At 38.1% G+C, this 140,488-nt stretch overlaps 1 protein-coding gene, 1 long non-coding RNA gene and 1 pseudogene across 7 annotated transcripts; 2 read left to right on the top strand and 1 right to left on the bottom strand.

The window, feature by feature from the left end:
• Window positions 1-10,622: 10,622 nt before the first annotated feature.
• On the top strand, window positions 10,623-12,711 carry LOC140708652 (uncharacterized; annotated as a pseudogene).
• Window positions 12,712-19,955: 7,244 nt separating this feature from the next.
• Window positions 19,956-119,323, bottom strand: ADAMTS5 (ADAM metallopeptidase with thrombospondin type 1 motif 5). Of its 5 annotated transcripts, XM_073009996.1 has the most exons (10): window positions 117,488-119,323; window positions 106,704-106,836; window positions 95,331-95,498; window positions 86,014-86,297; window positions 84,422-84,605; window positions 83,524-83,699; window positions 81,459-81,634; window positions 60,824-60,912; window positions 42,646-42,689; window positions 19,956-23,005 (listed from the first exon to the last, which is right to left on the bottom strand). In XM_073009996.1, exons 1-10 carry the CDS (start codon window positions 118,589-118,591, stop codon window positions 22,961-22,963), a joined length of 2,403 nt encoding a protein of 800 aa, XP_072866097.1. In that variant the 5' UTR covers window positions 118,592-119,323; the 3' UTR covers window positions 19,956-22,960. The 5 variants fall into 5 exon arrangements, with proteins under 5 accessions (XP_072866097.1, XP_072866098.1, XP_037846575.1 ...); XM_073009997.1 differs by lacking the exon at window positions 42,646-42,689 and having other exon boundaries at window positions 117,488-119,322; XM_037990647.2 differs by lacking the exons at window positions 19,956-23,005; window positions 42,646-42,689; window positions 60,824-60,912 and adding an exon at window positions 69,057-76,052 and having other exon boundaries at window positions 117,488-119,317.
• Window positions 118,220-130,265, top strand: LOC103217681 (uncharacterized). 2 transcript variants are annotated; one of them, XR_005237999.1, is made up of 4 exons: window positions 118,220-118,324; window positions 120,309-120,538; window positions 123,958-124,062; window positions 129,664-130,265. It is a non-coding gene; the product is annotated as an uncharacterized lncRNA (long non-coding RNA). The 2 variants fall into 2 exon arrangements; XR_491171.2 differs by lacking the exon at window positions 118,220-118,324 and adding an exon at window positions 119,877-119,981.
• The last annotated feature ends 10,223 nt before the right edge of the window (window positions 130,266-140,488 follow it).

Below are 140,488 nucleotides of genomic sequence, written 5' to 3'. Positions count from 1 at the left end.
CAGGAAGGGAAAAGGCTATATCCGCGTTACGAAAGCGAGGAGAGCTGAGTCTTTCCACCAACAGGTCCTTAGGAAAAAAACCTCGGTGGCTTTTCTCTCCAAAATGTGGGAGGGGCTTAAGGACCCAGAGGAAGGACGTGTTTCACTGCGGAAAGCCACGGGGACAATGGCGAGAGCGACCGCCCTAGCCCCGGGCAGACCCGCAACCCTCACACTCGCGCGCCCCCGCGTTAGTGCTCGACCTGGTCTCCGCCTTTCCGCCCCACCCCCGTCCGCTCTCTTGGTTGGCTCCAAGTTTATCTGGATCCTTTCCTCGCTCCTCCCCAGATCTTCCCAACTTCAGTCGGCCTCAGCCAGAAGCGTCCCATCTAGTTCTCCCACACGTCCCTCTTCCAAGCTTTCCTTTCCAGATGCTTTCCAATTTCTTTTTTCCTAGCGAGATTGCTTACTTGAAAAACGAAAACAAAAACATTGCTCTCCACTCACCAGGAAAAATCAAATGAGCAAGAATGGCAGAGAGAAGCAACTCCGCTTACTTCTGAAAGGGCTTAGTAACGACTTCTAGTCCCCACACATTTAGGAGTGGGTGGTTTCGTAAATGTAATTTTGGTTTCCTAAAATCACCCTCATCGTTGAACGCTGAATGATCAACCAAGGCCTTAGATATATTTTGACAGCTCTCGATTAACAGTCTGATAGTGTTTCTGCCTACCTCTTTTCACTGAGTCTCTCTTTTGCATCCTTCGCTCTCTTCCCCGTTCCATTTCTCCTTCAAACTCAACATTGACACCCGCACACATGTGTGTGTGATTCTTTTCTCCATTGTCCAGCATTGTTCAACCTACCTCCTCCTCTTCGACTTTGAACTACGAGGATTATTCCTTCCTGTTTCTGTTTCCCAAGCGTCTTTTCCCAAACATCTGATCATTCCTACTTCCCAGTTTGGTTTTCAAACTTATTTTTTTAACATTGTTATCTTCTATTACAGTAATTTTTTGACGGTCTATTTTCTATGATTTCTTTTCATTTTACTTGTTCTTTCTAGCTAGAAGAAAGGTAAGATACTTGAGAGAACATATGAGCAAAGTCATGTTAGACTTTCAAGATATCGACGTCGGGATCACAAAAGCATGAAGGCAAAGCCATCCGTACATTTTCAAACCTCTTGCCTAGAAGAGGGCTCAGAAGATAATATATGGTGACAAAAGTTAGAGTCTCAGAGTGGCTTTGAGATGGAGATTTGAGATAGAGATTTTGGACATTCATAATCTCCATCTCAAGGAGAGGCGGCCCAGGGACTGAATGAAGATTAGTGAAGGTAGATGTGATTCCCTTAAATTGGGGTAAGAAGGGACAAAAACAGCAGAAAATCTGTATCTTTAAAGACATATGTAATGTATTTCAGTCTATCAACTTCTCTACAAAAACTTTAGCTTTTAAAAATATGTTAATGTAAGTTTGATCTTTAGCGTGTTTCTACCTGTAGGGTATTCTTATTGGAGGTTTGTTTAAAGCATGCATTTCTGATCTTGAATGGGTTACTACAAATCCATTATAATTTTTTCATATTTCATGTTGCATATACAAATAGAGTTGAAAAAACGGAGAGTTAAAGGCAAAAGGATGGCCGGGAACATGGCTTTTTTATTCTCTGGGTTTCTGTCCAGATTTCTGTTCTTTTGCATAATGACTCCAATCTGTTGTGCACCTGTAGTTCTGGGAAATGATTCTTTTTTAATCGCTTCAACAGAGACATGGATGTTGGAGTTGCCAACTACTAAGCGGAAAAACTCCATCCGTGCTCAGAAGAACATTTAATCCACTCACTTTTTCTCTCTTTTTTTTTTAAAGATCAGCACTCATCAGGCATTTGTGGTAATATGCAAATATATACATATAACATATATGTATATTTATAAGCAAAATGTGAATTAGAAAAACATTTGAATGTAGAAACAGACCACAGGAGTAAATTTGTACAAGGCACTAGTAAAAGTGACATGTAATGTTGGGTTCTTATAGTGAGTTTCTTAATCCAATTTTTGCCCCTTGATTTGAATGGGCACCCAAAATAACACATGCTATCCTAATCCCTACTCCCCATGTTTTGGATCTTATCTTTATAGAATGCATATGGGCTTACATAAGCATTAATCTTAACATGTTCCAATTTACATAGGTAAGCCAATTTTTATTTCTAGAGATAATAGAACAAAACTCAAAACATTTGACATAAAATTATTGGAACAATTAACTGTTTGACCTATTAAACACATTATTGTCCTCTATGAAGGGAGGGACTGTCTGAAAAAAAGAACAAGTTGTTTGCAGTTTTGAGTGAGATTGGCATTAAGGTGTTAATTTCTATTTACACTTTATATGTTCGTATTTGTTTCACTGATTCATATGTTATAGACACAATATTCTATTCACAATTTTCATGAAGTCTATACCAAAGTAAGTATTCAACAAGTAGCCATGAAAGGAGGAAATCTGGTAATACACATGAGCTATTAGAATTGTTTTCATGTGAACATTCTCTAGAGAAACAACTAGTGTGCATATTTTATAACCAGGAAATGCTTTTTATTCACATGTTAGTACCAGAAGATTGACTAATGAGAAGTAGGGAAGCTGTTTGGTATTAGTCTTCCTTTTGGGAACATATGGTCTAAAGTAATATTGGACAAATGGATATTTTATTTGATCACAAATGAGAAAGTAGTTAGAAAACTTCTACTTTAAACAGGTTATGTACCCAGAAGTATTACAAACATTGGAGACAGAAAAATTATTGTAGCTTACATTTAGATTCAAAATTGACATTCCCTCCAAATCATGCACTTGATAAGAGGAGTATAATCTGCCAAATCGACTCCGTCTGCGTAACTGATGCAGAAATGAGACTCAAAAGGGTTAAGCAGTTTTCCCAAGATGTCTAGCGAGAGTCAAACTAGGGGCTTAGAAATGACTCTGACTCATAACTTTTAATCAACTGTTTTGACATTTTAACCTATCTAATTGTGTAGGAGGTAATTATGTTGTCAGACTTTGGAATGATGTTGTTTCCAGTTAAGTTTTTTTAAATTATAAATAGGAAAATTCCGGCAATAAAAAATTTCCACCTTAAAAGATTCACGGACTTTAGTACTTCTTTCTTCAAACACAAGGTGGCGATGGTCTACAACAAATGATGCGCAAATCGGTTTCGTTTTTTGTTTTTTTTTTCTTTTTTATTCTTAACAGTTCAAGTTAAGAATTTGCAAAAGTTTTACATCTTCTTAATCATATTTAATAAATTCTAATTATTCTTCTACATCTTGGTGTTATGGAAAATATTTTTAAAATATTACAATGTTAAATGAATTTATTCTTAAGGGCATAATAAAATGCTTTTTAAACCAACTGCTTTTTAATTATGTATGCGTATTACCATAAACAAAAATCCAATTAAACTTTAAAGAAAGAAAACTACCTCTGACAAAATAATACTGTGGACCACTTTTATTCATTACATTTGAGAACTTCTTGCCATTCAAATGAAAAGATTAAGTAATTTGCAATTCATTAAAACAGATTAAAACTCATTCATTTATTCTATAGATATTAAGTACATACAGTATGTTTAGTATACATCAGTACTTGACGATCAATACTAGTTAACTGGTTTTCTTGGTTTAGAAATTTTCCTTAGCAACAACATGAAGCTTAAAATGAAAAAAGAAAAGTGAGAAAATGTTCCACCACCAGGTGGTGACAAAAGATAAAATTTAAAAACACTCTTAACAAGTGCGCACTTCATATAATTCTTGAATACTGCAAATATAAGTGACTTCCAAATGTCATGTGAATTTAAAATCATATTCTAGGAATATTTTATTACTTAAAGCAAATTAATATTAACATATTATCTCTAGTTTAATAAGTGCTGGAATTGAAAGTGGACAGTTTTAGTCAGCAGGCGGCACTTGAGACCACAGAATAAGATATTTCAAACTATTTCACTACTGCTGTTTTTCCCTACCCAGCTTACAATTATTGATTAGCTGATTGAGATGGGAGCTGGTCCCCTCCCTACACTTCCACTAGCAGGGTTTTAATCAGAGGCTGAAAATCAATTGTCCTTTGAAAGTGATTTTTGCTAAACATAAAGAGCAATATTTGGTTCTATATCAGCCTCTGTCCTCCAACTTTATCACTTTATAATGCTCTTTTGTGTAAGATACAATAAATCTTATGAATAACCAAAAACTGAATTATGAATTATTGCCATTAATTGGCCATCTACTTGGGCAATTACAAGAGTTAGTAGCTCAGAAGCACTGATATTTGAACACTGTATCTTCAGATTCCCAGGCCTGGGTTAGGATGCTTGCTGCTGGAAACACTGGCTGGAAAGCTTTCTTGTTCCATGTGGCTCTCAGGTCACCCTGAGAACTGGACACACTCGTAATTGGTGGATGGTAGGCTTGCATATTCATGAAATGTTGATTGGAAAGGCCTAGACAATCTCTCTAAATACATAATTGGACAAGAGAGTTGAAAGGATTAGAGTTGGACACCATTCTAAAGTGGCACAATGTCTAAAGCATAGAGTTTGGGGGTCTTCCTGTTCCCTGCCCTTCATACCCTGAGAGCTCGTGGTGGATAGCCACATAATCCACATCTGAATTCTGGCAATCTGACTGCTGCATCCTTACTTTGTGGCTTCAGGGACGCCATTGATCATCCTTGAGCCTCCTCATGTGTCAAATGGAGATGACAACAATCCTGACTGGAAGGATAATGCACTGTTGTATTTGCTTCCTCCTCTGTCTCTTCCTTCCTAGTTACCCCCTCCTGTTTCCTAAACTCACTTACCCTCCCCGCCTCTATAGGGACTGCATGCACACAAGCCCTTTTCTCAGGTTGTGCTTTCTAGGCTAAACTGAGTTGAAAACAACGAGCATCAGGAGATCTTCTAGAGGGGACTGCTCACTGATTAGAGGGCAGTAGAACCCCTTTGCTAGTGGTGAATGGAATGGGATAGCCCCCGGCATGCGGTGTCAGTGCAATGACAAAGAGTCTCTGTGTGGGATGAGGTGGTGGTATGGGGTGAGGAGCAGGTTTATGCAGCAGCAGTGGCACTTAGACAGTATGAGGAAAATAACAATGGAAAGGAACATGTCGTTGGATGGGTTTTGATAGTTGCTTCAGAGCAGGGGCTGGCAAGCTATGACCTTCAGGCTGACCATCTGTTTTTGTAAATAAAGTTTTACTGGAACAAAGTCATGATCATTTGTGTATGTATTTTTCGTGGTTGCTTTCACAATGCAAAGCAGAGTTGAATAATTGCAAAAGAGAGCAATGTCCTCCAGTCCAAAATATTTGTTATCTGGCCCCTTCAAAAAGTTTACCAATGCCTGTTTTGAAGGTTATTTTGCAAATATAGAGATTACGTAGTTTTCTAACTTAATTTCAAGACATGCCATAGAAGTCACTTTTATCTCCTGCAATCAGAGAGCAGACAATGCTGAAAATCTAAAAATGTATTATCTTATAGTTGTTTTATATTAAAGTTAGGATCCTAATAGAAAAACTGGGATTCTGAGACATAACATAGAGACATTTGGAGGGATGAGCCCCAGATCTTCCTAGACCCTGCAGAAGCAGATGTCACCCCCTTGCTAGAAGGGAACACCCTTTTTTAGCCTAGAGACTGTAAAGTTCTCAGCAGAGGCAGTTGCCTCAAAAGGATACTTGTCGTGCTCATCTTCTGCCCCATTTCCCCCTCATTCCTAGCCTCTTAAAGTCCAAAATTTCTGCGGGAACTTTTGTAAGAAACACTGACCATATGTATTAGTCAAGATTCTTCAGAGAGATAGAACATATGTATTTAATGAGATTATGAGGAATTGGCTCACATGATTATAAGGCTGAGAAGTCCCATGACCTGCTGTCAGCATGCTGGAGACTCAAGAAAGTCAGTGGTTTGATTTTAGTTCAAGTCTGAAAGGTCTGAGAACCAGGGGAGTCGATGGTATCAATCCCAGTCCAAGGACAGAAAAAGACTGATGTCCCGGCTCAAGCAGGCAGGAAGACAAAGGAGGGGAAATTCCTCCTTCCTCTGTACCTTTTGTTCTATTCAGAGCTTCAGTGGATCGTGCCCACCCACATTGGGGAGAGCAGTCTACTCTACTGGAGTTCACTGATTCAGATGTTAATCTCATCTGGTGACATGCTTGCAGACACACCTAGAGACCGTGTTTAATCTAGGCACCCCTTGGCCTGGTGGCCTGGTGTCTATGAATTTTAGACATCACATCATATGAATTTTATTTCGTCAATATTTTCCAAATTTAAAAAATGGAAGCAGTAGTGTATGTATCTAATATTGAAAGCAATATATGTTGTAAATATAACATATATCATATTGGAAGACCTCTCTCTCTCTCCATAGTAAAAATTCTGGGAATCTGGAGGGGTGATAGCCAAACCAAAACCAGGCCCAACTTCACTATGAAGCTTGGTGGTGGTTGTCCATTCAGGTTTAATATCAACCTGATATTGATTCTAGTCAGGTATCTGGCTGAGATTTCCAGGATCCAACAAGGATTCGAGGAATCTCGATTTGTCTGTCTGATCTAGAGAGATTCGGTTTGAGGAATGCTCATTATGTGTGTAGTAGGGGGAGATCTCACACTTCAGGTCCCATTTCCCTGCTTCCAGAGCAGTGGCTGCCTGCTGATTCCTGCCAGACCGATTCTACCCTTTATGTCACTCCTATGTCAAGAACTCCAGTCCACTCAAGAGAACCAGCTGGCAGCGGAAGGGAACTAATTGCCAATGACTTTATAATTGAATATATATTTTTCTACTGTTTTGCTGTGACAATAATAATAATGCCTGATATTTGTTGAGTGCCTACTATATACCATGCCTACTTTACATACATAAGCTAATTAATGCTCACATGTAGATTTATTACTATTAATATCCCTATAGCATTGATGAGCTTACTGAGGCAGAAATTTGGCTAACCCACACAGATAATAATGGATGGAGTCAGGTAATCTGTTATTTTAACCTTTAACACAATGTACTGTATATACACCTGTATTTAAAACATTGTGAGGGTGATGTGGTATAGAGAAGAAAGAGGACTAGGTTGAGAATCAAAGTAGCCAGTTCCAGGTTGTAGCCGTCTAGCTCAATGGCCTCAGTTTACAACTCTCTGGGTCTCAGTTTCTAAATCTGGAATGGATTGAACAGCTCCAACTTGAGTATTCCATAACTCTTAGTGTAATTTTTGTACTTTGAATGATGATAGATGTACAAATTGATGTACCTTTGTTTTAATGGTATATCTTTGTTTCCTAAGTGATTTATTATATCATCAACAATGGTGAGGAAATTATTCCTCAATTAAACTTTGCCTCAATTAGAACATTGTTCATATCAGAATATAAGACATACTTATTTCTAGTTCCAGAAACCCACTGTAGATTATGGCATTATTGTCACCAGTGTCTGGAAACAATGAATTCAAACTCTAAATAAGGCTATTCTGTTTTAGGTAATTTCGCTCATAAATAAACTGAGAAATATGATGGTATACAACAGGGTTTAGTGGGGATTTAGTGACACTTTTTGTAGACTCTGTAACTTTAAACATCATACACAGTCATGTGCCACAAAACAATGTTTCAGTAAGTGTTGGACTGCATATATGACAGTGGTCTTATAAGAATATAGCACTGCATTTTTACTGTACCTTTTCCATGTTTAGATATACAAACACTGTCGTGTACATTTGTATATAGCATTCGGTACAGTAACACATTGTACAGGTTTGCAGCCTAGAAGCAATAGGGTATATCATACAGCCGAAGTATGGAGTAGGTTTTACCATCTAGATTTGTGTAAATACACTCTATGGTGTTCATACTGAGAGACAGGACTAGCTGAATTTCCTAGGCTGACTAAGAATCCCTAAGCCTAGCTGGGAAGGTGATCGCTTCCACCTTTCAACACGGGGCTTGCAACTTAGCTCACACCTGACCAGTCAGATAGTAAAGAGAGCTCACTACAATGCTGATTAGGCAAAAACAGAAGGTAAAGAAATAGCCAATCATCTATCGCCTGAGAGCGCAGCAGGAGGGACAATGATCAAGATATAAACCCAGGCTTTCCAGCCCGCAACAGCAACCCCTTTTGGGTCCCCTCCCTTTGTATGGGAGCTCTGTTTTCACTCTATTAAATCTTGCAACTGCACTCTTCTGGTCCATGTTTGTTGCGGCTGGAGCTGAGCTTTCGCTCACCATCCACCACTGCTGTTTGCTGCTGTCGCAGACCGGCCGCTGACTTCCATCCCTCCGGATCCGGCAGGGTGTCCACTGTGCTCCTGATCCAGCGAGGTGCCCATTGCCACTCCTGATCGGGCTAAAGGCTTGCCATTGTTCCTGCATGGCTAAGTGCCTGGGTTCGTCCTAATCGAGCTGAACACTAGTCACTGGGTTCCATGGTTCTCTTCCATGACTCACGGTTTCTAATAGAGCTATAACACTCTATTAGTGTTATATGGCCCGAGATTCCATTCCTTGGAATCCGTGAGGCCAAGAACCCCAGGTCAGAGAACACGAGGCTTGCCACCATCTTGGAAGTGGCCCGCCACCATTTTAGAAGTGGCTCACCACCATCTTGGGAGCTGTGGGAGCAAGGACATTTTGGCAACCATGAAGGAACCTCCAAAGCAATGAGTATTACTGGACCACTTTCGCTTGCTATTCTGTCCTATCCTTCCTTTGAATTGGAGGAAAATACCAGGCACCTGTCAGCCAGTTAAAAATGATTAGCATGGCCACCAGACTTAAGACTCAGTTGTGAGACTATCTGGGGAAGGGCCTTCTAACAACCCCCAACCCTTCTGGGTTGGGGATGTTGGTCTGCCTGGAGCCAGCTTCCACTTTCAGTTTTCTTGGGAAAGTTGAGGGCCGACTAGAGGCAGAAATCTGTCGTCCCAAACCCCCAGCAGTAGCCGGTTGAGATCACGGCGCAGCCAGAAGTTTCTACTCAACAGTTGCCCATGTGTGCGCCCTTACCTTTCCTTCTGACCCATACCTCCTGGGTCCCGACCACGACTTTCTTGAAGGCGTAGCCCCAAAATTCTCCTTACCTCTGAATCTACTTCCTCTGATCCCTGCCTCCTATGTACTAATGGTTCAGACTTCCATTTCCTGTAGCAAGTTGTGTCTCCAAAGGGATCTAAGGAAGCTCTATGCCGCCTCCTTAGACATGTAGGCTGTAAACCCAGGGATTCTTGCCCCTGGTGTTCCTCCCAATTTAGGCATACAGTTCTCGACATGGGCAGTTATGTGGGACCCGTTCCCCACCACCCTTGCCAGGGCCCCAAGTTTGTAATGGTTAAGAGGAGAGAGAGAGAGAGACAAACAGGGAGTCAAAGAAAAAAAGAAAGAGAAAGATAAAAATAGTAAACACACACACACACCCCCAAAAAAACCACACACAAAACAAAACAAAACAGTGTGACAGTGTGCCCTATTCCTTTAAAAGCCAGGGTAAATTTAAAACTTATCATTGATAATTGAAGGTCTTCTCCGTGACCCTATAACACTCCAATACTACCTTGTTGTCAGTGTAAACAAGGGTGTAGCCTGAAAACACTGAGACCACTGACAACCCTGTAGCTTTCCTATCAAAAAATCCTTAAGCCAGTAACCTGCAGATGCATTCAATCTGCAGCGGCAACTGCTTTGCTCACAGAAGAAAGTAGAAAAGTAACTTTTAGAGGAATCCTCATTGTGAGCACAACTCACCAGTTCAGAATTATTCTAAGTCAAAAAAGCCAAAAGGTTGCTTACTGACTCAAAAGTCTTAAAGTATGGGGCTATTCTGTTAACAACAACAACCAAAAAGGTAATTTAACACCAACCACTGATAATTCCCTTAACCCAGCAGGTTTCCTAACAGGGGATTTCAATCTTAATTACCATACAAAGGTCGGACCAGACCTAGGAGGAACTCGCTTCAGGACAGGACGATAGATGGTTCCTCCCGGGTGACTGAGGAAAAAAACCACAATGGGTATTTAGTAATTGATAGGGAGACTCTTGTGGAAGCAGAGTTAGAAAAATTGCCTAATAATTGGTATCCTCAAACGTGGGAGCTGTTTGCACTCAGCCAAGCCTTAAAGTACTTACAGATTCAAAAATACTTTCTCAATCCTGACTCAAAAGATTACCTACACCCTCTCTGAAATGAATTTGAGTAAGAACTGTTGGTTATGGGAATGCATCTTGATGGGGCAGCTGGATTGTTATGAAATACTCAGGAACCCAGCCCAGCTCTAGAACTCACCCCTGAGCACAAAGGCAGTGTTGGGCAGGCTGGTAAAGGACCACTAGAATCCAGCAGCCCCGACACCTTTCTTTGTGGCCAAGAAAGGCGGGAAAACAGGTGCAGGACTGCTACATCGGTGAGTGTAACTAACCCGATAAGCAGAGGTCCATGGGTGGTTACGTATCCTGGAAAAGAATAAGCATTGGGCCCTTAGAGGATGCTCTAGGACTAACGCTCACTGGAAAATGACTAGGGGTGCTGGCATCCCTATGTTCTTTTTTCAGATGGGAAACGTTCCCCCTGCCCCAAGGCAAAAACACCCCTAAGATGTATTCTGGAGAATTGGGACCAATTTGACCCTCAGATGCTAAGAAAGAAACGACTTGTATTCTTCTGCAGTACTGCCTGCCCACGATATCCTCTTCAAGGGGGAGAAACCTGGCCTCCTGAGGGAAGTATACATTACAACACCATCTTACAGCTAGACCTCTTCTGTAGAAAAGAAGGCAAATGGAGTGAAGTGCCATATGCACAAACTTTCTTTTCATTAAGAGACAACTTACAATTATGTAAAATGTGTTATTTATGCCCTACAGGAAGCCCTCAAAGTCTACCTCCCTACCCTTGCGATCCCCTGACTCCTTTCCCAACTAATAAGGACCCCCGTTCAGCCCAAATGATCCAAAAGGAGATAGACAAAGGGGTAAACAATGAACCAGAGAGTGCCAATATTCCCAAGTTTTGCCCCCTCCAAGCAGTGGGAGGAGGAGAATTCGGCCCAGCCAGAGTGCATGTACCATTTTCTCTCTGACTTAAAGCAAAGTAAAATAGACCTAGGTAAATTCTCAGATAACCCTGATGGCTATATTGATGTTTTACAAGGGTTGGGACAATCCTTTAATCTGACATGGAGAGATATAATGTTACTGCTAAATCAGACACTAACCCCAAATGAGAGAAATGCCGCCATAACTGCAGCCCGAGAGTTTGGTGATCTCTGGTATCTCAGTCAGGTCAATGATAGGATGACAACAGAGGAAAGAGAACCATTCCACACAGGCCAGCAGGCAGTTCCCAGTGTAGACCCTCATTGGGACACAGAATCAGAACATGGAGATGGGTGCCGCAGACATGTGCTAACTTGCGTGCTAGAAGGACTAAGGAAAACTAGGAAGAAGCCTATGAATTATTCAATGATGTCCACTATAGCACAGGGAAAGGAAGAAAATCCTACCGCCTTTCTGGAGAGACTGAGGGAGGCTTTGAGGAAGCATACCTCCCTGTCACCTGACTCTAAGCATACCTCCCTGTCACCAACTAATCTTAAAGGATAAGTTTATCACTCAGTCAGCTGCAGACATTAGGAAAAAACTTCAAAAGTCCACCTTAGGCCTGGAGCAAAACTTAGAAACCCGATTGAACTTGGCAACCTCGGTTTTTTATAATAGAGATCAGGAGGAGCAGACGGAACAGGACAAATGGGATTAAAAAAAGGCCACCGCTTTAGTCATGGCCCTCAGGCAAGCGGACTTTGGAGGCTCTGGAAAAGGGAAAAGCTGGGCAAATCGAATGCCTAATAGGGCTTGCTTCCAGTGTGGTCTACAAAGACACTTTAAAAAAGATTGTCCAAGTAGAAATAAGCTGGCCCCTCGTCCATGCCCCTTATGTCAAGGGAATCACTGGAAGGCCCATAGCCCCAGATGACAAAGGTCCTCTGAGTCAGAAGCCTCTAACCAGATGATCCAGTGGCAGGACTGAGGGTACCCGGGCCAAGTGCCAGCCTATGCCATCACCCTCACAGAGCCCTAGGTATGCTTGGCCATTGAGGGCCAGGAGGTTAACAGTCTCCTGGACACTGGCGCAGCCTTTTCAGTCTTACTCTCCTGTCCCGGACAACTGTCCTCCAGATCTGTCACTATCCAAGGGGTCCTAGGACAGCCAGTCACTAGATACTTCTCCCAGCCACTAAGCTGTGACTGGGGAACTTTACTCTTTTCACATATTTTTCTAATGATGCCTGAAAGCCCCACTCCCTTGTTAAGGAGAGACATTCTAGCAAAAGCAGGGGCCATTATACACCTGAACACAGGAGAAGGAACACCCATTTGTTGTCCCCCGATTGAGGAAGGAATTAATCCTGAAGTCTGGGCAACAGAAGGACAATATGGACGAGCTAAGAATGCCCGTCCTGTTCAATTTAAACTAAAGGATTCCGCCTCCTTTCCCTACCAAAGGCAGTACCACATTAGACCCGAGGCCCAACAAGGACTCCAAAAGACTGTTAAGGACCTAAAATCCCAAGGCCTAGTAAAACCACGCAATAGCTCCTGTAATGCTCCAATTTTAGGAGTACAGAAACCCAATGGACAGTAGCGGTTAGTGCAAAATCTCAGGATTATCAATGAGGCTGCTGTTCCTCTATACCTAGCTGTACCTAACCCTTATACTCTGCTTTCCCAAATACCAGAGGAAGCAGAGTGGTTTACAGTCCTGGACCTTAAGGATGCCTTTTTCTGCATCCCTGTACATCCTGACTCTCAATTCTTGTTTGCCTTTGAAGATTCTTCAAATCCAACATCTCAACTCACCTGGACTGTTTTACCCCAAGGGTTCAGGGATAGCCCCCATCTATTTGGCCAGGCATTAGCCCAAGACTTGAGCCAGTTCTCATACCTGGACACTCTTGTCCTTTGGTACGTGGATGATTTACTTTTAGCCACCTGTTCAGAAACGTTGTGCCATCAAGCCCCTCAAGCACTCTTTAATTTCCTCGCCACCTGTGGCTACAGGTTTCCAAACCAAAGCCTCAGCTCTGCTCACAGCAGGTTAAATACTTAGGGCTAAAATTATCCAAAGGCACCAGGGCCCTCAGTGAGGAATGTATCCAGCCTATACTGGTTTATTCTCATCCCAAAACCCTAAAGCAACTAAGAGGGTTCCTCGGCATAGCAGGTTTCTGCCGAATATGGATTCCCAGGTACAGTGAAATAGCCAGACCATTATATACACTAATTAAGGAGACTCAGAAAGCCAATACCCATTTAGTAAGACGGACACCTGAACAGAAGCGGCCACTATACTCAGCTAATTTTTTTTTTTTTTCAGACAGGGTTTCACTGTGTTAGCCTGGATGATCTCGATCTCTTGACCTCATGATCTGCCTGCCTTAGCCTCCCAAAGTGCTGGGATTACAGGCATGAACCACTGCACCAGGCTGCATAAATTCCATGTTAAGGAACTGGAGGAAAAGAAGTTTTCTTATCAATTGAAATGACTTTTAAAAGATTGTATAATTTTTTTTTCAATACTCATTTGTGATTTTTAATTATAGCAAATTAGAACTAAAAGAGGGCTTTAAAATTGAATATAAATATTCAAGTATAAAAATTTAGAACACATAGTCCAATTCTTCCTTTTTATTATTATTATTATTATACTTTAAGTTCTAGGGTACATGTGCACAACATGCAGGTTTGTTACATATGTATACTTGTGCCATGTTGGTGTGCTGCACCCATCAACTCATCAGCACCCATCAACTCGTCATTTACATCAGGTATAACTCCCAGTGCAATCCCTCCCCCCTCCCCCCTCCCCATGATAGGCCCCGGTGTGTGATGTTCCCCTTCCCGAGTCCAAGTGATCTCATTGTTCAGTTCCCACCTATGAGTGAGAACATGCGGTGTTTGGTTTTCTGTTCTTGTGATAGTTTGCTGAGAATGATGGTTTCCAGCTGCATCCATGTCCCTACAAAGGACACAAACTCATCCTTTTTTATGGCTGCATAGTATTCCATGGTGTATATGTGCCACATTTTCTTAATCCAGTCTGTCACTGATGGACATCTGGGTTGATTCCAAGTCTTTGCTATTGTGAATAGTGCCGCAATAAACATACATGTGCATGTGTCTTTATAGCAGCATGATTTATAATCCTTTGGGTATATACCCAGTAATGGGATGGCTGGGTCATATGGTACTTCTAGTTCTAGATCCTTGAGGAATCGCCATACTGTTTTCCATAATGGTTGAACTAGTTTACACTCCCACCAACAGTGTAAAAGTGTTCCTATTTCTCCACATCTTCTCCAGCACCTGTTGTTTCCTGACTTTTTAATGATTGCCATTCTAACTGGTGTGAGGTGGTATCTCATTGTGGTTTTGATTTGCATTTCTCTGATGGCCAGTGATGATGAGCATTTTTTCATGTGTCTGTTGGCTGTACGAATGTCTGCTTTTGAGAAAAGTCTGTTCATATCCGTCCTCTCTTTTTACATTTTTATTTATTTATTTATTTTTCTGTGTACTGTGCTTAACACAGATTTTTTAAAGTTTATTAAATTCCTACTTTGTGTCAAGTGCTGTACTGGACACTAATGGTATATTCTTTGCACCCAAAGACTTCACAGTCTTATCAAGAATTGTTAGAATACTCGCTCTTTAGTGTAGCTAGTGATCTACAGGGAAAACAGACAGAATAGAGAGGTTGGGACCATTAACTTCGTTCAAGGGCATGAGGTTGTGGGGGAGGAGAGAGCAGAGACATTTTACAAGGGAGAGTTACTGATCTGATTTTATTCATTATATTATTTTGAAACTTGATAGATCTATCTTGTATGTGAATAATATTTCCGTTTCTGTTCCTTCTCTAAAAAGTTAAGAATATGGAACACTTCACTTCTTTTGGAAAGTTCATGTTTTCTAGAAAAGATTTTTCAATTGAGGTTCTACTGACTTACATTAGCATATTTTACTCTGTGTAGCTTAGTTTCTACATTTTAAATTGTCCTTATTAATTTTTCTTCTGTTTTAAAGCAATATAAAATCTATATGACCATGCACAGATATTCACACATGAAAAGACTTTATTACTGAAAAATACAGTTTAGCGACTTCAGGAAATAACAAAGAAAATTATGCTAAATCTAATTTTAAAATCTAAATCTAAATTATGCTAAAATCTAATTTTAAAAGCATAGTGAATAGCTATTATTGTTTAACTCTTTCTACTTATCTGTAAAACTTTTCTTTAGCATCCTTTAAGAATTTTATCAATGCCTCTTTGTTCTTTGAAAAAAGGAAAAATATGAGAGCTTATAAAACTCAAACTCTAAAGTGTCATTCACTACTTAGTGTAAAGAATGAATCTGGGGCATTTTTTCATTGTAAAGAAAAACTTTAAACTTGGAGTCTTCAATTAGATATTAAAATATTTTAAATATTTTGCATTACTATTTTCTCCTTTATATATGGTTTACTTATCCTCTTCAAAATGATTGTGTATGAGTAATAGGAAAAGGCTTTTGGACTTCTTGTATTTTTTGCCTATTTTTCTAATTATTTCTGTTAAGGATGGTACATAATAGTGAAACGATTGATGAGGAGAATCTTATCTTCCTAAGAAAAAACTTGTTTTCACTTCCTTTTTCTTAGAGAAGAGGGAAATGCATATACTAAGAAGTAAAAATTGCAAATGAAAAATAATTTAGTTTTTGTCCTATACTTATTTTTTGTAGACTACATTATATATCTATATTTATATGTATACACACAAACATTCATACATTAGAGCAATCAATATATGCCTTTACTTATATTTTTACAAATTGTGATAGTCTTACAATCTTGAATGTATTATCTGAATTGGCACTTTGAATAATATATCATTGTTAATGTGAATCATTTGAGGAGATGAAAAGTGCCATTTGAATGCAATATGTTTTCAACCTGAAAGGTCTTTTTTCCTCATTCATTCTCTGGTAGATATTAATGTAAATGTTAACATATAGGCTCAATGGTTCCCCAAGAAACCTAAAAGAGTAAAGAAAATAATCACAATGAAAAATGAACTTTTCTGATTAATAAATGATTCAAAGACATAAATCATTCACAAAATATTGGACAATCCAAGACAAACATATATAAAATAGTTTTAACAATACTTGAGTAAAATTGATTTAGCTATAACTCACAATAATGATGATGATAGTGGTGGTGGTATAATAACTCACATTTACTCACTACTGGGGTTTTCAGACACTACACTAAATACTTCCCATGTATTAGTTTATTTCCTCAAAAGAGCCCTATGAAATATTTTCTATTAATTGTTGGAAGCTTAGAAATGTTAATTGAACTACCTAAGGTCCCATAGCTAAGAAGCAATTTATGTAGTCATTATCAACTGCCTACCAAATATTTCTGGTTCTCTTTCCAAGCACATGTTAGTATTGTATTTCCCCACCCACTTGAAATTAGGTGTGTCTGTGTGACTTGCTCTAGTAAACTGTGAGCCAAGTGACTTAAATTGGCCAATAAAATGAAAGCAGAATATGACTTCCAGTTGGAAACTCTGAAGCCACTGAGTGATTTGCCATGCTCCCTTTATTTTCCTCTGTAATGACAAAGCTTATGTCAAAATCACTGGCTGCTCTATAAGCCTGAGTCTTGGAAGAATGACAATGACAACAGAGCTCACAACCATAATGGACAAGCAGATTCGAGGTGCTGGCACGTTCAGTGTCTGGGGAAGATAGCTCTTCAGTTCACAGATAATTGTCTTCTAGCTGTGTCCTCACATGTTTGAAGGGGCTGGGGGTCTCTCTTGGGTCTCTTTTGTAAAAGCACCAGTCCCACTAATTAGGGCTCTTCCCTCAATGACCTAATCACTTTCCATAGGTGGCTCTTCCTAATGCCTTCATCTCGGTGAGGCAGGAGACTAGAGTCTGCAGGCAGGAAACCTAAGACCAATTTATGCTGACTTCCTAGAACTAAATCAAAAAGAATCCCCAACTTTCCATGCCCAAATAACAAAAGGATCAAAGGCTACTCCTTTTACAGCCCTCCCCTTTTGTACTTTGGAGTTAAAAATGGAAAGTACCTTTGATAGGTCCCCTCCTGTAACCAGTCAGAATGGTGGTGGGCCTAGTCTAAATTTGCAGAGGGATGTAACTTTGTAACTTCACTTCAGCCTCTGATTGGTTGCCTTCCATAACCAATCAGACTGGTGGGGGGGGGGGGCACTCCTTCATTTACATACGATGTACACCAAGTAACCAATGGGAAACCTCTAGAGGGTATTAAAATCCCAGAAATTTCTGTGACCAGCACTCTGGAACCACTTGCGTGAGTCTGCTCCCACTCCATGGAGTGTACTTTCTTTTCAATAAATCTCTGCTTTCATTGCTTTATTCTTTGATTGCTTTGTCTGCGTATTTTGTCCAATTTTTTGTTCAAAATGCCAAGAACCCGCACTATTGGTAGTCAAAACCCTCCATCTGTAACGTTAGGGGTTAGGATTTAACATACAAATTTTGGAAGGGACACAAACATTAAGCACATAGCACTATTTTACTGAAAACTAAGAAAATCAAGTAAAAACTGTGTACAATATAACAGCATCGTCATAACTTTCACATATATAAAAAGCAAGCAGTTTAAAGATATAATGTAAGCAAAGCTCCCTTCACAACAATAAAAAATTATTAAAATCTTAAAAAGGAGCATGAAAAAATCTATTAAAGATGTGCTGAAAAATAATAAAGTGAAAACAAACAACTTGTGAGGGATGCAAAATGATTTGATCAAATGATGTCATACCTTACTGTGAAAGGTTGAGTACGTGGAAGACTCAACATTATAAAAATATTAGTTCTCCATAACTTATACACTTAACATAATCACAGTAAAAATATTAACAGAATATTTTTCAGAGGGAACCCAGAATAGCAAGTTTAAAATTTATATGGAAGAACTAATTCAAAGGAGTTCAGCTTTTGCTAAGGATGTATAAAACTGTCAGAGAACACTGTTAGAAAAATCTGGATGATAAACAAAATCATAACTCTTCTTGAACTGTTCATAAAGCTGCAGTCATAAGGAACTAACTACACTAAATTCCAAAGTGTAACAATCACGTCCAAGGTGAGAACACACAATTTTTTTTTCACCATTAGTAGAGCACTAAGAAGAGTTACGTACTGCAAAGGTGAGTAAGAAAAAAAAAAAAAGCCAAGTATTAACCAGCATGTCAGGGAGTCCAAACATGGGAAAGTTCTGCACTCACTCACAAGCTGGACGTTTTCCTCCCCTTGGTGATTCTATGTACAAAGCTCTACCTACTTTCTAGAATTATCTCTTATTTGGAGCCAAAGTTAAAGGGGAAGAATCCAGTAACTCTGGGGGTGGAAACGAAAACAAAACTATCTTCCTTGAACAGGGGAAGGGAAAACAAACTGAAATAAAACATTCCACTCCTGGAGGAAGAGGGAAGAGACCCAGGAAGAGGTGAAATTTCAGTTTGATTCCAAAGGCAGGAAAAAGCCAATGTCTTAGTTCAAAAGTAGCCAGATAGGAAGAATTCTTTCTTACTAGGGAGAGGGCCCACCTTTTGTTCTATTTAAGCCTCTGATTGATTAGACAAGGGCCAGTCACATCATGGAGTTCCATCTGCTTTACTCACTCCATTGATTTAAATGTTAATCTCATGCAAAACATCCTCCCAGAAACACTATGCTTGAGCCTAAATCTGGGCACCCTGTGACCCAATCAAGTTCACAGATAAAATTAACCATCACTATGTGCTTGTGTGTGTGTGTGTGTGTGTGAGAGAGAGAGAGAGAGAGAGACAGGGTCTTGCTCTGTCACCCAGACTGGAGTGCAGTGGTGTGAACATGGCTCACTGCAACCTCAACCTCCTGGGCTCAAACAATACTTCCACCTCAGGCTCCCATGTTGCTGGGACCACGGGTGTCAGACTTCATGCCCCACCAGCTTTTTATAATATCAAAGAATCAAAGAATGTTCAAACATAAGCAATTTCAGATAAATTAGAATACAGGCATATGATTTAGTGCTATGTTGCATAAAAATGCCCTGAGAAGAAAATTTAAAGTCCTGGTAAATTTTTATGATATATTTTTAACTTATTAAAATGTTTACAGAGGATTATGTTTTATGTGTCCTTTAAAACTACGTAAAAATGCATGAAAGATACATAGATATGTGTATGTAAATGAATGCATGTATAACATATGTATTATGTGTATATATGTGTCAAACAAACCAATTTTCTTGTTATACTGGTAAGATGGCATAGTTCCACTAAAATGATAATTATATTTAATAGAAATGCATAGAAAATACTATAGAAAATGCTAAGTCAAAAGACAGAGATACAATAAAGAATAAAGAAACATATGCATGTTTCATGTAGTCCATCTTCCACAAATTTCAAAAATGACATTTTTGTTGTATGAGTTTGTTTGCCCCTTTGGTACTTCAAACAAAGCTTCCTGGTCATTTAGAAGATAAAATCCAAACTCCTGTCTTTGCCCTGGGACAACCTTTCTAGTGTCAACTCATCAGAAGCCCTTCTTGCACTGTGAATTCTCATGGTACCAAACTCTGTTGTTTTCTGCACACACAATGCTGCTTTATATCTCTGTACTTTTACCTAGTCTGTATTCCCTTCCTAGATCTTGAAACATCCTTTACACTCTCATGAGCCTGAAAAATATTTATTATTTTTAATACTCTGCTCTTCTGGTGATGTCATGTTGAAGAAATCCCACATAGTATCAGTTTTCTCCTGAGAAACAAACAGGCTGAAGTAGGAATATCTTCGTTTCTTCTATTTTTATTGCTATATATACTGCTATTTTATTACCTTTTATATGTATAAAATTGCGGTAATTGTTTGGTTACTGATACAGTTTTCCCACTGGGGTGTAAACTTCCCAAGGACAGTAGTTGTGTCTTATCACCACCTATAACTCAAAAAAAAATTTTCAGGCACTCAACCAACAAATGTTTATTTCAAATTAATTGAAGTGAAAACTATTAAGATCAATATGGAAATGATGTTTGTCTATGATAGGATTCAGAGGAGAGCATACTTTCTTAAGTAAATGTTATGGTGAAGGAATTATTAGGAGGCAGATTTCTTAACGTCCTTTGTGTTTCTTAGTTTGAAGTAGCAATTGTTAAGCCATATAATTGTTTTAGGTAAGAACCGTTAATACAAGACTTGGCTAACTGGAGGTTTTTATTTAAATTTACAATACAGAATTCAAAAATTAGTACACTTTTCTTTCCATTTCAGGCGGTATTTTGGACTAGATTGCCTTAAGATTCCTCCTATGGAAAAGAGCTAAAAGAGACAGAGAAAATGTAACAATAAACTCTTTATGAGTGCATCTTGTAAATACACAAGAAAGTAAGGAATTTTTAGAGGGCAAAGAATCAACAGAGGAAAACAAAACTCAGATGTAAATTCTCCTTAAGGAAATTTTCTGTAGGGAGAAAGTTTGTTTACAGGGACTGTCCATAAGTGGGGAACACGGGATCAACTCCATGTCTATACAAGACGGATATTCACAGGGAATCACTTATCTACATCCCATATATTTACCTCTCAGAAGAAGACAAGAAAAATAGGTCATCTTGGAATTTGATGCTGTATAGAGGAAAAAGAAAAGTTTTCTTTCAGACTTTGTAATCATAAGCCATCTGATTTCAGTTTTATAGACAGAATTCATACTTCCTGGGTGGTCTCAGTTCTCAGTATACACTCAGTGTAATGTGGTCCTGGTTACTGGTGTCCCTGGGACCCGTCAGGTCCAAACAAAAGCCCTCTGCCATGAAAACTATCACAGCTTGGAGCTCAAATAATATCCATAGAAATATGAGCTCACAGTAAAAACAAAAGTGAAACAAAGCAAAATAAAGTAAGCAAGACTTGATGAATGAGAGCCAGCAGAAAAAAATCACAGAATCAAATCTGAAAAAAAAAAGTTAAATGTTGGAATTATCAGACACAACATATAAAACAATGATTTGAAAATAAGTTACAAGTGAGAGTCTGTAAAAATGACTGAATATAAAATCCAAATATGATGGGTTTATTAGCAGATTAGACAAAGATGAAGAGGAAATTAGTGAACTGGAAAGAGATATGGAGAAATTTTAAAGAATGTAAGAAAGTCCATGGGATGAAAGATAGAGAAGACATATTAAGTAAAATGAAAGACAGAGTCAGGTTAAAAACAAGAAATTAATATATAAACAGTAAATGTATCATAAAGGTAAAAATTTAGGTAAGCAAAGATAAATCGAAGATTTAACCCTTTTCCAGTTTAGAAAAAAAAGTGCAGCTCACTGCCAGCACAATTTTACATAAATATGCTCTTTGAGGCTGAAGCAAATCTGATTGATTTTCAATGTGAAAATAAAATATATAAACTGTTCTCAGAGTTATTTCTAAACAGAACTAACATCAGAATTGTCTGAATCATGAGAATCGTCTATTTTGGAAAAATCAGATTCATCAAATGAATCTTTGACCAACAACTCTTCAAGAACAATGTTAGCATCATGTGTAGGAATGCTATGTTTTCTAGGATTTGATATTTTCAGCAATAGAGAATTACTATATTTTGTAAATGGAAATACCACTACTAAAAACAGAATGCTGTAAATAGAATGATGTTTTCTGTTTCTGAAGTTGATATACAAGAACAATGTGAAAATAATAATACAAACAAGATATTTTGTGGCAAATTTATCTCAGTGTAAATGCAGCAGCTGCAAGCACTGCTGGCGAGTATTCTCAGAGCAAATGGGAAAAGTGTTACAACCTCACCCAGAAGTATAGACAGCTATGTTCGGTTGGATTATAATTATTCTGAGAAATGATTTCTCCACAGCATCAGTGAAAGCTTGAAGAAAGTGGAATGATGTGTTTAATATCCTGAGAGAAAGTAACTGTCAGTGCAGAATTGTATACTAGAAAAATCATGAGAATTAGGGCAAAATAATGACAGTTTCAGACAAAACCTAACAGAGTTTGTCAAAGTAAGGAAAACCTAAAATACGCATTTCAATGTAGGGTCCAGCCCTACTGGGCCTGTGGATTTTTCTCTTAATGTGTGGAGACAAGAGATCGCAGAAACAAAGACACAAGACAAAGAGATAGAAGAAAAGACAGCTGGGACTGGGGGACCACTACTACCAAGGCTTGGAGACCAGTAGTGGCTCCGAATGCCTGGCCACACTGTTATTTATTGTATGCAAGGCAAGAGGGCAGGGTAAGGAGTGTGAGTCATCTCCAATGATAGGTAAGGTCATTCAAGTCATGTGTCCACTGGACAGGGGACCCTTCCCTATTTGGTAGCCAAGGCAGAGAGAGAGGGTACAGCTTATGTCATTATCTCTTTTATGTATTTCTCAGAGAGATCAAATACTTTAATACTTTCACTAATTCTGCTACTGCTATCTAGAAGACGGAGCCAGGTGTACAGGGTGGAGCATGAAAGTGGACCAGGAGCGTAACCCCTGAAACACAGCATCACAGGGAGATGTTTAGGCCTCTGGATGGCTGTAGGCGGGCACGACTGATGTCAGGCCTTCCACAAGAGGTGGGCACGACTGATGTCAGGCCTTCCGCAAGAGGTGGTGGAGCAGAGTCTTCTCTAATTCCCCTGGGGAAAGGGAGTCTCCCTTTCCCAATCTGCTAAGTAACGGGTGCCTTCCCAGGCACTGGCACTACCGCTGGACCAAGGAGCCCTCCAGTGGCCCTGTCCGGTTGAGACAGAGGGTTCACACACTTGTCTTCTGGTCACTTCTCACCGTGTCCCTTCAGCTCCTATCTCTGTATGGCCTGGTTTTTCCTAGGTTAGAGTTGTAGAACAAAGATTATTATAATATTGGAATAAAGAGTAATGTTACTAACTAATGACAGATAATATTCATATATAATCATATCTATAATCTGTTTCTAGTATAACTATTCTTATTGTCTATGTTTTCTTTATTATCCTGGAACAGCTTGTGCCTTCGGTCTCTTTCCTCGGCATCGGGGTGGCTTGCGCCCACATTTCAGGAAGAAAGAATATTATCTTAGATGGAAGTTTTTGTCAGGGGGTCAAGCAACAACTTGATTGTTTATATAATGATTCCAGAGTATATAAAAAGAAAGAAAAAATCAGCTCTTTATATGAAAATAGCATAAGTTTGTTAGCAAAAGCCCCCTCAAAAATGAATGAGGCAGGAGATACCAGGTCATCTCATTTGTGACATTGATGCAAAAATGTTTAGCCAAATATTAGCAAACATAACTGAGCAATGTACAATAAAGAATATAAATACTCTGTAATCCCAGCACTTTGGGAGGCCGAGATCACGAGGTCGGGAGATCGAGACCACCCTGGCTAACACGGTGAAACCCTGTCTCTACTAAAAATACAAAAATTAGCCAGGCGTGGTGGCGGCGCCTGTAGTCCTGGCTACTGGGGAGGCTGAGGCAGGAGAATGGCGTGAACCCAGGAGGCGGAGCTTGCAGTGAGTGGAGATCGCGTCGCTGCACTCCAGCCTGGGCAACAGAGCGAGACTCCGTCTCAAAAAAAAAAAAAAAGAATATAAATACTTTTTGACCAAGTGGCTTAACTCAGAAATGCAACAGAGGTTCAACATAAAATCAGGCCAGGTGCAGTGGCTCATGCCTTTGATCCCAGCATTTGGGAAGCCAAGGTTGGAAAATCATTTGAGGCCAGAAGTATGAGACCAGCCTGGGGCAAGATAGCAAGACTGAGTCTTTATTTAAAAAGAAAAAAGAAAAGAAAATCAATAAATGCAAACAAATGCATTAATAATGTCAAGAGAAAAACTTGGCAATTGTATGAAAAGATACCTAAAATTAGGAAGTTAAGAAAAAGAAATAACAAGATGGCACAAACAGAAAACAAAGCTAATCACTGTGAGTAGGTACATCAAAGGCAACTGTACTAAATATTCCAAAGACAAAGATGAAAGATTGTTAGATCAAAATCATAATAATAAAGAACCACTTGTGTAACTCTTACATGGGACATAACTTTTTAAGAAGAATAAAATATAGATAGGTTGAAAATAGACTCTGGAAAGGATATATGTATTAGGCTATTCTTGAATTGATATAAAGAAATACCCAAGACTGGGTAATTTATAAGAAAAGAGGTTTGACTGGGCTCACAGTTTTACAGGAAGCATACCACTGGCATTTGCTTCTGGGGAGGCCTCAGGAAGCTTTTATTCAGGGCAGAAGGTGAAGCTGGAGCTTGCATGTCCCATGGCAAAAGCAGGCATGATAAAAAATTGGAGAGAGTGGGAGGACGTGCTACACACTCTTAAATGACCAGATCTTGTGTGAACTCAGAGTGAGAGCTTGCTCATCACCAAGGGTATGGCCCAAGCCATTCATGAAGGATCTCTACCCCTATGACCCAAACACTTCCCTTCAGGCCCCACCTCCAACACTGGAGATTACAGTTCAACTTGAGACTTAGGAGGGGACAAATATCTAAACTATATCAACATAGAATAAAACCTTAAGCAGATATATGTATTGTGAATGTCTTGTCCCAAGCTATGCAAACTTTTTGAAATGCTACATGATATCTTCCAAAAATCAGAAGTTTTCATTCTATTGCAGTATAATTTATCAACTTTTCCTTTTAGGCTTAGTATTTTCTGAACTTTGTTTAAGGATTTTTGCCTAATTCCAAGTTATAAAGATTCTCTCTCTTTTTTATTTAGATGTTTATAATTTTACCTTTTACATTTAGAGCAATAATCCATTTCAAATTAATATTTGGGTATGGGAAGTGAAGTAGAGGTCAAATTGTATTTTATTTTTTATATGGATATATAGTTGTTTCGGTACTGTTCTAGTGATCAATTTCTGCCAAAAACCAACCAAACAAAAACAAACAAAACTATCCCAAAACTTAGAAGTTTAAAATAAAGAAAGTGAATAAATAAATTAAAATAAAATGGGTAAAACGCTCATTTTATTTTTTTCCATGATTATTTGGATCAGGAATTATGGAAAGGCTTGGCAAGGTGGTTCATCTCTGTTCTATATTATCTGCTAGGACGCCTAGCTTTGAAGGCTCTACTTCCACAATGGCTTCTTCCCTTCTATGTCTGGTGCCTGGGTTTCTTGGCCCCTCTCTATTTCTTAATCTCCACATGGTGTCTCATCCACTAGGGCTTCTCAATGTGGCTTGGGATTTTCATAGAACAGTGACCTCAGAGTAGTTGAACATTTTACATAGCAGCTCATGGTTTCAAGAGACCGAGGTAGAAGCTACCAGCCCACTTATGACAAGGTCCAGAAATAGCATTATAACCAATTCCACTATGCTATGTTGGTGAAATCACTCACAAAACAGCTCAGATTCAAGGGAAGGAAAACTGACCACATCTCAATGGAAAAAAAAGTGAACAAATTTGTGGCCATCTTTTTTATTATTATTATGCTTTACATTCTGGGGTCCATGTGCAGAACTTGCAGGTTTGTTACATAGGTATACACGTGCCATGGTGGTTTGCTGCACCCATCAATCTGCTATCTGCATTAGGTATTTCTCGTAATGCTATCCCTCCCCTATTCCCCCACCACCCGATAGGCCCCGGTGTGTGATGTTCCCCTCCCTGTGTCCATGTGTTCTCATTGTTCAACTCCCACTTATGAGTGAGAACATGTGTTCTTTAATTGGCCACAGCATCATATAGAGAAGACCATTCTTTCCCCCATTCAACTGCATCATAGTTATCATAATTTAAAGAAATACTTGCACATGAATCTATTTCTAAATTCTTTATTCTATTATAAAATTAAACATGTACTTACCATAGGACCTCTTAATCCTACTCCTCAGTATTTACACAATATAAATGAAAAGCTATATTAACATAAAAACCACCCCCTGAATATTTACAGCAGTTTTATGCATAATTATCCCAAACTGGAAATGATTCTAACGTTCTTCCATCAGTGAATGGATAAAGAAACTGTAATGCAGTGATACAGTGAAACTTATTTAGCAAATGAAGGAAATAACTATTAATTTACACAACAACATAGATGAATCTTAAATACATTTTGCTAAGCAGAGGAAACCAAATTCAAAATGTCACATATTACTTGATTCCATTCATAAAGTATTATATACAAAGCAAAATTATAGGATGTATACTTGTCAGGGTTCTGCCAAGAAACAGAAGCAATAACATATGTATAGAGATATGTAAGAGATTTATTATGCGAATTGGCTCATGCGAGTTTTGAGGCTGAAATCTACCCTGGTACTCTATCTACAAGCTGGAGACTAGAAAGCCAGTGGTGTAATTCAGCCAGAATCCTAAGGCCCGAGAACCAGGGGAGTTGAGAACAGGGAGGGTGGTTATACTGGTGAGAACTGAATGTTCCACCTCCGAGAGAGAGAGAGAGAGAGAGAGAGAGAGAGAGAGAGAATTCACTTTTCTTCTGCCTTTTTGTTCTATCTGAGCCCTCAGATGATTTGATGGATGCCCGCCCATATGGGTGAGGGTGGATCTTCTTCACTGGGTCCACTGATTCGAATGATAATCTCTTCTAGAAACACCCTCATTAACACACCCAGAAATAATGTTTCATCACAGAAACATCTGGGCATCCCTCATCCCAGTCACGTTCACACATAAAATTAGCCAGCGCAGGATGAAAAAGAAGTCTGTAGTTGCTAGGTGTTAGGGTGAGGGGAGATGTTGACAGCAAAAAGTCACCATAAAGGAATGTGGGGGCTGATGAAACTTTTCAAATCACAACTATAGAGATAGGCCCATGACTCCATTCGTTTTTCAAAACCAGTAGAACTGTATACCACAAAGAATGGGTAATTTAAAGCTAAATTTACAAAGAGCATCACATACATACCACATTGCAGTTAGTAGCTTTGTTTCTTATAGAGACATGGATTAGTTATTCTGAAACTAATTTATGTGGACACTACGGTTGAAAACACAAATAGATATATGTAGAAAATAAAAGCCAGGTTTCTTTCTTATTATTTGAGAATAAAAGTTTCAAATAAGTAAAGGAGGAAGGTTAGAATGAACTCTGTGCTGCTGGACTGGAGTTGGAAATATCTGTATAAAGTTGTGTGTGTGTGTGTGTGTGTGTGTGCATGCACAGAAATAAATACACAGTGTGTATGTATGTATGAGGTAGTATACAAATACATTTCTTCACACTCTGTCTGCTGAAAGAGTTTAAAAGCAATGACAACCCAGTAGCAATAAGAACACTTGAAGCCCAGATTTTGATTTTCAAGTACCATTCTCCAAAGAAAGAAACCACGCTCCTTGGTAAAGAGGTTGCTTGGACAAGGAAAATAGAAGATGTGCTTGAAATATCTTGTGGTACCAGAAAATAAAGTAGTTATAAAAATAAATTACTTGTATTAAACATAATTTTTGGCAAGCAAAAGTATATTGCAGAATATATGCAGTGTCATTCTATTTGTGTGACGTCTAGAAATATCCCAAAGTAGACATATTGTTAAAGGATGCAAACATACATGGCGATAATCTAAAGAAAATCGAGGACATGCAATTCAGAATGCTAGTTTTCTTCTTTGCTAAAAACAAAAACACTGTGGAACTTTCAACAGCTTAATGGCTTCCACAGTCAGAAAGACTTTCACTTCCTTTATCTCACATATATCTTTGTATTGTTACAATTACTTCCATCTGTTTGGGGTTCAGTAGATCTAGTGATTGCATCCTCTGGGTAGTAGCCAAGCGTAAAACTGAAGATTGATTTTAGCTTTCTTTCTCTAGGGTAAACGATTTTTATATCTTAATGCTTGTGTTCTCTAATCATTTAACCATATTTGCATTATTTCTTTGGTCTGCTCTGAGTTTTCTTCTTTGGCTTGCAAACCTTGTAATGCTGTGGAATTGACTACTCCTAAACATAATGAGTGGATGGCCTCTTAATTCCTTCATGCTGTGCGCTCTACGGTATCAGTGAGCAAATCCAAAATATATTGACTCTAAATGCAATTTCCAAAAAGGCTTTAATAAGGTAGCTTTCTATTCCACAGTTCCCCAGAAAAATACCCAAGCCTTGAGTTGTTAAAATTATCTGTCCCCGCTTTCTCTAGTTTCTTAGGATTTGAGAGTAGCAACTCTATGCAAATAGTCCATTTATCTAACCCAGATAGTTTTTAGTCATAGAAATACCTCTATAAACAGTACAAATAATACTCTAATGAATATATGAAAATATAAATTTTACTTTCTCAGATTGTGTAAATTTATTATTTCAATATTTTCATATCATTTAATGCTTACACAATACACTAAATGTAAACAAGTGCACCATGAGAGCAAGATGAATAGGATAATTTTACTAGAAGTTATGAAACTCATTAGATACACTTCAAAGTTTTCTCTAAGGTTCGTACAACCTCTTGGCAAATAAATGTATTAGATTTATTCTTACATCATATATTTTAATAATAATCAAGTAATATTTATTACATTAATTATACTTATATATTTATCCAAAATAAATGTAAACATGTTTTTAGAAAAAAGTGATCTAACTAAATGCAATGTGATATCCTGTATTAACTTCTGAAACAGAAAAAGAATTAGAGGAAAAACTGGTGAAATCAGAGTAAAGTCTGTAGTTTAATTTATCAATGTATTGATATTAATTTTTTAGTTTTGACAATTAAGCCATGGTTATGTAAGAGGGTTATATTAGGGAAATCAGACTGAAGAGTACATGGAGCCTCTATGTTCTTGCAACTAAAACTATTCAAAATAAAAAGTTTATTTAAAATATTTTATATTATTTTTAAGTAAACTTTTTATTTCATTTAATGTGTATCCTAAATCTTTTGACTTTTTAAAGGAATAACTTAAAAGAATAACTTGCATAAGAATCTAAAAATGTAGTTTTTAGGCCAATTATTTAAAAATATAGATTAAAATTAATGGTGGTCTTTATTTAGAATTTTTCTATCACGTAAACTTATGTAAGATAATAAACACGCATTTTTGTTTTGAACTAATGCTTTGAAACTGTATTTCCCAGAAATTGGGTGACATTTATTGTCATTTTGTAATTAGAGGTTATATAGCTTAAATGTCTTTTATTTGTGCAATATAGAATTTATAATTGCCTGTAGAAAATATCATTCTGTCTTTTATGAACAATATTTCTTTTAGATGACTTCAGTTATATATTTGGTATAAAAGTCCTTAAGTACCAAATAGACCTTCTATTACATACATTTTCTGTTAGGAGTCACATGAGCAGTACAGATAACTATTGACATTCTTCAGGAGTTTAAAATATAAATATGTACAAGACAAAAGTAGTACACAATTTTAGTGTGAAGTCTAATGAGGAAATCAGACCAATGAACTTGGGGCAAAACCTCAACTCATTTCTGATGCTGCATTTCCCAATTTGTGAAAGAAGAAAAACCAAATATATTGTACTTCTTAAATATGCTATGAAGACAAATCCGTGGAGGCATTTAGCGATTCTGGAGGATTCTATTTAGGTATAAACAACAAATTAACTAATTTGCCACATTTCGTGGACAACAAAGAAATAGTACTTTATTATGGATGATGCATTTTTTCTCCATTATTGAAAGTGATGGTTTCTTGACATACTAACAAAATAGAGAAAGTAATAATATTTGCACGGTTTAAATATGTGTTTATTTTTCAATTAATACTACCCTGAATTTAAACCTAATAATGACTGTGAGAAGTTGTGAAGTACAGTTTTTCCTGTTTGTGGACATTTATGTTGATTCCCAAACAGAGTTGGCTTCCACTCTATGGAGAGCAGTATACAACATTGATTGGCTTTAAATTATTGTCAGTGTACACACCATAAAGTGAGCACAGTATACTTTCAGAGGACACGACCTTTAAAACAAATTTGCATTTCATCATACCATGTGGCAGACGGTAAAGAATCTTTTATTTATTTATTTATTTGAGACAGAGTCTTGCCCTGTTGCCCAGGCTGGAGTGCAATGGTGCGATCTCGGCTCACTTTAACTTCCGCCTCCTGGGTTAAAGTGATTCTCCTGTCTCCGCCTCCCAAGCAGCTAGGATTACAGGCATGCGCCACCACACCCAGCTAATTTTTTTTGTATCTTTAGTAGAGATGGGGTTTCACCACCTTGGCCAGGCTGGTCTCGAACTTCCGACCTCAGGTGATCTGCCCGCCTCGGCCTCTCAGCGTGCTGGGATTACAGGCGTCAGCCACCATGCCTGGCCAGTAAATAATCTTAAAGGTTAAATAAACTCAGTGAACATGTTGTGGTATTGTGTGGAATGTATTCATTTATATAATTGATGAATTCTATATTTGTACAGCTTCTTTTCTCCAGTTACTCCTTTCTCACACTGAGGCAGAATTTCTCAAAATGGGTGGGTTCAGGAGGGAAGCACTGAACTGCTGGTCAACCATGGGGTGAACTCAGTAGGTGGGATCAGAAGGAAGTATAGGTACCATTTCTCAAAAAGTATCCTTGCCTTTAGTGGATTACTATCTGTAATTCACTGTCATAAATTCTTAAGTACATGACCAGAATGGTTTTGCTTCCAGTAAGACCACCTGACTTCTACATGGTAAACTCCTGCTAACCCAGCTCTTCAATCAGACCCAGTGGGCTTCATAAGCTTTCTCTTGAGAATCTTTAGCCATGGCTCTGTCTGATTACAAGTCTTCTTGCCGGCTATCTCAACATGTTTGATACATTCTTTTTTCAATTTATCTTGCATTCACTCTCATTGTCTTTTGCTTTACCTCTCCATTGGCCTTAGCTATGACCCGTGAAATCTTGGAAGGCTCTTCCACCCTACTCTTGTCTGATGCTAGCTGCAGCAACCACTTCTTTCCTGGAATCCTTGAATTAACCCCTTTCATTTTGGCACTTGTGCCACATTCAACAAGATTTAAGATAATTTGGAAAAGCAAACATAACAAAAGACAGAGCAATTTGGAATGAAAACAAAAACAGAACAGAGGTCACCAGCAAAGAGTAGAAAGAGTAAACATGAACAAATACCTGAGATTATTTAATTATCATAATTGGGCATGAAGTTTGATTTGCCTAGAAGCAAGGACATTTTTTAGTTACAAAATTTAAATGATACCAATTCACTTAACAACTTTTTTTTTTGCAGGAATTGAATGTAAAAGAGGTGCTTTTATAAGGTATATTAAAAGTCAATGAAAAACGACTATGGTTTTACCAAAAAGAGATCTAAAATTGTGTTTAAAGAGATGATGTCTTTACTGACCCAATAGCTGAATATTATATTATAAACTTTTCTTATGGATACTGCATTAATATTTTTTAGATTTACTGCTCAATGATCTACTTAATTATCAGAATGGGACTTTGAGAATCTAGGTGAATGGGTGGATAATATGCCAAATAGACTCTTTAATGAATGACCTGTCAATGGCAGATCTTGGGTGACAGTCAATAATATTTTACATTTCTAACCCAAAGCACAAAGATCCTTGTTCTTGGTCAAATTCAAAACTATAGTTTAAAAAACCCCAGATGTTAGTGTAAGTAAGTAATTTTATTATTTTGCTGTAGAATTTTGAGAGGGGATTTTATACCTCACCTGGATTTCAAGCCACTTTATCATGATATGAGTAAGCAAAGCAGAGGACATTTGTTAGAGTTACTATATATATTTTTCAGAATGCGTAAATGTAATTGATGGAGTTACATTGATAAGACCTAGGTTTGTTTTCAGCTCCACTACTTGTGAATCATGAGGCATTAGAAAAGCAATTCAATCTTTTCCAGTTGTGTCAATCAATGATATAGATCCTCTAAGCAACCGTAGGAGTCTGCTTATTTTTAAGTTTTTTAAAAGGGAAAGAGTAGGTATAATTCAAAGTCACACTTTGTATGAATGTAAGTTCCGGGGGTTATATTGAGGGAGCAGGATATAAAGGATGAGATTGGCGGGGGCTGAATCCCACGATTCAAAAAACTCTACTAAGGAAACTTCACAGTTTCTGTTTTATTACAGAAGACAAGTGAAAAATATCTCTGTCTAAATAAACTGTGCAGTTAATGTGGACAACTAAGAGAATAAACTTAATATGCTAAAGTTCAATTTAAACACACACACTAAATTTCCAGCATTTCAATTTTAATGTTATGTAATAACAAGACCACCCAAAAGGTGGCACTAAAAAAACAGATATGTGACCTCCAAGTAAGTAGAATTTGGTGACATAAAAGAAAGATGGTAGAGAAGCTTTAGTCTTCTTTTATGTTTAAATACTTAAATTGCTTGTTAGCAACTTGTAAATATTAAGCTGTCAGTATTTTGAAGAAAAGCTTCTATTTTCAGTCCAACTTAAAGCATTTGAAATTAATTTGTCTTGTAGCTGTATATATTTAATTTAATATCTTTCAGCCTACAAAACTAGTGATTTTTTTTTGTGTGTAATCATCAGAGACATTGTCATATGCAGGCTAATCTGATTTTCTTTGGAGTCATGCTTGTACCATAAGTTTTGAATGAACAGATGCTCTCATCTGAATCCAACTTCACACTATTGTGTGCCTCAGGGTTATAGAAAATAGACTCTTTAATGAATGACCTGTCAATGGCAGATCCTGGGTGACAGTCAATAATATTTTCCATTTCTAACCTAAAGCAGAGAGATCCTCGTTGTTGGTCAAATTCAAAACTGTAGTTTTAAAAATACCAGATGTTAGTGTAAGTGGATAATTTTGCTATTTTGTTGTGGAATTTTGAGATCAGATTTTGTACCTCACCTAGAATTCAAGCCACTTTATCAAGATGTAAGTAAGCAAAGCAAAGGACATTTGTTAGAGCTATTTTTCTTTTTTCAGAACGGGTAAATGTAATGGATGGAATTAGCATTCCTTTTGAAAACTGGCACAAGACAAGGATGCCCTCTCTCACCACTCCTATTCAACATAGTGTTGGAAGTTCTAGCCAGGACAATCCAGCAGGAGAAAGAAATAAAGGGTATTCAATTAGGAAAAGAGGAAGTCAAATTGTCCCTGTTTGCAGATGACATGATTGCGTATTTAGAAAACTCCATCGTCTCAGTCCAAAATCTCCTTAAGCTGATAAGCAACTTCAGCAAAGTCTCAGGATACAAAATTAATCTGCAAAAATCACAAGCGTTATTATACACCAGTAACAGACAAACAGAGAGCCAAATCATGAGTGAACTCCCACAATTGCTTCAAAGAGAATAGAATACCCAGGAATCCAACTTACAAGGGATGTGAAGGACCTCTTCAAGGAGAACTACAAACCACTGCTCAATGAAATAAAAGAGGACACATATAAATGGAAGAACATTCCATGCTCATGGATAGGAAGAATCAATTCGTGAAAATGGCCATACTGCCCAAGGTAATTTATAGATTCAATGCCATCCCCATCAAGCTACCAATGACTTTCTTCACAGAAGTAGAAAAAACTACTTTAAAGTTCATATGGAACCAAAAAAGAGCCTGCATTGCCAAGTCAATCCTAAGCCAAAAGAACAAAGCTGGAGGCATCACACTACCTGACTTCAAATATACTACAAGGCTACAGTAACCAAAACAGCATGGTACTGCTACCAAAACAGAGATATAGACCAATGGAACAGAACAGAGGCCTCAGAAATGATACCACACATCTACAGCCATCTGATCTTTGACAAACCTGACAAAAACAAGAAATGGGGAAAAGATTCCCTATTTAATAAATGGTGCTGGGAAAACTGGCTAATCATATGTAGAAAGCTGAAACTGGATCCCTTTCTCACACCTTATACAAAAATTAATTCAAGATGGATCAAAGACTTAAATGTTATACCTAAAACCATAAAAACCCCAGAAGAAAACCTAGGCAATACCATTCAGGACATAGGCATGGGCAAGGACTTCATGTCTAAAACATCAAAAGTAATGGCAACAAAAGCCAAAATTGACAAATGGGATCTAATTAAACTAAAGAGCTTCTGCACAGCACAAGAAACTACCATTACAGTGAACAGGCAACCTACAGAATGGGAGAAAAATTTTGCAATCTACTAATCTGACAAAGGGCTAATATCCAGAATCTAAAAATAAGTCAAACCAATTTACAAGAAAAAAACAACCCCATCAAAAAGTGGGAGAAGGATATGAACAGACACTTCTTAAAAGAAGACATTTATGCAGCCAACAGACACATGAAAAAATGCTCATCATCACTGGCCATCAGAGATATGCAAATCAAAACCACAATGAGATAACATCTCACACCAGTTAGAATGACGATCATTAAAAAGTCAGGTGCTGGAGAGGATGTGGAGAAATAGGAACACTTTTACACTGTTGGTGAACTGTAAACTAGTTCAACCATTGTGGAAGACAGTGTGGCAATTCCTCAAGGATCTAGAACTAGAAATACCATTTGACCCAGCCATCCCATTACTGGGTATATACCCAAAGGATTATAAATCATGCTGCTATAAAGACACATGCACACGTATGTTTATTGCAGCACTGTTCACAATAGCAAAGACTTGGAACCAACTCAAATGTCCATCAATGACAGACTGGATTAAGAAAATGTGGCACATATACACCATGGAATACTATGCAGCCATAAAAAAGGATGAGTTTGTGTCCTTTGTAGGGACATGGATGCAGCTGGAAACCATCATTCTCAGCAAACTATTGCAAGGACAGAAAACCAAACACTGCATGTTCTCACTTATAGGTGGGAATTGAATAATGAGAACACTTGGACACAGGAAGGGGAGCATCACACACCAGGGCCTGTCATGGGGTGGGGGAAGTGGGGAGGGATTGCATTAGGAGATACATCTAATGTAAATGACGAGTTAATGGGTGCAGCACACCAACATGGCACATGTATACATATGTAACAAACCTGCACATTGTGCACATGCACCCTAGAACTTAAAGTAGAATAATAATAAAAAAGAAAATTTAAAAAAAAGAATTATGAGACCTAAGTTTGATTTGAATAGAAGCTGTGAAGTTTCCTTGAGTTTTTTGAATCATGGGATTCAACCCCTGCCAACCTCATCCATTATATCCTCCTCCCCTACTATAAAACCCAGCACTCACATTCATATAAAGTTTGACTTTGAATTATATATACTCTTTCTCGTTTAAAAAACTTAAAAATCAGTAGGTTCCTATGGCTGCTTAGAGGACCTGTCATTGACTGACACAACCAGAAAAGATTGAACTACTTTTCTAATGCCTTAGCATTTTCTAATGCTAGTAGAGAATGTCATGTTCAAACTGATTTTTTTTTTTTTTTTTTTTTTTTTGGCCTCTGTGAGCAAGTCACAATAGAGGTAGATTAAAAATATAATGCATGTCAAGTGCAGTGGCTAATGCCTGCAATCCCAGTACTTTAGGGGGCTGATGTAGGTGGATCACTTGAACTCAGGAGTTGGAGATCAGCTTGGGCAACATTTTGAAACCCATATCTACAAAAAAATACAAAAACTAGCTGTATGTGGTGGCACAAGCCTGCAATCCCAGCTACTTGCTAGACTGAGGCAGGAGAATCGCTTGAACCAGGGAGGTGGAGGTTGCAGTGAGCAGAGATTGCTCCACTGCACTCCAGGCTGGGCAACAGAGCAAGACTCCATCTCAAAACAAAAACAAAAACTATTTGGGTCCGGTGGCTTGTGCCTATGTTCCCAGCTACTCCAGCAGCTGAGGCCAGAGGATGGCTTGAGCCCTTGGGAGGCAGAGGTTGCAGTGAGCTGGGATCATGCCACTCCAGCTGGGTGACAGAGTGAAAGTGTGTCTCAGAAAAAAAAAAAGATTATAATGCATTTATATTCACATATTTTACTTCAAACTGATAATATTTTCTATGAAAAGTTTTGCAGTGGCTACACATTCTAATAATGTATTAATATCACTGTATATCAGGTCTAAAGTGGTAGTTGTTTTACAGTAACAGTAAAAAAAAATCATACTGTAAAGGTTAACAATGAATATATTTAAGTAAATAAAACAATATGCTACCTTTTTGAGGTTATTTGGAAGATGCAACAAATTTTGCTCCATTTACCCATTCAGCTTCAATTAAGAAATATAATAAATTAGTTCACATACAGAGAATAAAATACAATCACCCTTATTCAGTCAAAATTGAAATTGGAGAATGTGTTCTGTATCTGGGAGCATGTGGACTTCTGCATTGAAGGCCTGATTTATATAGCCTTATTCACCTTGTCACAGGAGTACTTGACTGGGCAGGCTCCACCTATGAAAACAGAAGTCACCCACAGAGAAGTAAAGTAGAACATGGGGGCAACTGTTCTCAAGAGAAACAGTGAAGGAAGACATGGGTTCCACTTGCCCAGGTCTTCCTTCCAACATCACCTGTGAGATAAGCCCCTCCCAGGTATATAAACTATTTGAAAATGAGTGAGAAAGCAAGGGAGGCTGGGGGTATGATGGAATATCTTCCACAAAGAGGAAAACACAAGGAATAAAGAAGTACTTCCTACCCATGCACAATGGTCTTTCTAATGAAGAGGTTTTTGTCCATTATGAAACAGCCTTGAGTATTCCCTGATGACACAGTGCTGGAGCACAAGGGAAGTTTATCTTGCACAACGCCTGTTATTTTAGAATTCTCTCTAGGAGAATGAATAGACACTTGAAGCAGTGAAACAGCAAAACAAGTGCTATGGTCTGAATGGTTTTTTTTTTTTCCTACTGCCCTAAATTCATAGATTGAAATATAATTTCCAACATGAAAGCATTAGACAGTGAGGCCTTTGGGATGTGATTTAGGTCATGAGGGCTCCACCTTCATGAATGGGATTAGCACCCTTATAAAAGAGACTCCAGAGAGCTAGCTAGCCCCTTTCACCATGTGAGGTTACAATGAAAAGATGTCTGTCTATGCAGAACAGAGTCCTCACCAGATACTGAATCTGCCAGTGCCTTGATCTTGGACTTCCCAGTCTCTAGAACTGTGAGAAATAAATTTATGTTGTTTATATGCTCCTCAGACTTAGGTATTTTTGTTATAGCAACCTAAATGAATGAAGAGAATAAGACAGCTGCTAGCCTCCACCTTTCAAAGCTCTGCTGGACATTCGAGACAATTTGACCTTATTACATCAGGTGCAATTCTAGACCATCTTTATTGGTCAGCTTAGCTCACAACCATGAGTGGCAGACTTTATCTGTGCTGAGGAGGGAATCTCCTAATATACCTGGGCTCTTGGCCTTCAGATTCTAAGATCATGCTCCTATTCATGCTGCTTTCCATCTGGTCTGACAGCAGGCGACATAAGTGGGTCTGCTAGGACAGGCAGGTACTGTCCTCGATTTTTCTCTATAGATAATAACGTTCCGATGTGAAAAACTGCAGTTCTAGACTTAAGAATTCCACTTTCTGCATAAGCTTAGCTGAAACTATTAATACAAATTTACAGTGATGGCAATTGCAGTGTTAAGTATTCTGTTCACTCCTCTACATTTTATGGCCCACTTGCAAGGTGAGACTATGTGAGCGGAAATGAATTTTGTCTTCTGATTAGAGGCAATAAAAATTCCTTGCACATTTATCTAGTTTTTCTCTTCCCTTGCTATTGCAACTGAGCATAATGTAGCACCAAATATGAGAACCTTTGTTTACTGAATATCTGAGTGACAGCACAGTAAAGCTACATGATGGCTCATGTGGGACATTTAGTGTAAGAAAAAAACTTCTGTGAAGTCATTGAAATTCATGGATTTTTTGTTAGTACAGCACAAATTAGCCTATCTCGACTAGTATAGTTACACAGCACTTTTGTATGCAACATGTGTGTGTTTCATTGGAGGCACTATTAGGAGAAACTGTGCAAATCCTCACAAACATGAGACTGGAACAAGCTTTTAGAAGACAGTAAGATTACAGGATAGGTTGAGAAAGCCAAGTCATATTGAGCAGGGAACTCTAGCAAAGGAGTGGGAAGAGAAATGTGTATGGTACAGTAAAGCTAGCTTGAAGAGGACAAGGTGTTTAAGTCGTAGAGTTATATAAGATGAACTTTCACGGATGTGGAGAATCCAGAGTGGGAAAACAGCTTGGGAGTTCACATACTGTTTTTAAGAAAGATGAGGAGCAAAAGGGGCCAGATAGAAGCAGTAGGCAATAGGTTAGGAAGATGATGTTGGCGATGTTGCTCACAATACCCAGATATAGTATCAGAGAAAGGTTGGCATGTGCTGGATAACTTGTAGCTATAATAATTGATTTATGGGAGCATTCAGTTATAAAGAATGAGAGGAAGAGATAGAGAGGAAACCAAATAATTCTTTAAAAAAAGGAGTTAATGAAGAATGGCCATGCCTCTACAGAAATAGAAGGTGAAGGAGAACTAACTAGAGTGAAGATAACTCACTTACAACTGAATACATTTTGTTTACAATAAGGGCAAGCTCTCTGGACAGTTGTATATAAGGAAATAAAACAATTAGAAGTAAGAACAGGAGTTACATATTAGGGATTAATGCTAGGTGATGATAATTTGCCTTTAGATTATAATCATAGAGAGAATTATCTATCTGTACAAAGATGTGCAAAGTGCTAATGAGTGAGACTTGTTCATGGCAGAAAAAGGAAAACAAGTTCTTGAAGAGCTGCATCAAGTATCTTTTGCAAACAGCATGTTGAGCTCATTACCATATACATGGTGCCTTTTTTTTTTTGTTACAAGTGTGATACGGTTAAGCTTGTGTCCCCACCCAAATCTCATCTTGACTTATAATCCCCAGGTATTAAGGAGGGAACCTGGTGAGAGGCGATTGGATCACGGGGGCAGTTTTCCCCATGTTGTTCTTATGATGTTGACTGAGTTCTCATGAGATATGATGGTTTTATAAGCTTCTGGCACTTGCCCTGCTTGCTCTTCTCTCTCCTGCTGCCATTTGAAGAAGGTCCTTGCTTCCCCTTTGCCTTCCACCATGATTGTAAGTTTCCTGAGACCTCCCTAGCCATGCAGAACTCTGAGTCAATTAAACCTCCTTTGTTTATAAATTACCCAGTCTGGGATAGTATCTTTATAGCATGTGAAAACAGACTAATATAAAGTGCCTATGAAACCACGTTTATGTTTTTACAACTTTTATTCCATTTGACTCCATCCTAGGAGAATATATGCAGCAATAGTCCACTCATTCTCTGGTTTCTTGTACAACTTTCCATTATTTTTGTCTATATTTATTTGGAGAAGATTGTCAAAAAAAAGGTTGCATATTCTTCTTGGGCTGCAATGACAATCTTAGCTCATTCTTAAATGTTATAAAACCAATTATCTCAGGCTGGATCATGCATCAGTTTGCATCAGCGTTATCCCACGAAATGAAGAGCTTTACGAACATCTATAATTGTTTGAAATGTCCATGAGAGTTTACAGCTCGCTTGAGTCAACAGAAGCTTTACAAGAATCTGTAAAGTTTGTTTGCTCTACTGTAATACATTTTTTTGTAATTTAGAGTTGGCATTTTGGAGAGACCTCAAACTCTCTAGGTATTAAGATGTTTCTCATACTTATAAGGAGAATGCCTTAAAATATATTCTCTGATCTTTTCTATTATTTGGGTCTGTAGAAGAGATACTGTATACATTGCTTCTGAACATATTTTATATGTGTTCAATTAGTCAATAAACATGTATTGGATGATTTCACATGCTAGGTGTCCTACTAAGTGTGGAGAATACAAAGATGAAGCAGGCACAGTTTCCAAAATCAAAGAACAGCACTTGCCTTCTAGAAAGAAAGGCAAACAAAGGAAAATTAAAGTATAAAGTGATAAATACTGTGTTAGAGGTAGGCACAGAGGGACTAGCACAGCAATGCAAAGGAGAAGTAGATTTCTTAGGCCTGGATTTGGGAAAGTCAGAGCTTGTCAGGTGAAATGGGGGCAGTGAGTAGGAAGGGCATTCCAGCCAGAGAAGCAGCCAGTGCCCAGGCCAGATGAGAGAGCTGTAAGTAGCTCAATATGCTTGTAGCACAGAGTGGTGAGAGATGAAGCCGGAGAGATAAGCAAGTGCCAAATCATGACAGACCTTGCTTCTTCAATTGTTTGTTTAGTTACAGCTCACTCTGTCCCAGAAGAGTTTTTAAGTGCCTTGAAGGACCGTGAATACTATACTAAGACATTTGGAGCCCTTCCTAAAATGTTGGCAAGCCTCAGGAAGAAAGCAACATGATCAGATTTGCATTTTAGAAGGATAATTCTATCTTCTTAGAGGAGAAGGAATTGTAAGGAACAAAGACAGAGGCAGAGGCCATTTAGGAAATTGCTGCAGTTGGTCAGATGAGAAATGCACCATGAGGGGCTAAATTAAAGTAGTAGCTTTGGGAATGGAAAGAAAGAACAGATATAGGATAAGAACAATGAACATGGCTTGCTAATAAATATTTTCTCAATGAATGAATTGTGACTAATTAGATGTATGGGGTGAGAATGAGAGGTAATTCAAAAATGAATTTCAGGTTTAGACTTGGGAAATAAGGTGGGTGAAAAGAAAACTCATTGCTTGGATACTGAATGCATTCCTTCTGGGTTCTTTGTATGCCTGGGAACTGTAATTGTTGTGTGTGGATTAATCTTAACTGTGTGGCAAATGCCCTAAGCATAAGTACTGTCTTCCTTTTCTCGTATTATTTTTCTAGCACTGAGAACGTTAGTTATGTTCACTGAACTGACTATAATTCAATGAACCTGGCTCAGGTCGTTATCTATTTAAGAATGGGTGACAGGTCTTAACTCTGAATTCATTAGTATTCTTTGGTTGTGTGCAAAAGAAACTGACCCTGACTAACATGAACCAAAGAAAACTGTGGTGAGTTACTGGGGATTCTCAGACTTGATATATAGTCTGGAGAAGTAGGCTTGGAAATAGGCAAGCAGAAAAGTACATGCAGCAAACTGATCAAGAACCACAGAAAGTCTCCTGTAACATGAAGAATCCAGTCAGGAAGCCACTGTGGAAAAGGAGAAACCACAACTTTCAGTCTCTTTGTCCCTCTGCTCAAGAATCAAATTCCAGAGAGCTCTGAATTATTGCCTATCTTGAGGAACATTTTCACTGCCTAGCCTACAAGAGGTCTGGGCCCATAATTATAGTCCTGACAGAAGGGAAGGAGGTAATTCCTCAAATATTTAGAAATCATGGTGCACTTAGGAAGAGAAAAAGGATGCTAGCCAGTCAAATAATTACAAATGTCTACTTCCAGCTGATTCTAGCTTTTATTATTTTCTGTTTAGAAAGATTCTTAAAAACAAAATTGAAGCCTTTTGAAGAATGGGTATGAGATTTATTTTCTGACTAAAAAGAACTTGGAACTTTTTCAACTAAGCTACTTTTTTGACAAAAAATTCTATTCTGTAGCTTCTAGAAAGTAAAATGAATATTTTTTTAAAGAGTAGGACATAGGCACTGAACTAATGAAATATAATAGGACATTTTATACTTGGAAATAAATATTATTTAGGTTCTGAAGGAAAAAAAATTGAATAGGTGGGGTAAGAGGAAGAAAATACATGAGTAAAAGGAGGAACACACACAGAAGAAAAATCCAGCGTTATTTGGATAAGCTTCTGAACAACATTCAAGCCAAATCCAACTCTTTAGCATCCGGAGGGAACACTCGCCACTAATTACAGGACTAAGATATACAAGAAGCCACTTCAGGACCATGGGGCCCAAATCAGCCATCCGATTGTAGTTTTTAAGATGTGGCTGTGGTTGTTTGTTTGGTGGTAGGAGAAAGTTTAGATTTGCTTCCACTGGCTTTGGTAGATGTTGATATTTCTTCCATCTCTAATCTCATTCCAGAGCTAAGGAGATACCTGTGCCAACTCTGGCTTTGTTTGCTCTGCCAGACAATCCTGATGCTGCAAAGTCAAATCATTGTGAAGGATGTTTATGCAAATGTGGGAAACAGGACTATAATCCTGCTTGAAGTTTGCTTAGATTCCTGGGAAGGCTCCCTATTCCAACCCTTTTTGAGAAAGTAAGTAAAAGAACTGCTTTTATGATTGATTGTAGAACTATGGAAGGGTTTAAGTTGGTCTCGGTTTGAAACCACAATGTTGGTGATATTTCTATTTTCTTTCATTTCTAATTTTTTTCCTAGATAACAATCTCTCTCTCTCTCTGTCTCTGTCTCTGGGTGTGTGTGTGTGTGTGTGTGTGTGTGTGTGTGTGTGTGTTTTCAATGAAGAGCTCAACCTTGAGAAAGTCCACATTTCTGCGTAGGACAAGATAGAGATGAGACATTAGACATAATGGGTGAAAAGCGCTTTTTGAAAACTGAATGAGTATTTTCTGTGAACAATCTGATTCTGTTATTACAAATATTAGACATGTTATAGGATGACTTTATAAACCTATACAGTTGATGTTTACAGCTTACCTTAGAATTTATCAGTTTTTCTTTTCCCAAGCTAGACAGATACCCTAGAAAATAAAATAATGATTATAGCACTTTTACTTCATTTATTACAGGAAGGGGTAATTCCTCAAATTGGAGCTAAAATTGGAAATCAGATAGTGGAGCTGCTTAAGGAGTAACTAAACTATTTGAATTGGTCACACAGAATAAAGATCTGACACATTCCTTTTGCTTCAGAAATGTTTTTCTGTCCTTACTGCTAGAAGAATTGATACACTCTCGGGAATATTGAACACATTAAATATTGGCTTTTGAGTTAGGCAAGACAATTTCTTAAATTCTTTCCAAAAATGAGTTTCTGTGTTATCATTGTGGCCAGGGATATAACCAAGGATGTGAGCCAAACTGCCTGAGCTTGCATCCTAGCTCTCACCTATGGCATCAGCTGCCATTCATAAATTGCAAAAAATGCAAAGAAAAGTGGTCTTTGCAGAGCTATAGCTATATATACTAGTTGATAAAGAAACACCTGGAAATTTTATTTTATTAATTACTCTTTCATCTGATGGTTCTATAGAGAGTTATAAGAGTGTGAGTGCATATGTGTGTGCTTACATATCTATGTATACATATAAGTGCATGTATATATGTGTAAGTGGAAATATTTATTTACTGTATTTTATGTATGTATCTTGTGTGTATGTGTGTGTGTGTGTTTGTGTGTGTGTGTGTGTTTGTGTGTGTGTGTGAGACAGAGTCTCACTCTGCTGCCCCAGCTGGAGTGCAGTGGTGCAATCATGAATCACAGCAGCCCTGACATCCCCAGGCTCAGGTCATCCTCCCAAGTAGCCTCATCCTCCCAAGTAGCTGAGACTGCAGAAGTGTGCCGCCAGACCTGGCTAATTTTTGTATTTTTTAAAAATAAAGATGACACTTGTAATGAATTGAGCGAATAGTCATAATATTATCTAGCTATCATGAGAGGAAAATCTCAGTTGAGTATCATAATGTTGCTACTCCAACCCATTTCACATAGAATACAGTTATAGCAGGTTTAGACCACTTTGCTTTAACTCTTTTGCCTAGCGTTGTCACTTTTTGTAGTAGAGTTGAGGTGATTAGGTAGGTAGAACCCAACAGAACCCAAGACTGACCCTTATTTACGATGGAGGTGAGTGTTGAGATGCTGCCCCGTAACTGCCATCAAGACTAACTGCTGAGATGGAATATGGAATGGCATGCTGGTGATGAATGCTTAGTAATTCCATTTTTAGAAAGATTTGTTTTAGCATTTCCTTAGTCATCTCTACCTTCCTTCTAGCCTGTCATTTGTTCAAGATGATGAAGGGTATGTGATAACTTGGAGAAATTGTTTGAAATGAATTAATCAGACCACTATTGGCAGTAATATTGTGTGGCTCTTTGTGTGTTTTTTAGATTATTTCAGGAGATGTTTGAAATGAAACTTCCTGGCCCTGAAGCCCTTTTGAATTACCTACCAAATTAAGAAACGGTATTCCCTGGGAAATGGACATAAAATCACACCGCATTCCTGATTATATTTTCTGATAAATTTTCATGGAAAGTAGATGTCCTTGGATTTTATAACAGATGAATAAATTCCCAACTATAAAATGTCATTTCCAGCTTTATTCCAGTTTCCAATACGATGACTGTGATGGTTAATACTGACTGTCAACTTGATTGGATTGAAGTGCAAAGTATTCCTGGGTGTGTCTGTGAGGGTGTTGCCAAAGGAGATTAACATTTGAGCCAGTGGACTTGGTGAGGCAGACCCACCCTCAATCTGGGTGGGCACCATCTAATCAGCTGCCAGTGTGGCTGAATAAAGCAGGCAAGAGAAGACGGAAGAGAAGACTTGCTGAGTCTTCAGCCTTCATCTTTCTCTCAAGCTGATGCTTCCTGCCTTCGAACATGGGACTCCAACTTCTTCAGCTTTTGGACTCTTGGAGTTATACCAGTGGTTTGCTAGGGGCTCTTGAGCCGTTTGCCATAGACTGAAGGCTGCACTGTTGGCTTCCCTACTTTGAATTTTTGGGACTCAGACAGATTCACCACTGGCTTCCTTGGTCCCCAACTTGCAGACAACCTATTGTGGGACTTTACCTTGTGATCGTGTGAGTAATTTCTCTTTAATAAATGCCCTTTCATGTGTACATATATTCTATTAGTTCTGTCCCTCTAGAGAACCCTAATGAAATGACCTTGTGTGATTTTTATTATTTCAGGGAAAGAAGAGGGAGCAGAAAAAGGAATTGTGGTAAGTAACCACGAGAAAATTTTAAAATCATACCTTCTTTTTAGCATTTACAGTTCCTGTGTTGCTGTGTCCTGATTTAGGGAGGAAAATACCAGTGATACTACTTGGGGTCTGAGAGGTTTACAGTGGATTTTTCACATATATACATATATAATGTGTGTGTGTGTGTGTGTGTGTGTGTACGTGCGCGTGTGTGTGTATATATATCTGAGTGATATATATCTGATATAGATAGATAGATAGATAGATAGATAGATAGATAGATAGAATCTAGAAGAATTTAGAAGGATCTCTAAATTCTTCTCATGGGTTCATCATCTATTTATGCCACAGTGAGAACATCATTCACATATGGCAGCATATCTGGAACTGGGTGGCAAGGTCAGATTGAAGTCATGGAACATTCCAGGGAGGCCAAACATTCTAAATAGAAGCAGCTTAACTCAGAACGTTCTTCAGTAAGTGATGATTATTTTGGCTTCTGTAGTAGCCTCATTGATGATCTGCCATTAAGAAGCTTTCAAAAGCAAATTTTTCAAAAACTTGACCTTCTGAAAGGAGGGTAAGAATTTCACTAACTGCAAGCATTAGACCATGAGAACATTACGCATTAAATTCAATATTTCTCAGAAAGTCTCACATCATCATTATTCTTTGGTTCTAGCATGACTTTGTCCTATAAAGTAGCCATTAGCCACATGTGACTATCGAGCACTTGAAATGTATGTAACTAGTGAGACTGAGGAACTGAATTTTTAATTTTTAAAAAATTTTATTCCATTCGATTAAAAAATTGAATATAATATATATCATTAATATTTTTATATTGATCATATGTTAAAATGGTAGTATTCTGAATACATTGGGTTAAATAATATGTATTACTATTAATAATTGTACCTGTAACTTTACACTTTTTTGTTAATGTGACCACCACAAAATTTAAAATTACATATGTGGCTTGTATTATATTTCTCTTAGGCTGGTTCTGCCTTGTACTTGTTGGAGACTCAAAAATGTCTAATTTACTTAATCTGTCTTCCTTTTTCCACTTCTAGAGTGATGGTATATAACTGTTTTCAGTAATTGATTTAATAGCTGGTTGCAGGAGAAATGACTCTGATTCTTCCATCTAATCATCCTATTCTGAGAATTTCTCACTTTTTCGGAGAACAAATTCACTATTATCAAATAGTCAAGGTCACCTAATGCTCTGTTATTTCTTATTCCCTTAGCCCCCTTTAATTCTCAAGGCTAACCCATGCAACAGTCATAGACATGGCATTAAAAATATTTTTGTTCATAGTTTTGATTCAATAATACATCCAGGATGTCTTAATTATATCTGTGCTAGTCCGGATAGTATATTGCTTCCTCCGGATTTCTGATATTCTTGACCTTAAACTTCTTGTCTCATCTCACATGCACTTGTTGATCTTGATCTAAATTACTTCCCAAGTCTTTTCTCAGAATTCTGCTTCCTAAGTAATATCCTCTCAATTCCGCATCTTGATTGTTGGAAACCAGAGTGGTGCAAAGCTGGATGCAAAGGTGTTGTTGACATTCTACACTATTGTTGATGCTCAATACAGCTCCATAGGAAGACATGGCATCTGGCCTTATGTGACCCACAGCCTAGTCGGGGAAACACAAAGTAAACATGTGTGTTTCTTTTCCAGGATGCTAGAACCTGCCTTTCCTGTAAGCTTGGAGAGGAGAAGTAGCTGGGCATTTTTTTCTCCCTAGGAATAGCTCTTGGCTAATAACTGAAACATGAAGGAATAGAAATATTCCATCCCCTAATCAGGACACCTGTAAGCTGAGAACAACATGGAATGCAAACCGCCCCTGGATTATTGAGCCTAAGATACATTCTGCTGGGCTATGCTTGCTATCACAGCCTTCCTTGGTCTCCTTCCTCTTCAGGTCCAAACTCCTTCCTCCTTTACTTCTGTCCTAGGAATACTTCAAGCAAGTCACTTTCCCCCCAAATCCTCATCTCAGTATGGTGCTTCTGGGGAATCCAACCCTACGTCAATAATTTTAGGTGTGAAATTGGTTCTAGGAAGCCAACTCTTAGGATGAGACTCAGAATTAAATCACTCAATGCCCAGATGGCAACAGAGAAGCTGTTGTTTGTGGTGAGTGAAGGGGTGATATCCTCTGGCCTGCTGTAGCATTAAGTTGTTGATAATTTTACCTGTGGCAAGTTGGGATGGAATACAAGTGAAACGGGATGCACTGGACGGCACAGCAGCTATGAAATTTAATACTTTTGTAATTTGATAGTAATTATAAGAAGGATAGGGTTGTTTAGTGGCTGCTAATTGATGTACTGCAGAAAGAAAACACTATGCTTTGGTTAGTCAATTGCCAGTTCATGGGGAAGGAGGAGATCAAGAATTCTGTTTCACAGATATTTAGTTTGTATCTGAGGGTGATTTTAAGGACAGTTTATCTATCTGCAGATGGGGTCAAAGGCGGAAAAATAAATTTTCAAATCATCCCTCTTTACATGGTGTTTAAGACAATTTTTATTAATCAGAGTTATTATTAGCCAACAACACTAAAAGGGATCATCTCAATAAGGAAAGAATATTGAATGGATGTTAGGTCATTCAAAGAATTGCCAGGATGGCTCAGGGAATTGTCAGGAACATAGAAGACTGGTAAAAGCCAGAATTGCACAGACCATGATGATGACACAGATTCTCTCCAAAGAGGACACTGCTACTGCCAGCATGACACAACAGAGTATCTCAGCTTATACAATCTCTACTTCTAGCTCTGATTCCTGGATGCCGCCATAGATAGGCATCTCAGCTACTGGTGCCCTGGATGATGAGTGTAGCTGAAGCTGATATTAGAAAGAATTCCCTGTGGCCTCTGTTTGTTCTATCTCACAAGTTCCAAATTTGAAGATTGGTGGATTTTTGTGATTAGACAAGCCAAGGCCATGCTGCCTTGCGTCCCACACAAGTCACCAGTGCAGCGTGTCCTCTTTGAAACTTAGGATAACGTTTTTGAGCTTCAGCCAAATTGTTGCACATATCGTGCAAATTCATTATTTTCTATTGCTGAGTAGTATTCCATTGTGTAGGGACACAACAGTTTGTTTATATCCTAATATATCCTTGCCTTCATTGAGTTCTCAAAGTTTTTATTTTTTCATAGTTCTCTTTTGGAAGCTTAACAGCTTTAGCTTTAACATTTAGGTTTATGATCCAGTCTGAGAAAATTTTCTATATATTTAATAGTATGAAATATTGAAGGTTTTTTTTCCACATAGATATCCAGTTGCTTCACTACTATTTGTTGAAAAAACTATCCTTTTCCCATTGTATTTCTGTAGCACATTTATTGAAAGCCTCACACTGTGCCCCACAAATATGTACAATTATTATGTGTCAGTTAAGAATAAAATTAAAATAAAAAATAAAACGACCATATATGTGCATATGTACTTCTAAAGTTTCTATTCTGTTCCATTGAGTTATATGTTGATACAATTGAAGTTATCACCTTATTGATTACTGCAGCTTTGTGGTGAGTCTTAAATTACATTAGTACACTACCTCCAACTTTGTCCTTTCAAAAAATTATCTTGTCTGCTCTGATCATTTGAATTTCAAAATAAATATTTGAATCAGCTTGTTAGTTAGAAAGAAAAAACCCTGCTGAAATTATGATCAGAATGATCAATACATCAACTTGGGAAAATTGACTTTTTAATACTGTGTTCTAATGAATATAATACATCTTTTCATTTAATTTTTCATAATTCCTCTCAGCAATGTTTTATAATTTTTACAATAGAAGTCATGCATTAGTTATATTCTGTAACTGAATATTTTATGCTATTGAAATGGTATTTTTAAACATTTCAATATGCCATTGTTAGTTGCTAATATATAAATTAAAATTAATTTTTAAAATATTGGTCTTCTATCCTATGTCCTTACATTATTTTAAATTTATAGGATATTCTGATTAGATATTTTGTAGCTTCTTTCATTTTTTAGTGCATACTATCATACTGTCTTCCAGTAAAGAAAATTTATTTTATTACCAATTGGCCAGGAGCATTTATGATGAATAGCTACTGAATGTTGTCAAATAGTTTTTTCTCCATTTAGTGAGATAGCATATTATTTCTTTGTTTCCTCTGTTAATATCACAAATTACCTTGATTTGCTATTCAACTATTAACCAAACTTGAAATCTTGTGATAAACCCAAATTGGTCACGTGGCATTAAATTTTTGTTTTGCTGGATTTTACTTGCTAATATTTGGTAAAGATTTTTGGGTTTATGTCTATAAGGTATATTGATAGTTTTCTTGTAATCTCTCTTTCTGTTTTTGGTATTTCACCAAAGCCAGTCTCATAAAATGAGTTGGAAATTATTCCCCCTCTAATTCTAATTAATGAGTTCATGTAAAACTATTGTTTTCTTTCTTCAATGTTTAATAGAATTAAGCAGTGAAAGACATTCTTCCTGCCCAATGCTCCTCTTTTTTCACTAATATTCAATAATATGATTAAAATATGGCTTCTGTGGTTTTCTTTGTCTTTATTCTCTTTGTTGAGTTTCTTAGAACTGCAGATTTATAGTTGTATTAGTCCATTTTCACATTGCTATAAGGAAATACACAAGACTGGGTAATTTACAAAGGAAAGAGGTTTAACTGACTCACAGTGGGGCACGACTGAGAAGGCCTGAGGAAACTTACAATCATGGTGGAAGGCGAAGGGGAGGCAGGCACCTTCTGGAGAAAGAAGCACCGAACTGAAGGGGGGAAGAATCATTTATGAGACCATCAGATCTCATGCGAACTCACTGTCACAAGAACAGCATGGGGGAAACGACCCCCATGATTCAATTATCTCCATGTGATCTCTCTCTTGATACACGGGGATTATGGGGATTACAATTCATGATGAAATTTGGGTGGGGACACAAAGACTAATGGTATCAATAGTTTTCATCAAAGTTGGAGAAAGTTTCACTATTATTGCTTTAATCTGACCTTTCCTCCTCTTTTTCTGGAAGTCCAGTTGTCCTACAGGAAACTGAGACTGTATTGATTTTTCAAGATTTTTTCTTTCAGTATTTTCGTTTGCATCCTTTCATTGCTATGTCTTCAAGTTCATTGGTCTTCTATTATACAGTCTCTTATCCACTACTAAGTCCATCCATTTATTTTTTTCTCTCAGATATTATGCTTGTCAACTCTAAAAAGTACATTCGTTTTCTCAAGTCTTCCACTGCTCTAGTACCTTGTTTTCTCTTAAATCCTCAAGACTATTTATAATGTTTTAATGTATTTGTTTGTTACTTCCACCATCTCTGTAATTTCTGTTTGTTTCTATCATGTTTCTCATGATTATGAGCCATAAATTCCTGCTTCATGTTCAGTAGTTTTTATATGATATTGGACATCGTGAATATTATGGTGATAAGTGTGTGGATCTTGCTGTCTTCATGTAACGAGTATTGAAGTATATTTTGGCAGAAAATTTAATCACTCATGGATTATTTTGAACTTTATCTTTCATCTTTTTATGGGTGGCATAGAGTAGCCCTACTATAAAGTACCCTCTGAGTTTTCTTTTAAATGCCTCAGACTTTCAACAAGGTATCCCCTTTTGGCTTGATCGATATGAAGTTGTCTCCCATTCCTGTGTGATCTTTGGGAATCATTCAGGTTAGAGCTCGCCAGTAGCTTTTCATTTTTGTCCAGGCTCATGGAATTTTACCCTATTCATTACTTAGTTTTACCCCCTGCATATATTGCTTAGTGTTCAACCAAGCTATCAAGGTGCTCCGTACAGATTTCTAGAGCTATTTACTCTTTCTTGCAAGTGCAGCTGCTTCAGCCTCTCTGAACTCTAATTGCTGCTCCATCAACTAGGTGGGACTGTCATGCTTAGCTTGGGCTTCCCTTATCTCTAAGCTCTGAAATTAAGAAAGGTGATTCAAGGAAGAAAGTGCAGTGATTATATAGCTCACCTCTTTTGTTTCCCTTTTTTAAATCAATGCAGTCCTATACTTCCAGTTGTCCAATGCCTGAAAATAGCAGTTTTACATATTTTGTCAGTTTTCTAGTTGTTTGTAGTAGGAAGGCAAGTTCAGTTTCTGTGACTGTGTCATAAGCTGAAATAGCTGTCCTTTCTGAACTTTTAAATCTCTATCTTGAAATTTAAAACTGTGTCGAAATAATAATTGGTAATATTATACTTTCAAAATCCACACGGTCATCAAATATGCTGGTCTTAAGGGAAGTTAGTAATCTAGCATTTTATTTTGGGAATGCCTAGATACCTCTGACTGTCAAAATAATAATATGGCTTCAATTTTTGATAATGACATCAAAAAATAAAACCTTGTACCAAATAAATCTCCCAAATCAGAATAATAAGGTCTTCCGTATTTCCTCAAATTAGTCAGAGGTGTTTTGTTTTAGTTTTTCATGTATAGTTTCAGAGTAAAATTTATGTTCTTTAGAATATATTTGTAGTAGTTGGTGTTTTCATTTCTTTTTCTTATTTTACATACTAGAATCATACTCTTGCATCAAACTCAAAAGCAAATATACAAAAAGACAGAATAAAAATAGAACATCAGCCAAAACGAACAAACAAACAAACAAACAAACAAAAAACTCCAGGATTTAATCTAACCTCCTTTGCTCGTTTTTCTTGAATTATTTTGCCATAGAAGCAAATGAACACAGAAGAGACAACCAAGTATTCCCCAGCATATAGTGTATACAGATGAATTTCAATGCTTCTCTTTGGAAGCTTTAAATAATGTTCAGTCCTGAAAAAGGACTTTAAAGAGATCCCTTTTCATTCACAGTCACATAGAGTCAATGATTTTAACTTTGGCTATAATCTCATTTTGATCCCTTTGTCTGGTCTCTCACTCCTAAAGTTATGTCTGCTCCCATTCTAAATCAGACCACATATCACAAAGCCAGCACAGGGATTTGTGGGTGGAACAATCTCGAGTTTCCAACTAAGGACTAGCAGTCCTGTGTGCTCCCTGAGTCCCTGAAGTTCAGAGAGGGATTCGTTTTAGTCAGTGTTTGCAGTGGGAAGGGCGGTGACAGGTTGGGCATGGTACCATGCTCACCACGGTAAGTCATGGAGAAGTGTCACATGGAAATGTGAAGTGTTGTGAGGACATCAGTGTGAACTTGGTCTTTTTGAACCAATAGATGAAAGGGTGCTGTTGACAGCGTTGGCAAGTAATTTGACTTCTGGTCATGAATTATTGATCTCGTCCCATAAAAATGCAACGGGGCAGGTGACCACACATTTTTAAATTAGTTTTGGCATCATCAACTTCTGGTCATCTCTTTATTTAAGTGTTTTCATTTTTAAATTAGATTTGGCATCATCAGCTTCTGGCCATCTCTTTATGTAAGCGTTTTCTCCCACAGGTAAATAAACTGACTCCAGCTGTCTGGCGTGTCAACTCTTCCAACAAGCCTGACACTTAGCTCTGATTTAGCTGCGTACAAACCAAGCACTGTCTCCAACCAACACTTATTTTGGCTTCCCATTTCCTAGGTCCATGGTATACATGAAACTTTCTCACGTGATTTTAATATAGTTTTATCCAATAGAGCAAGAATTGAATCAGCACCTACATTGAGTCAGACAAAGTATGATGCAGTATTTGAATGCATTTATAAAAATACTACTATCTTATGTATAACAAAGGATTATCATTTTTCTGGGGATTTGAGGTTTTAGAAGTGTGTATCTTGAGTGACTGATAACATTTTGTTAGAATTATCTAAGGTCGGGGTGTACACTGTGATCATCTTCTCAAGTCTCCCAAGATTCTTGAGACTAAATTTAGTGAAGTGAACAATACATGGTAATAGGTTAAGCCATGATGTGAAACTGATTTAGAGGATGAAGATGTGACCATTTTTCAAAGTATTTATGCTTTGAACACATTTTTTCTGTTTGGTTTATGTTTTCCCCCTCATTTTCCTATTGCTAGTCACTTATTCATCTTAGTTCAAAGCTAATACTTTGGCACTTTTGGAAAAGGACATAGAGAATAAAGGAATGGTTATCAGAAGCTGGGAAAGATAGTGGGGGGTTGAGGGGCAGGTGGGTATGGTTAATGGGTACAAAAATAGGGAGAAAAGATGAATAAGACCTACTGTTTGATAGTGTAAAAGGTGACTATAACCAATAATTGTATATTTTTAAATAACTTAAAGAATGTAATTGGATTGTTTGTAACTCAAAGGATAAATGCTTGAGGGGATCAATACCCTGTTCTCCATGATGTGCTTATTTCACATTGCATGCTTGTATCAAGACATCTCATGTACCCCATAAATATATACACCTATTGTGTGCCCACAAGAATTTTTTAAAAATAATGAAAAAATATTTAAAAATACAGAGAAATTAAGAAAATCAAAATGAAAGTATATAGTATGGAACCAAAAACTAAAGGAGTGACTATAATTGAGGCCAAAGGGCTTCTCAGAGGCAAGAAAGTCTAGATCCCATTTGGTTTGATGTTTTGGGTAAGACTTTGTCACTGTTTGCTTCTTGACTCACCTAGATAGGCCTAGTTAGTATTTAAATTCCAAATTCCAAATCACAAAGTGATCTCACATTCACTTTGTGACTTTTAACGCTTACATAGTAATAGGTTTATCAACATTTTGATGTCAGTAGAAGGGACCAATAGTTATTGAGTACATCTAATGGAAATAAAATAAGGGTTTAACTTATTTAGTTGATTCTCTCAGATGTTCAGACATTCATATTTAGCCTAGGGAAAATACATTTGCTAAGTTTTTGTTATAGAAGCCACAGAAATAAACATTTATTCTCTCTCCCAAAGTTTTCTTCTCACATTCTTTCTGTTTTACTCAGTGACTCTCTGTCTCTCTCTATTTTTATTCATGTCTTGATTTTGTTGGTATATTCAGTTTGTCATTCATTCATCAAATGTGAGTGGAAGTGAAGTTCCATTAGAAGTTTAGCACAAACATGACTGGTTTATTTCAGGGTAAGCCCATCAACCAAAGGTGGAAAAAATTCCAAAAAATTCTATTTGCTGGAAAATTTGCTAAGAAGCTTGGATACTCAAAAGACTTGCTCACAATGTGGGATTTGAGGGTGGGGGCCTGGGTGGAGAAAATGCAAAATATAATAAACACAACAGACACTCACTGGCATAAAACTGATTGGAGTGCTTCAGGAAAACAAGTTAGGAGAGAACTATGAAAACAGCTTTGTACTTTGTGAAGTGGAACATTTTAGAGATGCAGATTATAAAGACTGGAACTAATAGCAAAGCTCCAAAGTGAGGTTTTTGTTTCAGGTCTGCACATGCACAATTTATTCTTCATTAAGAAAGAAATTTTAGTTTGCAAACAGGATGTATACCAGACCCCTTAACAATCTAAGTATTTCATCTACACAGAGGATTAGTATAAACACTCGCCCTTTTATAGTGAAAAAAGGTTAAGCTAAAATGAAACAAATTGCATTTAACTTATCTTTTTTAAATTAGAAGAAAAAATATAAATGAAGCATTAGGTTTTTTATTAAAAACATATTTTAGAATGTTTCTTTTTTCAGGTATATTTATTTTCTTCTTTCATTTGTTGACTTCACCGTGAACTTAAATAAGTTCTTGGCATGTTCTTGGTTTATTTGACTTTTGACTTAAAAAGGCAAGGGATCAATTTGAGTCTCTAAATTTGGAAGAAGTTCTTTGAAGTGAGGTCCTCGTAGCTTTCTGGAGGAAGCAACAATTAAATTGGCCCTTCAGAAAGGACACAATTTCAGTAACAAAAAGATGGGGTAGAGTACCCATACAGAGGGGATGGGCTCCTAGAATGCAAGGATGTGGGTGACAGCCAAGTCATGTCAGGTGGTTGAGAGTAACCTCAGGGTGCAGGACACAGGCAAAGTGGAAGGTAAAGCAGGAAAGTTAGGCTTGCACACGCCCTATCATGTCAGGATCCAGAGTTTTATTTTAATAATTGGTACCTGGTAGCCTTTAACAACTTTAAGTAGAGTTCCATGAAAAAGAGTGAATAAGAAAGAAAGAATCTCTGAAAAAAAGAGACCAAATATTTATGGAGCTATTCCTCTGTGCTATATAGTATACAGTTATGCTATATCCCCTACCATGCAGATGGGGAAACTAAAGCTCAGAGGTGTTTAAAAACTTGCTAAGATTTATGGACTGAGAATTTTGATCCACATTTATTGATTTAACAAAACCTAAGCTTCAAGAGGATTCAGGATTCAAGAGAGGCTTCAAGATGGGAGATCTGGCCTTAAGCATAAGAGACTGGGAGTGGGGATACTAGATAGTTGTGAGCCACTAGCCTGCATCCAGATGAAACTCATAAACTGTATCTAATGTTCCAGAACATAGGACAAACACCAGAATTTTTAGTTTTATTATTACTTTTTTCTGGTTATAAAAGTATATAGGAGGCTGGGCATGGTGGCTCATGCCTGTAATCCCTGCACTTTGGGAGGTTGAGGCAGGTGGATCACCTGAGGTCAGGAGTTCGAGACCAGCCTGGCCAACATGGTTAAACCCCATCTCTACTAAAAATACAAAAATTAGCTGGGCATGGTGGCAGAGACCTATAATCCCAGCTACTCGGGAGGCTGAGGCAGGAGAATCATTTGAACCTGGGAGGTGGAGGTTGCAGTGAGCCGAGATCGCACTACTGCACTCCAGCCTGGGTGACAGAATAAGACTCTGTCTCAAAAAAAAAAAAAAAAAAAAAAAAAAAAGGATATATAGGATTTCTGAGTTGGAATACTAGGCATGCTTAATAGTATACCTCTTCTTAACTTCCTATTAAAATTCCCATAATAATGCACACACAGTGGCAACAGCACTATAAATTAAATACAAGAGGTGAACAAGGGCAGAATTTTCTCTAATTTCATCTCTGGTGTGACAGATATGAAAAGCACATTCTTGGGTTCCACATTCTAGGTTCCAATCTCTGAGCTTGGACAAGAAAGAAGCCACCAAGCCAGGGCCTGAGGGTGGAGCGAGGTGGCTCACGCCTGTAATCCCAGCTCTTTGGGAGGCCGAGGTTGATGGATGGCCTGAGCTCAGCTGTTTGAGACCAGGCTGGGCAACCTGGTGAAACCCTGTCTTCACCAAACACACAAAAAATTAGCCAGGCGAGGTGACGCACCTCTTTTTGGCTTTTAAATTATGACTGGAAAACTCCCCTAAATGAAGTGAAACTTGATGGAGGCTAGCTTTTCTCTTTATTGCAAAAATCATCGTCTGGATTGACAATCTTTTTCCACTCAAAATTGAGCAACTAAACACCCAGCATATAGTCTATAAAAAACCACAAAGCATATAGTCTATAAAAAAAATTCTAGAACAAGGAATGAGAACATTGTCATAAAGATGTACAGAAATAATTTGTTTCACTGCTTCATTTTGGAAATCTCCTGAGGAGAAAACAACAACAACAACAACACCTGTGCCTCAACCCAGAGCTTCTGATTTAATTGGTCTGGAGTGAGACCTGGATGTTGTTTTTTGTTAGTTTGTTTGTTTGTTTTTAATACATTTGTTTTTTAGAGCATTTACAGGTTCATAGCAAAATTGAAAGGAAGGTAGAGAGACTTCCCATATATACCCTTCTCCCACATATGCACAGCCTCCCTTGTTCCCAGCATCCCCCACCAGAGTGGTACGTTTGTTGCAATTGATGAACCTACATTGACACATTATTATCACCCTGAATCCATGCTTTAGGGTTCACTGTTGGTGTTGTACATTCTATGAGTTTGGACAAATGTATAATGACATGTATCCACCATTACAGTATCACACAGAGCAGTTTCACTGCCTAATATGGTTTGGTTCTGCGTCCCCACCCAAATTTCACCTTGTAACTCCCATAATTCCCATGTGTTGTGTGAGGGACCCGGTAGGAGATGGTCGAATTATGGGGGTAGGTCTTACCGTTGCTGTTCTTGTGATGGTGAATGGGTCTCACAAGATTTGATGGCTTTAAAAACGGGAGTTGCCCTGCACACCCTCTCTTTGCCTCCTGCCATCCATGTATGATGTGACTTGTTCCTCCTTGCCGTCCACCATGATTGTGAGGTCTCTCCAGCCATGTGGAATAGTGAGTCCAATTAAACCTCTTTTTTTTTTTTTGTAAATTGCCCAGTCTCAGGTATGTTTTTATGAGAAGGTGAAAACAGACTAACACACTGCCCTAAAAATCTCCTTTGCTCTGCATATTTATTCCTCCCTATCCCCAAACCCTGGCAACTAGTAATCTTTTTACTGTCTCCATAGTTTTGCCCTTTCCAGAATGTCAAACATTTGGAATCACAAAGTATGCAGGCTTTCCATATTGGCTTCTTTCACTTAGTATCATGCATTTCAGTTTTTGCCATGCCTTTTTATGGTTTTATAGCTCATTTATTTTAGCACTTGATAATATCCCAATGTCTGGATATACCACAACGTATTTATTCATTCATCTGCTGAAGGAGATCTTCATTGTTTCCAGGTTTTAGCAATTATGAATAAGGCTGCTATAAACATCTTTGTGTGGACAGAAGTTTCCGTCTTTCTGGGTAAATACCAAGAAGTACAATTGCTGGATTATATGGTAATAGCATATTTAGTTTTGTAGGAATCTGCCAAAATGTCTTCCAAAGTGCCCGTATTAGTCTTCATTCTCACCAGCAATGAATGAGAGTTCCTGTTGCTCCACAGGTATGTTTAAAAAGTGCCACAGTTGACTTTAATGCAGCCAAGATTCAGAAACCACTGACTTAGGGCAAGAACATCTGTCAGCAAACATTTCCTCTCACTTAGTATTGGTTTCCTTATCTGGTAGAAGAGAAACCTTCAATAAGACAATAGATCATTGCTTCTCTCTGACTTTCTTGAAAATGCTGTTACTTTAGTGTTTTTATTATAAAATCCTTCAAGGAAATACATGTTCATGCCAAAATATGAGAGCCAATTGGCAAATGGAATAAGCCAGAATTACCAAGGATCTAAGATTACTTCTTTGTGCTTTTTAAATTTTAAAATATATTGTCATCTAAGATACATTGACTACAGAATGATAGAGAACAGTACCAACAAAGCCGAGATCTTGAACTGGTGCCAATGCATAGGAAAGTTTACTGGGCTCTGTTCATGGCCACAGACCTCTCACCCGATGAAGGCTTCACATTACCGACAAAAAAGGAAGAAAAAGGATGTTCCTAGACTACTTTCTCCTAAACTCCTGGCCCTTAGGTGCTTGCTTTATCTTTAAAATGAGGGGAGTGGATGATATGATTTTTAAGCTTCCTTAATTCTCTAATCTATGCATTACATTATTTTTCTTCAGTAACAGAATTTCATTAGCATTAACAATAAGTTAAAAAGCATGTTCTACCAACTTTTCATCAGCTACATTAGATGTAATAAACATTCTGGTACTGGGTCTATGATAAGATAAGTGAAGGACTTGCTTCCAGCAGCAAATTTGAGCAGGGAGGAGATTTGGTAGACTTTGTTATCAAGAAAAATAATACTTTAGTGTTACAGTTTTAAAAATGTGAATTACTGCACAACAATCCATGATGGATAAAGCATCAACATTTCTAAATAAAGACAGATTGCATTTTTAAATTAAGTGTTTTGTATTGTAAATTATATTGTAAATGTAATTTACATTGTAATTTACAAATTTACATTGTAAATTACAATGTTTGTTCTAGCTAATATTACAATACATATTCATGTAATCATTCATACAACAAACTTGTAGTGATTGCAAATATAAGGATGTTTAAAACATGACCTTTGCCCTCTCAGAACTTGTAATGTGGGGTAGTAAAGTTGTCAGGGTAAGGAAGAAACAGACTTCTGCAATTCATTTAAAGTCAAGGCAAAAATAGAAAAGTATAATAATATAGATACCCATAAAATGGACATTTAGAAGACATAGCAATTGTTTTTTACTGGAAATGAGTGTGTGTGTGTGTGTGTGTGTGTGTGTGTAGTAGAATTAATAGTAGCAGCAGAATTGGGCCATCTGCATGACAAATGAGATCTTATAACTGCATAGAGCTTTGTTAGGAAAGATGATTGAAAGGCAACCTGGCTGAAGAATTATATGGCAAAGACCCAGAGACATGAGCATTTAGAGGAAATCTGGCCTTTGTGTCAGAATCATCAGTGTGTTTGATAGGTATAACAGTTGCACATGTGGCTGGAAAGGTTGGCTGGAATTTAGATAAGTACCTGTCATCTGCTGGATTCCAGAGGAAGGCAGGTACTATGGGGTCAAACACTGAGCTGCAAATATTCTTTAAAGTGTGGAATCCTCACAAGTGAGAATCCACTGCATTTCTAAATGCAATAGTGTTTTGGAAGTTTGTTGCTCTGACTTAGTAAAGTTAGCCAAGAAGATTTAGTTAAACATCCAGGAAAACATGTTGCTTCCAAAGTTTAGCTTTGAACTGAGAAAAGGAATTATTCACTCTTCCATCTATATCACATGCACAGTGAATCAAAACCAATATAATTTGTTTTTAGTGACTACCCTTCATTTTGGTGGCTTGCGTACTTTAACATACTAGTCTTTGTGTATATCAGGCTTTGAATTGAGTCAAGATTGACTCTTACGATTGAGAATCATTTCCATGAGAGAAAAGTAAGCACATCAAAGTGCAATCATTTTTCAAATTGTACACTTGCTTCTGGAGATGTAGCATCTTTGGCCTTGACTTGAAAGCTGTGATGTTGAGTCCCTTAGGAGGTGGAAGGAAATGGCTTTAGATAGCAGAAATAAACAAGAACCTCAGGAATCCTGGTTTGACATGATGGAATCCAGTGGCAAGTACACTGTACATATCTAAAAATGAATAGTAACCTCATGAAAATGTAAGTAGAACTTCATAGTGTTTTCTCCGCTGATCTTACCTGATCTTAGCCATCATACTGCTTGTAGCCTTCGCTTTCTCTCTCTCCTTTCCCCTCCTCTTCCAGTCTTCCTCTTCCTCCCTCCCTTATCCTCTTCCTCTTCTTTTTCTTCCTCCTTCTCCTCCTTTCTCTTCATTTGTCTCTTCTCTTCTTGACCTCTAAGATATTGTTTACTGTGGTTCCTTTTTGGTATTGACCAAATTTCTGGCTATTGTGTTACTGGTGACTTTTCTAAATTAGGAAATTGTGTTTGGAAAAAACAGAAAGAAAAAAACTCGCCTTGCTCCCCAAATTTTTGTTTCTTTCATCAATTAGAATAACATTAGGGCCAAGTTTAATGGCCCTAATGTTAAATGGCCAAGCTTAAGAATGTATATTTTGGCGTAAATCTTCATGTACAAGCTTTTAAATAACTCTTACTCTCAAGCAAAAGTTTAAGAATTTTTAAACAAAAATATTATTAAACAAAAAACCAATATCTATACTAAGAAATGCACATTGGAAAATGAATTAGGATTGTCTGTTGTAGTATCATGTTTTCGTAGTTCCTAGAATTCCCTAAAAACTAGAACATGGTCATTTACAGAGTTTACTATTTAAAAATACATGCTATTTGCACCTAAAATAAGATATTATTTAAAAATACCATTGAGGAAACAAAACTTTCATTCTTCTCAATTCTTTTCACTTGGCTATATGGAAAACATTCCATTTAGCTCATTCAGAAAATGTGCAAAACTGGCTTTAGGTACAACACTAATTTTCTAAAATGGATGGGCCAGGGCTGTTTTCCATAGATTTCTTGCAATCAGTTGCATATGGCTGGAAGTAGAACTAATGGTGATTTACAGTAATTGCCTGTCATCAGTCTATGCCATGCTCACCTGCATAATCCATCAATTTTCCCAACAGTGCCCACAGCTCATAACCTACCTGAGGCTATTTGGGTCTCAGGAAACATACAGCAAGTGCCAATGTTCCAAGAATGAAGCTCTGGTTCCCAGATTCTGCTGCCCCAACTTCTAAAGGAGCAAGGAGAAAAGAGTAACAGGATGTTGATCACATCTAATTAGAAGGCAAGAAGTATTCCCTTGAGCATGTTTATGATGCAGGCACAATAGGACAGGAGTAGTCTATTGAAGCAGGGTTCCTCAATCTCAGGACTACTGACATTCTGGAGAGGATCACTCTTTGTGTTGGGGGGCTGTTCTGTGAATTTCAGCTTCCTTGGATTCTTTCCATTAGATGTCAATAGCATCCCTCCCACTGTTGTGGCAATTCACAACATCTCCAAACATCATAAATATCCCATGGAGAGAAATTTTTCCTGATTTAGAACCACTGTACTAAGGGAAAATTAAAACTAGAAATTTGTAATTGGTCAGCATTATATACTGAATGCATGAAGTATAAGTAGTCTACGTAGTAAAAAAATAGTAGGACAAGTATTCATAAAACTAACTTAAAGTGATGTGTATAAACACAAAGCATACATTGACCTTTTGGAAAACTTTTCATGGGTGAAAGGGAGTGGTAAAAATAAACCTCTACAGTTATGACACTTCTGAAGCAACTGTGTTTGGAAGAAAAAATGAAATGTGAGAATGGTAGAAACTTTTTTCTACACTGGTTCTTACTTTGACCAACTCATTGGTTTTCATTGTACCCTTCGGCTTATGTAAAATAATTATAACTTTTCTTTTCCATGCTAACCCTTCAACTATTTGAAAGGACATGCTGTTTTGTTCTGAAGTCCATTTTCCAAACTTTATTTTGTTATACAATATAGGACATAGTTTTAGGTCTTCCACTTTTCTAACCTTTCTCTAAACGGAGCTTCAATCTGTTTATATTATTATTAAGATTCCCAAGGTTGAGAATCCTAATTCCCATGAGAAACTGGATCAGTTAGAAATGCTTTTGTCTACAAAATTCAGAATATCCTGCAGTGATTTAATCCTTTAACAAAAAAAGTTCTTACATAACAGAAATTCCAGGGATGGTTAATTGTTGATATTGGTTCAACTGCTCAAAGACCTAGTCTCTAGCTGAGCAGATGTTGGTATGGAGCAAAAAAAGCAGGTAGAATGGAAGTTAGCATTGTCAGAATCTGCACACCTTATCAATGCAGACTAGGAAGAGCATCACCATCTATAACTGTATTAATGCACTTTAAGAGCCTCATTGCTTCTCTGGCTATTGTATTACATGATTGATACTACATTTACCTGTATCATAGAAGCTATTCCACTGCAATGTAATTTCCTATATATGCACCTCCTTGGCTTTTGCTCGTTGAATACTGAAACCAAGTCTTATTTGTGATCACATCCCTATATTATTCTGGATCATATTACTTGTGTGCTCAAGAATTGTTTAAAGCATCGATGAATACCAAATACGTTCTAATTTTAGGAGCAAAATTTTCACTTGCAAGAAGTTACCTCCTAGAAAATTTCCATTTACAGCACATTTCTTTTCGTTTATGTTACATTGGATTTTCTTATTTAGCTTCTGGAGGTATATGAATTCTCTCAAAGTTGTACATAATATTTTGTGTGCATGCTCATTTATTAAATCAACTACAGTTTTAATAAGATTCTTAAAGAAGCATTTGTTCCTCTGCATCAGATGTTAAGTTCCTATACAACACAGATTTTTGTTGGAAAAGGATAAATGAAAGATCAAAGTTAAAGGGCTTCGAGAGAACACTTATTTTCAAGAAGATGTGACAGCCAACTGGGGCCTATTTTAGAGAGACTTTTGTTTCCTCCTATGACCCCAAAATGAAAAAAAAAATCTACAATGGCAATTCTGGATTTTACGTCTAATTCTGTCACTGAGCTTACGTAATGGGGACTAGTCAATGCAAAAATTTTGGAAATGGCTTAGGAGTCTGATTCTAATGGATTGTAAAAATAACAATAATGGGCTCTAGAAACAATCAATATTAAAATAGTTTCATTCTTTCAGTATGAGGAGGGTGCAACATACAAGCTGTCCTTTCTGTAGTTTCCTGACCCATTTCCATTTTTAGCAGTAGGTGCCTTTTAAAGTCTGTGTTGAGGGATTTATATAACTCATCCACAATCTCTGACCAGCCCCTGTAAGAGCAATGGCAGAGGAACAGGTAGGACTTAGGAGTGAGCTGTATCACTTGAATGGAGCTAGAACTTAATTGTAGCTTCATTAAATAGATCCAAACTAAGGCTATCTACATTTTCTAAATATCACTTTTCCCAAGTCTTCATTTTCCTCATTAGAAGGGTTTCAGTTGCTCATGAAATGACCCAGCAGATGATGCCTGAACAATTCATTATACTCTCGTACACATCTGGCTTAATCTGTTTCGTAAAATGAAGATGTCTTATCCAACTTTACATGTGTAACAGATAAAAACTTTCTTTCCAGTCTTACATTTGGGGCCTGCTTACATCCTGATCCACAGAATGGCCCCCTTACTTCCCGTCTACCTTATATCTGAATACCTCTGGTTCACAGAGAAACAACGCCTCTCAGAAATGTTGAAATATTTTTTTCAGGGGAAGACATTCAGACAGGGAGACAAACAAACAAACAGACAAACAAACAAAAGAATCAATTCATCCTCTCCACCCTCAACAAGGAGGCTTCCCCAGTCAGATCTGGTGTACTAAGTTAATTACAAGAGTGTGACTTCTTATCTGCAGTTTGCTTATTTTATACCTGATCGCTTCTCAGCCTTTTGGCTAAGAGCAAGTGTTGTATTTTATACTTGAATGGATATAAAAGGTAATAATTCCCTCTTCATTGATAACTATTATGACTTCGTAATTCTAAATCATGTTGTTTCTGAAATAAAATCCTCATGTTTTTGCCTGTAGGAAAGACATGTTAACAATGAAAAATTTACTTTAAAAAGTTGGTAACCAAAGTATAAAGTGGCATATTTTATAATTTTTCAATTCCTAGAAGAATCAAGGAAGTATCTTTGAGTGTTCTTGATTCACGCATTGTGAAATTTTTAACTAGTTGTGTTACAAAAGAATACTCTGGCACTTCCAAGGCTTGAGCATAAAAAACCTTATAGATTCTACTTGGTTTTCTGCAGACACCTATTCTTAGAACCCTGAACCACTTTGTAAGAAGAGTGAACACCCTGCTGAAGAGACCACACAGAAAGGCCTTGAGAATGCCTGGAGAGGGAGAGGAACTCAGCTGAGACTGATTATCCAGTTGTCCCATCCAAGACACAAGGCATGTGATTAAACCTGTCTTGGACCCTCCTGCCAAGTCCATTTGCTGTGTGGAGCAGAAGTATCATCTAGCTGAGAGCCCTGACTCACAAAATCATAATATTCAATAAAGTGTTCCTTTAAACCACTCCATTTAGAAAGTTGTATTAACATCAATATATAACCAAAACACCTTTGTTAAATTTTTGACTCATTTGATTAAAACCAATACACATTTATTGACTGCCAACAAAGAATTTTTAGCTGTATTTTGGAAAACATTTTTCCAGGTAATAAATTTCCGTATCCATTAACTTCCATTTTTCTTGCCCCTGTTTTCTCTGCCTTGTGTTTGCTTGTTTTTATCACTGTGGCTATAGATTGCTACTCTACGTCACATTTTTAACTAATCCTGTCCTGGAGTCAGGGTGTATATATGCAGCCCTTGTTAACAGCTCAAGTGAGTTGATATCAAAATTAGATTAGTCGATGGTCTTATTCCAAGATTTTGTGCCTGATCTGGTAACCCTGAGTTTGAGTTTTCTTGTTTCCACCTTGTTCTGTAACCCTGATAGTGACAGGAGGCCACCAAATGCCTAGGCTGATGGGGCAGGTCCCTGCTGAAACCCCACCTTCAAGCCAAAGACAGTTTAAAGCCTGAAAGCCAAGCTACAAGTTAAATCCTCAGATCAGATTAAGACTTGTCTTCCTGCTTGGCATGCTTTCCTCTGACTGACCACCCTAAGCCTATTTTACATATACCTACCCTATCCTAATTGTTTTTCTACATTGTCGTGCCCACCTTTGAGTGGTGTTTTCACTTCAAACTTTTTTGCATACTCACAAACCAATCAGCATGCACTCCCCATTCTGAGTCCATGAAAGCCCCAGGCTCAGCCATATTGGGGGACTTTCCTGCTTTTGGGTAGGGGAAGCACCCCCCCCGCCCCCCATGTTTTCTCTTTGCTGAGAGCTTTCCTTTCATTTAATACATTCTACACCACTCACTCTCTGGTGTCTGTGTGCCTAAATCTTCCTGGTCATGAGACAAGAACCCGCACCTAGCTGAGCTAAGGAGCAGAAAAAAGTCCTGCATCAACCCCAATAACTGGATTGTAATTTTGTTCATTCTGCTTATGGGCCTGACATGATAGCCTTTCTAATAATCCACTCTAGATTGAGATTATTCCTTGTTTTCATGTGTACATTCATTTTCTATTAATATAATAACAAATGCCAATCATTCTGCATCTTTATCAAACCCATTTATAATATCACAGTTTGTAGATATCTAAGCTCAGCAGAACTCAGCTGAGCCTCTGCTCTGGGTTTACAAGGCTGGAATCAAGGTGTCAGCAGACTGCATTCCTTTCTAGAAGCTCTAAGGATGAATTTGATTCCAACAAACTCCTTCATGTTTTAGCTAGAATTCATTTGTTTTGAAGTTGTAGAATTGAGGTTCTCATTTCCCTGCTGGCTGTCCCATTGGCCAGGTGTCATTCTCAGCTTTCTAGATGCTACCTGAATCCTTTAGCCTGTTGATCCCTTTCTTCATCTTCCTAGCCAGCAGTGGTGCATGGACTCCTTCTCATACTTGGAATTCCTCTAAATTCCCCTTCTGCCTTTCTCTTCTGCTTTTAAGAGTTCATGTGATTAAACTGGGCTCTCAAGTTAATCCAGACTAATCTTTCTATTTTAAGGTTGTTGGTTATTAACATTAATTCCATATACACAGTATTTTCACAGCAGTACCTCAATTTGTGTTTGATTGAATGACCAAGGGACGAGAACTATGGCACATCTTTAGAATTCTGTCTTCCATGTTGGTGTCATACCAGGGACACTGAAGATCTGTCTTTGAATCAAGTAGCCAGGTTCTTGCTATCACCCATCTACCATGGCTCCTCTACTTCTTGGGCCTAAACTTGGCTTGATTATTTTCTAAAATATCTTTTTTTTTTTAACAGTATTACTTGTTAAAAATATTTACATACCCACATTTTGCCCATTTTGAGGAGACATCATCAACCATTTCCTGAACCCTTTAATAATTATTATTTGACTGGGTTGCCATCAACTTATTGATTCAGTCATTTATTCAACAAGTACTTATTGAACTCTTAATATATGCCAGGTACCTTCTTAGGAGTTGGTGATACAGCAATGATACAAAATAAAGAGTATGCTCTCAAAGTATGTACATTTCTACATCTGGTTATATGATAGGGATATCAGACTTATACAAATGAGGATATGGTGAAATTTCAGGAACTTATAAGTGACATGAACAAAAATGAAGGAGGAATATGTCTATTTAATTTAGGGTGGTCAGAGATGGCCTCTCTGAGGGATAACATTTAAATAGAGACTTGAAGGAAAAAAGGAAGCCAGTGTATATCTAGAGAAGAGTGTTTTAGGCAAAGGATTCTAGACGAGGTTTAAACTTGATGCTGTAAAGAGTAACAGAGAGGCAAAGTAGCTGGAGAGTGAACCAAGGGGTGAGAAAAGGAGGGAAAATCAGACAGGTCTGTGGTATCAGATCCTGTGGGGCCTTGAAGCCTGTGGAAAGAAGATTGTTTCCTACTTTCAGTAAGTTAGTAAGGTGTTGGAGAATATTTGGCAGAGTAGTTAAATGATCTCACTTAAGGTTTTTCATGATTAGTCTAACTGCTGAAGGCAGCAGGAAGTCCCATAAAGAGGCATTTGCTGTTGTTCAGGATAGAAGATTGAAGGATTCTACTCAAGTGGTAGCAGCGTAGAGCTATGAACTGGCTTGTCTTAACATAATCTTAAAAAAGAGACATCTATTGCTTGTTCTAATATACTAATATTCTGTCTGACACTCCTGTAGCTGGTCATAGTCAGGCATTTCCTATGAGTGTTCAAAGCAACATCTTTGAACAGCCAGAGGGATGGTAAAGGAGCTTGACAGTAAAGAAACAATCTACGTAGAATCTTTACAATGTCTAGTAGGTACCAGACATATTTGGAAGATGAAGAGATTAATGCTTCTCAACATTTTTGTAGATAAAATACTCTTTTTAAAATCTAAAACTGGCTCAGCCACTATTTTTGGAAGCAGTCTACTTATAAGTGATTAAGAAATATTTTTTCATGCTTTCCAAGATTTAGATGCTTCTTATAGTAAATAACAACAATAAAAAGTCCATAATTCCAATTCAGGGCAAATCCCAATGGAGGCTTAAGTAGGGAGACAAAGCATTGTAGGTAGCTGGAAGTAGAAGGAGAAATCCATATTGCAGAAAATCTTACGAATGTATGTTGGAGAGAGGTCTTGGGCTAGGCACTGTCCCAGATGGTTAATCATTCTGACATGATGTCTCCTTATGTGACAGACATGGAAGGGAACTAGAAAAAGCAGGGCTATTCTACTATACTCCCTCACCTATGTCTACATAATGACATATAATCATTTATTTTGTGGGAAAATATGAATTTAATTGAACAGATAAAACACTCAATAATATATCAAAAAAGACCCAACAGAATGTGAGAAATAGAGATGATTTGGACTTCACAAATTTCTAAGCATCTCCTTTGTTCATTCTACTCCTAATCCAAAAGCTACCGCCATTAGCACTTTTATGCCTTTGACCTTGTCTGACCCAACTCATTACCAGCTGTGAAGGAGTTTGTAAGGAAAAATACTGAACTTATTTTTCAAAAACTCTTACCGGCAATTTCTTAGTTTTCTAAATCAAATTATCTCTCCTCTTTCCTTAAACAACAGTCTTCCGTGCTACCCTCAGCTCCTGGTGTTATCCTTACTGCTGGTCTAATTCTCCATAGTTTTCTTACCATTTTCATTGGAATTTTAGGAATGTTCTTGCTTTTACTCAGGGGGCCGACACATTAGACCTAAACACTTCCCTCCATTTCTCTAATCTTGCACAGTCAGTCCTCCAGCTACCCTGCAATCTCTCACTCAGATTCACAGTCCAAAAGGATTTAAGACTCAGTGATTACAGAAACCAACAATTGATAATAACCATCTAAGGTGTTTACAACAGTGATTGGCACTTGGTGAAAGCTATTCTGTTGGTGTAAAAGTAATCTCAGTTTTTGCCATAAAAGAAATAGCAAAATCGCAACGACTTTTGCACCAACCGAATAGCTAATAATTGATGGCTATTATATTGTGACTGTTACCTGTAATATGGAATCTTAATACCAGTATCACAAGAGCCAAAGAGCATGGAGAGAAATTTGTGGTAGAAAGTTTGTGGGGTGATTACCACAGGGCCTAACTCAATGAGATGTTGAACAAATCTTAGCTATATTTTGATAGCTAGTGTATGTGTGTGTGTGTATTATATCATCTTTTAAAAAATATAGATGTTTTAAATCATTTATTTAAAAGCATATATCCTCCTAAGGAGAAAATTTAAAGTACCACAATTCTACAATATTATTTGATATGAGAGGGAAATTCAGTGTTTGAAATGTATGCTGAAAAGAAATGATTCTGGGTTTAAAAAGAATTAATGCTCTTAGGAAGCTTAATGTTATAAATGTTATAAAATAGGCTTTTGCTAGTCAATTTCAGGTGTTTTAAAAAAATTTCTATGCTTACATTATTATCTCAACTCTAACTTTATGTCTGGACTAAGTTTAGATACAAAAAATAAAAATGAAGCGGTAGATTATGCTGCTTGCTGTTTGTAATTTAACACCAAAATTTTAATAGTATGCAATCTTCGGGGGTTGATAGTCCGGTAAAAAGAACTTGAAGCAATAGTTTTCATAGAACTTTAACTAAGATAAAGTATTAATTGTCTATGCCAAAGAAGGTGAGCGATGATAGAAATTACAAAGAGCCTAGGGCTTCCCTGAGACCCAACTTGGTGCTACCACTGTTATGAGAAAATTAAAAATAAATAAACAACAGTTTCCAACTCTAAAACATATTATATGCAGTCCATACTTTAACCTAGTTTACAATTTATATTTATTATGCCCATTGAACCCACAAAAGCAGTGTTTAATTGTACAGTTTAAAGTCACACATAGGGAAATGTTTTACAAAATAGGATATTGTTCCTCAATGAAAAATATTACAGTATAGGTCCCAAACGGCTCAGTTCAAGCCTTTTACCTGAATAACAGAGCTGTTGTGGAATGCAGGCTACAAGACACAGTCATGTTTTAAATACTTGATTAAGATTTGAAGGTTGCCAAAGCTGAGAGACATTTTAAACAAGACCCGTCTTAGTTTTCCAAGATTTTTGGTTTTTCAACTGCATTATATACCATTGCTTCTGGAAAATGGAGGGTAATAAGCAGCTTACATTTTATGTCTTATGTACAGTATGTAAATCTTCAATGATTTTCTCTACCATCAAAGCAAGTTTCAAGGTTTAAAAATCTCAGTTATACCTACTTAGGTTTATTACTTTACTCACAGACTCTGATAGAGAAACCAAATATTTATGCCATTGCTTCTATCAAATGCAACATGTTTCTTCAGTCTATTTAGTTATCCACAAAGTCTATTTACAAAGCATATGTATGATTTCCTCTGACTAATAGGTCATACAAATACGTAAGTAGTGTTTTTCAACTCCTAACCGTAGCAAGATGAACCATCAATGTTTATATTGTGCCTGAGTGCGTAATGCAAAAATATCATCCAGAGACTATATATTTTTAAATCAAAAGTCTAGCTTTACAAAGTCACACACAGTATGGCCTTCTATTGTAAATATACTCTCAGTATAGGTAGACATGTTTCTAATATATTATGAGTTGTTAAAGAAAAGGCTGAGATATAGTCACCAAGTGTTTACTAATAACAAACTATTGCAAAGTTTGAAAACAATGATCAGGCCAAATATACATGAAAGTTTGAATGGAATGCTGAGGACTTAGTGAATGCTGAAATATGACTTATCTAAAAGTCTGCTACTCCAGCCTGATGCTCCTCAAGTTTCAATGACCCCTTAAATGTCCTCAGATACACATGCAGTTTATGTCACTGACCACTGTTGGTCAAAACCATCATTGGATGTGCTCATTTTTCGAATTTGGAGTATCCAGTTGTGCCCTACCCTGACACAAAGCTTAGAGGTCTTTCCTGCAAACTGTAAAATCATGTAGAAAAATAGGATCTCAGAAATACCATATTTGACAATTGGTCACGAAAGATGTTAGCACCTCAATAAAAATTAGAATTGTTCACTGGATATGCCAAAGGAAAGTGGAAAAAAAATGAAAAGGCATGCCCTGTTTTTCATTTGTTTGTTTTTTCCTACCAATCACAGTTCTTTTCACAGTGTTAGACTTTTAGGTCACTCTGATGTGGCAGTACCTTATAGGATGAGGGGTCAGTTCTCGTTTTTTTCATTTGACTTTTGTGGTCCACATGGTCCAGTTAGTTGAAGCCACAGAATAAAGACCAGAGAGAGCAAAATTATTGCTAAAGTGCAACTATATTAGTAGAATGCAATTAACAGGGCTAACGAATGTGTATGCCAATGTCTTATTTTTTTTCAAAACCAACATCATCTAACAACATATTCTTTCAGTTTTCCCATAAAACCTGCATTGAGAATGATATCATGGCCCCAGGCAGGCATTTACCAGATTAAATGTTTTGCTGATCTGAACACCACCTATATTCCAATCTTTTGGCTAATGCATGGTTTTATATTTCAATATGTTCTCATACATTAAATAAGTGAAACACAATTATACGTTATAGAGTTTATATGCATCATAATAATATAATTTGAGAAATTATCTCTATAGATTATGCCAACAAAGCATTCTTAGGAAGATTTTTTTCAATGTCCTAGCCAGTTAAGTTGATCTATCTGTTTGATAATCTAAAACTATAGATTGTTGGAAAATGAGAAAAATAATAGGGAAAACATACAAGTTCCTTCTCTGTGTGTCTCAATGATACATTGTCTTGAATTTGGTTCTATTAAAGCTTTAGATGACCATTTCTGTACACATGGCTATTTCGTTTATTTAGTAGTTTTGAAATGTTAGCAAATATATTGTATTTGTAGAGCATCATTTCATTATAAAGAGATTATTAATATTCACCAATCATGCCAATGAGATTATACACTCTGCCATAGACTACTAGAAAAATTCGATCATTATTAAATTCAATGTTATTTTACAGTGTGAACTCTAAGTAACAGCACAAGTTCTGGACTTTGAATCTGGCTGCTGTCCTCACCTGAACCATTACAATGACCTTGTTAACAAGGGAGGAATCAATGGGGAAGTATCACAGCCAGAGATTGGCTGCGTGTCCAAGGGTGCTTTGTCTTATTGCCAGGATCAGACTGTGAAATCACAGAGGCAAGCTGATGTCATCAGAGGCAACTCTGCCTATTTCAAGTCCTATAATCACCCCAGGGGATTCAACAGTAGTAGAAAAACATCACATTCTCTTAATGGACACCCCTTATTTGTAGAAACAGTTATGACTATTAACATTCGTTATACAAACCCAATTTATTTGTGCTCATCTGTAGAATCCTAGAGACACTAAAGACTAAATGATATTAATTTTAGGAGGTGTTTCTAAACAGACAAAGACAACGTTTGGTTTTATTATCATTTGTATCCCTCAGAAGTTGTGTGTACACAACTTTCATCTAATACATCAACGTCAACTTGTCCACGTTTCTCGATGAAGTGAAAGAATCTGATTCTTGGCTGTGTCTTAATGCCTGTAGGAAGCTTCTAGGCTATTTGTGTACCCAAATTTAAAACTTGCACCTTGTTTCATTGAATAAGTGTTTTTCTTATTTGTGACTTGGACAAATTAGTGTTAATGTGATGTAAAAGACCTATTATCATAGGTACAAGTAATGAACACTATTAGTTGTGAAAGATTAAAATTTCCTTGGAAAGAAAAATGATAGTATCAGAATAAGAATACATGAGGAATATATACATATACACCTGTTTCACACAGAAAGCTTTCTGTAAAAAAATACAAAAGCAACCAGTGCTGTATATTATGTAAACTCACAAAGTGTAAAAGTGTACTTTATACACAAACACGAAGCATAAATTAAAAAGTAGGACAACAGCAAAACATTTTAAATATAGAAAAATTTGCACATATTTTTGTTAAATAAGAATAAATAATTTTATCAACAAATTCACATACCAGTTGCAAAAACAATAAATTACTTTTTTTCAGTGCTGCAACTTTTTTTTGTTTGTGATTTATCCCTTAATTCCTAGTTTAGTGGGATAAAACTGTTTCCACAGGAAGGCAAAGGAAGATAAATTTATTGAATAAATTATAACAATGCCCTTATATTTCTAAACAGCAAGGCAGGGCTTAATTTAAATTTTTCTGATCTAGAAGAAATAAATGTCATTTTCTTCTGACTCCCTTTGTACTTAATAAAACTTATTATGGAGTGCTTAGTTATGTAAGTGAGATTAGATTCTTACAAACCTGAGCATTTTCAGACAAATTCTTTAAAAAAAAAAAAGAAAGAAAGAAATAGGCCCTAGCATCCTGAATGCTAGACATTTTTAAAATTCAAGATGGGCCGGGCGCGGTGGCTCACGCCTGTAATCCCAGCACTTTGGGAGGCCGAGGCGGGCGGATCACAAGGTCAGGAGATCGAGGCCATGGTGAAACCCCGTCTCTACTAAAAATACAAAAAATTAGCCGGGCGCAGTGGCGGGCGCCTGTAGTCCCAGCTACTCGGGAGGCTGAGGCAGGAGAATGGCATGAACCCCGGAGGCGGAGCTTGCAGTGAGCCGAGATGGTGCCACTGCACTCCAGTCTGGGCAACAGAGCGAGACTCTGTCTCAAAAAAAAAAAAAAAAAATCAAGATGCAACAATGGAAACGTGAAAGACAGTACAAAGTCAAAACTGGACTGACTTAGATTGAGTTGTATAGAATCTTCCCTTTGTTCATAATTCTTGGTATCTATTGAACACTCCATTTCTCTGAATTTCAGTTTCCAGTCCATATCACCTTCTCCAGGAATTTAGACATACATTCTTCAGTCAATCTAGTGAGACTCATAAGAAAAAGGTGGAGAAAACTACTTAAAAGCATGGAATAGTGGTTTATTTGCTCTAAGCTCTCTGGGATTGTTCCCATGGCAGGTGTAAACCATCACTATTTGAGGGAAACATGAATCATTGACAAATCATATTAAAAATTTATGAGTATAGTAAGAGAAGCTGAGTAGGAGACAACTACATTTATGCCTCAATTATTTTTTAATGTTGTTGGGAATATAACCACACACAAAAAATAAATTTTGTCACATTTGAGTTACTTGATTAAAATTATTTCCAAAATGGAAAAAAGTAACATTAGCCTCTCTCCTAATTCTCTTTGCACAGACAAATGGCACTGGGATTATTATTTTTTTCTCACCTATTTGACTAGGTTTGCTTTCTGCCCTTGGCATTGGGTGATCTCCATCAAATATAGGTTATCAGCCTTCTGCGGGCCTCATTTCTCAAACTGATAATTTATTAAGAAAAAAAATTGCTACATCTAAAGCAAAGTCAGTCTGTGAAAATTCAAAGGATGATAATTGGTTTTGTAAAACAATTATTTGTTTTAAAAGCAATTTCTTAAGAAAATACTAAAAACAGTGAGACATCTATTTTCCTGACCCACTGCAATGATGTGACATAGTGATCAGTTACATAATTCTTTTATATTAAAAATATCTTATAATAAAAATAAACTCTCATGAGCTTGTATAACTCAAACAATAGTTCCCTAAGATTTTTACATGCAACTCTTTAACAATAGGCACATTTGGCATGATTACTATGAATTTTTATGAAGAAAAATTGGTTTTGCAGTGTTTCACAACAAAAGAAATCCCAATGAAATGAAACAACTTAGATTTTCTAAGCTGTGAGGTTGGTAATGGGGGTGGGGTGTACATTTTATCATCTAAAAAGGTATCTTTAGGTGTGTGCTTATAAAATAATTTCCATGTCTAACTATTCAAACTTACAACCTACCTAAACAGGCCAGGGAAACAAAAACAACAACTTTCTGAAAATCATCACATTTTCTCACTCAGACACTTACAGGTACAACCAAGTGCTTTCCAGTTGGGAAAAATCTTTAGTACAATAGGAATATACTTAGGTTTTTTAAATTAAGAAATCATTGCCTATGATGTGGAAACAGTCTTATTCATATTAACCACTTTTTGGCATTTACCACACTCACAATGATAACCACTTCTCAATGTGGCTAACTACCAAGTGATCTTTAATGTTTCTAATAAACTAAGTCAAGAAATACAAAACATTGTAGGTCTTACTGAACCCTGGAACAAAACAAATAAGCGAACACAAATGCATTTTAAAGGCTTGCTGGTAAGAGGTATACCAGTGTTGAAGGTGTTGGACATGATAGAAAACTTGCTGTGTGTTTTGTACGTATGTTATACATTGTGAGATATCAGATGAAAGCTCTGGAGAGAGAAAGTAGTTGTGAGAATACAAATTGAAAACACAGTGAAATACAATTTTTTTCCTTTTAAGTTTCCAACACACAGAAACTAGTTTTCAGACTCTTGAGTACTGATCACACACACACAGGCAAACCCTACTTCTACATCTGAAGTTATGCATTAATTTGGCTAGCTACCTGAAAAAAATACAGGCAGTCAAAGGTTGAAGTAAATGAACCCGTGTATGTATTTAAGTGACTAGATACACTGAGATCTATTTACTTTTCAAAATTTCTCAGAAGATACTTGCTGTCAAAATGATTTTTTGACTGAAATTTTATCTCCTGTAGTCAAAATATACTAAATCTTATTAAAACAGCAGCAAGTTCTTAATTTCCAGTAAAATATCCACAGCTCTTTCTGGAAACTGAAGGAAGTTGAAATAGCTGCAGACCTACTTTGGTCAAACACTTTTTTTATAGAAATATATATGGATATTTTAATAGAACCAAGGGATATAAAGTGACATATCAAGGGAAAATGTATTTACAAACAGTAAAAAGAAGCTACTGTGTATTATGGGTGAAAATGATTATGATGCCATTAAAGACATTCTATAAGAGGTAGGTGACAAGGGGGAGACAGTTCTGCCATCTTCAAATGTCCCCTGATTTTACATTCATCAGTGTTTCTTTCTTGTAAGCCCAGGGGATGTTCAATAACTCCCAAGTTTTTCTATATTGCAAGATCACCACTGTCACGTGAAGCAGTGCACATCCTCTTTTGGTCACAGAGAGCAGATTCTGCCCATTATTGGACTCCTGTTGACAATGCCACTGAAGCATGACTTTCTGTGAGTTAGGTAGACCTCCTGTTCACCACGACAGCATCAGTGCTGAATCCTCCAGTTATCTTTGTGCATAAGATCATAACCACAGGCTAACATTTCTTCAGCAAGCATTGCTTAAACGCAGAAGGCCTCTGGGAGAGAGGACATCCTTTCGCTAACTTCCGGTTTCCATCCTGGCACTGCACCGTCCTGGTGTGCCATCCTGTGTCACAGGTCCTAGAGCAGGCGAGCCATGGGCCCGTGACCCACTGCAGCTGCGAAGTGTGTGATCCCACTTTATTGCTGCCATGACTAGTGACAGAGTTTACTTTTGGAGTGGACTTCTTGGGAACAAAAAAGCTATAACGGACATCTAATGGTTTCGTGGGATCTGTTGCAAGGATCTGCACTATTAGAATTTCCTTCGTGGCAGAGTAGCCCATGCCATGCAAGAAGTCATCCCTGTGGCTCCAACCACTATAGTTCATGACTGTTCCATTGATGTCAATGATAGTCTCTGAAGTGGAGATCATGTACTTTCCATTGATAAGGTACTCACCATTTTTCTTTTTCAGGGCTAAATAGGCAGTGAATCTAGTCTGGTCTTTGGCTTTGAACTGTCGAACTTTTATGTGGGTTGCCCCTTCAGGAATCCTCACCACGTCAGTGTAACCCTTACTGGAAGTAGGAATGTTCACAGGAAGTGGGGGGAGGTGGTTTTAAAAAGGAGAAAAAATAAGTAAACAGTAAATAATGAACAAGTTATCTAAAAAGTCTTCTCGTAACACACAATTTTAATGTCTTTAAGAGATTAGTTTAAAATTGAGTTTAAAAATTATTTTTTATGACAAAATTGCAATTAGTCTACAGTATTATATACACTTTAATGGAGGTGTTCAAAATTAGGATGATGCAAGCAACCTGCCTTCATTTAAAAAAATTATACTAACTTTCAAGATTTATGAAACCATTTTCATCCTTATCAAATCCTATCACCTTTACAAATCTATTTTACATTCCTTCTGGCACAAAATAGGATATATTTAAATACAAACTGACAAAAGTATGCCTTCACTTAATCTCATATAATTCTTTAATGTTTCTCAAATTTGCCTCCACATTAGAATCATGTGGAGATGTTTTAAATCTTTCAGAGCCTACCCACACCTCAGACCAATTAAATCCCATCTTCCATGGTTGGGCACAGGCAAGAGCACTTTTGAAACTTCTCACATTGTTGCAATGTGCAGACTAATCGGGAACACAGAATTAATTAGATTTTGGACTAGAGGCGAGTAGAGTCTCTGCATCCCTTTCTACTAGAACTCTGGATTTTGTGGGACAGGCCACTAAATGAAGTACGCAATTTCAAAATTGGGTAATGATATTACTAATACCATCATAAAAGGGGAATTTTAAAAAATGACTTAGCAAATGTTTCTGAATTCTTAGTGCCCATAAGATATGATAGATTGAGAAAGGCTTTATGGTGAATGACACATAAGTCTTCAAAGAGCCATCATCTGTTCAAAAAAAGGGGGAAAGACATAAATATCTTTAATACCCATAAGCCTGTGAGGAATGCTAGGATGGAAATGCTAATTAAGCACCAAGTGTGAGGTGAGGAGTCTACTGTTGTCCACATTTTTGCCTTTTTAAGTAATTTCATAATAGGGTCCTTTTACTTTCGTAGTTATTTAAACAGGAATACTATTGGCTTGCACAGTTTGACTGACGTGTGGAGCTGAACTGTCTCATTTCCAGTTCTCATTCACATGCTAAAAATCCAAGTGTGTTTCCCCTACTCCAGAGTTTCCTCTGAATTGGAAAGGAAGCTGATCGCCAAGGAAGCGTTCTATAGTGACAACCACACAGGCGATACAGCTTCCCACAGTGTTGAAGAGAGATGATGCAATGCTCAGGGTGTTCCTTATTCTAACTCGATTCATTATTTTTATTTTTGTAGTTACAGATCAGACTATGTTACAGATGTGTTTTGTAGTACCTAATATTAATAAATAATCCATGAAACTATAGTGGCTTCAAAAAAAGTCAAAAGAGATGTTAGAGAATTCCTTGAAGCCAGGAGTTCAAAGGCAGCCTGGGCAACATAGGGGAGACCTTGTCTCTACAAAAAGTAAAAAAGTTAGCCAGGGATGGTGGTGCATGCCTACGGTCCTAGCTACTGGCAAGGCTGAAGTGGGAGGATCACTTAGCCCGGGTCTTTGAGTGAGCTATGATTGCACCACTGCACTCCAGCCTGAGTAACAGAATGAGATCTGTCTAAACAGAAGGTAGTTGGAGATAAATATGTCATCTTACACAAAAAGAGTATGAAATGGGGATATATGAAAGTATTGGAACAAGTTCACTTTAGAGCTGATTAGTGGCAGTGTTAGGCTTAAAAGCCAGGCTTAGCTAGATGCCGTGCTCATGCCTGCAATCCCAGCACTTTGGGAGGCCGAGGCGGGGGGATCACCTGAGGACAAGAGTTCCTGACCAGCCTGGCAGACATGGTGAAACCCCGTCTCTACTAAAAATACAAAAAGTAGCTTGGCTTGGTGGCCCATGCCTCTAATCCCAGCTATTCTGGAGGCCGAGGCAGGAGAATCGCTTGAACCCGGGAGGCAGAGGTTGCAGTGAGCCAAGATTGTGCCATTGCACTCCAGCCTGGGCAACAGAGTTAGACACTGTCTTAAAAAAAAAAAAAAAAGGTCAGGCTCTTGACTCCCAATTAGTGCTCTTTTTCACTATGTCCCCAGGCATAAAATCCTGACCCTTGCCAGCCATATGTTATAGCGGTTAAATGAAATTAAATTCTGGTTATGTCCAGAGTTTAAATGATGCCCAGTAGGGAGTAAGTAAAATAAAGAATAAAGGGTAAGGAAAGCTTTTTTGGGTGTTTACCCTTGTTCCTTAGAGCTTGTCTCATCTTGATAAGAATTAGTATGATGGTCAGTATCGCTGTAGGTCTTCAAACTGAGTTTCACAAGCACTGGTAAACCTGAGTATTAGTGCCCTGAGTTTTTAGTGCCTTAGTAAAAGATGATTCTCTTGATATTCCTGATTCCTTTTCTTTACATCCTGCTTGGTATCATTTAAACTCCAGACACGAACCAGCTTTCCTGACTACCATAAGTGAATGCAATTTTCATATAACTCTTACGAAGTATGGCTAGCAGGGTAAAGGAATCTTGTTTTGTTCAGGGCTATCTGCACAGTGCCAAGGGCAATGACTGTCATGAAGAAATGTATTCATTGATATCCAAGCATGCTGTCAGGGAAGGGATGTTTTAGTCTGCTCCCAGCAAACAAAATATGTGGTGATATCAATTGATAAGAGCTGTGAAGAAACAGAGTAAGGTAAGAAGTTACACAGTAGTGGTGGGAATGCAGGAGGTACCCTCTTGTTCATGTACAGTAGCCACCATCTGGGCAGGTGACATTTGACAGAAACCTAAGAGATTCTGGAAGGTGTACTGCTCATTAATAGCGGAAAGTGTTCCAGGCAGAGGAAACAGCATCCTTATACTTGGTGTCATGTTTTTGAAGTGCCAGAAAGTCCATTCTGGTCAGAGCAGAGCAAGAGAAAGGGACAGTGCAGAAAAGACACAGAGGAGGGAAGGGGCCAGATCTTTTAGCACCTTGGAGATTACAAAACAGTCTTGGGCATTGACTCTAAGTAAGATGGAAGCCATTGGAGGCTATTGATCAAAGGAATGCAATGATCTGACTTAGGTAATAGCCATGGCTTTCCTTGCTTGGTAAGATGAGATTGAGGGGCAAAGGATCCAGAGGTCATGAGAAGACTGCAGTGTTAGTCCAGGCAAGATCCGATGAACACTTGGATTGAGGTGGGAGCGGTCACTGTGGTGAGGGGCACCCAGATGCTGGAGATGTGGTGGAAATAGAACCGACAGGATCTGGTGATGGATGGATGTGGGGTGAGAGAGAAAATGAGACACGAACCATGACTCCAAAGTTTTGGTTTCAATAGTAGAAAGACTGAGTTGCCATTTACTGAGATGAGGAAAACTGAGGGAGGAGCAAGTTAAGATTAGGGTCATATTGTGAATAGGCTTAAACTTGATAAAATATTTTAGTATGTATTATCTCATTTCACCTTCAAAACAGTTTTATTAACCGTATGATAATAATTACTAGCATTTCCACTTTACTTTTGAGAAATCTCACGGTAAAGAAATTAGGTGACAATTCAAAGATCACATATCTAAGCAATCATTGAGCCAAAGCTTGATTACAAATATTCCAGTATGAGATCAATGTTCCTTTTTATAAATCATATAAATTACTATGGCCTCCCTCGGTAATAACTTTGAACTACTCAAACAAGTCATTTGTACCATAATATAATCTTGGTCAAACCAATTTTCGAGTGGTTACATTGCATACCACTTGTTGCTATAATGAATTTCTTCATCTTTTCATGTGAAAAAATGTGCAGATATTAGTTGTCAACACAAAATACTTAAAATGCTAAATTTGGCAATTTGAAAAGTGGTTTATAACTTTATGTAGAAGAGAATATGTACGATAAAGTGTATAAGGTATTACTTTTTAAAAGTAATTTTGTTTCTAATCTGATTCCTGAATTCTCTCTCTCCCTCCTTTCCTTTTCCTTTCTTTCTTTTCTCCCTCCCTCCCTTTTCTTTCTTTCTTTCTTTCTTTCTCTTTCTTTCTTTCTTTCTTTCTTTCTTTCTTTCTTTCTTTCTTTCTTTCTTTCTTTCTCTTTCTTTCTCTCTTTCTTTCTTTCTTTTCTCTTTCTCTTTTTCTTCTTTCTTCTCTTTCTCTCTCTCTTTCTTTCTTTCTTTCTTTCTTTCTTTCTTTCTTTCTTTCTTTCTTTCTTTCTTTCTTTCTTTCTTTCTTTCTCTCTCTGTCTCTCTCTCTTTCTCTCTCTTTCTGTATTTCTTTTTTTTTTTTTTCAAAGTGACCTGTGCATTCTAGGATTTCAGTTATGGTGTCTGTTCTTCTCTGGCATTCATCAGCCATGGAGAATTGGCTAACTCCTATATTTTCAGAGTCCATCTCATTTTTAAAACACAAGGTTGGACTGATCATCTCCAAGGTGTTTAATACCTTTGAAACATATAAAAATGCAGGCTATAATTGGTCATGCAGGGTTTTTGACATAGATGGTCTAACACAATTGGGTGAATAATTATTTCATTAGCAAATAGAATTAGTAATGCCTATTTTAACTCAGAATGAATTTTTCAGCCATATATTTTCAAATCACATCAGAGGAAATTTATAGTTTTTACATCAGCATTTTAAATTATTTTAATAAATCCTATTGTTAATTTGGTTTGCATATTACTCTCAAATTACAGACAACAGAGCACGTCCATCAAGAATACAGATACCTTTGACTAATAACACTCAGCCTAAGAGTGGTTTGGGAAGAAAAGCAAACCTGTGTTTTACCAGACTCTAGTCAACTCAGTCATCCTACCTGATAGCATGTTTTATGCCAGAAATTGGTACTTTATAAACTTGAATATTTAAAGCAAAAGTGTAATCTAGGACCACAAGAGGAAGCAGGAGACAGACACTGCTGTATATATTTCTTTAGAGAGTAGATATAAACCAGGATACTTCACTGGGATTGTTACCACACCACTGCCATGAACTTACATTTTGCAAGGAGAAATGCTTTCTTAAGGAAAACACAGCGTAAGGAGAATTTGTTTTTGAAACTACAGTTAAGATCGAAACCAGCCAACCTTATCTAAATTATGTTTTAGGAATAACAATAGATCTGCAACATATCACTAAAGTGGAATGTCACCCACTCTTTCTTTTCAGTTTTCCGACTCTGCCAGCTATTGATTCCCAGGGCTACTGCAGTTTATCTGCTTCCAGAGGCGTCATGAGTTATCCCTGAGCAACCAGTGTTTTATTCATCTCCTGTCTCTTCCTTCTCATGTTTAAAATGTGTTTCTAGAGCCACGTTAGACCTCCTTGTACACATAGCTTATGATGTAATATGAACCCCCCTTTATCAATTTTGCAAGCGTCTAAAGCTTTGTTCAATTCATACAAAGGCAAAGGTTCTATCATTACCTTTTCTTATTAAAGGTTCCAACAATCTTTGTACAGCTGGAGTTGTCTCCTCCACATACCCCGCATTTGTCATACTGCAGCTTTGAGCCGATGATGCTGTCACAGCCAGTTCTCACACACTTCCCCCGGACGCAGACAGAATTGCTGTACGGCCTACATTCAGTGCCGTCGGTCACCTGAATCATGGCAAACACATTAGCAGTGGGAAACGTGTGCATCAGTATTTGCTCCTTTGGTCAACTAGTAAGGTCTCATTTGTGATTTTTTGAGTTTGATGGGCATAGACAGTTCATTGAAAAAAAAAAAAAAAAAGCCAAAAAACATAGTTTCTGGAAGTATCTAACTGAAAAATCCTTGGCATATTGCCAGACAGCAGATTACAATAAGCCTAGGTTACACAGTTTCTCTCTTAAGCTTACCTCTGAATGTGGTAAGAGACACAAGGTACTTATCTTCGTTTTTGTATGCATAATACATTCCCACCATACCATCTTGGCTTTTTATGATAGAAAAAAGTGTTTTGGACTTAGGGTTTTGGACTATCATTTGTTTGCAGAACTGAATATAAGCAGGCTTGAGAATGCAAAGATCCTTCTTTGTTGCATAGTTGTTATGATAATGACAAATTCGAAAATCTAAACTTGCCATTCAAAACTATGTCATGGTTGGAGAGCATTCCCTATTGTGTGTTGAACTGTCAGACACTGAAATAGAGGCAACCAAATTAGTATAGAAAAAGGAGTCTGGAGAAGTTAGATGAATGGACTTACTGGAAGAGACTGAATATATTTTGAATAAAGGGATTAGTGTATAGTTTAAAAGCTGGTTATAAAACTGTGTACATAGATTGTGGCTTGTGTATGTGAGTATAATATATATACACTCACATACATAAATAAGCCTGTAAATTTCATATGTATGTATATAGAAAACTCTTTTTATGCATGTGTGTATGTTGTGAATGTGTGCATGTGTGAATTTAAGTAGAATATACTTCATCAGGTTAATAGCTCTGTAGACGGTGGTATTTTCAGGTGATTTTTATGTTTTTACTGCTGTGTAATTTTTTAAATGAAAATGCATTATTTTCTAATAAAAACATGATATTTAAAAAATTACATACATTGGGCATTAGCTTGTTTTTCAATAACATGTCATAAATGTCTGAAGGCCAAGTTTCAGAGGTAATTTTTTTTCTGAGATAGAGTCTCGCTCTCTTACCAGGCTAGAGTGCAGTGGTGTGATCTCGGTTCACTGCAATCTGTGCCTCACGGGTTCAAACGATTCTCCTGCCTCAGCCTCCCGAGTAGTTAGGATTACAGGCATGCACCACCACACCCAGCTAATTTTTGTATTTTTAGTAGAGACAGGGTTTCATCATGTGAAAGCCCGCCTCGGCTTCCCAAAGTGCTGAGGTTACAGGTGCGAGCCTTTGCACCCAGCCATAGGTGATTTTAAATGTAGCAACTGTTTATAAACATGTAAATTGCTGTATAACACTGACCATAAGAATAAAACTCTGCTATAGATTTAGAAAATGCTCACTTGTGAAAAATAAGTCATGTTCCATACACAAATATTATGTCATATGTAACTACAGGGACATTGATTCATATTAAGGGTTCTTGACTTATTCAAAAGTCTCAGGCAAAGGTATATGATCTTGAAACCCATCTCCATGGCTCATCAAAGGAATTCTTAAGTAAATCATAGAAAAATAGAAAAAGTTTTCTTGCCTTAGAGTCTCCTTTACAATGGTGCTTAGGAAATACTAGTTGTTTTCGTGGTTACTTTAAAGTTAAGGTCACACTTTGCCTTCCTTGACAGTGAGTTACACCTTTTAAATATAGCTTTTAAAACATTTACTTGTTCTGTTTATAAAATAGTTTTTATTCATTGTGTAAAGTTTGAAAATATAGAAGTTATAGAGATGAAAATAAAAACCTTCCAAAATCTAACTGACCCCAAACTAATAGCTGTTTACATCTTGCATCCGCAGGCTTCATTCTACCAAATAATTTCCACCAGTACGCCTACTGCTTCTGCACAGTTGGTGTGTAGTTACCTTTGGAGAAAATACCACATAGTAGCCAGTGCCCTTGGCTCTGCAGGTCAGTTTGCACACATCCGCTGGCAGGACGCCTGCATATTTGGGAACCCATTCCACAAAAGTTTTGACTCCTTTTGCATCAGACTGATAGCCGTTTTTGGCCTCACACTGTTCATGACGAAATGATTTACCTAGAAAACAAACATGTCACAGTATTATTTGTCAGTTCTGAAACTTAGATATATTCTTGTGGGTTTAAATAGTTAATTTTAAGGGTAAGATGCAAATTTTTTTTTTTTTTTTTTTTTTTTGCACAGTCTCTTTACTCAATAGTACTGATGGATTTTATCCATACATAGAGTTCAAAATGGTGATTATTTATTCCAGTTCTCTGAATACTCTGTTGCTTATAATAGTAACTTAAAAATCACATATATGAACGGGCATGGTGGTTCATGCCTGTAATCCCAGCACTTTGCGAGGTTGAGGTGGGCAGATCACGAGGTCAGCAGTTCGAGACCAGTCTGACCAACACAGTAAAACTCCATCTCTACTAAAAATACAATAAATAAATAAATAAATAAATAAATAAATAAAAAGCCAAGTGTGGTGGTGTGCACCTGTAATCCCAGCTACTCAGGAGGCTGAGGCAGGAGAATCATGTGAACCCAGGAGGCGGAGGCTGCAGTGAGCCAAGATCATGCCGTTGTACTCCAACCTGGGCAACAATGCGAGACTTCGTCTCAAAAAAAAAAAAAAAAAAATTCACACACGTGTTTGTTATTGATCTGCATATTGGTGGAACTGCGCAGTCTAAGATTGATATTATTTCCCCAGCTTCCTGTATTCATTATTGCTAGAATACAAATGACATGTAGCATGTGATGGTTGCTGACACTTGAGAGCAGCGTACCATTGGGTGGGCAGGGCATGAGACCGCAGGAGCGGTAGATGGCTCTCTTCCCTGTGCAGTAGCGTCCGTTGTTTCTGGGAGCAGGGTTATTACAGTGGCGATAGGCAAACTGCACTCCTCCTCCACATGAGCGAGAACACTGGCCCCAGGATCCCCAAGACCCCCAGTTGCCATGGCTTGATGTCTGAAAATAGAAGATATTTTAACTCAGATGAGAGAAAAACAATCAAAATGTGCATTTGGAAATCACTTGCATTTAACGACAAAGTAGAAACTTTGTCACAGACACAGTTATATTTTCACTGAATTTAACATGATCATGCTTTGGAAATACAATACATTTCCAGTGTTAAGCAATCCATCTTTTCCACCACCCCCACTCCAGCACTAGAAGATCTGAAAGCGTCATCCTAAGTGCTGAGCACACCACAAAGATTACCTCCCGGTTTCTATGGGCCATTGTAAATTATGTCTTCTGATTTGGTCCATCTCTGTTAATATCACTGAAGCATGGTAACTTTTTGTCCACTCTGATCTCGGATCTTTATTGAAACGTATAATGCTAAAGGATCTGCATGGCACTGGGCATTATTTAATTGTGTTTGCATCTGTTTAGCAGTAAAACTCTGTGGTCCCTTTGTTGACACCCCACATCCTGTCTGTGACCGACTCCGTGACGTACATAAATGTACCGGACCCAACTTGGTTTAATTCCTAATTAGATGTGACAGATACTGAAGTGCACTCACGCCATCCATGCAGACACACCCCTTAGGGAAGGAAGAGCCCTTTTATGGCAACCTAAGTCTATTTCTCTGGAGACGTTCCGGGAGGGAGCTTAGAGATTCTGAAAGGAAGAATCTGCCCAGCTGCTTTGCTGAGGGAATGTGTGAATTGCCTCTGGCTGACTGTGTCAGGTTATCTGATGGTGCACGGCTGGGTGATGCCCCGGAAAGATACAGGCAATGGGCACATGATCATTCACTTCTAGGGACTTTGCAAATCTTGTGGGTTGAGAGCGAGCACATATTTTGCTCAGGTCTTGAAAATTAAAGGGCAGTTGCTGATCTGAAGTGGACTGTGTATATGGTGGCAGATGTGTTTCCCCAGAGCAGCCATAAGTTACTTCAGCTCCTAAATTTAGACGAACTTATTGTCAAGGGGAAAAAAAGTGACCATTTGGAGCTCACCAAATATGTACAAGGACCACATGTATCAGCTCTGCTATTACCTCCTTACTGAATTTAAATACTTATATTCTGATAACTTCAGCAAGAGAAGTTTGAAAGTAAACTTCCCAAAGGCAATGAATAGGCTCCTGCCTGGGGTCTCAATTAGACAGAATCTGAGTTACATGAGTATATGTTAAAAGATGTAAACTGCAAAGAAATCCCTGGTATCTGCATTTTCCCCAGTAAATCTCGGATCACTGAGAATGGCTACTGCGAGTAACAGAAGCTGTAAATAAATCTCAAAATGAAAAGTTTTTAAATCAGAAAATAAAGCCTTCTGAGGACAGTGACCATACCCATCACAAGAACGCACTTCACTTCTTGGGCCTCCAGGCCCCGACTGATGAGAAAATCACTTACTGAATAATATCTTTTCTTGGTTTTGTCCACACATTTGCCCTGCAGGCAGATTCTCCCCTTTCCACAAGGCGTCCCTTCCACAGCAGGCAGTTTCTTGGTGAGACAGACCATCTGGCCCTGGCGGACCACGGCACACCACAGGCGAGCGCAGACATCCATGCCGGGACACACGGAGTACTCGGGCCCGAATGTCAGGTTGCACTGCTGAGTGGCATCATAGGTCTGTCCTGGGAGTTCTTCCGGGCCCAGGATCTGCTTTCGTGGTTGGTCCAGCAAACAGTTACCTACAAGAATATCTGAGATTGACCACGGCTCTGTGTTTAGGTTTCAAACCGCTAAAGTCAAGGATCTAAAAATAAAATGCCCCGGCTGGTGTTGGAGCACGAGGCACCTACGAATCTGCAGTGTAACGCTCTGGAGAGGGACTCCACGGGGACAAGGCTGGGCGCCTCCTCCGACGCACGATACCCTCCAGGGTTCTCAGGAGTGATACGCTCCGGAGTGTCTGTGACAATAGAGGTGAGGTTGGCAGGGGTGTGATGAAATAAAATGATTTTGTAATGATTACTTGTGAAAATAGCCGTTGTGCTAAGGCACTAAACAAAATTGAGATGGACCTAGAGGAAATCAGATGGTGAATTTTAATAATAATAATAATAATGATAATGAAACATTGACTACTTTGAGAAACAGAGTTTGCCTTTGGCACTCTATTTGTATAACCCATTACCCATTTCTAACTCACCCCTTCCCCATGTGCCTATCACATGTCTCCTTTCCACTAATTCCATAAATAATAGCCAGGCTGGATCCTCATTCATTCTTACAGTCACTCGACAAGCATTTGTTCAGCACCTACAATGTTCTAGAAAACACACTAGGTATCTGAAATACAGAAAAATGACCCAGATCTACCTTTGAAGGCCTTCCAGTAAAGTCAAGGAGATAAAGTATTTCTTCCAGACTGATAAAAATTTTAATAAAAAGCTTTCAAGATTCACAGAACAAAGGAGCAGTGAAAAAAGAAAAAATAGTCTTTGATAATTTAGGATTAGGCTAGTCTTTATACTCTTCTCTTTGTATCTATTTAATGGAATTGGTGTTTGTTGAGTATTTGGAGCGTATCTGCTGAAACAAGGTAGGCATCTCATTGCATCACATATGAGGATGTACAGGCAGAGGGGTGAGATGGGGAATCCATAGAAGCTGGAACATGGACGATGAGAATCCAAAACCTTAAATGTGCTTCCTCGCCCTCTCCTTCCCCTCCCTGCAAAAGCTTCCTTAAGAATCCCTGTCCGGTGAGTTAACATCATTAATTTTCTTTTGTCACACACATGTGCATGCACATTGTCCATCTGTTTCTGTATTTTTCTGTTTACTTGATTTTAGGATTTACACAATTATTAGAATAGCAATTAAAAATAACAAATATGTGTTACACACACTATTCTCCGTTCTTTACACGTATGAGCTCATTTAATCCTCACCACAACCCCATCAGGCAGATTCTAGTGCATATTTTATTTATGCTACAGATAAGGAAACTGAGGTCCGTAAGAGGCAGACCAGTTACCCAAGGTCACACAGCTGTTATGGTTTCATGCTCGGAGCCTGCCCTCCTCTTCTGACGCCAGATGGCTTCTGTTAGCATGTGAGTAGCTGCCTGATTGTATTGCTGAAGGGCAGCCATGTGTAAGGATCCTTTAAGCGGTGGATATTGAGCTTAATGGAAGAAACACCCAGTCTGAAGTCTTATTCTGGTGAAACACTAAATGGTTGAATGCTCCTGGCTAAGTTAGCTAACCTCTCCTTAATTTATTTTCAAGATCTGCATAATGCTTCTCTTCTCACTGTGATACTGTACATGTGAAATTACCTCACAAAGATATGAAGGGTGACCAGAAAAATACAAAGCAATGGTAGTTCTATCCCAGCATATTTCACAGTCTTTTAGATGTATTACAGTTATTCTTTTTATTCAACAAAAAAGTCATATTCAAATCCTTATGCACCACTGAGAAATCGAATATTCAGCACATTTTAAGTACACCATAAATTTTTAAGGACTGCATTCAAATTTCTTCAAAGTGAATACCCTAGAATTTGTCAATCTGTGTTGGGGGCATTATATGAAAATGAATAAAGAGCAAAGTTCCTGTTTAACTTCTGAGCCAGAACGTTTGGAGAGGTAAAGCTTCTTAAGGCAAGCCAGGAAAACCATTAAAAATAAGTATCCAGCCAAAGAGAACTTTGGGAGAAAAACACCAAGTTAAAAGAAAAACATCAACATCAAGTCAGTAGGAAAGAATGATAGTAAAAGCTCCCTAAGTTTGTTTATAAGACAGAGCGCGATTAGGGCTTCATAACTCCACAAAAAACATTATCTTCATTGCAGAATCAAAAAAGAAGTACTGTGTACACCAGGAGATGCTTGGCAGATTGCTGATGTTAGAAGACTGTCAACAGATCTCTGAGTCTGCAAGAATGTTTTCCAGTTCTTCAAAAGCGCTGTTTTAAGAAACTTTTTTTTTTTTAAGTTTTACTAAAAAGCACAGACCATAGGACTGGGTAACTAAATATTAGTTAGGAAGTCTTTACCATGTATGCATTCACATGGCATGGATCTACCGCATTTTTCTGGAGTCAAAATAACTCACCACCTGACTATGCATACACAGTCACTGACACCTGTTCTACCTCACTAGTAGATGACAAGTGAAAAGAAATGTGTAATGCAAACAATTTGAAATCGGCTTCCAACAAGGAGATTTCAAGATGTGGCATCTCCTTAAAAAGCTTAACTTAGAAGTATAAGTTTTAAAAATAAGTAACATATTAGCTTTCTATTAAAAATAAGATATATCAGCTCTATAATTTTCCCTTAGAGGTCATACATGTGGAGATGACCTTTTCTTGCTTAAAATAAAATAACTTATTTTAGAATTGCAATTAATGTGTTATGCCAGCATTCTCAGTACTAGGATTTGTAGCTGCATCAATTTCTGTTTATGCCAAAGTATATATGATTTCATTTTTACATTGAATTACGTCCTTTTGCAACAAAACAGGTACAAGCATCTCTACCAAATGACAGAATGATAGCAAGAAACAATAACAAAAATCAATACAGAGTCTAAGTCTGAATCTCACAGTATAAAATGTTTAAAATCTAAGTAATAACAGATTGGATATATATTTTTCTATGTTTAAAAAATGTATACAGTTTGGGGAAGGAGTAAAAAGGGAAACTGATCAACCTTTCAGTATCATTTCTAGTGACCTCTGGAAGCATCCAACCTACTGCTGATTTTTTTCTTAACCTATTTTGCTTTTATTCTCAACCACTTCTTCACATCTACTTCACATATGTTTTAATTCATCGTAGTCTGAAATTTGATCTGGGCCTTGCTGCGAACATTTTGTGTTTGGTCTATTCTACAAATTGGCAAGTTTCTTCTTCTCTCTTTCCCTCCCTCTCTCCTTTCCTTCCTTCTTCCTTTTTTTCTTTTGTTTTAACATTGTGTATATGTAAATAGATAGACTATAAAATAAAGTCAGGCTGGGTTCGGTGGCTCATGCCTGTAATCCCAGCACTTTGGGAGGCCGAGGTGGGCGGATCACCTGAGGTCAGGAGTTCGCGACCAGCCTGGCCAACACGGTGAAACCCTAGCTCTACTAAAAATGCAAAAATTAGCTGGGCGTGGTAGCAGGCACCTGTAGTCCCAGCTACTCGGGAGGCTGAGGTAGAAGAATCACTTGAACCCGGGAGGCTGAGGTTGCAGTGAGCCAAGATCATGCCATTGCACTCCAGCCTGGGCAACAAAGAGTGAAATTCCATCTCAAAAAAAAAAAAAAAAAAAAAAAAGAAAAAGAAAAAGAAAAGAAAGTCAATAGGAATGTGTGCATATTGCATATATGTTTTACCATTCATGTTAAACTAAATGCTTAAAATAAGGCAAAAAAATTAAAAGTAAAATGCTGTGATTTGAGATGAACCAGTAAGAAAATGTGTTGGCAGAATTCCACTAAAGGTGATGGAAGGAATGCCATGCCTCCAGGAAATGGAACAGAAAAATCTCTAGTTTTATATATCTTACTTATAGTACTATTTGTCTCTCATCTTAATGGTGAACCAAAATTATCAGAGTTGTTGTTCTTTTTGTTGTTGTTGTTGTTTTTGATGGAGTCTAGCTCTGTTGCCCAGACTGGAGTGTAGTGGCACGATCTCGGCTCACTGCAACCTTCATCTCCCAGGTTCAAGCAATTCTCCTGCCTCAGCCTCCTGAATAGCTGGGATTACAGGGGTGCGCCACCATGCCCAGCTGATTTTTGTAGTTTTCGTAGAGATGGTGTTTCATCACGTTGGCCAGGCTGGTTTCAAACTCCTGACCTCAAGTGATCCGCCCACCTTGGCCTCCCAAAGTGCTGGGATTACAGGACTTGAGCCACCATGCCTGGTCTCAAAGTTGTTGTTCTTTATTGTTTTCAATTTTTCTTCCCTATTTCTAGCACTACAATTATTTCTACCTTCTCTTCCTTTTCAATACTCAGGTATGAAATTGAGCATGACCCAAATATTCATGATCTAGGAGAAATCAATTAATGTTCCTAATGAAACTCATCCAAAGAAGCCTTAACACCGCTGCTTACTATCTCCCTTTGCTTCCTCTCTTCATCTCACGACCCTTGGCCCTCTGCTTTTAGGTCTTTCCTTGAATGTCTAACGTTAAAATATAAATGGGTGCATTTGCCTGCTCTTTGATCACTCATTTTGGACCCAGTGATATAAGAATGAACAAGAGCACTTCCAAAAACCAGATAATTGTTGTCAAAAAGCAATTCAAGGGGTCTGGGTGTGAAGCTGTTAGATGCATTAGGTACACTGTTTAGCAGATGTAATGGCAAGGAAATTAAATTAAAGATTCCCTGTGATAGAGGATAAAGGAATGTTTTTAAAAATATGTCACCGTGGCCTTAAACTATATGTCTTATTTGCACACTCTATTAAAGAGCATATTTAGTATGAAAATCAAGATACAACCATAGTGTTGGCTTTGAATTTTATTAACTCCACCTTAAAAACTGATGTTAAGCTCTCCTGGCTGGCTTTACAGTCTATACTTAACAAAAGGTTCAGAGAACTGGTTTTCCAATATCATTTTATGTGCAGATTTCTGTGTTCAGTAAATGGCTGTAAAATTAGCTCTTTACACTACATGACGAATTTTCAAAACCATCTATAGATTTTCCTTAGCAACCTATGTTGTGAGTGTTCTTGAGCTGTATCTACATAAGTGGTGACCTTTCTCATCATCTGGCACCGTGGACTCAGGGATACAGCAGGCACAGCTATCTTTTCTGGACTCAAGGTTAGTAAGCATTTGAGAAAGGAAATTCAATAACCTGCTTTCACTGCACAATTTCTTTGCCAGTGCTTACCTTTATTTTTGAGGATCATACTCCTAGCCAGCTTGCCTAGAGCTAGCTTGTATAAACACTGCAGAATGTCTACAAGTATCTTGGCCAAGGTTGGGAGCAGGGGGGTCCCATGAGACATGGCTTCTCCTTTTCTGAATCACAAATCTGCAGACATAGTGACTTTAGAGTGAGCACACACTGGTTTTTCAACCATAACCTAATTGCTGCATATTTCTGCATGTTGGAGCGAAATCAGGAAACACTCAGTACTAATGAATTTACATTTGGCAGTGGACAAGTGCTACAAATGTCCAGCTACTTATGGCTAATAATTTTAAAAATAAATCAAATGCTTTGAATTTAATTTTACTCTCTGACCTCATTTCTCCAGTATTACTGAAGGTGAGAGGGGGAGGGATAAGATATTAGACATAAATGGAATACCCATTTATAATGTACTCTTTAGGTACCATTAAAAAATTGTATATGTGTTGTGAGATTACCTGCTTAAAAAATAGCAATTGCTTTTCTGCCTTTATAGGGGCCACAGTTTAACTTTCCTAAATAATTGAAAATCATTTTTTTTCTGTGTGTCAGTTATTGTATCATGCTGAAATATAGCGCTAACTTGAGGGACTGTGTTGGTGAGATAGGGGTTTTGACCTTTAGAAAATGATACTAGACCACAGTGCCTTTCATGTTCTCAAGCTGCTGTTTACAGCTTTTCTCTTATTGTCAAATAGTATCATTTCTTGCTCTCAGATTACCTGTCTAAAGTCTCCTCACCCTCACCACTCATGACTATTTTATTGCTTAAAAAATCGAGTGGCCTAGAAAATTAGAACAGAAAAATGGTAGAACTGTAAAATAGGAATAAATGGGCTCTGAGTGGAAGCCTGCGTATCTTCCTACGGGTAAAGTTGAAAGGTTTTATAATAGAGTTTTGTGACATCGTTTAGTCTTCTAACAAAGATGCATCTGTTTGTTATTCTATCATCTTGGGCTTTGACTGTCTTCTTAGTTCTCTCCCACGCTCTTCAGTTGAGATGTTAGAACCTCAATCATCTCTAAAGTGGGTTTAGTAGTTTCTTTTTTTTTCTTTGAGACAGAGTCTTGCTCTGTCCTCCAGGCTGGAGTGCAGTGGTGTGACCTCGGCTCACTGCAAGCTCTGCCTCCCAGGTTCAGGCCATTCTCCTGCCTCAGCCTCCGAGTAGCTGAGACTACAGGTGCCGCCACCATGTCTGGCTAATTTTTTCTGTATTTTTAGTAGAGACGGGGTTTCACCGTGTTAGCCAGGATGGTCTGGATCTCCTGACCTCGTGATCCGCCTGCCTCAGCCTCCCAAAGTGCTGGGATTACAGGCGTGAGCCACCGCGCCCGGCCGGGTTTAGTAGTTTCTATGGTCACACTTTCACTTACATTGACTTAAGTCAGCTTTTTGGTTACAATTTAAAAGTTATTAAGTTATTTCAATTCATCTTTAAATAATAGCACTACAGGGAGTATCACTGTTTCAATTCTGAATCTGAGTATGCTCTTTTGAAACGAAATAAGATATAACTGAGCTTTGTCATTGTGCCACACTGCTTTTCTTTGGTTTTTGTTATTCTGAAATCACTTTATTCACGTTATAAGCTACTGATAAAATAGGATTATTTTTATCAAAACAAAAGGCTGCCTAACCAAACCAACATATTCAAAAGTGAAAAAGTCTAGATTGGAGGAAATAAATTAAATAGGTAAACTATAAGCATTTTCTGTTCAATGAATTTTGGTAACTGAATTTATTAAATATATATGAGAAATTTAGATACATTTTTATTAGTGCAAATGAATAAGATCTATTTCTATTAAAAGTATGTTCTTAATTGTTCTCTATCTTGATTCCTTTGGAACAGAAACAGAGATATAAAAATATGTAAATTTGTTGTAAAATCTTTAAAAAATCAGAGCATGGACTCCTTTAAATATAGAATTAATGTTAAAAAAAATGAAGACAATGCTGAAAGCATATTTACTGCATAGAAATTAAGATCACAAATTCCATAAACATGAAATAAATGAATCATTTCAAAATTAGGAACAAAATTCTCCCCAGCATTGTAATTAGCTGACCTAATACTTGCACAGGGAAAAAAATTTGGTCTCATTTTAGCCATAAGTATTTGCTGCCTTAGCAACTAAATCCATTCATTTAGTGATTCAAGGTTTAGCTCAACTTCTTGGAATGTGTAACGTGTGATTTTGAAATAAAATATTAATGTTATTTTATTTTCAGAAAACCTGAAAAGAAGTAAAACAGAAAAGCAATATTGTGAGTGGAGACTTAAGATTCCACCCAAGAGGACTTTATGAGACATTGACCTGATCAACACAGATAGGATGATAATAAGGTCACATTCACTTTAGGACTTTATGGGCATTTAATCCACAATGTAAACTGAGCTAAACATAAAATTACCATTGTATTATTGGTCTAAAGGAAAAGCTTCATACACTAATTCTTATTGTTGTTTCCAAGTCTTTAAATTATTGAGATAATTTTTCAGCTAAAAAAGAACATCTTTTTTTTTTGTATTGAGATATATTTTAAACCAAGCTGGACCCAGATTGCTTTTTCAAAATGAGACATACAAATATATAGTAATAGGCAGCTAAATCTTTACCTGTTCACCACTAATGGAGCAAGAATGAGTTAATGAACATATTTTGGCTCCATGGTATCAGAGAACTATGCAGCCTTTATGTCTGAAATAATTTGAATTTGTCAATTGTTCTGGTATTATGTAGCCACAATTCAAAACAGTCAACATACTAAAAAGTTATGGGACATTAAGTCATAAACTTTGTGGAAGTGGGAAAAAGACAGTTTTCATAGATTATTCAACTTTGAACCCTATATAATGAGATAATTTTATAGAAAATTATTATGATCAATAATTTGTCACATTCAATTTAACTACTGGTTTTAGAAACACAAATTTTAAGAGAACATAAAATAAATGAGAATATGTCCATTTCTGTAAGATAGGAAATTTCAGCTACATAATGTCTGAAGACTTTTTACAATGCCAATGCATCTATCCTCCTGTGTTTTTATTATTTTAAAGTACTAAAGAATGCTAGGAAATTTGCAACAGCTTGTTTCAAAGATTACTTAGGGGTCGGAATTTATTATTTCTAAAAATTGTAACTTCCTCAGTATTTTAATATCATTTACAGCACTAATCCTAGTCTTATAGAATTTAATAAAGTATGCTATGCTCCTGAACTGTATTGAAAGGATAAAGCCAAGAGTTTCTTTTGAAGTTCTTAAAGTGTTTTCCCATCATTGAGATTGCTTTTCTATTTCTGTTCTGCAGTTTTTACTCTGCTTTCAGGAGAATCTGCTATCAGGATAAAACCAAATTCTTCTAGTCAGTGCAAATCTAGAAAGCTTCCTCTTCTGGGTTTATGTTGCCATAAAGAGAATCCAGTAGAATTGTCACCTACACCTTAACTGCACCCCTATAATAGGCATGTAACAAATAATTCTGAGAGTCATATTAATAGCAGGGAAACCAAGATGTCTGCCAAAGTTCTCACAGGAAGCTAGTGGTAAAAGAAGAAATAAAAGCCAGACTTTCAGGGCACTAGCTAGGCATTCTGTGTGGTCTTCCACACTGCTTCTCCTTTGAACTTTTTCAATTCAAAAGCCAAAATACCATAGCTAAAATGCCACCAAGGACGTTGGCAGTACATACCCATATATGATCAATTTCCTTGGTCTTTCTTCTGACATTATCCAAACAACTATTGTCTTAGAGGGCAAGATGAATATTGTGAGGATATAATGAAGTCAAACTCCCAAGAATCCCAAATTTTGTTTCTCAGCCTGTGTTCTAAATGATACATACCATGGCCATCATCCAGGAATTCTGTGATGGTGGCTGAAGTGCATTTGGACCAGGGCTTAGACGCATCAATACTGGTAAGGATGGAGGACATTAAGCGCTTATCTTCTGTGGAACCAAAGGTCTCTTCACAGAATTTGGAATCGTCATGGGAGAGGCCAAGTAGATGTCCTAAGGGAGAGAATAGAGGAAGTGCAAATAATCCGTGATTGTGTATTTCTTTTTTTCCATGACTATTATACTAGGGCTTGATTTTTTTCCCTAATTGTAGATGAGTTCACTTTAATTGCTTTCTCACCCAGAGACGGGACCTCCGGGGAAATAACAGTTGCATGCAGTTAGTGTAGCAGTTGCTTTTGGTGAACATTTCGATGGAAACTGAAAAACTAAAGAGTAGATGTTCCCATAATTCATCTGGATCACATATGCTTAATGACATGTGGAAACAAAGCCTTATTTAGAATTAGAGTTTGCGAGACAATTGTGGGATTATGTCATAGCCCTCACCACATATCATTTGGATTGTCTAATTTTCTGCCTTCTCTGATCAAGCCCCATGAGATCAAAGTGCATTTGCTCCCATATACTGTTGAAACCTCTGTATTGAACTTCGTGCTGTGCAAGTTGAAAACACTTAATAGATGGTTTTTGAATGTCAGTGACTTATTTTCTTAGTCAAGTAAATAGGTGGCTAATAAAAGGGAGGACGAGGGGAGACAAAGAAAGATAAGTGAAATGAGGAAATTTCCTGTTTCATGCACAACTAAGCTTGCTTCATCCATTCATTTCTTTTGGTGATTTAGAGAGTTATGAGTTTACTGTTGTCACAAACATACAGCTTATTTTGAAAACATACCCATTTACATTTTAAAATGTCTAAAATACCAATAACATGGAGTTTGAGAGCTTGAAGAAAGGACACCTGGGTTTCCCCAGTGATTGCTGTGATTGTTCAAAACCACTCAGCCAGGTAATATTTGTGCTTAAGCCTCTCAAACATGTTCTCTGCAGTTCCAGTCAAGCTAGATATTATTTTACAGAGCCCATAATCACATTCTTATAATCCAAGTAAATTGCTTTTTATTACATAAGATCAATTTTCATGCAGTCTAAGGATAAAATGATATTCCCCAACAAATTTACAATGCTATTTAAAACATCTAGGACAGTAGTTTGAGCAATTACATACTCTAAAAAGTAGACAGCAAATCATCCTAGGGTAGTGTTTTTAACAAAGCTTTCTAGAATCATACACAAACCACTAAAACAAATGCAGGGAACACTGTAGCAAATTGGCGACTACATTCTCCTTGGGTTCTTGAATACCAAAAGCAGAAAACTTTGACCATTCTAGCAACAGAATCCAGTGTGCACCAATAAAACCCAACAGAGATGAAATCTTTCACTTTAGATTCCGACTGCTTTGGGCCAACTTGTTAAATCACCAACACCTCATAACAAAATGGTCCACTGAGCAACTGATTCCTGTTATGGATGAAAATAAGTGGCTAGGGCTTGGTGACCTTCCAAATCTCCACATTTTTATGTTATTTATTCAGATATTTACTTCAACAGTATTTACTAGGCTAACAAGTTTTCTCTGGGAAGTTCTCCCACCATCACTTAACATTTTGTTTGTTCAGTAGCATAAATGTGCATTATAGTCTATACATAAAGTATGTCCCAACTAACTTGCAAAGGAAATTAGCAGCGGCTCATCTAATTTTTGAGTGGTTTGTTGAGCTTTTCAAAAACTCACAGCTCACAGGAAAAAAAAAAAAAAAAAAAAAAAAAAAGAAAGAAAAGAAAAGAAAACCAGAATCTTTCATTCATATATTAGAAACGACTTAAAGTTACTTAGTACATGAAATACTTGTTGATAATGCACTCTACACTTCCTGAACTTTTCCGAGATAGAAGATTTATCAGTTAACACTGAGGGATATGGGTGGAAATTTCACACTTGAGTTTTTTCCTCTGGCATAAGAGAGAAGAAAAGTGTCCCCAAGTGACCTCTGCAACATAATATTTATTTGAATCCAGGTTTTATACTTAAAAACTGTGACTTATGCATTCTACTTCATATGATATTTATATTTATTTAATGGAGTAATTGTCTTTTCCTCCAAATCTATATAAATACATAGCACTTTCCATATGCCTTTTTATTATTGTATCAAGAGATTTTCACTTCATTTGGAGGGTAGATTTTAGAATTCTGATTTAAAATATAGGAAACATGGCAGACACGAAATTCACTTTGAGGGGCCTGAGAAAGTACCTGCATTTTGTCTTTCAAACTGAGAGGTGAAGCATATAATTTTAAAGAGTTCAATTATGTAAGCAAGTCAATTTAATTTTTAAATATTTTGGCATCATTTATGGATCTTTTGGAATGCTCGTTAATATAATATTATGACTTTTATGCTCCCCAAATTGACTCATTTTACACTGAAACTTAATTGCCACTGAAGATGCATAAAAGAAATTATACTGGAAAAGACTGCCATTCAAGCATGAACACATCTTCGTTTCACCTCAGCAAGGGGATGTGAATGCTGTAAGATCTCCAAAAGTCAGGCAGAAACAGACTGCTTAGAGTCAACAGAAAGAGATGGACTCTTTTGAGGGCGAATGGACATTCTGTCCTCCATGAAGAAAGCCTGTCAGCTGTCTGGGAGAGGCATGCTCTCTCAAGGGCAGTGAGAGTCCTGCGCAATGTGAAGAACACTTAAGCACCCAGAGTAACAGGCAGCCAGTTCCAGTGTAGCTGGAACCAGGGCATGGCGAAAGAACCATGTGACTTCCCTTCAGGAGCTGGACAGGATATGAAAGGGAAGATCAATGTGAGGGATGTTTGGATGCTCTTCAGGAAAGACGTGACACACATTCTAAAGGCTGCCAACAGCCAAAGGAGTGGTATTTTCTAATTCGAGCCCTCCAATCAATTATGCTAAGACATTTACTGTTAGTTGAAATCAGCCTTGAAAAAGCGAAAGTATACAAAAGTATAAGCAATTTTAAAGGAGTGCTCACGGTAAAGACAGCACGCTATGATACTGAAAGCTAACTTACTAGAGAAAATCCAGAATCCAGGGAATTTAAAATACAATGTCACAGCTGACAACTGGGCATTTCAAGTAGGGATTATGGAGAGGAATTGGAAAAGCTAATAGCTTTGAAGACATCTGCCTTTTCAGGAAGAGGTTGTTCATAAATCATTCACAGAGATGTTTAAAATGAATGGTGTGGTTTGGAGATTAAGCATTTCTTGGACAAGCAGACCCCAGGAGCATTAGCAGCAGATAGGATTAGATATCCCTGTCCCAGAGAGTAAAACAGCACACGAAGAATATAAAAGAGTGTGGAGAAAATGTGTACAATGCCAAAACTAATTTGTTGTTTACATCAAATTGTATTACATGGTGAGTTTTTAAAGCAATACAGAGCAACAGAGTTAGTTGCGGGTGAGGTTTTAGAGGAGGCAGGGGATGAAATCGAGAAATCCACATAGAATGGCAGTCCTTACCCTTGGAGAAGGGAAAGATTTCTTTTTGGAGAGTCAGAGTGCTGCAAGAGAAGGGTGGGGAGGACTCAAAGCCATTTTGACAAAGATTTGAGAAAGCTCCCTCAGTAAAATAGGACGTGAAACTCCTAGCGAGACAAAAGGCAGAGGTGGGTTCAGAGGTAACTATCTGCTGTCAGGATTTAAAGCAGAGGTAGTGAAGTCTTGCTTTAGGGAAGAGTTAGTATTTGTGTTTAGGACCATTTATAATCAGCAGACATGCAAAAGATCGAAAAGCAGCTTGCCTGAGCAATTTTGTTTACAATACTATCTTTCTCAGTTATCCTTAATTCTTGATGATGTAATTGGAAGCTTTTCACCTAAAACCCTGAGGCAATTAAGGACCAAACACACTTGTGTAATAGATGCCCTTATTAATGGCCTCTGTATTTATATGCTAAATAAGGTTTTAACTGGGTAGGGGAGACAGAAGCCAGAGTGAAATTCAGAGAATAATGCAACCGTCTAATCCACGAGTATTTTCCAAGTGGTGCATGCTTCAGAACTGTATTTTTTTTTTTTTTTTTGAGATGGAGTTTCTCTCTTGTTGTCCAGGCTGGAGTGCAATGGCAAGATCTCAGCTCACTGCAATCTCCACCTCCCGGGTTCGAGCGATTCTTCTGCCTCAGCCTTCTGAGTAAGTGGCGTAACAGGTGCACACCACCATTCCCAGTTAACTTTTTGCATTTTCAGTAGAGACGGGGTTTCACCATGTTGGCCGGGCTGGTTTCGAACTCCTGATCTCAGTTGATCCACCCGTCTTGGCCTCCCAAAGTGCTGGGATTACAGGTGTGAGCCACCGCACCCGGCCAGAGCTGTATTTTGCTGTTTGAAATAATTAGTAAAAGCTAAAGTGTAAATTGTGTTAGATGATGTTGACCTATTCTTAATAGATGTTCAATCATGTCTTAAATACAACAATCATGCTGAGTGTCTGTCAGCAAGTAACACCAGAAAGGAGTTTATTTGAATTAATCTAAGAAAATAAATATAATGATAAATTATGTCAGAATAAAGTCTATAGGGCTGAGAGTTTGAGTTACGTTGTTAGCTCAGATATAGCAAACAAATTGTCACCTGATAACTTTCCTGGTATGAAAATCCTCTTTTTGAATTGGCAAAGGGGTAACATTTTGTAAAATAAATGTCATCTTTGATATTCCCAGTACAGATTTAAAGAACACCTTGCTTTCTTGAATTCACAAGGGAATCTGGTGTTAGAAAATCTGTGATAATGTGTAGCCAGATGAAGACACATCATTTTAAAGGAAACTGTTGGTTCAGCTTCTTATTCAACCCAGGTATTACTGTACAACTAGAGCTGACTTATAACATTAACCTCAGGAAGGAAACTGTTTGTTTTTCTAAACTTTGGTCTGCAAATTAAACAGAATTTCAAGCTCTTGTCTCCTGATCCCAAACTGACCAATGGTCAAGGGGACACAGTACCACATCCTGAAAAAATGTCACAAGAAGCTCTGTAATGTGTTTATTTGGGAAAACACTGCTCAGATGAAGCATCTGTTTCTTAATGAGGTCATGTTTTTACTTTACCTAATTTTCCAGCTGGGATTATGGAGGTGCAAGGTCTTGCCAGGGGTTGAAAAGTGAGTCAACTGCTCACATGGGATCAGAAGCTAGAATTCTTGAAGAAGGGAACCATGAGCTCCAGTCATTGGATCATGCATGCTTATTCAAACACGAATCTTTACATAGATGTGATAAAACTCTTTGACTCCCATTTCAAAACATTAAACATGAACGGTAAATGTGGTATCAATTATGTAATTTGGAAGGAAGAAACTCTAAATTTTTCACCTTATAACTAGCTGTGACAATATCCTTTTGAATCCATTTCAGAATTATAGCCTTTAAAGTAAAAACTGTCTAAAAAAACATTCTGGAAGGGTATAAACATCTTGAGCTCTGAAGCCAGATGGATTGGGTTTGAATCTCACTTTAGCAGTATGTTAGCTGTTGACCTTAGATGGGTTTAGAAAGTACCCTGTGTGTTAACTTCATTCTCTCTCTTGGGTGACCCACTAATGGTACTTACCTCATGGCATTTGGTAAGAATTAAATGATATAAAACATGCAAAGTGATTAGAATACGTGCTTGACATATATCAAAGGACCAGTGGTTGTCAGCTAACTTTATTGTCCTCATTGATATGCTGGGATTGTTATAAACTTTTACTTATGAATATTCTAGTAATCAGTGGTGTGTGTGTGTGTGTGTGTGTGTGTGTGTATATATATATATATGTATATATATATATATATATATATATAGAGAGAGAGAGAGAGAGAGAGAGAGAGAGAGAGAGAGAGAGAGAGTCATGCTCTATTACCCAAGCTGGAGTGCAGTGGTGCTATCAAAGCCCCCTGCAGCCTCCATCTCCTGGGTTCAAATGATCCTTATACCTTCTGACTAGCTAGGACTACAGGTGCACGCCACCACCCTTGGCTATTTATTTATTTATTTTATTTTATTTTACTTTTTGTAGACACAGGGTCTCACTATGATGCCAGGGCTTGTCTCAAACTGTTGGCATTACAAGCATGAGCCACCACACCAGCCAAAAAGCTTTGATATTACTAGACACTCTTTATGTGGGAGGCAAGAGGAAATTTCCTAAACATAAAACACAACAAAACAAAAAGATCACTCAGCAAGTATGTGATAGGTTTACTTTTTATGCCACCTTCAATTTGCTGGTTTCTACACATGTGGCAGATAAGCTATCGGTTTCTCCCTAGAGAAACATGAATTGGGATTAAGTTTTTTAAAAACTGACAATAGACACAAAATATCTCAATATTGCTCAACATATAGCAAAAACTTATTCCCACATTTTATTTGGGGGCCAAGAAAGACATAGTGCGGCTTTGCTCCAAACTGCTTGTTGATTAAAGCAATGGGTTTGTGGGCAAATACCAGGTTTAATCCTAGTTTCCTTCTCACTTCACATCTTACAGCCAGCCTGGACATCTGATTCTGTGTATTTGGATTTGGTCTGTGGTGTTTCAAGAACCTCTGCAGCTTTTCAAAATATGGCCGTGTTTAATCTCATCATCTACAGAAGCAGAGTCGCACACACATATCAGCACAACCAGGGAACACCTTTGAACCACACCAAAACACAGGCGGCTTTGCTGTTGTGTCTCAACCACTTCCGAAGTCACAGTTGAATATTTGGTCTTAACTTTTTAAGTTGCCTGAGTTTAGCTTAGGAAGCACACTGGAGTCTTTCACAGTGGAGAGATTCACTCAGTGCATTTTATAATTAACTACTATAAAGCAAAGCTTCGGCATGTTTGCAAATTATGGATTTCATTAGTCTAAATAAAATCAGATTATTCCTCCTAGCATATTAGAAGTTGGCCCAACATCAATAAAATTATTGTTTTTAAGAACCATGTGTGCAGCAGGTGAAATCTTTATTATTACAAGTCAATAATAAAAGTTTGACAAGCTAAAATATAAACTCCAAATGTAAACTTACATTAACTTGAAAACTTTCTGCAGTTCACATTTGGACTGTAAAGTGGCTGCAAACACATTCCTGCCTCCACTCAAGGAACATGGATGGAGACTGTGTTTTTGATAGTTTGCAATTTAGCCAACATTTACATGCATATAACACAAGAAGGAAAGCACTTTATGACTGCCTATCCAGAGTCAATGTCAATCAATATCCATGTTCCAGAAGTCTGTATTGGCATCAGTTGATTAGTTACCTTCAAAATCTAGCAGCTTTTCTGAAAGAATTAGCAGAAAAAAAGAAGTGTTCTAGTTATCAAATGGTATATGAAAAGAGTAACTCTTCATAATTGTTCATTTTTAACCTGTGTCATTTTGACTTCAAGTAATCTAATACCATGGATAGAAATAGTGTCAGATAGAAACTTCAGCTCCACCTCTATTTACCTTATGTGTTCATTATCAAGATAAGTTTTTTTTTTAGGTGGGGGGCTCACTCTGTCACCCAGGCTGGAGTGCAGTGGTGTAATCATAGCTCATTTTATCCTCTATCTCCTGGGCTCAAGCAATCCTCCCACCTCAGCCTTCTGAGTAGCTGGGACTACAGGCATGCACCACCATACCCCGCTTTTTTTTTTTTTTTTTTTTTTTTTAATATAGACAGGATCTCCCTATGTTGCCCAGGCTGTTCATGAACTAAAAAGAAAATTTTGATTCAGTTTATTCATGCACAAAATAGATATGACTTTCTATTTTAAACCACTATGAAAAGAAAGAGGAAACAGTTGTGCACTTCCATGAAAACCTGTATATAGATTAATGAAAGTGTAATTCTCTCTCAAATATATCCTTTTACTGCTTATAGAAGAAACGAAGTAGAAGAATTATGGGAACTGCCTGGGAATCTTCTCCTTGCTTGTGTTTTGAGCACAGTAACACATTCACACTGTTTGCATAAAGGAAATTACACATTTTGGAATGAGGCTAGAGAAAATTTAAAACACTGGAAAACTGAGCATTCAAAATTTCATTTTCATCACCATACTTTAACCATATCCACAACTTCCGAATCTAGAAAGGCACAAATGTCTAGTAAAAAGGAAGGGGGATGGTGAAACCACATCTCTACTAAAAATACAAAAATTAGCCAGGTACGGTGGCGGGTGCCTGTAATCCCAGCTGCTTGGGAGGCTGATGCAGGAGAATCTCTTGAACCTGGAAGGTGGAGAGTGCAGTGAGCTGAGACTGCGCTGTTGCACTCCAGCCCGGGCAACAAGAGTGACACTCCATCTCATAAACAAAAACAAACAAATAGGAAGAGGGAAGACTGCAGGAATTGAGGAGAATTAAAATTGAGAGCATGGTTAGCTCAGACTGAGAGCTTCACACAGCAATCCAAAAAATACAGCAATGGGAAACAAAGCAGCAAGCTGCATTATCCAAGATCACACTGGCTGGAGGGGCAAGACTCTGTAATAATACACAGATGATCAGGAAATCTTTTGTCAGGCTATGTTTCCTAAATGTTGAAGGCTTATTTTTTTATAACACATGTTCATAATATTTAGGCAAAAAGTGAAATTAAAGAATAATAAGGAGATTAGAAAATAAACTGAATGAAAGCCAGATTCTTTTATGAAAGCAGAATTGAATCCATATTCCCCCACTTCCAGACCTTAAATAGCTCAGATTAGCCCATATGTAATACAAAAGGGAAGTTAAGTAGAGAGTGTTTGATTGGACAATGAATTACAGGGACTTCCAAAGAAATAAACAAAGATGATCCAACCAAAAATTTTAGTGGACGCAACAGCACAATCATATATCAAAGATTTAGGTTTGAGTTTTCATATAGAAGTCCACCTTTCTTCTACATTGTTTCCTTGTATAACTATGTCTAATATTCTTGTACTATTGAGAAAAATTCTTACTGTGTGTGTACACACACATGTATATATTTAGTTTTAATATAACGTTTGTTCTTATCAGCATCTGGCTTCCTGCCTCTCAGACTGCTGCATCAGCCCTGTAACCCAAGATTGGCTTAGGAATTCAGGCGAGCTGGGAAAGGTGACCCTGCACGGCTCTTCCTTCCACCCTAGTTAACTTGAGGTCAAAGCAGCCCTGAAGAAGCTGCATTTATTGCCACAGTGTTTGTCTTACAGGGAAATCTCCCAGATGCAGTCAATGTGTGAAAACCAATCACTAGATAGGAAAGAAACTGCCCTTCCTTTAAAGAATGTGGAATCTTTCCTTTTGAAGATCAGGATTTGGAGCCCATAATCCTGTGGATGGATGATGCCAACATTCAACTCTGCTGCTTATTCCCCATAATTTCTCCACTTGACCTGTGACGAATCAGCTTCTGCCTTTCCAGGGATTTAGAACCTTTCTTATGAGACTCCTCTCACTCTGAATGATGGTGATTAATTACTAGTGTACTTTAAAAGTCTCCTCTATTTAATTACATCCTCCTGAGTATTTGGACTAATTCCTCTTAGTTTCCGCTGCAGATCGGAATGTTGCCTTGAGCAAGTTTCATGTTTCTTTCTCCCGCTTACTCACTCAAGCACATACATACATATGTAATAAATATTGATTAAGGTTCTGTATTAGGCTCTGTTTTTATCAGTAAGGATTAATAGGCATAAATGAGAGACATAATCTCTGCCCTGGAGCCTAAATGGGATGTGTTATAAAGACGCTTTCAGGCTGACCAGTTCTTCTAGTGCAGCTGAGAAGAGAGCCATGCCTCCTCATTAGCCCACCTTATAGGGAAGAAATGGAGACTCAAAGTATCTAAATCACTTGTCTGAGATAAAACAGAGAACCCAGAGACAGAGCTGGGACTCCACTCAGATCTTTGACTACTGAAGCCAAAGATGCTTAATCAATAAAACACTGAATTATTCTCAGGGATGCTATTGGATAGTTATTTACATTTAGGTTTTATGTTTGTGTTTTTCTGCTTAGGAGGTAAGAAATGTGTCAGGAACATTAACACCATACTTAAGAATTGACATTTAACTACAGAATCTGTTTTACCGGGCCAATATTGTGAATCATGCAATTACAAAGTACCTTGGATTCGAAGCTATTTAACTCCCCAAAGAAAACATATCAGTTAGAAATGGATGCTTTGTGAAAATACTCTCTGCCTATTAGGAATGTAAGAAAGTAGTTTTAATTCCCATTTGAAAGTTATAATTTTAACCTTAAACATCAAAATCTGTTTAAATCAAAATCTTTTTTGCTATAGATGGCAAAAGGTACAATAGTTATCAAACCATGCTTTGCTCCCAGAAAGCTGATGCTGAGTTGATACACACATTTAAAAAGCAAATGAACTATTTAGCTAGAAAGCAAAACATAAGTATATGTGAATATAAACAACATTTACTGTCTAAACTCTACCCAATTTACTCTCCAAAACAACTCCTTGAAATAGGCACTATCATCCTTGTGTTTCAGATATGAAAACTGGAGCTCAGAGAGCTTAATTAGACCAGTGTGACATAGGTAGAAAGTAATTTAGCAAAAATTGAGCTCATTTAGGACTAGATGTTGGAATTAGACAGAAAAAAAAATTAGACAAAAAAATTGTGTCTAATTCCAACATCTAGTCCTAAATGTACTAAGCCAATTTCTCATACACTTAGTAACCTAGGTCAATAATTAGGAAGCACATATTCTTTATTTTGGGAATATTTTTTAGCAATCAACTCAGTCCTGTATTTATAGATGTAGGATTTAGATGTGTTTCTTATAACAAACAAATTAGGTAAGTGACATTTTAAAGCAAACCCTGTTGAGTGTCATGCTTGGTTTCCTTTCCTTGCTATTAAGAAGCAGACAGAAATATTTACCATAAGCTATTGATGAACTTTGACAGGAGCCTACGACTACCACTGACAATGAAATAAAACACATGAAATTTCTGTGCAAACTGATTAGCCCTGGATGAATCAATACTGTCTCCAGTAACTTCTAAGAAAGACATCTCTGCATACCAAAGTTGTCTGTGACAAATTTCATCCAGGGGTCATTTAGGGATGCTTAAAAAGATAGTAAGAAGGCAGTAGCAGTAGTAAATTTCTCTTGAACTTTTAAATGACACTGTCAGAAGAAAACATCCAATGTGTTGCTGACTTTGCCTTCTCTCTTGCTCATATTAGCTAACCTTAAAAGTGCAAATATAAACAAATTTAATCCCCAATGGTACATCTGAACCAGGAGAAATCTGGAATTAATTGCCAAGTATTTTGGTTCCTGTTGCAGCTGTTACAAGTGTTTGATTTGGTGAGGGAAAAGAAAAGGCGCTGCATACCGATTTCGTGAGCCACAGTGAAAGCTGCGTGGAGGCCATCGTCTTCAATCACAGCACAGCTGCGCTCTGGAGAACATATGGTCCCAACGTCTGCCATTCCCAGGGTGTCACATGAATGATGTCCACATAAATCCTGCCCGGGAGAAAGAAAGAAATCATTAAAATCAATTTACATCCAGAAGGAGCCGCCACATAGAGCCACTTGCTTACCCCAAATGGCAACAGGGATATGTTTATGGTATCACCTGTTCCTCTCTGGAAAGGTTCCAAAGGCAAACTCAAGGCAGAGACTCTTCTAAACTGCTCTGGGACCCAGAAACACAGAAGGATAATGGAATTTAATTACATTTAAAAAGATGTCTTAGGATTGTATCTTGTCTGTTACAATAGCGCCCGCAGCCTTAACAAAGCTGTAATGCATATACGTCTCCGATCACTTTCCCATTTGGTCATGCTTAGGAAGGTCCTAAAATTCTGATGGAAATTCATGCTAAATTTATCAAAATCTGGCCTCATAATTTGTTTTCTATTACAGGGGCAAACTGCAGCCAGATGTCTGCAACAGAGTACAAATTTATTAGAAATTTGGATAGAAAACTAAATTTTAATTCATAATTTGATGAAAGGTCATCTTTTACTCCCAAAATGAGCTGTAATTTCATAGGTTGTGTCTTCTGAAATCTGTGCATTCTTACTCATAACATTTAATGTAGCATTTCTCAAGCTGACCAACCTGCAGAAAATATATGTCATATATAAATTTTGTGTACATGAGCATATGCATTTTTCTGGTAAAAAGTCACAGCGTTTCATAGATGTCATATAATCTTTTAAGAGATTCTCAAATAGGAACATGATTCCACCCCACTAATGGTGAAAAATGATCAATTTACATGAAAAGGACATCAACAAGCCTCTTGAGATATGAAACATAAAGAGAAAATATAAGCCACAACTTTTTGACATGACAGATTCATAATGATAAACTTTCCCTTTAAATGCTATTTGAGTATTAATGGACATTAGCATTTCTTGTGCTTGACCACAATTTTCTATGAAAATTTACTAACAATGTGCCCATTTATATTCCCAAAGAGCAAGATCATGTTTCTAGTAAACCATAAGTTAGTAACACCAAAAGGAAAAGTTTTTAAAATATATTAATTATTTTAAAAGGCAACTGTTTATTAGTTAAAATAATAAATGTTTCTATTATACAGCAATCATCTTTGTATGCCCAACTTCCATACTCTCCAGCTTATATAGTAGGAACTCAGCAAACATTTGCTTCATCGAGTTGAATTATCATCTACAGTCAGATACCTTAGAGTGCTCCCACATCTTTAATATGCTGTATGCTAGCAGGACCTCAGCAGGCTCCGGACAGCCAGCACAAGGCAGTGCGACTACATAACCAATGCTACATACTCAATGGAAACATATTCTTCTAACCCTTTCCTATCTTGCTGCATAAAAATCCAACCAAGCTGTATTCTCTTCTCTTACTACGTTCTCAGGTCCTTATTGTGTTCTGTTTAGTATGAGTTCCCAGCTAAGATAAGTTACAGTGTGGCCACCATGTTACTGTAGCTTTAGACAGTGGAAATCTCAGCCAAGTAGCCTTGGTTAATCATGTCACAAAACCAACAACCTTCCAAAGTTTCCCGTGTATCCCCACATATCATCCCATGGGATGCCAAATTACAGTGGTTGAGAACAAATTAGTAGTTTTTCAAATTGAAATTGGAACACACTTTTGCATAATAATCAGTCTTTGAGATAATAATATAGCACAATACATTTTTAAGCCCCTCCCCCACAATCATTTCAGTATCTCTAGACCAAAAACCTAGGTCATGCCTTAAGGGAGTTGCTAGACACTGTAGGTTATATCTGCACACATTTTTTTAAAACAAGATTTATGTTTACATCACAATTTGGGGTCATTATCTTTAAGTAATAAAATCCAAGAATTACATTTTCCCTTCTTACTCTTTATAAATAAGCCAGGATGAAGAGCCACAGCAAAGGGAAATGACCCTCCTGTTCTACGGAGAGATTAAACTAGATTCTTAATATCTCTGTGTTTACTGCTAATCAATTGCTCATTAGAGGCCATCAACCCTCCTTGTCATCCTTGAATTGGATTAAATGCATTTGGCCTTTTGCCATGGAAATGTGGCAAAATTATGAACAGAAGCACTTGTTATTTCTTTAACCACACTGATTAAACTCCTTGACTACTCAGCCACACTATATGTTTCTGTAGCTATAATTATGTAAGCTGGCAACCTTTCCATTTCACTCACACAATTTCAAATCTTGGCAAACAGTTACAGTTTCAGCCTCAAGGCTTATAATGAACATCTGAATTTCTTTGTGAATGATGTTCGTTTCAATGAATTAAAACGAATGTGCATCAAATTGTTAAGAATACAGCATATCACATTCATGTCTACTTTCTGGTGATGATGTCTAACAAAATTTATAGGTGTAAACCTTATTTGAAGTTTATAGAATACTTCCTTAAATTCTTAAATTCTGAGTAGGAGTAAAGATATTATTGGGGCAATAGCATATATATATATGTGTGTGTGTGTGTATATATATATATGTGTGTGTATATATATAAGGCAGAGACTCTTCTAAACTGCTCTGGGACCCAGAAACACAGAAGGATAATGGAATTTAATTACATTTAAAAAAGGTGTCTTAGGATTGTAACTTGTCTATTACAATAGCACCCGTAGCCTTAACATACATATGCTATCATATATGTGTATGTATACATATATATGTGTGTGTAGATAGATAGATAGATGATAGATAGATAGATAGATAGATAGATAGATAGATAGATAGATAGATAGAATCTAGACCTGGATACTGGAGAGATGTGAATCACATACATACCATGTAAGAGGTAAATGAATTAAAAGTGCTGACAAAAGCTTATCTGCTTGTTCAGTGTAGATCTGAAGATAAATGATATCTTTGCCATATCAAATAAGGCTTGTTTTATGCAGGGTCAGCATCTTATCACCACTGTGTGGAGAGTAATGCAATGGAAGATTGAGTAAAATATAAAGGTTGCAGAGATTTATCTAGTGGTTTTGTGGTATGGTGTTGGCCAGGATACAAGACTGAGACATCGTATCTAACTCAGAAGTGTATTCATGGTGGTCTGCGCGACCAGCAGAGATTTGATAGGAAGGTCATTGCCACTGTGACCATTCACCAGGTATGACCTTTTAGAAGACTGTAAATATGGCAAAGCTTGTGATTGATCACAGAATTCTGAAGCCGTAATAATACCCAAGATCTACTGGGCACTTCTTGGGGATGGGATGGGGGACAGGGAGCAGGTAAAGCACGCTGTGTTGAGAAGCAGATGCTCAGAAGATAGTGTGAACCTTGAAAATCCCAGTGGGCAGTACTGGGTGGTGAGAATGAACCAGTCAGACACGAATGTCCTAAGGTGGACAAACCACAGGAATCAGGATTTCTTGTCTTGACTGAGAGATTGTATCTTGCATGCAGTGCAAATACGCTGAGGGAGGGAGCCAGAGGCAACACAAATGCTAACACAGGTAGATACCATCAGAGCTGCAGCAACAGCAGCTGAAATTAAGGAAGAATACCTTATATAGGAGTTAAATAATAGCAACTTTCTTTCTATAGATCTTAACCCTTAGTAAGGGCAATCATGGAGCTCAAGGGAAGAGCATAAAAGAGAGTTTAACTAGGTTTCAGATATCTACCCATCTGTCCACACAATTCTTATTAGAGAGAGACTAGTGATAGAAGAATTAATCTGGTGTGGTACATGTTTTAGTCATAAGTATTACCTACACACACACACACACACACACACACCCACACACACACATACACACATGCATATTTGTTCTGTGGATCTGATTCTCGAGGAGTCCTTTGCCTTTCTGGCAACCTATCCAGTAATCCCCAATAATAGGGGTTTTAATTTTAGACTTCAGCAGAGCCTACATTAATTGGAGCTGTTAGGCCAACCATTACAATGACCCATTTTATACACTCTCTATCCTTGTCTCTTGATATACCTAAGGGATACCAAACACACAGAGCCCAGATGGGTTAGGGGCCCAGAGACCCAGATATGTTTATTCCTAAAACAATTATTGTGTGCCTCCAATCTGCCAGACACTGTGGAAGTGCTGACACTGTGGTAAATAGACGAAATAAGATTTGATCCTGAGCTTTAAGGACCATCACGCTCTAAGGAGCAAAACAGATATGTCAAGAGCAAAGCAAACTGTGACTTCCATTACGAACAGATTGTTGAGGGAGAACAGAAGAGGTATTGATGAACTCTCCTTGAGGGAATCAATAAAGGTGTCTCCACGGAAGTGAGTGGATCTGATAGCCTGGGAGGAAGGATACTCTGGCAAGGAAAGACTAGTGGAAACATAATGGAATGGGAAAAGGCAGAGTCTTTTTGGGAATGACAAGAAGTTTGTTTTGGCTGGAACACAGGATCTGTTGAGCAGAGGGCTAGCAGAGAAGTTGGAAAGAGAATCTGGGCCCAGAGTTCCAAGTCAGGAAGCTTTCTCTGACAACTGTGAGGTCAGAAGGGGAAGAAGAGATGGAACAAGTTGCAGACTGGGGGCAGGGGAGTAGATGCTTGACAGTCATTTTGGTAAACAGAAATGGAAGCCGGTTAGAGATAGTGAATGGAAGGTAGATTGCTTTTTCATTCAACGCTGTTAGTAAGAAGCACTGTGTAAATCATTTACACGCTTTGGGACAAAGTCCCTTCATCATTAACATCAGGAGTTTGGTCCAGGTGATCTCTAGGATTTGTTCCAGCTACACATGTCTTGATATTAACTAAAAGCATTTCAATTTATAAAGAAATTAAAGCTCAGGGGCATTAAATGCCTGAAATCTCAAGCTTGTCCATACTGAAGCTGAAATTCAAACCTATGTCTAAACACTTAGAATCCTGAACTTACTTCACCATGGTTTTGTTAAATCATCACATGTTATTCTTGACATAATCTTATCTTTTGTATTCACAATCTGCACTTGGTTAAGCGAATTTCTTTTTTTCAGCAAATAAAGAATATCCTGGTTTTATCTCTATGCTATGTGGGAAAAACAAGATAGTTTAGAGTTATATTAATATGTAAAATACACTGTGAAAGATATTCCAGAAAACAAGAAAATGGAAGCACTGGATAAGAAACCTGGTGACATCATTAACTCACCTCCTTCTTTCAGCTGTCACATCTAATTAGCCACTGTAAGTCACTGTAGTTGTCCTCTATTTCTCATTTTTTCCATTATTACTTCCTGCCTGAATTATATCCCCTGAGATTTCTAACTGGTCCCTTTTCCTCCTGTAACTTCCCTATCTATATGCTCTAGTCAGTCACCTTATTAGCACACAGATCTTACTAGATTCCTCCAGTCCTTCACCTCAGTCTTAGCCTGGCATTCAAAACCTTGCACAATACAGCCTCAGTCTTTCTGTCTGCCTCCATTGTACCTTCTTGCTCCATTCTGTCCACTATTTCGTGCATATATCATGAACATTTTGGCCTCCGAAGCTCAGCCTAAGACATTCCTTCTGCTACAAAGAATTTTTACCCACATCCACCTCTTCCTAACATTTCTTGACCCAATCTATGCCTCTCAATTCCTGATGCCACTGCTTTAGTTTAGACCACCTTGAGCCTCCTCTTGAAGATTTCTGAAATAGCCTGCTCGCCCAGGATCCAGTCCACTACTTAGACCAGAAGGCTCATTTCAGAACACACCTCTGATCATTGCTGTCTTCCTGCTAGGGTTCTTTCCAGTGACTGCCATTGCACTTAATTTACAGTTAAAACTTGTCAGTATGGTGGAGTAGACTGAACTGTGTCCTCTCAAAACTCCTCTGTTTGGAGATAGAGCCTGTAAGGAGGAAAATGAAGTTCAATGAGGTCATGAGGACAGGACTGTGATCAGATAGGATGAGTGTCCTTAGAAGAAGTGATACCCAAGAGTGTTCACTCTCTGTTTCTACTTGCAGGCAGTGGAAAGGCTTAGTGAGAGGGTGGCCACTTACAGGGTAGGAAGACAGCCCTCACCAGAAATCAAATTGGCTGGAACCTTGGTGTTGGACTTTCCAGCCTCCAGAACTGTGAGAAGACATACTTCTGTTGTTAAAGCTACCCATTTTACAATATTCTGTTACAGTGGTCTGAACAGACTAATAGACATAGTGTGTAGTTTTTTTTTTTTTTCCCCATAGTTGGGCTGTTATGATCTTCTCCAAACTAATCTATTACCATTCCCCATTGAACATGATGGTTTGCTGATGTCTGCAATGCCTATCTCCTCCTTACGTATCTGGCTAACTCTCACTCTTTCTGCAAAATTGAACTCAGATGGAGTGGCAACCTTCTAATGCACTTCCATAATACCTGCCAAATACATCTACTGTAAGAGTCATCATGCTGTACAGCAATGACCATTTCCCTGTCTGTTTCCAGGAATAGATTCTTAAGAAAGGGGTTACTTTTTAATCCCTCTCTGCCTATGAGGAGCGTATTAAAGGTTTGAATAAATTTGTGACAATGCTTTTAGTTTACAGAGCACTAGACAGGACTGTCTTCTCTGTCTGCCATTTGTTAGCTGTTACTCTAAGAAGTTTATCTTTGTTTCTCTTCACATGAATTCTGTCAAGATAATTATAAGATGGTTGCAGATTGTTGAAATGATTCACTGTAAAATAGTTTGTGGCCATGGATAATACATAAGAAATGCCCAATAACAGCTGGCTGAATCTAAATCCAATCTATCAATCCTTTGAGGATCAATTCAATTCTACATTTGCAATGAGACCTAGATAAAGGTCCATAGGCAGAATTAACTGTTACCTTCCTTTTCCTTTCACAGACTTTGTTTATATCTCAGCATGGGAATTATCAGAGTTTTCCTAACATCAGAGCGATTTCCACATGTATCTGTTTCCTCTCTGCCAGGGATGTGCCTAGTGGGCAGGGAGCAGGTATTTCTATCTCGCTACCTAAAACTGCCTACATGAGTCTCACACGTAGGAGGTGCATATAGGCAGGTACTGCATAGATTTTAGATTTGCATAACATCCCTTACAGTTTATTGTAAAAATGTTAACTAGAGCTGCTTAGTCTGCTACAGTCTCCCCATTTCTGAGTTATTTATCCTTTTATTGATTAGGATTGACCTATAGGCTCTGATACCTTGACAAGAGTTCACTTTGACTTTAAATGAGATTTCAACTCAAATATGTGACTGAATTAGTCAGTCTAGGCAGCAAGCCAATAAGGAAAAGCACATCCCTCTCCCTCTTCCAAACTTCTGGTCTTCCTCTAGTGCCCCCTGTTGTCAGAATCAAGCCAGGAGCCATGTGGTAAAGGAGAAATGCCCTGTGTGGTGACCCGGCCCTAGCACTGTAAGGCAGAATGTAGAGAGTTTTAGCTGAGACAGTGATCTATCAACTGGCATCTTGATAGTTAATGAAAAGGAATTAGCTTTTTATATTGCACAATCTCTTAGTTGGTTCGATTTTAATTCAATGTTTCAATCTATGAAAGAGTCAGGGTTTCTGCTGCTTTCATGCAGGGGTGAAGGGATGTTAAACAATTTCCTATTTTGTTGTCAAGCAAGTAGGCTTTTGTTTCTAAAGAGCAAATGGTCTATAAAAAAAAAAAAGACAACTGTAAGAGTTTGTCTTTGAAGAAATTATCTTAAAATAAAAGAGGACGTCCGGAACAAGGAAAGGATTCTGGAAAGCAAAGTTAAATCCTGGGGAGATTGGATTTCTACTGTTTGATGGCAGAAGTGGTGTGAATTCCAGCATTAGTGCCGTTTCAGAATGAAAACAGCTTCTATGCCAGGAAATTGACTGGTGCTAACTCTCTCTAATTAGAATAGTACTGGAGTGCTGGGTACAGTCCTGACAGTGAAGTGTGTTCCTTTGATAAATGAGTTACTAGCTCTATTCTGTTGACTTCCAGATGCAACTTTCAAGGTGGCCTCAGCTAGTAAACAAAGGTAGAAAACATATCCTCATACATTCGCTTCATGCTTGAAAAACAAGCAATTTAGGAGAAGACATCTGGACCTAAATTTGAACAGGACTCAGAGCCCATCAAAACATGGATTTCATGGCTTGGCGTCTGGCTGCTAAGCAACGCACTTCTTACATTCAAAACAGAGTTGTAAAAGTAGAATCTTGGTGCCAACTCTGGGTATTTCTCATTGAAAAGGAAATAGCTCTGAAAGTTTTTCTTCAGGCCTTAAGATACCTGATTTTCATGAGATGGAAGACCTCAGATCATCTCTTCTCCAGCCTTTTTTTTTTTTTTTTTTTTTTTTTTTTTCCGTGCTCTGAAGTGTTAGGCAGAGATTAACTTTGCATTGTGAAAGAGTCTCAAATGAATGCTGCATAAATGCCTTGAAATATTTTTTTCAGCCCCCTAATTAGTAACACTCTTTTAAATTGGGCGCATCTATTGAAAATACACACGCATTTCAAATATTTGCTTCCTGTGAAGTTAGATGTATATACTACAGGGCCAACCACAAATGAAATTTGCTTTCCTAAAAGTATGCTTCTGCTTGGCAAGGAGGCCAGAGAGGGCCCATGTGAAATATTTTCCGTGTGTAGCCTAGTTTGAAAAATGCATGTTCTTATAATACTGACAAAAATTAAGATGGGCCATTAATTTATTTGTCCCTTGCTTTTTATCTATTTAAAATATGCTGTTGGGTTCCAGACTTTGGAAAAATAGGGACAGTTAACTATCCAAACAAAAAACAAATTCAGAAAAAGTAATCGACAAATCGTTGAGAATCACTGAGTAGTTTCCTGTTTTCTGGGAAACAATGAGTAACATTATGGGGCAGGAGGTAGGAAGTAACAGACCTTCTATTAATTTTTATTTATTTTAAAATTATGAAATGTGGATTTGTATTTAAAAATGAAAGTGAACCACTAAAATGACCCACTCCTTAGTGCAGTGTGCTTACAAGAGTATTTCTTCCTCTTCCTTTAGAGAACCTCCTTCCATAAACTCTCCAAAGCCTCCTTCTTGGCATCCTCTTGTGATGTAGCAGAGCAAGGAACCCTAGATATGGAAAGTTGCTTACCAAAAAAAAAAAAAAGGAGCTTGGAAACCAAACAAGAAATGGATAGTTTTACAGAACTTTGCTTTTCGCTTTGCAAGGAAGGCTACAAATGAATGTTCTACCGCTTCAAAGACTAATGTTGTGCAGAGGAATTAAAGGATGGCTTCCAGAAAATCACTTAATGAGGAAGAAAATTTTTTCCATTGTGCACAGCACTGAGCACTGCCTGGCTCTCCCTAAACTGCCGCCCTCCAGCATCTTTGTTTACATGTGGTTTACATTAATGTCCACCCTACGAACCACAAGTGTTTCTCTAGTCCAAATTTATCAACACTTCTCCTTCATACCAGGGGTGCCTTGGTAAAAATAGAAGAACTAGGTAGTGAAGCTGTGTGATTCTAAAGTCTCCTGCAACCCGTCATTTAATTTCCTATCCTTGTTCTGTTTGCTTCATTTCATGCCATGATTTTACATAACACTTCAAAGTTTGTAATCCTTTATTCTGGATGGGTCTGAAACACTTCAAGAATGAGCTTTAGAAGTCAGTTCTTACCAGGCATTTAAGAGGCACGACTTAAAACTGCCAATCAGAGCAGAGTTGTGACAACTGAGGCTTAGAACTATGCGCAAGCCAGGCCCCAAACCAACCCAGACTTTTTGTGTAAATGTCACAGTAACGTGGTGGTCAAATACTGTGTAAATAGATACTGCGTTCCTCCCAGAGCCTCTGAGCCCTAAAGATCCATTTCTTTCCTTCCCCATAACCATCTTTCTTAAAAGGGGGAAATGCTGAGAAAACATTTCTTCCTCCTGTCTTGACTCTTCGCCCAGATCTTCTGCACTGGGGCTTCGGAAACATATTCATCCAAAACCCAAACACGCAAACGGGATGTGACCCTCCCTAGGCGGCGGAGTTGGCCTAGGCAGTGCTTGCGACGCACTGGTACTGGTCGACTAAGCAGAGGAGCTGTTAAGGAACCTCACAAGTTTGTCCTCTCATCTGATTGGGTCTCTATACCCTGCTGGCCCGCCCACATTCCTTCCTTCCCAGGAACTGAGATTCCAAGGTGGACATGTAAGAACTCCATTAGGAATCCAACCCGGAAAAAGAGTCCTTGAGAAACTTTTCCCATCCTTTGTGTAACACAAGGGATTCTAGTAAAAAGGTGTGGACACTTACAAAAGAAGGTCATCGGATAACAGTGACTACCGTAAATGAGCCATCCAGCCCTTTCCACTAGGTTGAACAAAGTTATATTTTATTTTCACTGGAAAGAAGACCCATGATCCCAAAGGCAACTTTGTTTTCCTTTCTTTTCCCCATTCAACTGTATCATTTCCCCAAGCATCCTAATGCCTTCTTATGTTTACGTTCCTATGCCACAGCACCTCAGACTAGATGACATACAGCATGACTGAGTCTTCATCATTACCTAAGCAGGTCTTGTCATTTCAGGCAAAAATTTTTGCGGGGCTAACCTGAATACAGGAGCAGAGTTGAAGGCTGGTTGGATTTCCTGCAAGAAGTAGTTAAACACATCCATAGCTGCAGGAGGTTTGAGGAAGCAGCAAAGCTACCAGCAAGATTCCCTTCCACCTACCTCCTAATCCCAGCGCTGGGACCCCCGCATCCCGACTGGACCTACCTCCCGAGTAAACAGGATAGCTGCGTCGTAGTGCTCCTCATGGTCATCTCCCAGCTGGTTGTGTTGGTGCTGCCACTTGCAAAAGTTCTTGAGTGTGGTGGCCGCGTTCTTGCTCACCTCCAGGCTCTTATCCTTGTCGCCTAGCACCACCACCTTCACTACAGCCAGGCGGATGTGGTTCTCGATGCTAGCATGGCTGTACAGCCTGTTGGCGATGGAGGCCAGGGTCAGCAGGTAATGCTGCAGGCCCCGGCCATACAACCGCGCCATGGACCCGTCAGCCACCAGAAGCAGCTCCACCTGGCGGGCCCGGGAGATGGAGCGGCGCCGCCGCCGCCACCACGTCTGCGGTCCTGGGCCCCCAGCGGGCGAGACAGCGGACTGGTCCAAGAGCTGCGAGGCCAGTGCTGCGCGTCCGCCCGGATTGCTGTGCGCCGGAGGACGCTCGTGGGGCTCCGGTGTTGACGCGGGGGTCTCGCAGCTGGCGCGAGGCTGCAGGGCCTCGAAGCTGAAGCCCTCGCGGGTGTAGACGTGCAGGATCCGTGCGGACCCATCCCCGTACACGCGCCCGGTTTCCTCCTCCGCCCAGGGTCCACGCAGCAGCGGCTTCAGGGTGTAGCGCGCGTGCTTGACCGCGAAGAAGCCGTCGAGACCCCCACAGAGGTCAAAGACAGCCAGAGAGCGGGGACTGCCGTCCACTGTGCCCCGATAGAAGCAGTGGCTCCGGTGGCGCCAGGGCGCACTCGTCCCGCCTCCTGCGGGCACGAAGCCAGCAGTGCCCACCGAACCATCTCGCTCCAGGTCCAAGAGGAACCTCCGGCCGCCCGCGTAGACGAGGTAGCCCACCTTGCCGCCGCCAGAGTAGAGTTGGTCGATGTTCTGCACGAGCCCCTTGCTCCTGCGCCGCTGCGCCAGGGGGTGCGGATGGCCGGGAGGCTCGGTCCGCTCCTGCACCTCCTCCCCCTGCCGCCGGCGGGGCTGGGCGGCTGCTGCAGCAGTCGCAGGCTGCCCGGCTTTATCCTGGGCAGGTGCTGCGGCGGGGCCGGCCGCGGCCAGGGGCAGGCGGAACGCGCACAGCAGCAGGGACGCCCACCCGAGCAGCATAGTGCGCTGCCCACGGGGAGGGGCTGCGCGACTGGGACTTTATGGGTATTTGTTATTTGCTATGAAGTTAACGGGGCGGGGGATGGGGACACACACACACTTGCTTGCAGGATTGAGTCAAGTGTCGGAGGGAGGGGGCCCGGCAGCAGCGCCAGCCTGTCCCGGCTGCGGTGCCAGCGTGCGAACTTTTCTTTGTTGCTTGGGAAAATGTTTGGATTCGTGCTCCAGAAAGAAGAGGAGGGGAAAAAAAAAAAAAATTAAAAAAAAAAAAAGTCGGATAGTGGAGATTCAGCAAATAAGGGAAAAGGGAAAAAACAAAAACCAAAAAACCACCAAATGCAGGCACGATGGCTGTTCCAAGAAAAGTAAGGAAAGGTACCGCGCACCGGGTTGGCAACTGGTGCGCGCAGCCTCCCGCCCCCGCGCTGCGCTGGACAAGCCGGCTGCGGAGGTTCCAAGCTCCGGGGCCCACTTCCTTTCTTATTTTGTGGGTTTCCTTGGCTCTGCTGGGACCAGGAGGAAGGGAAGAAAGAGACGGGAAAAAGCCATAAAAATTAAAACAAAAATGCAGGGGGCAGCCTGAGGCGAGCTGGTGAAGCGGCGTGTCTGTGTCCCTTCGGCTGCGGTGTCTTCCTGCCCGCCGTCATCCCCAGTCGGCCGCTGCGAGCGCCGAGAGCAGCGCGAGCGCTGTGAAGATGCGAGGAGGTGGAACAATGAATTTATAGCGGCATGCCATCCTGCAATGGCAATTTCAACAATTCGTCACTGCACGCTGCCTCTTAAAGGGAGAGCTTCCCCCACCACTCCCACCCTTCCCAGACCGCGCCTAATCAGATGGGGGAGGGCAAAAGAGGAGGGTGATCGAGGAAAGGGAGACGAAGTAGGAGAAAGGGACTGGGACCCGGCGAGGTGGAAGGAGGGACAAGGGGGAAAAAAAAGTAATGGGGCAAGAAAAACAGATTTCCTTGGCCACTTTTAAAGCCACAGCGGCTCCGGGTCTGTCTGATATTTCACAACCATTTGGGGTTGGCTAACCTTGGCTTACCTCATCTCCTGAACGGGTGTTCTGGTGTGTTTTTAAAGTTATTGAGACGTTTCAAGTCTCTCCCTGCCTCCTTCTTTCCTGCTTTCCTCGCCCTCGGTGGGAAGTTCCTGCCGCAAGTTTTTCCTCTTTGCACACCCGTGCGCTCTGACCTCGCAGACCGTGCAACTCCACCAGCCAGAGCTTTTCAACTTCACATGCGTCCCCTACCCACCGCGTTCCCTTCGCTTCCTCCCCTCCGTCCCGGCACCCGGTTTCCTCCCTCCCCATTCTCCAGCCTCTTAGTGCTTTGACGCTCGCCAGATTCGGGCTCCGGGTGACTAACTTCTCCCGGCCACCAGCAGAGCGGTGAGCCCAGGGCGCTTCCTGGCGCTTCGCGGAACCCCGGGGCAACAACGCCCGCCGCTTGGGAACTCCGCAGCTTTGTGTGCAAACGGCGGGCTCCCAGCTTTCTCCAGCACGCCTTTCGTCAGGATCCACAATCTGTCCCTTAATCCCAGCCCACTGGAACTTCCTTTGCTCTAAAAAGGCAGGGCGGGAAAGAGTTAACTCTTAAAGGGAATTCCGCTCATTTTTTTTCCCGAAAGATTTTAAAATTTTGTGCTCACACTTTTATTTCTTTGCTTAAATGATAATTTAATAATAAGTTCCTTTATCTGTTTTTGTCTCTTCTAGAGCAACCACTTATCGCCATAGGCCTTGACCTGCCTTCATTCTCAGAAATTCCTTTTAGAAGAAAAAGAATACTTTCGGCGGAAGGAAGATTGGTGCTTATTAGTACGCGGGTGGCATTATCACTGCTACTCATTTTCTCTGACCTCTTTGTTTCCTCTAATTACCATTCTAAGAAGGGAGAAGGAAAACCCCACGACTTATGATTAGAAGGTCTACCGTCTACTGTAGGGGTAAGAGCTCCCTCCATCCCCAAATTATTCTTCAGGCTAATTAACTAATGCACCAATGAAAAATGAATGTGGTGTAATTTGTACATTTCCATCTTTTTCTACGTTTAACTTTGGTGATGCTGGGGATAGCAGGGCAGGGGATAGCAAGGCCCCAAGCTGATCACTTTCTCTGGAACGGAAAGATCAGGGTCCAGGGCTGGATGGAGGTTCTTAGAGTGGAAATAATCCTCTGGAAGGAATTTCAGAATTGCCTGGCAACAATGCCTATTGCTCTGTGCCTGGAACACCCTCTGGAGTCTTGTGAGGGGCCAATGTAACATCTTGTTTTAACTTAGAAATTAATAAATCATTGGGGCCTTAGGGACACCCAACAGCCCCTGATGGATTCTGAAATACATCAGGACCAGGGAGGAATTTACTATTCCTGAAGGCCATTGCTTTATAATTCCACAATGCCTCAGCCTCTCAGTGGCCAGTTGCCCCAGGCCAGTGCTAACAGCTGGATGGGTCAGGATAGGAGATTCCAGCCATATTCTCTATCTCACCAAGGCCTTTGAGCCTTGCGTTAACCATTCTCTCTCGTGGTCTTTGCTTTGCACCTACAAATAGCAAACTTTATCTTTTTAACCAGTTAAAGTGAAAAAGGGTCCAATATTTGGCAGTAAGCACCATTTCTAATACAACCTTGATTCAATAAATTTAATCATTTCGTCATTGTTCATGTCAAAGAATCATTTTGATAGACAGGCATTTTAGGCGACAGTGGTTAAAATTTGTTAATTACAATTATTTTCACAGACAGATTTGTTATTTAGGATTTCAGGAAATTCCAACAGATTATCTTTTCTTTGATGGTCTTGAACTCATAGCCTCCAGGGATTCTCCCACCTCAGCCTCCTGATTACCTGTGATTGCAGGCATGAGACACGGTACCAGCTTGAATTTTCTTCTTAATGAAGCTTTTCTCCTCTTTCACAAGCACTGTGCTGAATCCTGAATCTGAATTTTATGCCTTTAAGTTTAATTATATAGTGACATTTGTACTCAGTTTATGCAAATATTTAAAAATATGTGGGGAGAATAGGATAGACACAGATAAAGTTCCAAACATGAATATCAAGCACAGAATATTTACTAGAGCTACATATTCACAAGGAAATAAATACTAAATCTTATGAATACAATGAGTAAATTCTTATATCTCAGAAAATTTCTACTTGGATATAATTTTTTTTTTTTTTTTTTTAGAAAGGAACTTGGACACTTTAGAAACTTCATTTGGTAGTGTTTTTAAAACATTACACTAGTGGATTAGGATGAGTTGCTACGTTGTGGAAAAAATTACTATCTGTCACTCTAAGGAAGTGATTTGCGCTGGATAAAAGTAGCTGAACTTTTTATTTTTACAGTAGAAAGAAAAATATATTAGCAGTCATGTTTAAGTAGACTAATTGCTACTTATTCTAAGTAACAGTTTTATTTCTGCATATTTAATGAGAAATTTATACAGTATATGATCACAAATACCATTGATAGACAATTGTACATTTCCCAAAAGGAAGAAGGACTTACTACTCCGGAATGTTAGAATTTATCTTGGAGATCGGATGGGGCAACTTCCTCCATCTAACAGTGAAAAGCTGAGACCTAGATGCCAAAATGGCTTGCCTGTGGATAAAAAGTCCAGTAGTGGCCGAATGCCCTGAAACCTAAATCTCCCAGCTCCTAATGTGGGCTCATTCTACAACACCTCTTACAACGTATCCAGCTTAACAAGTATCTGTCAAGGTCCTACTGCAAAGTCCTTTATGAGGCTCTCTGGAGGCATGAGAAGATGAACAAGTCATGCGTAATGTTTGGAGGAAACTCACAGTTTAGAGATGGAGCCATTTGTATAATAGATGCACAGAAAACAAACTGGAAAATACAAATATAGAGGGAGAGAAAGCAAGAGAATTACTCCTGCAGGTGCTCTGAGCCCTGGTTTTCCAATATAGCTCTACTCCATAGATTTGTATACTCTTGTAAGTAGTATTTTCTCAAATTTCCATTTGCTAAAGTGTCATTTCCTACCCCCACCCCAAACTATGATTTTAATGGTAAGAGTGAGGAAATATCTGACAGTAAAATATTCCCTTCCAGCCAAACACCTGCTCCCTACCTCCCATGTAGAAGAATTACAGTCTCGACTCTGCGTTTTTCTTTCCCACATCAAGATCCCTACCCTAGGCCTGCTGAATTGGAAACCCTTTTAGTATCAGCCTCCTTGGTGGTAGCAGGGTGTGTGGATTCTGCGAGTAAGATCTCCACTACTAAGCTCCACTACTGCGTGGGACCATTAATGAATGCCTTAAAGACTCTGGATGAGCTTTTTCCTTTCGTGACACTCACTTTGCAAATTCTAGTTTTTAGAGGGCTTTGCTTCAAAACCAAAGGTTACACTTTGGGAACGATTCTAGCTTTGATAAGAACTCTTCATTTTTAGAGGGTGAAACTACACTTAAATAGTCGTTGTTCACTCCTTTCCCAGCTCTTTTCCCCCCGTCCGTCCCCTCTGATGTTTACAATGGCAGAACATGCATCCTGATGCACTAATGCATGTATACCCAATCTCTCATGCATTGTTACACACAACACATGTCAGCACGCATGGGTCACACACGTACTCACTGGAACTCACGTTTCCCTCTAGGCTGCACTGATGGCTTGATAGAAATCCTAATTAGAGCTCAGATAATAGAAGAGGGGATCAAACCAATCATCCTCGGCCTTCACGAAGAAAACTTTCTAGAGACCTGTATTGTAGAGATTCTTTTATTTCCCCCCTCAGGAAACCTTACTGAATGCCTGATAAAACTCGAAACCATCTTCTCTGCTATCTGATTAGGACATGTTACAAAACAATCTATCTATTGTGATGGATAACATATGCTTTAGAATCTGTTTTACTTAATATTATAGAAAATATATTTCTGGAAAAGCCAGATTTTCATTTTTTATACACAGTAATTTTATACTATATAGAAGTCTTCAAATGAATAATGTACATATGTATTATTTAAGACATACAGGTGTTATCTGTAAAGTAAAACCGACAAGTCATTTTTTATGCTGACCAGCTGTGAAATGTTGTTTTAGCTTTTCTCACACAATTATGCACATATTACTTGCTTTTATGAGTTACTTGAGTTCTATTTTTTCTTTATTTTCCAAAAATCATCAAAAATCAAACCTTACTAGAAACACATGGAAAGTCAGGAATTTCCAGCAGAAGTAATTTGAAACATTTGAGGTTTTCTTTCCTTTCTTTCATAATGGCAAATTTCAAGCAAAGTGTTCAAATTACTTACTGAGTAGTAGCTGTAATTGTAGTAGGAGTTGTTTCTCGGTTCTACAATTGCATTTTTGTTTTTTTACAGTTAAGGTTGTATCTTAACATCGCCTTGCTCAAGCTCTAGAATATTACCATCTTCCTCAAAACTATTTGGTCTCTCCATGTTAGATATATTCTTCTGGTAAATAAGGTAAGAACTTGCAGTAAGTTCACACAAAGCTGATAAATATCAGTTGGTTACAGTCTCACCCCTGGCAAGTAGGGAAATGGAAACTGTAGCTTCTTGATAAATGTAATTATCTCCTACCCATGATGTTGGGGTCATTGCAAGTAGCTTATGTGGTCGGTGGAAGAAAATATATCTTTTTTCAGACTCTCCATAGACTATTACATACCTCTCTCATACACACCTTTCCTAGTCAGGGACTAACAGGTGGAAGAGTAGTTACCTGTGTTACACTTCTAGACCTGGGTTCAAGTATATACATTACAACTTTTTCTCACTTTTTTATTTGACTTAGGAGGTGTTGCTCTTCCTACATCTCTGCTTCTTACTGTGTTAAATCAAGTTGGAAACAGGAAGTGACAATGCACTGTCACTGGCTGAATGAAGATTTGACTCTAAGTCCCAGGAAGGAACCCTCTTCCAGGAACTCACCAACTCTCCCCCTTTTCTCCTTTCAGCTGACCCAACCTGGACCTGTTGGAAACTTCTGTTTTACCCTATTCCCAGGGTCCCAAATGCCCCAGGGTCCCAAAAAGATTGACACCTCTGACCTTTGAAAATAGGAGCACATGAGCTTGAGGCGGCAGGAAAAGAGGAAGTGGGCTTTGACTGATTTACAATTCGGGGAACTAACTCTTGCCCATAGCATCTAGTGTGGTTCTTTCCAAGAGCCAGACTACCACTTTTGCTCCTCTCTTCTTCTCATTTCAGGACCCTCTTCCAATCCATCTATACCCTTTCCGGTTTATGTTAGTGATAAAACAAGACTCCCTCATCCTTCAAGGAGGTGGAGCATCAGAATCTTTTCAGAATGGGGGTGGAGAGGAAAGGATTCAGTTGTGGGACCCTCATTTGTGAGACTCAAGCCCTTGTTCAAAATCATCTTCTCAGATAAATCCCCACCAGATCTGCCCAGAAAGTTTATCAGACCCTCGATGGCCCATGTCATTTTGGTTCCAAATGTTGCAGGTGAATTTTGAATGGCACCTGAAAAAGTTATTCTGACTTGTGACACAGAATTCATTACCGATAGTTGGCTATAAATTACTAAATTTACATTTATAATTAACTATATAATCTCTAGCATTTTTTTGCACCTCAGACTCACACTTATTTCTGATAAGCATTAATCATATAAGCAATTATTTCATTCATCTATTAGCTTAGTAGGTGTCTTCCTTTCTTTTAGAAAATTCAGTTGAGGAAAATGGTGCAGACTGAATCTAAGAAAGGTAGAGGCATTAACATAGGGAAACTGGCCAGTATGACACAGAGAAAGTCTCTTACATATGTGGTATAGCTAAACTCCACAGAAGTTTCAGATAATCCATAAATAACTTGAACAAATTGCTGGTATTCAGAGCATTAAAAAGCAAAGTAACCTGATTAGAGTCTCCGCTAGCTTCCAGCCAACCAGTTTACCTTCCAAAAAATGCAAAACAGTGTCTTGAGATTATGAGATTCTTTTTCCCCTCTTTTCTATCATAAATTTCACTTTTGCTTTTGGTTGTTGGCAGGAGTCTAATGGTTGGGTCCCTCCTACATAAGTAAAGTTTTTGCATGCTAAGGATAATAACGTCTCAGAATTATTTTTGGCTAACGTCTCTTTCTTCTTTCCACATTCTTTTCTTTTCTTTCTCTTTTTCTTTCCGTCTTTGCCATAGAATGTATGTTCTATGAAACCAGGGACCATGCTTGTCTTCCTCACCATGGTATCTCCAGTTTCTAGTTCAGTAACTAGCAAATTGGAGGCATGCCTGGATGCATGTAAAATATGCAAAACACATATGTTAACTAGTTTTTAAAATTATGTATGTGGGTGCTTACTGATATTTTTCCTGCTGCTCTTCGTTACCATCCTTTTTTCTAAAAATAAAAGCACACCTTTCCAAGGAAAGTCAATCCATGTGTTTGAGTAAAGCTGACTGCTTTTCTTCAGATCTGGATACTGGATACCAAGCCTAACAAGTCAGAGTGCCTCGTACATCTGGCCAGAGCTGATGGTTCTGGGAAGAGCTCTGCCCACTGGACATTTGCTCGAACCATTAGCCGAAAGCACTTTTTCTCTGGGATCAGACAATCTAAGGATCATGTATTAAGAAGGGAAGTCGAACTGCTGTACCAAATACCTTTAAATTCTCAGTGGTTTCACATAAAGTGTATTCTTTGCTCCTGTCACTGTCCCTTGTAGGTTGATGGCCAGCACAGTAGTGATCCATGTGGTTGGAGCTCAAGCTTGCTCCATCCTGTAGTCCTTCCCCCCAGCTGCTTCCAAGGCTGATGCAGAAAGGGAAGAAAGAGAAAGAGATAGTAGAGAAGACACACTCTCCCTTGCTTGCCTCCTCCTGGAAGTAGCATACTTCTGGTCCATTGGCAGAAATATAGTCCACATGGCAGTAATAGCCCTATGACCCCACTCAGATGTAAAGATGGGAGTGGGAAGCTGAAAAATACAAACCAGTAGTGAGTCAAGAAGAAGAAAGAGGGGGAAACATCTAACCAGTCTCTGCTGATTGCCATTTTATCTCCGAGATCCCACCAAATGGGAAAAGTCTAAGAATGAAGTTGAACAGAGATGAGAAAGGGAGAAGGCAGGAGAAAGTAGAAAAGAGAGGAGAGAAAAAGGGGATGATAAATAATCAGAATCCTCAAATCCAGTAATGTTAATAATATTCTTTCTTTTGTTTAAGCAAGTTTAATTAGGGATTCTGTCACCTAAAGCAGAAATAACCTGCTTAACATACTACTTTGTCCTGACCATGTTATGTCTAGCCCCTAGCTCAGTACTTTGCATATATTAGATAATCTAAATATTTTTGTTATCAAAGAGCATAAGAATGAATACTTAATATTAACAGATTGAGCTAAAACTGTGTGTAGTTATTGGTGTGATGTTAACTAACAAGCTTATCTCTTACATTATTCCTAAAAATTGTAGTCTCAGGTAATAAGTGTGCAACATTTATTCTATTATTGTAGTTCCTGTTTTTCTGTTGTCACTTACCTATGAATGTCACTTACCTGCTGGTCTATGTAAAAATTGTCAATGCCTTTTATTGGGGTGGGTATACTAAATATAAAATTTTTACATTCATAATTAATCAAAACCAAGATTTCTACTGTAATTCTATCATTCTAAGCTTGCTTAGTCTTACTAAATACCATAATTATCTGTAAAATCCTGGAATGTAAGGACATTAACCTTCCTCCAGTGTTTATTCTGAAGAAATGTTTGGCTAGCCTTCCTCATCTCAGTGCGTGACCTTGCAGTATAGAAAAGCGTGGCTTTTAAACAGTGAGAGCTAACTGCCTAGCTGAACATCATAACAAAATTATTCTACCAAACAACAAGGCATGGAAGGAGAACATTCACTATGTTTTAACTTTCTGTATGGTTGAGCACACCTTGCCGAAACAAGCAGCCAAAATGCCTGAGTTTATGTCCTAGCCTAGGCACTATCTGGGATCCTGGGGAAGTTATTTAGATACTTTGTGTACTTTTTTTCTCATCTGCAAAAGAGTGACAGTTATAACACATGCCTCATTGGGTTTTTATGAAGGTGAGCAAGGTTAAGAATTTGAATATGTGTGAAATACCTAGTACATGACAAATAAATAATAAATGTATTATTGTTATTTTAAATTACCCACTATAGCAGTTAAGGGTTTTAACTCTTTCATATTCACTTAAATTTTGCCTCAGAGATTACCTCTGATGTTGTTCTGATAGAAGTTTTTGGAATAGAATCACTAAGGCTGTGAGGAATAAAGAAGCTTAAGACATTCCAGTTACTAAGGCTGGAGAAAAGTCTGATGCAAATAAGTGGAAAATCCAAAAAGGTGTATAAAGATGCACGACTTCTATGTGGACTACATATGGAGAAAAATTTTAAAAAGCAGTGCATCCTTTCCGTTAATGTCCTTTTGTATTTATAGTCCCTGATAGTGTTAAAGCCATTTGTGTGCTTATTTTTCTGTTGCTCCTGTCACATGCCAGGCTGCCGTCACACAGAGCATGAGGACTCCATCTACACATGCCTCCAGTGCCTAGCACATCGGACTTTACACTTTTTTGACAAACATTGGTTTAATGATTTTCAATTAAATCAATCTCATATAGTCCCATAGAGTCTAGGTGAGGAGAGAGAATATATATACATATATTACATATGTTACATATATGTTACATATGTTACATATGTGATATTGGTTTAACTTAAAGAAAAAGAATTATAGCTTAAGAAAGTAATCATGACTATCTATAACTCAGTTTAATAGAAACTTTTGTGTTCTAGAGCTCCATACCTCGAAGAAAACTCAGGTAGTGATGTGGTTTGACTGTGCTCCATCCAAATCTCATCTTGAATTGTAATCCCCATGTGTCGAGGGAGGGACTTGGTGGGAGGTGATTGGATCATGGTGCAGTTTCCTTCATGCTGTTCTCTTGATAGTGAGTGAGTTCTCACAAGATCTGATGGTTTAGAAGTGTGTGGCTTCTTTTGCTGTTTCTCTCTCCTGCTGCCATGAAAGAAGGGCCTTGCTTCAAGAAGGCCCAAAGATGGGCCTTCTTGTGACTGCAAACTTGTGACTGCAAGTTTCCTTGAGGCCTCCCCAGCCATGTGGAACTGTGAGTCAATTAAGCCTCTTTCCTTCATAAAATACCCAGTCTCAGGTAATAGCTTTATAGCAGTGTAAGATGGACTAATACAGGTAGTAACAAATGGTATTGATTGCTTTTAACTTGAGGGAAAAGTCAATGACTCTCATCTTTCCCATCACATAATGTAACATTTGACCCTTAGGATTAGTGTATATGGTATTCACATTTTCAGTCTCTGAGTGGTTTCCTGAAGATCTTAGATGCATAGTACACAGCAATTCATAGTATGAAATGTGATCAGCCTATGCAGTTGAATGGCATTTCTTGTTCTGGGTTTTGTTGGTTTGTTTGTCTTGGTTTGAATACTCATTGTCACATAGCAAGCAGCTAAAGTAAATTGATTAAAGAAAAGCTAAAGCCACAACTGTGTGCCTTTGAAAGAGATATTCTTCCTAAAAAGGTTAGCTATTATTGTTGGGGGTGGAAATGATGAGAACATAAATAAGTGCAAGACAGTTGTGTTTTAAGACATAAAGTAAAACAGATAGATTTAAAAAGGGAATTGAGTAATGGCTCAAATCTAACATGGGAATAATCTCAATTATACTGCCGACAGGTAGAAGAAAAGGTGGTAGATGAGATAGCACCTCCAGGCAGCTCATCCATTGCAGAATTCACTCATCAATAAATGCTTGGGAGAAGTTGTAAAATGGCCAAATGTGTTATTACACACAAAAAACCACATCTGTGAGGTTCCGTTAAAATGAGGTTGAAGAGAGAGAGTCAAGAGTGCAAACATTTCAACGAAGCTACGGTTGGTGAAGGCAAGTTGTAGGCAGCTAAACTAGGCATACCTGTAGTAAATGTTGCTTTTAGACTTCCAGAAACATTTTATAGTTTTTACCACATGTGAGATCAACAAATGCATTGTTTGACTTACTGCCCCACATGTGTTCTCTTGACAGGAAGAAACTCATAGAAGAGAAATAATATGTTTAATAAAGAAAATACTGGCCTATGTTACAAGAAAATACTTTCCCAAGTATTCATCCATGAGATGGGTAAGAAAACACCAGGAATTATGGAAGCCAAGGATAAACTGACTCATCTACTTTTGTGGCAATGCAGCATATTTTGGGATTAAGACTCACTTGTTTTCCTGTTCTGCCATTTCCCAATATTAAGGAACTTGAATAGGAACTCGCTGAATGTTTATTGACATTCCATTAAAAAGAGCATAAGACACAGCCAAAATTTTTTTTCCTTCAAAAATGTCCACAAGTACGTTGAGCTAAGGCGGTATTTTAAAACATGTGGGTTCTCAATATTTTCTTGACATGTCTGTAAGAGTAGGAGAGCATATTTTCTCTTTCTTTATATGTCTATTGACCAAGGAGAAATAAACTTCCATCCTCTAGAAAGCAGTGAATCTCAAATATTTTGGGACCCTTTTATGCCTTTAAAAACTCTCAAGGACGCCCAGAACTTTTGTTTATGTAGATTATATCTGCTAATATTTACCGCACTAGAAATTACAACTGAAAAAATAAATATTTGTTAATAACAATACCACAACTATTATATCCTAATGTAGGTAACACTTTTATGGCAAATAATTATATTCTCCAAAACCAAAAAAAAAAATAGTGAAACAATTGGTGTTGTTTGATATATTGACAAGTTTCTTTATAGAAGATAGCTGGATTCTAATATCTTATCCTGTATTTAATCATTTTAACATCACATGTACTCTCCAGGAAACTCCACTGTAATATCTTTGTGTTGTTATAAGAACTTTTTTTTTTTTTTTTTTTTGAGGCGGAGTCTCGCGCTGGCTGCCCAGGCTGGAGTGCAGTGGCGCGATCTCGGCTCACTGCAAGCTCCGCCTCCCGGGTTCCCGCCATTCTCCTGCCTCAGCCTCCGGAGTAGCTGGGACTACAGGTGCTGCCACCGCGCCCGGCTAATTTTTTGTATTTTTAGTAGAGACAGGGTTTCACCGTGGTCTTGCTCTCCTGACCTTGTGATCCCCCCGCCTCGGCCTCCCAAAGTTTTTTTTTTTTTTTTTTTTTTTTTAATCTTGGGGCTCTCCTGTAAAAGCTTCACGAATCTTGCTCTGGAAACTCGCTACTCAAAACCAGCATCTGCATCACTTAGAGCTGGTTAGAAATGCAAAATTTCAGGCTAGACCCCAGACCTACTGGATTTGCATTTTCACAAAACTTCCAGGTAATTGTCTTATACATTAGTAAACAGAAGGATGCTGTTACTTTGTTTTCATCTCTTACTGACTTCTCCCCAGGGAAAAAGTGGATCAATTTTTTCCACTTGGGTGAAATGATTGGTGGAATGAAAAGGTAGACAAATGTTGGCCTACATTTCCCAGTGGAATGTAATTAATATGGCAAAAATCATTGAGCATATGTGGCCTTTTTGTGTGTCCAGATGGATGGAGGGCGGGATGGATCCTCTGTGCTTAAAGGTTCATGTAGCAGACCTGCTAAATGTCTTGCTCTTCCCATAGCAAGTCCCAAGGCTAACCAAGGAAGTCAGAAGGATAGAGAATCAAGTTAAAGCCATCCTTCAATTAAGCTTTACCGATTATATTTTGATCTGTATCCTGTTTCTAAGTTGGTTCAGAAAAGGAAAAGACTGTGATAATTTACTATTCCCACATATCTCTAAACCTAGCAAATGTCTTCTGTGCAATGCTTAACCCAGTCGGTATGTGTACCCATTATATGTTGCTGCTGCTATTGGATGTAGAAAAATAGTCTAGAACTTAATATTGGTTCAATTATTCTTTTTCTTTTTTTCTGAGACAAGGTCTCACTCTATTACTCAGGCTGGAGTGTAGTGGTCCAGTTACAGCTCACTACAGCTTCAACCTCCTGAGCTCAAGCGATCCTCCCACCTTAGCCTCCAGAATAGCTGGGACTACAAGCAATGCCACCACATCTGCCTATTTTTTTTAATCTTGTTGTAGAGATGGGGTCTCATTATGATTATGTTGCCCCAGGCTGGTTTGGAACTCCTGGGCTCAAGTGATCTTTCTGCCTTGGACTCCCAATGTGCTGAGATTATAGGTGTGAGCCATGGTACACAGACCAATCATTCTTTTACTTAGAAAAAAATAGACTGTAAATATTTTTACAAGATTAGATATGAACAGCTAGGATCCACAAAGCACATAAAGTTCATACTTTTACATCTAAGCTACAATTAAAAACATATAAACTTACATTTTAAATGTATATTTATGCTTGTTTACATCCCCCTACTCAAACATGCAATGAATATGGGTAACAAAATATGAAAAGAGAAAAATAAAAAAACGCATTCTCTAAAGCCTGTCTCTTTAGATCAGAAACAGAAACTCAAAGTTATGAGGTCAGAGACTTTCTGGACTCTGTGATAAGCAGGCAGTGGCATCTAAGTGTTTGGCCCCTGCGTGCTAATAGAGGTGAAAACAAACAAACAAACAAAAAACAACTCTATCACAATAAATGGACACCCCAAGTCTGTCTCATTACTTAAAGCTCAAACTTAAATCTTACCACTGATCCCTAGATGAGCAGGCTTAGGAAAATGGCAACTAACTGTTCCCTGCAACAGTGTTTTGTAGTAGGCTATGGTCCGGGTCAGTAATAACCAAGCTCAGAAACCATAAACTGAACCTAGTAGACTAGTGAATACATCTGTGACATCCCTAGTGTCTCCTCTGGCAGGAGCACTGAAATCATGAAGTATCAGGCTGTTAGAGCTAATGACTGCTAAACAGAGATGGGTAAGTACAGAGGAAAATTTAAAAAAAAAAAAAAAATCCCCATCCGAGTGCGCAAACGATATTACACAGAAGTCAAATGCTAAAATTACAGCCAACAGAATCACAATCTAAAATATAAATATAATTTCAGTGGAGGTTGACAAAAATTTTAAGTAAAGTTTCTGAGGATGTTTGAAGAGATAAATGAAGAAATAAGTTGGATTAAAAAGAATAGAATATTAGGTAAAATTAAGGTGAAACAAAAAGTAAGAGGGCGGGGCACGGTGGCTCATGCCTGTAATATCCCAGCACTTTAGAAGGCCGAGATGGGTGGATCACGAGGTCAGGAGATCGAAGCCATCCTGGCTAACATGGTGAACCTCGTCCCTACAAAAAATACAAAAAATTAGCCCGGCGTGGTGGCAGATGCCTGTGGTCCCAGCTACTTGGGAGGCTGAGGCAGGAGAATGGCAAGAACCCGGGAGGCGGAGCTTGCAGTGAGCTGAGATTGTGCCACTGCACTCCAGCCTGGGTGACAGGGCGATACTCCGTCTCAAAAAAAAAAAAAAATTTAAAAAAAGTAAGAGGAAGTATAAAAAGAAATAAAGTCGAGGTCTTGAAAGTAAAAAAGTATATTTTAAAAATATAAAACTCTTTTAATGGATTCCATGAATGGTGCATACAGTTGAAGGGAATTAGTGATTTGGAGGAAGGTACCTTCATCTAAAGTTCTTCATAATAGAGACAAAAAAGGCCAGGTAAAAGGTGTATAGGTTAATAAAGAGGGTAACAACAGAATAAGGGATTGAAAGGAATGATAGAAAAGCAGTACACTAATAGAAAATACTTGATAATTTTCCAGAATTTGTTAGATAAAAACTTCCCTCTGAATGCAAAATGAATTAATAAAAAATAATTTTAATTTAGACTCATTATGTTGAATTTTACGTACAAGAGGGATAATTCATTTATCTTAATGGCTTCTAGATTGGAGGGAAACCCAGATTAATACATTTTAGGCAAATTTTTGTGTCAGCAAAAGTAGATAACAGAAAACAGTAGATTCATATCTTTAAATGACTGAAGATTTAAACTTAAATTTTTATACCCAGCTATATTAGTTTTCAAAAATGAAGACAAAATATTCTTTTAAAATTGTTCAAAACTAAGAAATTTTACCATCAATTAGTAGACCTTTATAAAGGAATTGTTAAAAAATAAAATTTAGCAAGAAGGAAGGTCAGCACAGAGGGAAGATGATGAATGCAAAATTGATAAAATATGTTGATAAATACATTGAATTTTGACATAGAGGCAAAACAGCCCAGCTTGTATGCTTTTTCTTATTTTGTTCAAGGTAATAAAATGGGAGAAATTATTATGAACTTTAATATAGAAGCTATCCTGACAAAGCTTCTAATGGCCAAAGATGGAACAATTTGAAGAGCAAAATAAATGAGGTAGTATAGGATTGTAACTCAAAGCAAAAAATAAAAAAATAAACACCTATAAGTCCATGTTGATATGAACACATTATTAAACAAATAAAAGAAAGAAAAGATATAAATCTCCCATACAGAAGAATACTATATAACATGTTAACACTCCTTTTCTTAAGGAGTTGGAGCTTAGCTCTCTGTCCCTTGAAAATGGGTTACATTTAATAACTTGCTTCCAATGAATACAGTGTGGAGGGGGAGAAAAGTGTCTTTACAATAAAAAAACCTGCCAACACTACCTTGCCAGGGGATTGAGATTAACTACATCATTGATAACTAATGTGGATACTATGTACCCATCATATGATATGATGAAAATGACACTTCATCTCTACTGTCTTCCTTCGGAAAAACTTTAGTCAAATCATGAGAAAAACACATGGAGAAAATGAGGGGACTAATGCTGCTGGAAATTTAGGAAGGAATAAAAAGAAAGGAGAGTTATGAGGGGCCCAGAAGGCTTTTTAGTGAAATTGAAATGTAAATATATGAAAATAAAATGAGGGAAAATGAAGGCTTGATTCGGACCCAAGTGGAGGGACTGAAAGGAACCAATTGGAAAGAACTAGTGAGCTTTTAAAGCTTTAATAATGAAAAGAGAAGAGACAGAGAATTGTCAAGTAATGTGTGGCAATATCCAGACAGGATTTAACTTTAATGTTAAAACGTGAAAACTACCCTGGACAAGTTGAAGGGAAAGAGAAATAGATTTTGTGAATGGTGATGCTATTTTGGAAAGTTTGGTTTTCTAAACCAAGTTTGAGTGCCTATACATGGGACAGAACTCAGGCTAAGTAGGTAGGATAAGGCTCCCTCGTTTATGATTTATACATGACATTGATGGGAAATGGTTCCCTTTTTAAATTTCTATTTTTTAAACGCAATCCATCATCTACAATGTTGTATAGAAGGCAAGTATACATAATCTAAATATGGGGTGACCATAGGTGTCTCGGATTCCAGATCTCAGTTTTCTCCAAAGAGGAGGTTTGGAAGAGAAGATTTGACCAGATACAGGTGTGGTAAGAGAGAATTCCTAGAAAGTACTGAAAGCAAGAGTTGAGGACTACGGACTTTGCATCAAAGAGATCACTCTTAAATGAGTTTTCTCATACTCTAATAAATTCAATGAGACGCTTGTCTTAACTACAGGTGGTTCCCACTTACAGCAATTTGACTTATAATGAGTCATAGGCTCTGTGCTCTGCCAGTTACTCAGAGCCCTGGCAGAAGGTCACACACAGCTACATCATTGGCACTGTCTTCTTTCTGACAGGAACCAATATTTAAGACCCTTTTGCCTGGATCCATGACTTTAGATGACCTCTTGAGAGCCTTGCAGCTTCCTCGGTGTGGGTTCTCTTTGGTACTTGTTTTCAAACATTCTGTTAATAATCAATAATAACAATGTAGAATATATTGTATAAAGCTTTGCTACTTACCCTTGTGGACATGTTCTTTTATTCTGTGCTAACATCAACAGTCAAATGTCTATTGAGCACTTACTATGTGACAGTCACTATAGTAGTCACTTTAAATAGATGAGTGTATTTAATCCCTTAAGAGACCTATGAGGAAGACATTATTAATTGTATTTTGGTTAAAAATACTGATATGGCTTGGCTGTGTCCTCACCTAAATCTCATCATGAAATGTAGTTTCCCTAATCCCCACGTGTTGTGGGAGGAACCCAGCTGGTGGTAATTGAGTCATGGAGGCAGTTACCCCCATGCTGTTCTCGTGATAGTGAGTGAGTTCTTATAAGATCTGATGGTTTTGTAAGAACTTTTCCCCCTTTTCTCAGCACTTTTCTCTCCTGCCACCGTGTGAAGAAGGTGTTTCCTTCCATTTCACCACGATTGTAAGTTTCCTGAGGCCTCCCCAACCATGAAGAACTGTGAGTCAATGAAACCTCTTTTCTTCATAAATTAAAGTACCCAGTCTTGGGCAGCTTATTTATTTATTTATTTTTCTTTTGAGACGTGGTCTCACTCTGTCGTCCAGACTGGAGTGCAGTGGCGTTGGGCAGTTCTTTATAGCAGCATGAGAAATGACTAATACAGGGAAATTTAGGTTTGAAAATGATGTCTGAATTGGGTGAAGGCAAAGAGTTGGTATGTAGGAGAGCTAGGACTAATATCTAAGTTTCCTGATTCCAAATACTGTTCCTTTTTTACTGTACAATTTTGCTTCTCCTCAGGAAAACCCTTTATTGTTAATTTTTAGCTACAAGTCCTTCTACCAGTTATGCTTTCAATCAAATGTGTGTGTCTTATTATTGCATTTGTTCAAGTATATTAGCTTCTATATATGTAAAAACCTTTATACTATACAGTGTATAAGTTTATGCTTTAATGACAATTTTGATAGAGAGGCTGTGATTATTTTATTTACAGATTGAGCATCAGGCTGTTGATTAGGAAATAATCCCTTATTACAACATTGTACCTGTAAGAAAACTAAAGTCAACTTGAGTCTTTTCATTTATAGCTTGAGTAATTAGCTTTACATTCAAGCACTGTCTTAGAATGATCTAGGAAAATACTAGAGGGCAAGGTCTGTGAAAGAGAAATATCTCACTTTTGATTCTTGGATTTAGACAGTATGACATTAACTTGAAAGAGACTAAGACATCTAGCTATTTTATTGTACTTTGAAGCTACCCTTATCAAGGTCAACTCTTAATTCTGATGGGTTATCATTTTGAGGTGTGAGTGGGCTGTATTTTGAGGTTAGCTTACTGTTCACCAAAAATTCTCAGAGATTCTTATTACCTTGGTGAATTTTCATGGTCTAAGGTCTAGTCATTAGCCTTGAAGATAAGAAACTGGGTCTTTTATCTCCCCAACTCACCCATGGTTTTTGTGCTGACCACCCTCCTTGATATGTACTTTCTTTGGCATATTAAATTTGCTGATAAAGTCAGCAGCTCCTTTAGTCCTGGAAAACATTTTTATACTCTCTCATTTTGTATTGAGTCCAATAGCAGGACCAGCAGGGAATAACCTTTTATCCTGGCTAGTAGTAAGATTTAATATATATAAACATACAAAAGTATGTGCTTTTCCCTTTTGCCACCACTGAGTTATTTCTTTTTAAAAACCCTTAAAATATTTTAAAAAATAGAATAAATTACAAAAGAAATTGTTTATCTTAAAGATTCAGTGGTAAATTATGAGTTATCTAACATGGAAAAAAGTTGAGGAAAACATAGTAATTACCTAGAATAACACTTTAGTTGTTAAGCAATGATAGTTTTTACATATTTTTTCCAGCCTTCAATTTTATAATTTTGTTAATTATATTTTTTATCACCTAGAATTTAAAAAAATGCTAAGAGGCTTAAGGTGAAAAAATAATGTCCCCAGGCACCTCCAGACCCACTAGTTTTATTCCTCAGAAGTAACATTTCCATTTTCAAAGTGCTTTAGCTCTTTCTTTTGATATTTATTTTCATATCATGGGGTGTATATTCATAATGCTCTTTCTTGATTTATCAGTTTTAGTCATCACCCAGTTACTTGTCACGTTAGCCAAAGACTGATCTTATATACCCTTCCCACTCATTTCTTTTCCCTATATATACCCAACATAGATAAATAAAAATTTTGGAAAAAAACAAGTAGTTTGCAGAAGTCCTGTTTTTGCAATAACAGGGAGCAAGGGTATTGGCTGAGAGTGAAGGAAATTCGAGGTCTGAGGTGAGAGGAGAATAAGAGGAAGGATGGTCTGGGAGTAACGGAATAAATTGGTTAATGATTCATTTCAGTATGTTCTTGAGAAAGAAAGACAATTAATACCTGTGATCAATCTCATATGATTAAAGAACAGCAAAAATCATAAAGAATTTATTCATAAAACATGCATATAATTCAATGTTATGAGTTTTTATGTAGCTTGACTATGATGGTCAATTGTATGCCATGGTTAAAAGTAAATAAAGGCACTTTGAATTCCAAAGATGTAATATCTCTAGTGGAAGTGTTAGCTTTAGTTAGCTCCCTTAGCTACCTGTTTTAAACCAAAGACAATACCTATAAATATGCTAAGTTTTCATTATAATAGAAAAAAATTTTCCCCAAAGAACTAAATCTTGGTCAAAACAAACAAAAATGTGTTGATTATTTCGGGATTTTAAGCAGCATGTTTATGAGGTAGCTTGTTTTGCTAGGAATAGCATGACTTTGGGGTTGAAGAGTCTCATGTTTGGTTTGAATCTCAATTCTGCCAGTAAAATTCTTCATCTATTAAAATATCTAAAATAATATTTTTGTCATTTATTAAAATGAGAAAATTACCAGTTTTCATATTTATTACAATAACAGTTCCTTTGCTGCAATGTTGGGTGGAGTAGAAGTCATTTTTACATTAGTACCCAGTACACTGTAGGCCTTTAATAATTAGAAATTGCTCTGCCATAGAATTACACCATAGCAATTCTATGGAGTATCCACTGGAGGAAATGCATATGGCATGCTATCTGTATTTAAATCCAAAGCATTTCAGAGTCAATCCATCATTAAAAGGTTACATTTTTCATTTCTGTTCAAGGCAATATTAACGTTGGTATTGTTAACTGATTTACAACTGATTTTAACAATTTCACATTTTTCACTTCCATGTTTACCATCCTCCTGCGTCCAGACTACAACCTCTTCGCCCACTATCTCTCCTTTCCACGCTGCCCGCCCAGTCAGAAAACAAAACAAGACACAACAAAAAACCACTAAAGTTTAACACTTCCAGAGTGACTTGTTTTTCTCCTCACCCTCCTTGTATTGCTTGACCTCCTTCTGGTCCTGGAATCACTCCAAGCTGAACAACAGTAACCCAGAGCTTGGACAAAGTAGGTAGATAGAAATATTTATCAAGTGAATGAATGAATTGTACAAAGAGCCCACAAGTTCCCCCATCATTCTTTTTTCAGTTAATGACATTAGTATTCATTCATCTGCTGAATTAAGAAGCCTTGGATTCCTTCTCATTCCTCACATATAATTGATCAGCAAGTCCTGGCTGTTTGACTTCAGAAATGACTCTTAAATTCATATTCTTTCTGCCACCTCTGTCTTATAATCTCCCCTGGGGTGTTGCCATTGGTTTTTTAACTGGTCTCCTGGTCTCTGTCTGACCCCACACTAGTTTCTTTGTATGTCTTCTAAGGTGAACACTATAACGTCTAAACAAAATCATATCTCATGAACCCCTATTGGCTTACTGCATTAAAGATCTTGAGAGTTCCCCATTTCTTACATGTAAGTCCAGCTTCCTTAGGGCCACACAACAAGTCATCCACAATAAGATCCCAGATTACCTCTTAAGCTTCATTACTAGCCTTCCTTTCGCTTATCCCCTACTCCACTCAAATAGGATCCTGTTCCACATTGTGAACACCAGTTACTATTTCATTGCCTCTACACCTTTGTACTTTCTGTCTAATCACCTTCTTTCTCTTACTTATCAGGATAAGATGAATTTAATCTGCAAGTACAGCTGAAAAAATTTTTGTGACATGACCTTGACTCAAGGAGAAAGCAGCCTTTCCTTTTTTTGTACACTGTTGTTTTTGTAAAGGATTTTAATTATTTCTGACATGTCTCTGAACCCTACAAGGCTGTGATAATCTCTGTGAAGGGATTCCTTTCTTTTCTTTGTGCCTGTATTAATTTTCCATGTCTTCTTTAACAAATTATCACATACTTGATGGCTTAAAAAAAAAAAAAAAGAAATTTGTTCTCTTCTAGTACTGGAGGCCAAGCGTTCAAAATTAGTATCTTTAGGCCAACAGCAAGTCATCAGCAGGGCTGTGCTCCCTCAGGAGGCTTCGGGGGAGAATCTAATAAACATTCCTTCTCTTTCTGGTGGTTACAGGCACCTCTTGACTTGTAGCTGCATCAATCCATTATTTCCCTTCACAGTCACATTGCCTTCTCTTGTCAAATCGTTCTCTGTCTCCTTATGAGGATGCATGTGATGGTATTTAGGACCCAAACAAATAATCTAGGATAATCTCTTTATCTCAAGACCCTTAAATTAATACATTACAAGTACCTTCCCCCCCCAACCCCCACACCAAATAAGGCAACATTTACAGGTTCTTGATTCCTTTGAGGACCACCATTCAATCTACTACAGTTTATCGTCTGGCCTGTAAAGTTTGATGTCCATCTCACATGCAAAATACACTCAAACCATTTCATCATTTCGAAAAGTCTCAACCCATTACAGCATCAACTGAAGCCCAAAATTTCGTTTAAACATATCTGATTAAAAGCACACACCTCATCACCTTAATCATCTAAATCAGGAATAGATGAGACCGGGTATAATTCAACCAAAGGCAAAAATCTTCACCATCTGTGGACCTGCAAAACTAGAAAGCAAGTTATCTATTCATGAAATACAATGGTGAGACAGACAGTATAAAAGTTATAGAAATTCCTATCCTAAAAAGGAGACAATGGAAGGAAGAAAGGTTCCAAGCTACTTTGAAATCCAGCAGGACAAATTATGTTGGGTTTCAAAACC

This window comes from Chlorocebus sabaeus, chromosome 2 (assembly GCF_047675955.1).
Source record: "Chlorocebus sabaeus isolate Y175 chromosome 2, mChlSab1.0.hap1, whole genome shotgun sequence".
Classification (NCBI taxonomy): Eukaryota; Metazoa; Chordata; class Mammalia; order Primates; family Cercopithecidae; genus Chlorocebus; species Chlorocebus sabaeus.
Note: the sequence above shows the minus strand (reverse complement) of the source record. Positions and strands in the feature narration are given on the sequence as shown.

Bases quoted from the DNA above. Each gene is read 5' to 3' on its own strand.
- ADAMTS5 (XM_037990647.2), bottom strand. From the start codon at position 118,591: ATGCTGCTCGGGTGGGCGTCCCTGCTGCTGTGCGCGTTCCGCCTGCCC. The intron at 84,606-86,013 runs GTAAGTGATTTT...TTCTATTTTCAG, and splicing joins CCAAGAAAAGATATTATTCA to ACATCAAGCCATGGCAACTG. The intron at 83,700-84,421 runs GTACGCTGCTCT...TTTGTTTTCTAG, and splicing joins CATGCCCTGCCCACCCAATG to GTAAATCATTTCGTCATGAA.